Source organism: Zosterops lateralis (assembly GCF_965231275.1).
Source record: "Zosterops lateralis genome assembly, chromosome: 21".
NCBI lineage: Eukaryota > Metazoa > Chordata > Aves > Passeriformes > Zosteropidae > Zosterops > Zosterops lateralis.
Window position 1 is genome coordinate 7,991,539 of NC_139781.1, and position 121,896 is coordinate 8,113,434.

The 121,896-nt window shown below is 45.6% G+C and overlaps 1 protein-coding gene across 2 annotated transcripts; it reads left to right on the top strand.

Annotated features, from left to right (window-relative positions):
* Positions 1-60,542: 60,542 nt before the first annotated feature.
* Positions 60,543-121,042, top strand: NEXMIF (neurite extension and migration factor). Of its 2 annotated transcripts, XM_083876260.1 has the most exons (4): positions 60,543-61,193; positions 64,475-64,609; positions 111,391-111,515; positions 116,354-121,042. In XM_083876260.1, exons 3-4 carry the CDS (start codon positions 111,440-111,442, stop codon positions 120,634-120,636), a joined length of 4,359 nt encoding a protein of 1,452 aa, XP_083732386.1. In that variant the 5' UTR covers positions 60,543-61,193; positions 64,475-64,609; positions 111,391-111,439; the 3' UTR covers positions 120,637-121,042. The 2 variants fall into 2 exon arrangements, with proteins under 2 accessions (XP_083732386.1, XP_083732385.1); XM_083876259.1 differs by lacking the exon at positions 60,543-61,193 and having other exon boundaries at positions 63,626-64,609.
* Positions 121,043-121,896: the final 854 nt, after the last annotated feature.

A 121,896-nucleotide genomic window follows, 5' to 3' on the forward strand; every position in this document is an offset into this window, starting at 1 on the left:
AATGGGATTATTGTTTCAGCAGAAGAAGCAGGAGGAGGAGATTTATTATTCTAATAAATTAATTTTGGAAAGAATAATTAATTTGATTCGAGGTGAAAACTAATGGTCTAACTTAGTGTGGGATTAACATATTGAACATTTCTTGGCTCTGCAGAAACAGTGGTTTACAGGTTAATGTTTTGTTTATAATGACCTTTTTGCTTAGAAGATCTTTTAGAGTTTGTTTTTGGTTTGGGTTTTGGGGTTGTTTTTTTTTTTTTTTTTTTTTTTTTTTTTTTTTTTTTTTTTTTTTTGTTTTGTTTTTTTTTTTTTAATTTTTTATTTTGATTTTGTTTGGTTTGGGATTTTTTGGTTTTGGTTTTTGTTTGTTCTTTGTTCTTGTTTTTGGTTTTTTTGTTTGTTAGTTTTTTTTGGAGTTTGGGGGTTTTTGGTTTTTTTGTTGTTTTTTTTGGTGAGTTTTTTGAATTTTTTATTTACTTTTTTTGGTTTGGTTTGGTTTGGTTTTTTTGTTTTTTGGTCTTTGTTTGTTAGTTGTTTTTTGGGGTTTTTTTTGTTGTTTTTTGGGGGTTTTTTTGGTGGTTTGGGGCTTTTTTTTTGTTTGTTTGTGGTTTTTTTGGTGGTTATTTTTTTTTTTTTTTTTTAAGGCTGACATTATAAAAACCAATCTAAAACCAATAGTCCCTTATCCCCAAGATAAGCTTTTTATAACCATGATTTTTTTTTCCTCCTAAACAAACAAAACCCCCTAATTATAAAGCATTGCAGCTCTCAGATAGCACCGCTATGATTTAATTTACCACTTGCTCTCATTATCTGAGTCATTCCCAGGGAAGAAAACACGGAGAGAACTCCTGGATGTGCTGCAGGAGGGCTGACACTGCTCCACTTCACTCTGGGAATGATCCTTTGATGGGTTTCTTCCTTATAGGTTCAGCACACATAATTAATTAATTAATTAATTAATCAATTAATTAATCTAAACACACATAACGTGTTTAGAACCCTTTCAATCTAAAGTATGTGAACAATTTTACAGTTACTGGTCCTTTTGCTGTTTTTCAATTTTTATTTATTTATTTTTTTTAAAAAAAAATCTGTCGCTATCCGAAGTGTGAAATGTTTTGAACTGGCTCAATTAAATGGTCATTCCAAAGCCTTTTGATGAGCTGAAAAACAACATTATTGCAAAGCTGGTTCCCTCTCTACCTTGAGAAATGGTCAGGATTGGATTTGCTGCAGATATTTGACAACGGGACAGGGATTTCCAGCCCTGAGAGGGATGGAAATACACATTTATTAAAGAGATCCTTATTAAATATCTCAAATATCCTGACGGGTGGTTGGTGTTCCTCACAGAGACACTTTGTCTTGCTCTGGGAGGGCGATTTCTGAGCACCTGTGCTCGGATTCCTCTCTGCACACAGCGGTGTCTGAGCTCTGCCAGAGGCAGCAGATGATGCTGCGCGCCTTGACAAGGCCCTGTCCCGGAGGGTGAGTGAACTGACAGAGGTTCTAGTTCACGAAACGGCCTGGAATTATTAATTCTGGTAGCAGGAGTGTGAAATGCAGAAATCCCTGTTGTCTGTGGAGGGCTTAAACAAGCACTGGTCCCTTCCAAACTGGTTCCAGAAGGAGCAGTGTATTTTCTTTATTTAATTTATTATTTTTTTTTTTAATATCTGCTCAAATTATTTAAATGCTGCATGCGAGGCAAAAAAAAAAAACCAAACAAAACCAAAAACCCAACCTCACGAAGAAAACACAATTAAAACATTAATTATTAGTGCTGGGAGTATTTTGAGTCATTTTTGTATTCAATCGGCTGTAATTAAATACTCAGTGAACACAAAATTAGGTCATATATTATGTAAATAGGATGAGACATCCACTAGCTCCAGCAACAAATGCATTGGAGTCCTTAAGGGTGCAATTCAGGGCTGGACTCTTGGAGCCTGATGGGTTCTGTCTGACCCTGATTTTATTTCTGTGCCCACCTGAGATCCTGTGGAAGATGTGGGATGTGGGATATGGATATGGGATATGGGATGTGGGATGTGGGATGTGGGATATGGGATATGGGATGTGGGATGTGGGATATGGGATATGGATGTGGGATGTGGGATATGGGATGTGGGATGTGGGATATGGGATGTGGGATGTGGGATATGGGATCTGGGATATGGGATATGGATGTGGGATATGGGATGTGGATGTGGGATATGGGATGTGGGATATGGGATATGGGATGTGGGATATGGGATGTGGATGTGGGATATGGGATGTGGGATGTGGGATGTGGGATGTGGGATATGGATATGGGATATGGGATATAGGATGTGGGATGTGGGATGTGGTCCATGGTCCATGCTGAGCCACCTGCTGCCTCCTGCCCCTCCTGTTCTCATCCAGTTTCTCCCAGGGGGAAAGATTTTTCTCTCTGCTGTGACCCAGCCCCATGACTTGAGCACACCCTTTTAGACACAGGATGAATTTAGGTGAATTAAACAGAAATTAATAGAAGCTTTGATGGTTTTCTGAGCGACGCTGGGAGCGCTCGGGATCCTGCCCTCCATTCTCTGACATGACACTTGATAACTCCTGCTTTAGCAGTCTTAATTGCAAATGCCAGACCTGATTTTGCTCCCTTTGGGGATAGTGGAAGCAGTAACAGGTCCGTTATTATTATTAATCAGAATGTTTATGTAGCTCTTAAAGAAAGAAATAACAAATAGCAAACCAAGGGGGTGAATTCTGCTCTCCTCTGCCAGGGGTTTGCTGGGGGGAGCAGCATCTTCTCTCAGTTCATCCTCATTCCCTCCACTCATTGTCCCCATCTCCAGAAATGGCTCTCAGAGCCTTCCCTTCCTTCCCCAGTCCTTTTTTCCCCCAACTCTCCAAATTCTCAAAGTTTTAAATCCAAACATGAAACCATTCCTTGTCCTCCACCCCCCTCTGCATCCCACTGGGACAGGCTGTGGTGGAATCCCTGTGTCTAGAAAGGTTAAAAAAACTTGGCACTTTGGGGACATGGTTTTGTGGTGGCCTTGGCAGTTCTGAACTTGCTGATCTCATAGAAATTTTCCAGCCTTGATGATTCTGTGATTCCATTTTGTTCCCTCGTGGCAGAGGCTGCAGTTCAGAGTAGAGGAGGTGTTGTACATCAGATATTCCATTGGAGTCCTCCAGGTAATAATTTTCTAGAGTGTGGGCAGTTTGGTGCTGTTTGTATTCTTCAGGTGATGGAAGAATCAAATTGTGGTTGTCTATATTTTGATTTTTTTAAGAGAGCTAATGTCTTTTTTAGCCTGTCTCCTTCTTCCAACAACAACAAAAAAAATCTTTATTTTATAGAATTTCTTTTCGTAGCCCACAACTGATTCTTCACAGATCCCTGAGAAAAGCAGGGTGGGTTTAAATCAGTAAGAAGAGCTTTTTTTCCTAACTCTCCATGAGGTAGGAAAGAACTGTTCTGGTCTGTGCATCTGGAATTGGCATGTCTGGAGTCCTCAGGAGAAGAAAGTGTTGGGGCTCTGTGGAAGGAACTTGTACCTGGGGCCCTTCTCTCACCTCTTGGAACTCTAAAAGTGGAGTTACACAGTTGCCTCCCTTGTTTTCCATTTCCATGCCATTTTTACCTCTGGAATTGGGGTATAACACAGTATTTAGGAATGGAAAGGTTATTCCTCCTGCTAAGCTGCCATACATGGACCTTGGTCTTGGTTTGGGAAGTCTGTCAGGGAAAGCTTGGAATGGAGAATGTAAACCCCCCTCCCTCTGAATTATTATAATCATTATAATTTCAAAATTAAGAGGCTTTCAGGCAAAGATATAGGAATAGAAATAGGTATATTAAAAATAAATATATAGTAGTGCAAAAAAAGGAAATGAACAAAAATAAAAAGAAAACACGGACAAATTCAGAATACAACCTGCATTTGAATTGCAGAATTGCAGCCTGTTGGTGCAACCCAAGGCAAACCTTTAGGGTGGATTGCAGATGTGGGCACCTTGTAGGAGCTGGTGGTGCAACCCCAGGCATGAGATGTGTGCTCATAGTGACTGTGGAGGAAAAACGAGGCAAAGTGGCCACTCTGAGCCCCTGATATTTCACTTTCCAACTTCCTTCTGGCTGGGAGGGTCAGGCTTGGCTGCTCTCAGCTCCCTGCACTGTCAGGAGTCATGGATTGGGCTTATCAAGCAGCGCTGGCCTTGCTAAGTGCTTGGCAGGCATTATAGAAAAGCGAGATGCTATTCATGCTGCAGTGGATAAGGAGTTGGAAGGCTTTGCTCTGAGATTGCGACAGAGGCTGAGAGGAAAATTGAAGTCATGGAGATAATGATCATTGGACCTAATGCTGCTCTTGCTGAGAATGCCAAAGGCCAGGTTGTAAGGCGTGCAGAAGTCCAGTTGATCATCTGGAAAATAAGTGCAGATTGAGTATTATCATCTTGGTGGGAGAATCTTGTGAATATATTGATGGAGGAGCTCAGATATTTTCCATGTGCTGGTTGAGTGGCAGAGATGGGAGGTGGAATTTTTTTTTTTTTTTCAAGTGCTTCAGTCTGTCGTAAGGGGAGTCGTGTTAGTGAAATGTCAAGCTGCTAAGCACTGATTTCCCAGGACAATAAAGCAGTGAATATTATTGCTAATATTATTATGACACAGAGGCTTGAAACTGATGCATGGGATGCAACTCCAATAACAACAAAAATCTGTGGGTTTTTTTTTTTTTTTTTTTTTTTCACTGGCTGTTGGGGGGATTGTTCAGTCTAAAATATCAGGGGTTAATTTTAATGCTCTGTGGCTTCTGTGTGTCATTTGGATTTGGCTTTTTCTCATATATCTTAAAAAATAGTTCAATTTGGTGACACTGAAAATCATCCAGAGTATTCTGCCAATAGGTTATAATTTAATGAAACACTTGTTACTTACATAAAAATCAGCAAAGAGAGACATCTGGACTGGAGTTGCTGCCATAGGCCTACAGCTTTTCTTTCCTCCTTTTTCTGAAGAGGAGAATGAGATTTTTAGCTTAAACTGTTTTTTTTTTTTTACCCAGCACACTGTGTGCCAATAGGCAGTGAATAGATACCATCTCCTCAGATGTGCACACAATCAGATTTTATCCTCCAGCACTGGAGGTTCTGTGTGCAGCTGCTGACAGAAGATTTTATTTGCCTGACAGAGGTCCCTGTGGACAGAGAAATTGTTCCCCACCGACAGGAGTGGTCCCTTCAGCATCTTTTTGGATTGTCTTCGTCAGAATTGTTCCTTCTTAAAGGTCGACTGATCTCCTCCAAACTATTAAACACCCTCCATTAAGGAAAAACAAACCAGTTGTGCTGTAGATAATACGAAAATTACCGTTCTGACCTTTTTCTCTGCGTTTCTTCAAGTTTTCTTGACCTGCTTTCCTCTCCATGGGGCAGCAGTGATGTGTCCCACAGCCCTGGGCTGGGATCCTGTTGGGAGGGCACACACACAGTGGTGGTTGTGCCTGTTTGTGGTTTGGGAGGGGTGTAAAAAGGGATAAAAATGCATTAAACATTCATTTTTAGTCTCATTGCTCGTGTGCTGTGCCTGGCACTGGTTGTTCCTTGCAGAAGTGCTGTGGGGTCGTGGTTGCATTGAGTTTATTTCCTTTGCAAGAGGACCAGGAATTGCTGCCCTTGGTTCTTTGGGGGAAAAGTTGTGCACAGTAAAGGCTGAGCACGTTGTGATCCTGGGTCCTGCCTCCTCAGACTGCCTGGGATTTCAAACTTTGTTTTCCTCATCTGAAGATGGATGGATGCTGGGAGTTTTGCTGTGGCCTGGGGCTTTCTGTAGTGAAAGAGAAATTGAAAACCAAGGGTTATATTGTTATATTCTAGGCACAGGATAATTTGACATTATGCAAGGTCAAGCTGAACGTTTCTTGACCCCTAACTGTTATTATGGTATATTTTTCCCTGAAATCTTCATGAAGCGAGTGAAATTTATTGCTTGTGAGGGTCTTGGTGTGTGTGGCACGGCGTTTGGGGTGGATTTTGTGAGGATGTGTGTTGGATTATTGCCTCTTGGCAATCAGAATTGGTCAGCAGTGGTTTTAGGGATATCTGTGTCACGGTTTGCAGTGAGAGGACATATGGACCAGCTCCTCTCCCAGGCAGGGAGATGCTTTGGAGGTGCCCATGGCATTTTCATGGGCTGGTTGGTGACACCCTCACTGTGTCTGTGAAATGTCCTGGCCAAACATCCAGGAGATGGAACAGGAGGAAGAGGAAGCAGCGCAATTAACTCATCATCTCCAAAAGGACAAAACGTTTGTTGTGCTAAAAATACACGGCCACAGAGCTGATCCCACATCTCTCAGCAGTGCCATGGAGCTGTTCCAGGATGCTGCATGGGAGGGGCAGTGGCTGCAGCTCGGGTTTAGGTTTTTTCTGCCCCGAGTTTCCAGGCTGGTGGTTGGAGTGGGTTCGAGGGAGTGTTTTTCCCTCTCTGACCTCTGAAGGTTTTGAATCTGAGTCTGGTGTGAGAAGGATGTGGAGTCTCAAGGTCTTGGTTTTCTTGGTTTCTCACATTGTTTATTAATTCTGATCTTAAAATTCTCTGTGTCCAGCCAAGGTGTTCACAGCAGCCTGGACACGATGGGACTGCCCCGTGATGGGAGGTCACTCTGCCTTTATACAGATAACTATGTACCTATTATTTCATTATTACCATTATTACCATTATTACCAATTATATTACCATTATTATTTCATTATTACTATTATACCACTCCATACCAATGCCTAGTAACTTTACTAGAAGGGTCATCTCTATATTGACACAATCCTGTCAAACTCCCTTGTGCCCACGTCACTGCAGACAATGGATGCCAAGGGGGAAGAAGAAGAACTCAGGGTTCCACCTTAATTCTTCCATCTTGTCCCCTTGCACCTACATTCTAAAAAACCCAAAACTACAAAATTTTCTACCTGATGATAACTACACTCTTCTCTGTTACACATTTGTGACTTGCAATTCTTCTCTGCTTGGATGTTTTTCTCAAGGACCAAAATCAAAGCCTGTGTCCTCCTGGGCTCTGTGCCAGGCAAACCCCCCTGGGCAGACCCCAGACCCTCTTTTTGGGTCCCAGGCCTCTCTGCTGAGGTCTGTGACCATCCAGGGTGCCCAGAGGGATGCCCTGGACTCCAACAGCTCTGCTGGGAGTCACCCCATTTTTGGGGGTCTGGGATGTTGTTTCACACCAGGGAGGTGTGAAGAGGATTCCAGGACCCCATTGGTGTGTGCAGCTGTGTTGGGAAAGATGGGACAGGAAGGGCTTGTGGATGTGATTATCTAGTGAGAAATACTGGAGATGTAAAAGCTGTGAGTGAAATAGAAATTAAATCCAGCTCTGAGATGTGATCATGGCAGGCAGGAAGACGGGGATGAGCTGGAGATGGGTTGAGGGATAGAAAACAAAAGGCCCCAAGGGTGCAGCCCCTCTCCACCCTGCCAAGGCATCAGGGAAAAGGTGGATAAGAAAAGTCTCTTTAGAGTTTAGGATGATATGGTGATAGAGCAGTTCTCATGGGCTGTATGCGAAGTTTGTAGGTTTTGTATCTTGTGCTGGTTGGTCACTGTAAATTAGAATATTCAACACAAAAGGAGAGAGAATGGATTGGAACAAGGTGATCACTCTCTTACCGCTTCCTCTCTCTTCTCTCTCTCTTACCCCTCTCTTACCCCTCTCAGCTTTTTTACCTCCCTCACCTCACACCCTCTCTCTCTCCCTCTCTCTTTGGGGTTCCCTCCAGCCCAGGCTGGTGGCTGAAGGCAAAGCCCTTTTTACCCACGACCCTTGCAATAAACCCACGTGTTTCTAGAACATCTCAGCTCTGCAGAGTTCCCTCTCCCTGCTGTCCATGGATGGTGCCCATCCCCTCTGGGCTGTGGATTGGGCACAGGGCTGTGCTAGGGGTGCTCTCCACCCTTGGAGTAATTTCTCTTTCCAAGCAGCTCCTTGTAGGACCCAAAGGACTGTAGGAGAACAAAACACCCCCTTGCCCATCACTTTGTTCCAGCAAAATTTCCATTTTTTCAATTCCTTATGACTTTTGCTTTAACTCCTGTGCTGGACTAACAAATGTGGGAATACGCTGCTTAAAATGTGATTTTTTTTGATTACCTGGGAGATTGCTTAGGAAATCTCTGAGCTTTGTTGCAATTGCACATGCTCCAATCACATTTACAAGCAAACCACACACTGGGACAGAAGTAGGTCACTGGAAGACTCCTCACTGGACACATGTTTAGTTTTCCTAATTCAACCCCTATATTAAGCAACATAATTGTGATTTTCGGGGTAGCTGAGCCTTGCTGACCATAGCTAATTTTTATTGTGGCTCCATCAGTAGGTTGAATTTTTAGAGGCACGAAATGAGAGGTTTTGGTACATGGGAGAAAGTGGGATATTCTGTCTTTGACTCGCAGTGGGAGGTCACAGCCTTTTGTGCTGGCAGCTCTGAAACCAGCACAAACTGGGGTGATTAGCTCCCTTTTCTAATGAGTACACAAAGCTGATTGTGAATGAGCCAGTGGGTTCATTGTGCACCCTTGGCCTGCGTTTAATCCTTTATGTGAGACCCCCTTTTTTTTTTTTTTTTTTTTTTTTTTTTTTTTTTTTTTTTTTTTTTACACGGGGACAGCAATTGGAATCCAATTTACACCGGGCTGGGCATTAAATCTCCTTTACTCCAGCACTGCTGGGCTAATCAATGGAATTGAAATTCCAGTGCCATCAGGAGCCTCTTCCTCCCTTCCAGCTCTGCCACTCTTTTTTTATTTTATTTTATTTTATTTTATTTTATTTTATTTTATTTTATTTATTTTATTTTATTTTTATTTTATTTATTTTATTTTATTTTATTTTATTTATTTTTAATTTAATTTAATTTTATTTTATTTATTTTTTATTTTATTTTATTTTATTTTATTTATTTATTTTTTCTGCTGCATTTTTTTTTTCTTTTTTTTTATAGTGAGAAATGAAGCCCTTCAAGTGGAGAAACACTTTGTCTCCCTTAATACAAGAATAAACAATGTCTCGCTTCTTGGCAAAACACATCCCAGCGCTGGTGTAACAAGCAGCAGAGATCTTAAAAAGTCCATCAAGAGATGTTATGGTAATTTCACAAGAACGACCACCCTTGCTTTTAGTGAGAATTTATCTAAAAAAATGAAGATAAAAGGGAGAAGAAAGGGAGCTTGACGTGCAGAGAGACACATGAAAGGTTTCGGTGCTGCACAGAAAATATTTTGCAGCTGAGTTTTTTTCCTGGCAAAGCACATGAATGGCAGGAAGAGTTTTCTGCCTGCCTGGTTTTTACTTTTAACAAGCAGGACTTGTTAAATCAGGTGTTTTTTTTGGGGGGGGACCTCAATCAGCCCCTCCCAACAACTTTGGGAACTGTGGGATTAAAGCTGAATGAACTCTCCTCTTGATGCAGTTTAGTCAGGGGGAAAATAAACCAAATTTTTTTAGGAGAGTGAGTTTTTGTGCACCCACATGTGATGGGGAGGAGTGATTTCAGAAATGCCTGGAAATCCAGCAGATGAATTATCTCACCTGGTATAAATGGGAATGCCATGAATTGTGGCTTATTCCTGGAAATTTTGGATGGTCAGAGCTTTTGAAAGCACTTTGTGCCATGGGACAGCTCAGCTCAGGAGCTGCTCATCTCATCCCCATCCATTCCTTCTGGTGCCTGCAGCCCCTTGAAATATTCATTGTGCCTTTTATCCCTGGGTGCTGTTTGATAGCCCAGGCAGAGCAGTGACCTGCAGGGTTTGTATCCAGTTACAGCCCGTTGTCCTGGGACAAGCTGCTCTCTGGAAAGCTGACACTGCTCTGGAAATTAATGAGTGTATATTCCCACTGCAACCTGGCTGCCAGGTGGATTTATTTAAAAAGTCATGAAGCAGCCTCCCCAAAATGAGGAGATAATTTTTACACAACTCCCTGGTTTTTGCTTTTTGTCTCTCACCTCATTTCTGAGCTCTTGGGATGCACATTGGTTGTTTTTGGGGTGGCCGTGCTGATAAATTGTGTTGTTTACCTCCCTCCACTTTGGCTGTATCGATGCCCTTTTTCTCTCTGTGCTGTCTGGATGGAGCTGTTGTGTTGTTTTCTGAACAAGGCAGACTCAAAGGCCTTGAGAAGTACATTTTGTGCTGCCTGCTTTCTGACTTGATCCTCATCTTGATGGCCATCAGCACTGCTGACTTGATCTTCAGTGGTTTGCACTTATTTCTATACATAAATATAAATATAAATATAAATATAAATATCATTATTATATTATTAGATTTCTATACATAAATATAAATATATCAAATTATTATCATTATATTATATTTCTATACATAAATATAAATATAAATATAAATATAATTATTATATTATTATATATCTATATAAATATAAATATAAATATAAAATAATTATTATTATATTATTATAGTTCTATACATAAATATAAATATAAATATATAAAATTATTATCATTATATTATTATATTTCTATACATAAATATAAATATAAAAATCATTATTTTATTATATTTCTATGCATAAATATAAATATAAATATAAAATAATTATTATTATATTATTATAGTTCTATACATAAATATAAATATAAATATAAAATCATTATTATATTATTATAGTTCTATACATAAATATAAATATAAATATAAATATAAAATCATTATTATATTATTATATTTCTATACATAAATATAAATATAAATATAAAATTATTATATTATTATTATATTTCTATACATAAATATAACTATAAAATAAATTGAAAACCACCCCAAACTGAGCCCCCACAAATATTGTTTCAAGCTTCAAAGATGCCACTTATCCATCCAGAATCCTCTGAAGGTTACCTGGAATGATGATGAGATAATCCATTGCATAATAGCCCCAAGTTTTAAAGCACTGGATTTTTTTTTTTTTTTTTTTCAATGGGCAGGATCCTAATTCAGTTGTGGAGAGCCTGGTTGAGTTTTCAGGCAGAGCTGACCTGGCAGCCTTTAAGGTGAGGGTATTTTATATTTTATTTTATGTAAACCCAGCAGTCTGAATTAAGGCCAAACGCCCTGAAGTTGTGCAACTGAACCTGTTTTAATAACTCCAGTATTTGGGGGCATTTGATTTGGTGAGCTCTTTTCCTGTAAAAAAAAAATAGGAGCAAGCTGAGCTCCAGCAATTTTACAGGGAACATTATTTTGTGGAGAGAAAACACTGATCTTATTTGGCAGAAAATAAATGGATGTTTGTGTTATGACGCTTATTCAAGTACTTTCCTTTATGTATGTGCAAGATGCTCTGTCCTGAAATCAGATCTCGTCTGACTGATACATTTGAAGCGTGGTGATCCTGACTCTTTCACAACTTTGGAGTGTAAATGTGTTAATGTTTTGCCCCGGCGCATTATTTCTAACAGGCTGAACTTTTTTTTATTGTGTTTTCTCAGTTTGGGTTTGGGTTTAACCTCCAGGCTTATTTAATTCCTCATAATTTCTGACATCCTGAGTAGCCTCACAGCTCCCCCAAGATTTCAGAGATGATGACAAACACCCAACCTTCCCTGGCTTTATTTTTTAAGGATTTTCCCTTTCTCTCCCCAAATCTGAGCATCCCCAGGGGGGAAAAATGGGAAGTTGCTTCCTCAGACCTGTCAACTCTTGTGCTTTCAGGGTGAGCCTAATGATGTTGAGCCCTCTATGATTCTTTCACACTTGTCTACTTCAATCTCACCCTGCAAGACAAGCAGTGGCTGTGCAGAGGGAAAGGGATGAAAGTGGAAATCTGCAAAACACACTCCTCACTGGCTGGGAAGGAAATGTTGGGATGCAAATCCTGTGTGTAGCAGAGCTGGTTGGGTTGTGGGGGTTTATTTTATTTTCTCTCCCCTTTTCCTGCAGTTTAATATGGTTTTTGTCTTGTTGCATAGGAAAGGAAATCAGGTTTTGAATTATGCTGAGTGTCTCCCATCTGCCTGGTGGTTTGTAGGTGGGAGTAAACAGCAGGGTTTGACTGTGGAGAGAAGAGAAATAGTAGTGGAATTGAGCACAGAGGTGACACCACAAGCCTGGTGTTTTCACAGATTGACCCTCTCTGGCTTTTTAAAATGAATTATGAGACCACTTGTCCTCAGGACATTTTGTGCCTGGAGGCTCCATGTAAAAATCTTGGCATTAATGGACTCATAGAGGGTTTTCTGATCAGTGCATGGAGCCCACCCTGTGATTTTCCTCCCTGAGGATGGATGGGCAATGCCACCAGGGTGAATTTTGGGAGCAGCATCACCAGCCTGCTCAGACTCCACAGTGTGAAATCATCCCTTTTTTTCCTCTGTTTGCTTTTCTCCTTAATCTCTGAGCAGTTTCCTCTAGTTCCATTTTTTCTGGTGACTCACAGCGGAGAGGAGAAACAGGCTAAACACAGATGGGAAAAAATGAAAAATCTGGATCCCTGAGCCTGCTGCCTCAGTTTCTCTCCAGAGTGCACTTTTTGCAGAGAGTGTTTGGAAAATGGTGTGTGGGTGCTACAAACACCCCCAAAATCGTGTGGAGACAGGGTTTGTTTCCCCCTTTGCTGTTAGATTTGTCTTATACACCATATAAATCAGATTTATGTTGTGTATGAGCAGTGTGGTTTTCTCTTTCCTATTTATCCAGTGGTTTTTTTTGCTCCTTGTAGGTATTTATCACCTGTTTTTTTACAGGGCTCTGGTTTTGGTGTGCCAGAAAAAAATACCTGAAGCCATGTAGGGAAATGCTGAGTTTCTCCTTCCCTGTAAAACACAGTGGAGATCCCTCCCTTGTGTGGGACTGAGTGACAGTCCCTGAAATAGGTGGAGAAAAATGGGGTGGAAAGAGAGAAAAAAAAAAAAAAGTGGGGTATGGCAATCTTACTCAATTATTCAATTTTTACTGCTTTATCTATGTTTTTTAAATAGACCTGGGTCTTTTTTTCATATAATTCTTTGTAGTGGAGTCCTCTGTCCAAGCCCAGGCTCTGCTGAATTGTCCCTTTCCACATTCACACTCAAAGCTGCAGCTCCAGTGGTTTTTTGCTCCTTGTAGGTATTTATCACCTGTTTTTTTACAGGGCTCTGGTTTTGGTGTGCCAGAAAAAATACCTGAAGCCACATAGGGAAATGCTGAGTTTCTCCTTCTCTACAAGACTCTGTAAGACACAGTGGAGATCCCTCCCTTGTGTGGGACTGAGTGACAGTCCCTGAAATAGGTGGAGAAAAATGGGGTGGAAAGAGAGAAAAAAAAAAAAGAAGTGGGGTATGGCAATCTTACTAAATTTTTACTGTTTTATCTATGCTTTTTAAATAGACCTGGGTCTTTTTTTCATATAATTCTTTGTAAAGGGGTCCCCTGTCCAAGCCCAGGCTCTGCTGACTTCCCCCTTTCCACATTCACACACAGCTGCAGCTCCAGTGATTTTTTGCTCCTTGTAGGTATTTATCAACTGGTTTTGTACAGGGTTCTGGTTTTGGTGTGCCAGAAAAAATACCTGAAGCCACGTAGGGAAATGCTGAGTTTCTCCTTCCCTGTAAAACACAGTGGAGATCCCTCCCTTGTGTGAGACTGAGTGACAGTCCCTGAAATAGGTGGAGAAAAATGGAGTGGAAAGAGAGAGAAAAAAAAAAAAAAAAAAAAAGTGGGGTATGACAATCTTATTCAATTATTCAATTTTCGCTGCTTTATCTATGTTTTTTAAATAGACCTGGGTCATTTTTTCATATAATTCTTTGTAGTGGAGTCCTCTGTCCAAGCCCAGGCTCTGCTGAATTGCCCCTTTCCATGTACACACACAGCTCAGCATTACTTGGGCTTGTTTTTATTGGTTTTTTGTGTTTAGGTTTTTTGTTGTTGTTGTTGTTGTTGTTGTTGTTGTTGGGGTTTTTTTTTTGTTTGTTTGTTTGTTTGTTTGTTTTTGAGACTGTTTTGCCAGCAAAGGCTGATGTCATACCTCTGGGTAGTTAAAAAATTAAAATTCAAGCAGCAGCGGTGGTGATGGAGAAAACCTGTGGAAGTGCTGCTGGCAGCCAGGTTCTCAGGGAATGCTGGCCCTCGCCCAGTGGGTGATTTACTGAGTGCTTTTCCCATTGCTGAGCCAGAACAGCCTTGTGAAGTTTCTAAATATTTTTTTTTATTATTATTTTTTTTAAAAGACCTCTGTTGGTTGGGTTTTTTTGAGTTTCTTTGTGGTTTTGCCACTCGGGCAGTGTCGAAAATGAGAGTTTTTAGTTGTAGGTTTAAAGGCTGTGGTAGCAAATTGGAATTCCAATGTCGGAAATGGGGCTTTGCAAGAGGCAGATTTATAAATCTGCTGAGGAATTGTGAGCTTTTGTGAGCTGAGGATGTTCAGCTTTTTGGCTGGAGGTTCCTGGGAGATCAGCAGTGGAGGAGAAGGTGTGTCCTTGAGGAGCAGAGTGACTGTGTCCCATGTCTGGGGTGGCTTTGGTCCCCTCCAGCTTCCTCCTGCCCTCTCCCTGCAGCACTAACTCCACTGCAACTGGGCTAAACACAACATTTACCAGCATTTTCAAATCAAAATGTGTATCAGTTTCTCTTATTTTGTCTGTTCCCTCATTTCTTTTAGCAGCCACTCTTTGGGTCTTGAAAGCTGCGAGTGTTTTCTCCATTCCAAACTGCTGAGAGACCTCTGTGGGAGACACATCAGGCTTGTGGCTGGGAAAACAGGGTAGGAGCAGCAGGTTTAGAAGAGTTTGCGTTGATAAATTGTCCTGGAGACTTCCCAAAAGCTGCACTGAGGGCAGATCTCCCTGTGTTGTTACCCCGGGATGGGGTTGGGCACCCCAGAGGTGTTTGGAGCTGTCAGTGCCGCTCTGCCCATGTGTTAAACCCGATATTGTGTTATTAAATACCTGCACCAGTGACTGCTTTTAATCAATACGCACGATGCTAAAACATGAAATCCAGAGAAATCCCCCAGGGACGTTTTCTTTATCCAATTCGAGCGGGTTCAAGTCACTCTTCCAACATCTGCTCGCTTTTCTTTTCTGAACCAGCAGCGATTCAGAGATAAACTTTTAGGGAAAACCTTTGCCAGCTCTTCCCTGACTCCTCAGTGATACACAGGGAGCACAGGGCTGTGCTCAGATGGGTTTAACACACTCCAGGGATGGCAGGATGCAGCTGCCACCTGCACACCATGACCCCTGCCTAAAAGGTTCTCTGTGAACCCTAAAAAATGAGTTCACTGAGTCTTGATTATTATGATTATTCTGATTTTTTTTTTTTTTTTTTTGTCCTTCATGTGCAACAGCTTGATTTTGGGGTTGGTGGCACTGAAGAGAGGGAGAGTTGAAGAGAAAGGAGAATGGGAGTTGTGGTGGAGCTGGGAATGGTTGAGGGGGCAATATTTGCTGCTGGCATCACTCAGGAGCATTTCCCTGAGCTTCAGCACAGCAGGAAAAAGCTGACTGTCATCCTGATCATCATTAACTTGGCTTTCCACACCTTCACTCTTTTGGGTGCATTTGGAGAATCCCAAATTGCTGCATGAAGCAGTTATCCCTGCCTGCCCTGGTTAGTCACTGCAAACCATCTAACCTGGTGCTAATCTGCTCCTCCTTTTAACACTGTTAGTCACAACAAAATAAATGCTCTGCTTGTCTCAATGGCCCTTCCATCCTGTGCTGCTCTCCTGAAGGTTCATTTGTAGCTTTGCATTTCCCTTCCCCAGGATTTTGACAGGCAGGTTGTTGTTGGCATAAATCTGGCAAAGTTTGGTGTGGAGAATGAGGGTGTGGAGCAGGCTGGGAGGAAGGGAACACCTGGAGTGTTATTTTAGGTGGCCCATTGTTTCCAGCCAGTGTCTTTTCAGCTCCAAGCCCCATCTCAGGGGACACTTCCAGGGATATGGGGATTTTCTGGGCACCCTGTGCCAGGGGCTCACCACCCTCACAAGGAGGAATTTCATCCCAATATCCCATTTATCCCTCCCCTCTGGCAGTGGGAAACCATTCCCCCTTATCCTGTCACTCCATCCCCTGTCCAAAGTCCCTCCCCAGCTCTCTTGGAGCACCTTTAAACACTGGAAGGAGCTCTCAGATCTCCCTAGAACCTTCTTTTAGAGGAGAGTGCAATTTGCCCTTTGTTTCAGTGGTTGTTAATATTAAAATTAATTCTTACTTTGCGTCCTTTGTTCTTGGTCACCACAATGTGATTTTTTTTATTTTTTTTTTTCCCTATTGCAAATTAAACACCAGACGTTGTGGTGGGTTGCAGACTCAGGGGATTAATTCTGCAATTTCCAGCCCCGACGTTCTTTTGTCCTGGAATGAAAATGGTCGTCTTAGGTAATGGCTATTTTTACACAGCCATTTGTTCACTGAGAACTGGGTTGAGACCTCCAGTAGTGTATCATTGACTGCTGAACAGCCATCATGCAGTGCAGATCACTTTGGAGCTTGGCTGTGCCCTCACCAGAGATGGAAAAGAAAAAAAAAAAGAAAAAAAAAAAAAACCAACTCGTATTTATGGTCTCACCCCACTCAAAGCTCCCCTTTCAATCCTGTCCCTTTATTTTATTTTATTTTTTTTTTTTTTTTTTGGTGGGACTCACCAAAAAAAAAAAAAAAGGAAATTTGAACGGAATCTTCATTGTTGGTGACAGGTAGAAATAACCATGTGCAAGTTTGTGCTTTTTTGTTGTGTGGAGGGGAAAAAAAGAAAAAAAAAAAAAAAAAAGAAAAGCAGGAAATGTTGCTGCAGCATCTTGTGGTTCACTGGAAGGATCAGAGTGCTTGGGATGTGTGAGCTGTTGGGGTGATGACAGGAACTGGGTGGTTTCTCTCCTCTAGCAGCATATTTAGGCTGGAAAGGCACAGCTCCAGGTGTTCTGCAGCTCTGGAAAGGGATTTTTGGGTTGTTTGTGGTGTAAGTTTGGCCATTCTGAGCCCGTGGCAGCAGCTGAGGTGATGTGTCCCTGCACTGCTCCTCCTGGCTCTGTGATATTCCAGAGTCTCCCAAAGTCATCACTGTGCCCTAAAAAAAAAAACAAAAAACCTTGAAGATGCTTCTGCATCTCATTTTTCTTTGATGAGGACACTGTGAGAAGGTGCTGCAGAGGTTTGTTGTCATCTCCTGGTGGCCCATGAGCTCCTGGTCCTCTGGGTGAGGAGGAGATGCTCTTCTCTTCCTAACAGAGAAATTTCATCTTCCTGAGCGCTGAATGGGCTTCCCAAACCTGTTTGTGGTTAATCCCCAGCCCAGGGGTGTTGCCTTTGCTTTGGAGAAGAGGAAACTGAGGCAGAGACTCTCAGAGGCACATTTAGAGCCCTGGTGGTTTTTGGGTCAAACTTCTTTTAAATTAAACCATTAAAAAGCTAATAATGAAAATACTGGAGCAAGCCAAGCTCAGCATGCAGAATAGAAAGTAAAATACTGTAAACTATGGGATTTTAATCCCCATACAGTGGAGATGCAGGCAGTTATTTCTTAGGAATCATTTTATTTACTTAACACCAAATAAATGCCGTTGTTGCTTTTGCAAAGCTTTATTTTTTTTTTAAAATTTTTTCCCCCTCTTAATAAGCCCAAACAAACAGCTTGGACATTGCCCTGGTGCTGAATTGGCTCCTGCATCACAGTGCTGGGAAGTTTGTATTAATCAGCACTCTGCAGTCAGTGCATTGTTGCTTCATTAACCTACTTGTTTTTAAGGATCTGTAAATCACAAAGAGGGGAAGTCCTGCTGCTTGCTGAGAAAGCAAGCCCTGTTTGCAGCATCTCTCATTTCTGGTTTGGCACTTTAGGTTTTGGGGTTTGTTTTTTTTTTTTTTCCCTGTTTTGTTTTTCTCACCTGTGAAATTTGTGGTGTTTCGGTGGACGTTTCAGATGTGTGTATCCAAAATTGCAAGTGCTGTTGCTTTTAACATCCAAGCTCCCTGGGGATATTTGGTTCTGGAATACATTTATTCTCCCAAGTGTTATTTCACTGCTCACAATGTCACAGCTAAGGTCTTGTTGTTCACTAGGTACATTTTATTTGTCAGGATGCTGTATCTTCCTAAAGAGGCAGGGAGCTGCAATAAAAAAAAAAATGATTTATTTTCTTTTTTTTTTTTTTTTAAAGTGAATCATTACAAGAGTTGTTAAAGGACTCTCATAAATTTTGTTATTAGAGAGCTGGTTCCAGGGTCTAGAGGAGGAGAAAAGGTTGGTGTCAGGTTGTACAATCTAACAGTGATTATGTGTTAATATTTCCCTGGCTAACAGAGATGCTCTTCAGTGTCCTCTGCTTCTCAAGAGGACTTTGAGGGGATGGAAAGAAAAAAGGGAAGGTTGTTTGTGCTGCTGATTCTCAAGTTTGTGCATCGGTGGCTGCAAATCTGTGAAATCCTGAAGTGGTGGAATGGACCCAGAACTCATCACTGCTGTCTCAATCAGACAATCACAGAATGGTTTGGGTTGGAAGGGACCTGAAAGATCATCCAGTGTCACCCCCTGCCATGGAGAGGGCCACCTCCCACTGTCCCAGGCTGCTCCAAACCCCAATGTCCAACCTGGCCTTGGGCACTGCCAGGAATTCCAGCTGCTCTGGGCACCCTGTGCCAGGACTTTTCCACCCTCCCAGGGAACAATTCCTGCCCAACATCCCATCTAATCCTGCCCTCTGGCAGTGGGAGCCATTCCCTGTGCCCTGTCCCTCCATCCTTTGTCCCAAATCCCTCTCCAGCTCTCCTGGAGCTCCTTTAGGCACTTTTTCTTCAGTCTGAACCATCCCAACTGCCTCAGCCTTTCCTCATGGCAGAGGTTCTCCATCTCTTCTCTGGTGGCATCTTTGGACCATTCTCTGGGCAGGGCAGGGGGTCTCAGAGGTGCCCCTGTGTTGGACCCCCAGATTTGGAGTGTGGAACAAACAACTCAGGAGCTGCTGCTGCTTTCCTGTTATTTCTTGGAATTGTGATGTCGAGACGTCACGGGGAGGAGAAGGATGTTTTGTGTCCTCTCTCAAGTATTTCTATCAGAGTCTCTGCTGTTGTTGTTGGTCCCACTGTGACCTTCCCACTGTGCAGGGAGTGCTGGGGCATCACCCCATGGAAAGGGCACAGTGGGGCAAGAGGCTCCTGCCTGGGGCTCTGTGGTGCTGGTGACACCGATGTGACAATGGCAGTGACACACTGGGGGTGACACCGATGTGACAATGGCAATCACACACTGGGGTTTTTCCCACCCAGCTCTGAGGCAGGAGTGGTTTGATTTGGGGTTGATTCCAGGAGTGGTTTGATTTGGGGCTGGCTCCAGGAACGGGTTGATTTTGGAGGAATGGGTTGGTTTTGGTCGCTGGCTCAGTCCAGCACATCTTTTCTTGGAATCGCGATGTCGAGACGTCACAGGGAGGAGGAGAAGGATGTTTTGTGTCCTCTCTCAAGTGTTGTGTCAGTGTCTCTACTGCTGCTGTTGTTGTTGTCAGTGCCAGGGCTGTTGAAATCACTGTTGTTGAACTCAGGAGCTCAGAGTCAGGGCACAGGGCTCCTCCGTTGGTGACTCATGTTGGTAATTTGGAATTGCAGGCACTGAGTGTGCGACTTGCTTTGCTCTGCCACGAGGCCCATTATGCAACAGGAACTGACAAGTGCATCATTTCTGAATGTTTTCACTTACTCCACAGAAGCATGGCTTCTGGAATTTGGAGAGCTTTTCTAATTGAGTGATATTCTCTAGGAGAATCAAATACATATTAACAATTTTTTTTTTTTAAAAATGTAACAAAGAATAATTGAACTTCAATAGTATCTGATTACATTTGGTGCGTTTCAAAGATTTTTATTTTTTTTTTCTCTTTTTACTGATTTCAATTGCAATTGCAGTTCTATATTTGTATTTTCCTGCCTTGTGGAAAGCACCACATGCAGTATTGGCACTCCAGTGCCTGACTTCTGGATGAAGGACTTAATCAAAGTAAATCTGGATGGTTTCTGTGAGCTGCCAGCCAAGGATAATCATCATTTTTGTTGCTGTTTACCAGCCTGTCCTACCTGTTGCAAAATGGAACATAATCTGTAAACACACACTCTGGATTTTAAAGTATTTTTTCCCCAAATTCCTAAAACATGTAATGTTTCCTCTAGATTAATATTTAGACCAAATTTATTAACCGAGCGCAATTTTTCTTCTAAATTAATTTATCAGCCTCTTTCCCTCATGCTGCTAAAAGAGACAAAAGCAAATCTGTCTCTCTTATTTAGATTTATTTCGCAGACATATTTTCCCATTTGTGTGGATAAATGCCGGGCTGACTTCGTCACCATTTTTAGACGTTCTGCAACGCCGAACACAAAATATGAGCTTGTCTTTTTTAGAAACAATCCTCCAAACACTCTGTGCTCAAAACACATTTGTACAGCTGGGCGAGTGGATGTGCCCAGAGCCTTCAGCCTGCCCTAGTTGAGCTCAGCTCTGGCAGTGCCAACAGGTTTTATGGGCTCAGAGAGGAGCAGAAACTCTGGATGAGGTTCCAGGAGATGGATGTGGCTCTCTGGAGGTTGGTACCACTGCTGTGAGTGTGGAATTGGGGCTGTTCTTTCTTCCTTGGGGACACCCAGCCCAGCCTTGTGCCCCCATTTCAGCTCAGGTCTCCTCCTTGCCCCGTTCTCCCAGGTTTTTATCTCCTCATCCCTCCTAGGAAACCTTGCCCTATGTGTCTTCCCCACCCATGAGCTGCAGGGAGGGATTTGAGGACATGAATTGAGGCGGTTTTGCAGAATTTCTGAGTTTCCAGGTGTTTGTTTAGATAAGAATGGTGGGGGGGAGCTTCATCTGTGCTTTTTAAAGGGCAGGATGACTCCAGTGCCAGGTCTCTTCTGCCTCAGTGGCCCCACTTTCCTCATGCTCTGGGTCAAACCATGTGTTGCTGGACCCTGGAGAAGTTCTGGGGTGATTGATTCATAAACCTTGTGGTTTATGCTCTAAATTTAAATAGATCTAACAATATTAATATGCTTAAAAATAAACCATCAGCATCCCCTGCTCCCCAAACCCAGTGGAGCTGGGGACAAAATGCATTTGAGGATTGTCTGCTGGAGGTGCTGCAGCTCCAAAATGCATTTGGAGCTGCAGCCAATGCAAATGCAGCCCCAAAATGCATTTGGGGATTGTCAGCTGGAGGTGCTGCAACTCCTGCCCCAAAATCTCCAGGATGTGCAGGGAGCTGCTTTTGATGGATCTCTTCTGGCTCAGTGACCCCACTTTCCACATGCCCTGAGTCAAACCACTTGTTGCTGAGCCCTGGAGAAGTTTCGGGGTGATTGATTCATAAACCTTGTGGTTTATGCCCTAAATTTAAATAGATCTAACAATATTAATATGCTTAAAAATGAACAATCAGCATCCCCTGCTCTCCAAACCCAGTGGAGCTGGGGACAAAATGCACTTGGGGATTGTCTGCTGGAGGTGCTGCAGCTCCTGCCCAAAAACCTCCAGGATGTGCAGGGAGCTGCTTTGGATGGATCTCTTCTGGCTCAGTGGCCCCACTTTCCACATGCCCTGGGTCAAACCATGTGTTGCTGGACCCTGGAGAAGTTTTGGGGTGATTGATCCATAAAACTTGTGGTTCATGCCATAAGTCTAAATAGATCTAACAATCTAAATGTTGCCTTTTGTTGTTGCTGCTTAAAAATAAACCATCAGCATCCCCTGCTCCCCAAACCCAGTGGAGCTGGGGACAAAATGCATTTGGGGATTGTCAGCTGGAGGTGCTGCAACTCCTGCCCAAAAACCTCCAGGATGTGCAGGGAGCTGCTTTTGGTGGATCTTTTCTGGCTCAGTGTCCCCACTTTCCACATGAGAAGCCCTGGAGAAGTTTTGGGGTGATTGATTCATAAAACTTGTGGTTTATGCCCTAAATTTAAATCTAACAATATTAATATGCTTAAAAATAAACAATGAGCATCCCCTGCTCTCCAAACCCAGCAGAGCTGGGGACAAAATGCATTTGAGGATTGTCTGCTGGAGGTGCTGCAACTCCTGCCCCAAAAACCTCCAGGATGTGCAGGGAGCTGCTTTTGGTGGATCAGCTCTCAGAAGGCACCAGGAAAGGGACAGCTCATCATTATCCAGTTTGGTCACACATTTTACGGTGTTTGATCAAGTGCAGCCCAGGGTAAGGCATGGAAGGACACATAAAATGCATTTTTTTAATGCCACACACTGAGGTTGGTCCCTGCAACCCACTGCAAACATCTCCTCGCTCCTGTTTCATCCTCATCTCCTGAAATGTGCTGGGTTTAAGTGGAAGCAGCTGCCTCCTGCACAGGGAAAAGGAGGCAGACCCTCCTCTCATCTCCCCCCCTCCACCAGCCCCTGCCTTCAATTAGCTGCTGGTTTGCCTGGAGTGCTGCAGTGTGGCCACTCCTACTGTCAGAGCCAGGAGGAAAAAAATGCAGCACAGTAATGAATTTGTAACTAGAGAGTGGGGCTAACGAGTGTCCTCAGCTCAGGAATGCAGTGGGGATATATTAAGCCAGGTGTATAGAGGGAGGAGAGGGGGAAAAAATAATAATAACAATAATAAAAAAAAAGCAGCAGCAGCAGCATCTCCAGGCTGGATTTTATAATTAGGGCACATGGTGTAACTCTTTTGTTTTGCAGAAGCCAGCTTTATTAATTGATGTAGAAGGTTGCTGTGTGCTATTCATTGTTTGATTAAAATGCCTGTATAAATAATTAGGCCTCTTCTGTTTGTTTTATTTTTTGCACCCAATTTACATTTTCCGTACGGAACAAAAAAAATAAAAAAAAAATAAAACGAATGAACGATTTTATCCCCCAAATATTTCAAAACCCCCTTTAGCTGCAGTAATGACGTGACCTTTGTGCCACTCTGTTCTCTTTGGAGGAGCCCTGGTGGTCCTCCCTTCCTTTGTGTGTGTGTGTTCTGCAGGGGGCTGCAGGCTCGGAATCCCTCCGGAAAACACACAAATAAATGTGGATATTCAGGCGCTGCTGGGAGCAGCAGGTCAGCACTGGCCGTGGTGGCATTTTGCTGAAGAAAAGAAGGTTTCAGGCAAGGCTGGGTTTTGTCTCTTGTCTCCTTGCAGAGAAACGCTGCTGTTTGTGCAGCAGCTGGAGGAGCTGCCGCACATCTGGAGCCAGGGTGGTGAGAGGGCTTGTTTGGAGCTGTGTTATTGTTATCAGGGTCTGCCTTTCTGTGGTGAGAGATGAAAAATCTGCCTGGCTGCAGTAGCTCTGAGCAGCCTGTGCATCATCTTTGTGCTGGGGAAGAGTTTGCTGTGAGCTGGTGCTGGGAATTGCTGTGCGTCCTTTGACTTTTTCCTTGGGAAAATTGTTAAGGAGTGATGCCAGACTTGGTCATCGTGGTTTTTTCCTCGTTGTTCCCTGGGCTGTGGTGGTCTCCCTTTGCCCCTCTGGAGCCCAGAAAGCCAAGGGCTTGGTGGAGATGGCTCAGATGGGGCATTTTCACAGATTTGAGGCTGTTCCCCAACCTGGCAGCATTTGCACAGTGGCCTGAGGAGGTCAGTGGTGGTACCTATGGACTGGAACACCTTAAAATGTCCTTTACAACCTCAGGTCTCAAAATCGGTGCCCTAAATCATGATCTCTTATATTTGCCTGTTTGTAAAGGCAAAATTAGGCAGAAAATACTGGTTTATGAACAGTGCCTGGAGTGGTTGTGCATGGCCAGGGCATCACACCCGAAATTATCCCTGCACAAACAGCAGTTCTGGTGGAAAATGAGGAGAATTTGGGATTTTTTTTCACCTGTTTTCCCAGCCCTGTCTGCAGGCTGTGTGGACTGTCCCATGGGCAGGGAGAGGCTGTCAAAGGAGCTTTCCTTGGGCAGGATGTGGCTGGGCTCAGCCAGGGGCTTCCTCAAGTTTTTCCAGGCACGGATCGATCGGTGAGCACAGTTTAACAGCAGCTGCAACAAAAACCAGAGAGAGAGAGAGTGAGAGAGAGAGAGAGTGAGCTCCCTGCAGCTGATCCCCGGGGAGAAGCAGAGAATTGTCACTGTAATAAGAGAGACTCAGTCAGGAGTGAGTCTCTCTCTCTCTCTCTCCCCGGGAAAGGAAGGAGCAGGGACTGTCTGGCTGAGGCAGAGCTGTGAAGTGCTGCTTGTTCCTCATCCTGCAGCTCTGCAGCCAGCCAGACCCTGCTGCATTCCCACTTGGGCACTGCCAGGGATTGCAGCTTCTCTGGGCACCTGTGCCAGGGCCTGCCCACCCTGCCAGGGATGTTCCTGCCCAATCTCCCATCTAATCCTGCCCTCCGGCAGTGGGAACCATTCCCTGTGCCCTGTCCCTCCATCCCTTGTCCCAAATCCCTCTCCATCTCTCCTGAAGCTCCTTTAGGCACCTTTTCTTCAGGCTGAACCATCCCAACTCCCTCAGCCTTTCCTCATGGCAGAGGTTCTCCATCTCTTCCCTGGTGGGATCTGAGCATCTCCTTGGACCATTCTCTGGGCAGGACAGGGGGTCTCCCTCCATCCTTTGTCCCAAATCCCTCTCCAGCTCTCCTGGAGCTCCTTTAGGCACCTTTTCTTCAAGCTGAGCCATCCCAACACCCCCAGCCTTTCCTCATGGCAGAGGTTCTCCATCTCTTCTCTGGTGGCATCTTTGGACCATTCTCTGGGCAGGACAGGGGGGTCTCAGAGGTGCCCCTGTGTTGGAGCCCCAGATTTGGAGTGTGGAACAAACAACTCAGGAGCTGCTCCTGCTTTCCTGCTATTTCTTGGAATTGCGATGTCAGGATGTCACAGGGAGGAGAAGGATGTTTTGTGTCCTCTCTCAAGTGTTGTGTCAGTGTCTCTGCTGTTGTTGTTGGTCCCACTGTGACCTTTCCACTGTGCAGGGAGTGCTGGGGCATCACCCCATGGAAAGGGCACAGTGGGGCAAGAGGCTCCTGCCTGGGGCACTGTGATGCTGGTGACACTGATGACAATGGCAATCACACACCGGGGTTTTTCCCACCCAGCTCTGAGGCAGGAGTGGTTTGATTTGGGGCTGGCTCCAGGAATGGGTTGATTTTGGTCACTGGCTCAATCCAGGACATCCTTTGCTGATGTCTTTTATTCAGCTCTCCTTGTCCTCCTCAACCCACCCTTCACACAAGGTTTGGGTTGGAAGGGACCTTAAAGGTCACCTCAGTGTCAGCCTTGCCATGGCAGGGGCACCTTCCACTGTCCCAGGCTGTTCCCAGCCCTGTCCAACCTGGCCTTGGACACTCCCAGGGATTCAGGGGCAGCCACAGCTCCTCTGGGAACCTGTGCCAGGCCTGCCCACCCTCCCAGGGAACAATTTTTTCCCCAATACCTGATGTCAACCTACTCCTTTCAGTTTGAAGCCATTTATTCCCCCATGTTCTCTCTGTGTCCCTGCTTTGTTTTCTCCTGTGAGTGCCTGGCAGTGCTGGGAGAGCTGAGAACTCCTTCCTGCAGCCAGCCAGGGTGGATTCCCACCCAAAACCAGAGTTTCTTGCCTTTAGCAGGGCTCTGCTACTACTGCTGGTTTTCCTGCCTGTGGTGTAGAGTTGTAGTGTGCACAAACCCCAACAGACTTGGCTGAGCTCTCCACTCTAGGACAGACTCTGAATTTTTTTTTTTTTTCCTTCCTTATTACTAAAAACTTGTGGTGTGTTTTTTTATTATTATTTTTTAATTTTTTTTTTCTGAATTTGCTCCTTGCATATGAAAAGCCCCTTGGAGGGGGCTGTTAGTGGGGTTTATGTCTGAGCTGTGCCTGGTGAGGCTCTGGGATTGCTGCAGCCCCATCCTTCTTACGAGGTGGCTGCAGGTGCTGCAAAAAGCTGGCAAAGTTCAAACTCACAGAACTGCCATTTAATTTTGGATGTTTTTAATTTGCAGTGTTTTTCTAGTAAAGTTATGCTTTGGAACAAAGATAGTATTTTTTTTTTTTTCCCTTAACCTAAATGCTGCATCCTCTATTTATTCCTTTTCCCTTCCCTGCCAAGCACAGAGCAGTCAATGGGTGGAATTTTTTGCAAGAAATTCAGACTTTGCAATTTAAAAAAAAAAAAAAAAAGTTGAGAACATGCCATAATGCCTATGCATGTGCCAGTGAGCAAGTTGTAATGCCCACAGCCAAATCAAAACGATCCCACCCTCACTTTTTTTTTTTTTTTTTCCCCTATCATTTACAAAAAAAAAAACCAGCTGGAAGGACTCAGCCCAGCAGACTGTCTCTAGCAAAGGGGAGCAAAAGTGTTTGGGTGGTGTGTGTAATATCAGGTCCAGTGTCGTGGTTTCAGGGCATTGTGTGCTGGCTGGGAGGACTGGAAATTCAGATTTCTGTGTCTAAATCAGGACTGAGCTGCTCAGTCAGGTTTGATACAGGACTGAATCCGTGCCCGGCCACAAAATGAAGCGAGTTCTGCTCTTCTGATTTGGGGGTTGAAGGTTTAAAGTAATGTGTGATGTGCTTTGACATGGAATTGTGGGAGGATTTAGATTGGAAAAGATCTTTGGGGTCATCAAGTCCAGCTGGTTCCACAGCTCTGCCCCGTGTTGTCCTCAAGTGCCACATCCAGAGGTTTGATAAATCCCTGCAGGGATGGGGATTCCTCACTTCCCTGGGCAGCTGTGCCAGGGCTGGACAACCCTTTCAGTGAAAAATTTTATCTGATTTCCAGTCTGAGCCTTCCCTGGCCCAGCCTGAGGCCGTTCCCTCTCCTCCTGTCCCTGTTTCCTGGGATAAGATCCCAAATCCCCCCTGGCTGTCCCCTCCTGTCAGGGACTTGTGCAGAGCCCCAGGGTCCCCCCTGAGCCAATTCAAGAGTTATTTTGGTTGAACTCCTCTCTTCTGTGTTTAAGCTGAACCAAATTTGCACCATTGTGTGAAGCCATAAAATCAGAGAATCATGGAATCACTGAGGAAGGAAAAGCCCTTCAAGATCTTGGAGTCCAACCATTCCCCCAGCACTGCCAAGGCCACCAGTGCCCCATGTCCCCAAGTGCCACCTCCACAGAGCTTTTACATCCCTGCAGGGACAATGATTCCAGCTCTGCCCTGGACAGCTGTGCCAGGGCTGGACTGTTGGAGTCCAGGACTCCCCTTGGATGAGCTGGGACCCGAGGAGGGGAATTTGAGCCCTGGACAGGGGGTGTGGGGCTGGTCCAGGGGGCTTGGAGACATCCCCTGCAGTGAAGAATTTTTCCTAAATGTCCAATCTAAAGCTCCCCTGGGCCAGCCTGAGCTTTAGGAGGAGAACTTCCCTCTCCTCCTGTCCCTGTTCCTGGGATAAGATCACAAATCCCCCCGGCTGTCCCCTCCTGTCAGGGACTTGTGCAGAGCCACAAGGTCCCCCCTGAGCCTCCTTTTCTCCAGGCTCAGCCCCTTTCCCACCTCCCTCAGCTTTTCCAAACCCTTCCCCAGCTCCATCCCCATCCCTGGATTTGCTCCAGCCCCTCCATGTCCTCCAGAACTGGAGGTTCCTCAGCAGTGCCCAGTGCAGGACACACATCCCTGCTCTAAATTTTCTATAAAAAGAGTCTGTGCTCTGTACCAGGTCCCTGTTTGTTCTCCTAAATATGCATATTTTGCATAAAATTGCACATGAATAGTTTTTGCTGTTTTCAAAAAAAAACTTCCCAAGTGTATAACTTTGATGACACAAATTCTTCTGGCTGAGAGGGAGTGGGAACCACGTGGAAAATCTGAGTCAAATGCTGTTGTTGTTGCAGGTTGAGTAGCACAGAAACTTATCTGTTTGAAAGAAAAACTATATTATTTTTACAGGATTTTTTTAAGAAGTCCAAAATACAAAACTTGAAAATTTTACTAACTGTTTATATGCTTATTATAACTGTTTAAATGTTATTTACTTCATGCCTTTTAGTTTACTTTGGGCTGTAAACAGTCAACAATTTTCTGTTTTCTGGTCATTGCAATACATGGGGTTATTCCCCTGTTTTTAGACCCAATTACACTTTTCCTGTCCTGATGTGTGAAAATATCACAATTTTCCTGTAGCAAAAAAATAAGATGCTGGAGCCTTACCCTGTTGAAGAGTAATTTTAATCTCATTGTAAACACAAAGTAGTTGTCTACAGTTTGATGTTTCTTTTTAATACATATACAACGTCTTTGGGTTTTTAAAGGAAGTTTTAAATTATAAAATGTGTCTGTTATTGTGCTCACAGTCACTTTTTGCCTGTGTTGTCCTTGTAAATGATGAGGGAGGATTTGGGTTGGTGTTTAATGCTTCCCTGCCCTGCCCACAAATATTCCCTGTGGACACCCAGGATGATGCTGTTGAGGAATAAATCCAGTGAACATATTTCACTCCTGTTCTATGTGGCTTTTAGGCCCTTTTGAGGCTAGAAAGGGCTTTTTTTTCTCTCCCCCTCTACTCTCCATCCACACTGGAGAGGACAAATCCCCAAAATTGACCCCCAGAGCATCCCTGCAGAGCCTGGAGCCATCCCAGGGCACAGGGAAAGTGGATAATGGACAGCAGAGCTCCGGGCTGGGTGTCTCAGCAGGAAACTGGAGGGGGAAGGAGTTGGAGTTGGTTGGAAGGATGTTTGGTAATTTTATTCCTTGTCATTTCAGACACGGCTCTGTGATAGTCCTTTATGATCTTTAGCCGTGCATTAATCTCTGGTGCTGCTGAGCTCCACACCACTGCTCTCCCACCATTACACTGCAAGGTTTTCTGTGCATTCCAATTGGAAATAAATTCCTTTATTACACGTTCCCTGACCTTGGCATGTTTGTAACCCCGGCGATTGTTGGAGGGGTAAAAGGAGGACTTCTGGGAATAATTGCCTTGTTTGTTCTCTATCTCTGAAGCATTGATACCTGCAGTTCTGGGCTGAAATAATTAAATCTCAGAATGGCAATTGCACCGAGAGAATCTTTTCTGTTTCTGCAGGCGACGTTTTATTTTTTTTTTATTTTTTTTCTTTTTCTATGAGTATAAAAGTGCAGCTTCCATTTGCAAACTCTCCACTGTGACTTTAGGAAATGGGTCGTGCTGGATGTCCAGCTAGAGATGGTTTTTTTTTTGTGAAATAGATGTCACCTTAAAAATAATCCCAGGAAAACAAGGCAGGAATCAGGTGGTGCTTCTTGGTATCCATAGCAAAAAACAATTTTAGAAACCACTCCTCTCATAAATACTGCATTTTTGGGATAGCTCTTCTTGTATTCTCTATTGCCAAGTGCATTGGCATGAAAGCAGCTTTCCTCAAAAATTAATCCATGCCTGCTGTCTTTTCCCGATGGGGTGACAAGAGCTGTGGTGAGCAGAGCTGTGAAACTCCATGAAAAAAAAAAAAAAATTAGGGCAAAAATTTTATTAAGGACTTGAAAAACAAAATGTTCAGATATTTTGGAGAGAAAAAACAATTAAAAATAAAAATCCGCAAATCAAACAAAATGACCTTTTCCCTGATCTGCTGAATAGAAAAGTGGAGCTGCTCACTGGACTCACCTTCCTCCTCTGTGAACTTCCACAAAGGTGTTTTGTTTCCTCCTTTTAAACACTGCCCCAGTGTGAGAGCAGGTTTATACAGGAGCCAGTAAAATATTTTTTTTTTGTAAATGTGATTTCTCTCCTCTCTCTTTTCCCTAAGGACACAGTAGGATATTCTTCCAGTGTAATCGAAGTCATTTCAACACCTTGTTTTCCAGCACCTACAATTTATACAGAGAAACCTGCTTGTTCCGTGCTGAGGATCTAGAAAAAAAAATAATAAAATAAAATAAAAGCAGAAGAGAGTCTTGTTAGCAGCTGGGGGAAGGCTTGTTGTGCTTGTCAGGATGTTGTGTGTGTTCACATGGAGCCACGAGCCTGCCTTGGGTGAGACAAGGGTTTGGGAGCAGAGTCCTCTCTCACCCAGGGGCTCATGGAGAGGAGGATCCAGGGCTTCCTTCCTGCTCTCTGGGGGCACAGAATCCCCTTCCTCATGCAGGTTCTGTAGGATCCTAAAATTGGGATGGAAAGAAGTGATGCCACAAGTTACAGTTTTCATGTCATTCAGGTTCTGTGGTGCCCAGGGGGGCAGCTCTGAGCTCACAGTCAGTGTCACTCAGCTCTGCACACAGCAGGGACACAAAACAAATCCTTTTCCTGCTGCACACCAAGGACAACTCTCAGGCCCAAAAGCACAAACAAGGCTGGGCTGGAGGGAGGGACAAGAAGGATGGGACCTCACAGCCTGGAGCTGGGATTGGACAATTAAACCCCAAGATGCAAATGGACCAAAACTTATAAAAATGTGAGACCTGGTGACCCTTTGTCCATTTTGTGACCATTTTGGGTCCACCTTGGGTGTAACCCTGGCCAGGCTCTTGTCCTGCCCAAGGTGGATCCTAAAGGCCTTTCAATAAATCTCTATTTTATTCTCCAGCTCTGTCCAGTCTCTGTTGCGCTCAGCCTCCCCAAGGCATCAGAAGCACTTGGGTCTCACATAGTGGAGCCTTTTCCAGCTCAGCCATGTCTTGGTGTGACAGCACATCCTTCTTGGAGGTGAAGCTTGAGGCAGGGGAATGTCCAGAGAGGCTTTGGGACCTCCTGAAGGGGATCAGAGCCTTTGTAGAGAGACTGATTTGACATGCACAAGGTAACAGGGAGTGTGGTGGGGCAGGATCTGTGCAGAAAAAAGAGCAGGATGGGTGTGTTTGGTGTCCTGCTGAATTCCTGTCTGCTGCAGATCTCTAGAGCTCTGAAGGTGTTGGCTGAAGTTTCTTCTGAATTATTAGCTGAGCTGAAAACTCTCTTGGACATGAGGGCTGGGGGAAAAGTCAGGGAAGTTGGTGATGCTTTATTAGAAAACCCATGTTTTCATTTCCATATTAGCCCACAGTATCATCATACAGCTCCCAAAATCCCCTTCCTTTTCAGGACTTTCTTCCCAGTTGTGCTGTTCCCTCTCCTGTGCATCCTGAGCTGGGAGCTGGGGTTGTTTCTCCTGGAGAAAAGGAGACTCAGAGATGATTTTATCACTCTCCACAACCCCCTGAAAGGTGCCTGTGCTCAGCTGGGGTGGGTCTCTTTCTCCAACAGAAGGAGAGGACACAGCCTCAAGCTGCACCAAGGGAAACACAGGGATCTGTGTTAGATTTAATTTTAACAGCTCTGTTAACGATGTGGGAGAGGAAAGAATACAGTTTTATTGAGTTACACCTACTATGTAGTGAAATGCATTGCAGGATTGGACGGGAAAAATAAATACAAACAAAGTCAGTCTTGCTTTGATTGCCTGGGACACCACAAATCACATATATTGTGATATATATGTGAGATATATATCACATACATTGGATATTAGGAAAAAGTTTTTTTACAGAAAGGGTCTGCCTGGGGAGGTGGTGGATTCACCATCCCTGGATGTGTTTAAGAAAAAACTGAATGTGGCACTTGGTGCCAGGGTTTAGTTGAGGTTGGACTTTTGAAGATCCAGGGTGGCTGTAAATCCTCCCTCAGCAAGCAACAAACACTGACATTTTCACACGGTTTAAAAGCCCTGCCAGCCCCTCCTTGTAGTGTTTTTGGGGAGGGAAGGGTTGATCAAGAAGTTCATTATTTTATTGGGAGCAACCACAGGAGTGAGCACAGGACTGTGGCAGTGCTGTGAGACTGGGAGGAATCTTGTAGATACAAAAAAATTCCAATAAAAACTGCAATAAATAATAAAAAGGCCCTAAAATGTATTTTGCTGCTGCTCCCTCTGCCTGAGCAAATAGGAAATCATGATCTGGGGATGCTCAGTGCCAGATTTTCACTGGGAAGCTCGATGGGAACCATCACATTTGCTGAAGGATGTTCAAACCTCCCTTTGTCATGGCAATGAGGCAGTGCCTGGACAACACAGGCTGCCAACCTCTGCACAGGTGCCTCTTGTTCTCCTCCAGAATTTTGGGAGAAAAACAGAGACCCTGGGCATGAAGTGTGCAGCACATCAGTGACACAGCCAGGAGAGAGCCTCTACATATGACCTGGCTTGCAGATTTTCATTCTTTTAACCTTTAGTTAAAGTTCCAAAAAAAAAAAAAAAAAAAAAAAAAAAGAAAAAGAGGAGGGGGAATAGGAATCCTGAGGTGTTTTATGGTTCTGTGTCTGCTCAGCTCAGCCCAGGGCTCTGGTTCTCGGGTTGGATGAGGAGCTGCTGTCTGCCATCCCTTAGGAAAGAGAAATAAATAAATCCCATGTGCTCAGTGCTCTTGAGTGCAGAGGTTTGTGCCAAGGGCAGCCTGGCAGCTCTATGGAAAGGTATTGCCTGGATGAGATTTGCTGCTGGAGCAGAGAGAGGAGGATAACACCAGGTTTTTGGGCTGTTTTGGTTTTGTTTTTTCCCCTACTTCCTGCTCTGAAAGTCTCTTTTTAAAGAAAATCCCATGGTTTAGTCCTCCAGCTAACAACTTGCTGGATTGGGGCACAGCTACCAAGTGTCACTGTGATGACAGGAGTCATTAAAAGGTGCTCCAGGCTTGCAGCTGGCCTAATGTGGTTTTTTAATTATCTCCCTTCAATAGGAGGCTGATCTCAGTCAGTTGGTACACTCTGAGGTGAGCAGAGGAGCAGGAATTGAACATGTCCCCACACAAAGCTTTAATCTGAGCTGGCAGGATCTCCTTGGGCAGAGTCTGATGGACTTGGAGACAAGAGTTTGCTTGGGAAAGGTTTGTAGCCTTGGCAGGGGGGTCTGAGAGCTCTTTGGGTTATTTAAAGCAGGTCTAACACTCTTTTTTTTTCCCCTATTTTGTCTGTCTTTGAAGTTTTTGTTACCATTAGAGACCTGCTGCAGTTTTGGGAGAACAAGGGGTGATTGGGTTGACTCAGTTGTGATCTGGGCTGGGGGAGCTGTGCATAAATGATGTTATTTTGATTTATTAAATTGGCCCAGACCTTTAGATAAGGTACTTACGTGAAAGTCCACAACTGGATCATATCAGTCTCTAAGATAGGGGGAACAATGTCAGAGATCACCATGGAAGTTCTAACCCTCTCCTCCTGCTGGACATTATTAAGGATTTCTCCCCTACAAACCACAATCCCTTGAGACCAACTGTGCATCCTAATAGGGCAACAAGATTTTCATCTTAAGTTGCCTTTTTTTAATTAATTTAATTCCATTTTTCCTGCTAAATGCTCTCCATGCTGTTTTTTTCTGCTTTGTTTACACCTTTCAAGCACATATTGATACACATCTCATCCAAGTAAACTCTGCTCTTGCTTACAGCTGGACATATTCAAATCTTTTTGATCTCCCCAGAGAATTTTTTTTTCCCTTCAAACCTTTAAACATTTTTTTTTGTTGTTGTTTTCTTTGTACTCTGTTCGATTTGTCAATGTCTCCTCTGGTAATGAGGTGTCCAGAAGTGAATACATTATCCCATTTATGGATTAATTATATCTGTGGAGAGAGGAGACTGGAACATCCTGCTATGGGAGACGTGTGTGCTCTGCCTCTGAAACCAAACTGTCCTTTTAGCTGCCACATCCTCCTGCAATTCCATCTCCAAGAGCTGCTTGGCTTCTGATTTCCAGGTCTTTTTTTGGGTGGATGAATCCCCAGGTCCTGTTTGGGTGGATGAATCTCCAGGTCCCTGTTTGGGTGGATGAACCCCCAGGTCCCTGTTTGGGTGGATGAATCCCCAGGTCCTGTTTGGGTGGATGAATCCCCAGGTCCTGTTTGGGTGGATGAATCCCCAGGTCCTGTTTGGGTGGATCAACCCCCAGGTCCCTGTTTGGGTGGATGAATCCCCAGGTCCCTGTTTGGGTGGATGAATCCCCAGGTCCTGTTTGAGTGGATGAATCCCCAGGTCCTGTTTGGGTGGATGAATCCCCAGGTCCCTGTTTGGCTGGATGAATCCCCATGTCCTGTCTGGGTGGATGAATCCCCAGGTCTCTGAGTGGATGAATCCCCAGGTCCTGTTTGGGTGGATGAATCCCCAGGTCCTGTTTGGGTGGATGAATCTCCAGGTCCTGTTTGGGTGGATGAATCCCCAGGTCCTGTTTGAGTGGATGAATCCCCAGGTCCTGTTTGGGTGGATGAATCCCCAGGTCCCTGTTTGGCTGGATGAATCCCCATGTCCTGTCTGGGTGGATGAATCCCCAGGTCTCTGAGTGGATGAATCTCCAGGTCCTGTTTGGGTGGATGAATCCCCAGGTCCTGTTTGGGTGGATGAACCCCCAGGTCCTGTTTGGGTGGATGAACCCCCAGGTCTTTTTTTGGGTGGATGAACCCCCAGGTCCTGTTTGGGTGGATGAATCCCCAGGTCCTGTTTGGGTGGAAGAACCCCCAGGTCCTGTTTGGGTGGATGAATCCCCAGGTCCTGTTTGGGTGGGTGAATCTCCAACAGCTCCTTCTTGGAGTGTGGCTGTGCTTTGGTGACACCACCTCAAATTTCAGTTCTATTTTTTTCCAAAAGGAAAAAATTTTGTATGATTTTGACATCTTCTTTCAAATCTGGAAGTTTTGGGAGGGTCTGGGAAATTTCTTGAGTGCTGTTTACAAGGTGATGCTGAGTGAAGTGAGGGACTTTCCCAAATCTGTGATGTCCCATACAAACAGAGCAAAACTTCCTTTGTTTGTATTTATTTTTCCTGTCCAATCTTGCAATTCATTTCACCACATAGTAGATGTAATTCAATAAATGTATTCTTTCCTCTCCCACATCATTAACAGAGCTGTTAAAATTAAATCTAACACAGATCCCTGTGATTCCTTTGGCTGTTTCCTCCAACTCCTTTGTTTCCAGTTGGCCTTGCAGGTGCTAAATCCTAAATCCCTTCTAAAGTTGAGAGAATTGAGGCTGCTCAGATTTTTTGCTTTCAATTTTAGGATTGACTCTGGAAAATGTAATCCACGTGGCATTTCCATTCTTCTTTTCCTTAAATAAATAGTTTTGTGCTAACTGGCTGTGCCTGACGAGGTGTTCTCTGCAAGACTCTACTTGCAGCTCCTCTGCAACAGATACTTTGGTTTTTTTAATATTCTCCTCCTTCTTTTGCTAGGAATAGAACTTAATAGCATCCATTCATTTCAGTGATTTCCAGAGTTAGGTATTACAGCTTTATGTTTTGAAGGGATTTGTTCGATTTGCATTTAAAAAAATAATTTTTTGCAAATAACAACAGTTGATTTCCTTGGTTAATTGCACAGATTGAGTGATTTGGCACATGTCTGCATTTTCCAGATACTCCCTTTTTCCCCTCCTTCGGTGGAAGCTATTTTTGTAAACTCACCATCACTCTGAGAGCACAGGCATCTTCCCTTAATTTACTTTTGAAGACAAATTTAATAAAGGAATTCCCCTTCTTAGCCATATTGGAATCATTCCTTTTTATCTTTTATTAATTCCCCTACTTCTCCTTAACCAGGTTTTCGTGTGGATGTTTATAAATAAGTCCTCCCTCATTCCTTAATCCTTTTGTCCAGCGTTAACTCAGACTCTATTTTATTGTTCCCATTTAATTGGCTCTGTAGGAATTAAATATCCATGTGGTACTTGCTTGTTCTCATCCTTGTAGAAAATAAGATTTTTTTTTTTCTCAGTACTCAGCTCTTAGTAAAGCTTAAATGCTGTGGGTTTGGGGAGGGGCTCTGCTTGTAGGGTTTAGTTTTATTTTAAAAAATATTATATTAATTGTGGTGTTTTTCTGAATTGCCAACTCTTTTCAGTATTTTATGGTCTCCCTTAAGGATGCTGGTGGTGTCTAATCTGGAAAAGTCTTACAGAAATAGAGCTGAGCTTTCCTTTTCAGTGCAAAGGAAAAAACAGCCTGATTTACCTGAGCTGACACCTGTGGGCCACTGCTCCCAAATTTTCTGATGAAAAGTTAAGGTCCAATTGAACTCCCCAACAGCTTCAATGCAAAAAATTATATCCTGGATAAATTCAGCCTGACTTGGAATTGCTCTCAGTCACTTCAAACCCTCTGCAAAGGGTTGGGCTGGGAATGTTTTTTTAGTTTTGGTTTATTTATTTTTTTTTTTACTTCTCATTATTTTTCAATCTGCGTTTGGATTTGCAGCCAAAGGCTACAGCCCCCCTTGCAGTTGATTTTTTTTTTCAGTGCTGATAACTCAACACAATAATTTAGTCAACCTGATCTTCCCTGTTGAATTTCAGCTTATTGGCATTATAATTAATTTTGACACGTAACACCACCCCTCCAACTTTCGCTCCCAAATCTATTAATGCGTAATGATGAAAAAATATGTGCTGTGCATAATATTGTTTGGGAGTTACGAATCTCGCATCCTTGTTGTTGGGGAGTAAAGGAGCATTAGTGCATTAATTCCTGCTGGCTGCAGCTTGCTGGGGGCTGGAGATGTGCTGTGACAACTTCTCTTAATTTAAAGCAGGAAGGTTAGAGGTGAATTTTCATGGAAATTTGATGGAATCATGGAATAGTTTGGGTTGGGAGGGACATTAAAACTCATCTTGTTCCACCAGGGAGTAAGGGACACCTTCCACTGGCCTTGGACACTTCCCACAGCTTCTCTGGGCACCCTCTGAACCAACTTTTTTCACTTTACAAAACCTGATGATGGTCACTGGTCACAAAAAACCCCAAACTCTCCCCAAAAAAATCCCCATCTCTCTGCTCTGTATTTTTTTTTTCCCCCCAAAGGCCATGAGTGATTCCATCATCAGCATCAGTGTGGTTTAGATTTCATTTTCCTGCTGCACTTAGTGGAGCTGGGGAGCGAATGCCCAGGAGGAATTAAGCAATAAAGAGGCTGAGGAGGAAGTACGTTAAAAGCAATTAGCAAGAAATTTAACAAAGTAGATGAAAATCAAATCTCGGAGTTTCCGACCCGGGCTCTCCACGGTTCCGTGGGTGGGTGGTGTCTCCAGGAGGGGAAAAATGTGGTGCTGGCTCACAGGGTTTTATCCTCATTCCTTGTGGGTTGGGAATGGGCAGGAAAAACTGGAGAAGGGATTTGGGATAAGGGATGGAGGGATGGGACACAGGGAATGCACAGGATAATGGGAATATCCAATCCATAGAATGCACAGGATAATGGGAATATCCAATCCAGGGAATGCACAGGACAATCCAGGGAATGCACAGGATAATGGGAATATGCAATCCAGGGAGTGAAAGACCAGTGGGAATATCCAATCCAGGGAATGCACAGGATAATGGGAATATCCAATCCAGGGAATGACAGGACAGTGGGAATATCCAATCCAGGGAATGACAGGACAATGGGAATATCCAATCCAGGGAATGAAAGAACAATGGGAATATCCAATCCAGAGAATGAGAGGATAATGGGAATATCCAGTCCAGGGAGTGAAAGAAAAATGGGAATATCCAATCCAGGGAATGACAGGAAAATGGGAATATCCAATCCAGGGAGTGAAAGAACAATGGGAATATCCAATCCAGGGAGTGAAAGAACAATGGGAATATCCAATCCAGGGAATGACAGGGTAATGGGAATATCCAATCCAGGGAATGCACGGGATAATGGGAATATCCAGTCCAGGGATGGATGGGATATTGGGCAGGAATTGTTCCCTGGCACAGGGTGCCCAGAGCAGTTGTGGCTGCCCCTGGATCCCTGGAATGTCCAAGGTCGGGTTGGATGGAGCTTGGAGCAGCCTGGGACAGTGGGAGGTGTCCCTGCCCATGGCAAAGGTGGATCAAGATGGTTTTTAACCAACCCAAACCATTCTGTAATTTTATGAAGCCACAGGACACAGTGAAGATTCTGGGAAATTCACATTTTCATGACCAAGAGTCTTTTTATTTCCTTCATTTTTTTTTTTAATGTTACTGTCACGCCAGCATGTTTGGTGGAGGTGCCAGTTGCTGACTGTCCTTGGGTTTGAGTTTTGGGATTTGGTTTTTTTGTTTGTTTTCTTTCTGGTTTGTTTTTTTTTGAGTGTTTTTTTGTTGTTTTGGTTTGGGGTTTTTTTGGAATTTTGGGGGGGGGGGGGGGTTGGTTTTTTTTTGGGGGGGTTGTTTGGAGTTTTGGGGGGGTTTTTTGTTTGTTTGTTTGTTTGTTTGGGGCTTTTTTGGGTTGTTTTGGTTTTTTTTTTTTTTGCTTTCCTCTCCTTTATTAAAGGGAAACAGACAGATTGTGCTGCATGGGGAGCAAAACCAAACAGCCTGGCATGGTTTTGAGTTCAGGAGGGGAGGAAAACAAGAGCCCAGGAGTGCTTGGAGAGACAGGGAGCAAACATTTAGGGGCAAACCAGTTTCCCTTCATTCTGCAAACAAAATGGAAGCATTAGCAGAAAGGGCCATGACTGATCTGCTCAGGGCTGGGGTGATGGGCTCAGTGCTTTTCAAAATAACCATTGTGAGTGTGCCCTGTCCCTGGTGTGCTCTGAAGAGCCACTCCAGCCCTGGCAGGCTTGGGGAGATGCTGAGCTGGAGGAGATTCTCATTATTTCTTCTAACAGCAATATATTATAACCCCATTGTTATCGGCAGTGCTGCGCTGGAACACTCGCCGAAAGGAAATCAAGATTGAAAAAAGGGACCAAGACGAAGCGAAAAAAAAATAAAATAAGATAAAAAATGCTTTGGCTGGGTTCAGTTTGGGGGGTGGGCAGCTGCAGGTGGGTGCTGTGATTCCTCTGCAAACCCAGAGGAGCTTTGAGAAGGGATGGTTGAGGAGCAAAAGCTGCTCCTGAGCTTTGGGGTCCTGTCCCAGCCCTGCTGTGCTGGATGGGGCTGCAGGAGACAGTGGGGTTTAAGTCACTGGAGATGGGACTGAACTGAGATAAGGGGAAGATGAATGGAGGGGTCTCTCTGCTGGTGGGATTGTTCCTGGGGTAGGATTGTATCCCCACCCCAGTGTGGGTGATGGGTTGAATTTTCCAATCTGTGACAGTTGTGATGGAGATTGAGACCCTTGGATGGTTGTAGAGCTCCTGTTTCCCAAATGTCAGCAGGGATCTGGGCACCTGGATGTGTGTAGTGACACCACAATGTAAGAATCAACTGGTAGGAGGAGGAGGAGGGGAGGGAGTTGTGGAGGTGAGGGGATGACTTTGTGTTGGAGTCCAGGACATCCCTTTGGATGAGCTGGGACCCAGGAAAGGGAATTTGAGCCCTGGGCAGGGGGTGTGGAGCTGGTCCAGGGGGTTGGAGACCTTGGCACAGCCCAGGAAAACACTGGGTTTGATCTCAGCCCATGGGAGAAACTTCCAGCACAAGGAGAGGAATTGCAAATCACCAGGAAGTGAAAATAGTAGTTTAGCACAGTAGAACATACAAAATTCAGTAGTTTTGGGATTCTTAGAATAGAGGTAAATGGGGGACAAGATGGTGGGATTTGGGTGGTGCCTCGTGTCCCTCTCCTTCTCCCTCATCCTCCATCCCCTGGGGTGGTGATGGCACAGGGCAGTGACAGTGGGTTGGGTCAGAGCAGAAATGACCCTTTTAGTGTGAGCACTGGGCATTGGTACAAAATAGTAAATAACCTACACGTAACTATCTGTATAAATGTGAGGTGACCCCCATCAATGGTCAGTCCCCTCATGTCCCAGCCCTGTCCAGACCTCGGCTGGGAGTGGAGAAAACTCTGAGATATCAAATAATAAACAACTCGAGAAACCAGAAAACAAGGCCTTGAGGACTCTGCTTCTTTGTACCAACACAACTCGGGGCTTTTAGAGGGCCAAGGACTTTAAACAACCTGAATCTCAGGTGAGAAAACCAACCCGAGAACTTTGCACAGTCTCAGAGCTTGGGCAGTTCTGGTTCATGGTCATTTTGCTCTGTGCCCTGGTGTGGCTGCAGGACCCCTGGGATGAGCACAGCTCCCATCCCCATCCCCCTGTGCTGGTGGGAATGAGGAGCTGGAGAAACCAGCAGTGAGGTCTGGTCTGGGGAGAAGATGCTTTTCAGATGCAGTTCTTATTTCTGATTCAATTGGTAATAAAGGAAATATATTTCCCCAAGTTTTGGCCATGACATTAATTGCTGAGTGATCTCTGCCTGTCCTTAACCTCAACCCACAAATCTTCTATTCTATTTTCTCTCCCTGCACTCTCTGCTGAGTGCAGAGTCCAGCCAAGGTCAAACCCACCACCACATTGTACCAGTTCTCCTTTCCATACAAACTTTTGGGGGATGAGAAATAAAAAAATTCCTTTTGGAATTTTCAATTCAATAATTTTCCAAACCTCCAGGCAGACACCAAAGTTCTGAACCTGCTGCTGCTGAGCAGCTTTTTCTCCAAAACCTCCCGAATTATGGGTATTGTGAGTTTAATGTAAAGGTGTCAGGTATCTCTGAAGAGAAATTAAGAGAACGTCAAAGGTAAAAAAACTAAACAAAAGGGCAGACACAAAAAGGCTGTAAATGAGGTGGAAATTGCAGGCAAATAGACAATAGAAGAAAGTTTAAGTAGCAATTTGTACTCCTTTGCACAAGGAAATGCACTTCATTTTTAATAAAATAAGAAAAAAAAAATAAAAATCTTGGAGGATGCTGCACTTCTAAATACAGAGCTAAATATACCCTGAAAAAACCGAAACTGTTTTTTTTTTTTTGTGCAGCCGCTCGGGAAAGCTCACACAGCACAACAAAAGTGTAAGGAGTGATTGACAGAGTTAATCTGGCCTTAATAAATGTTTTATTTCAATATTCATTTTCCCCTCATTTGCATTAATTCCGGCTCTCTCAGCACAGGACCTTTTCCTGGGTGCTCATCCCTGGGGAGCATCAGGATCTCCCAGGACAGAGTCTTCCCATGGGTATGGAATTCAAGAAAAGAGCTTTTTCTCCTCAAAATGAGATCCCACTGTTTTCCCTCTCACTTTTTATTTGTGAGATAAAAGCAACAAAAGGGATAAAAACCTTGGGAGAGGTGAGAGTTGCTGCTGGGAGCTGAAGGTTCTTGATGATGATGAGTAGAGGAGATGTGGATGCATTTCCAAAATATTCCTCACAGTTCTTCAAAAGGGAAATTTTTTTTTTATTTTTTATTTTTTATTTTATTTTATTTTTAATTTTTTTTTTTTTTTATTTTCTGGCTGTGCTGGCGTGATCTCTCCCAGTTAGGGAATTCTGGAGCTGAGGCAGTTCCTGTGTCCCCTGGGAATGTCTCTCTGCTGCTTGAAGCATCATCAGGAGTTAACTGAGCACCCACAGAAATCCATAATCTCCCAAGTGAGGCTAAAGGTGCTTGTTTTCCATGCAAAGACTTGCTGGATTAGATGAAATGCCCATCAAAACTGCAGCTGTCAGGGGATTTGGAGGGTGTTGCTAATGAAGGGATGTTTGTATTTGGTGCACACATCAGAAAAAGGAACAATTCCTTCCTTCCTTCCTTTTCCCCTTTCCCTAATCCCTCTCTGAGCCACACCAGGACAGCTCTGGGCTCCTGGGGATGGCTCTGCTGTGCTTGGGATGTCTGGGGGGGTTCCTGAGCCAGCAGAGCTGCTCTGCTGTGGGATGTGCTCCCCATCCCAGGGAAAAAGGGGATTTTTCCAAATTTGGGAGGATGCAAAGTCAGCAATGCCTGGTGCCTGTTGTGGTGGGGACTTGGAGTGACACCAGGAGAAAAGGGGGATGAGTGAAGAACTTCACCCACTTTGTCTCAAACAATCTCAGAGTTGTTGTACCTGTTTTTGCATCCCCAGTGTTGTGGTTTGAAAGCAAAACGAATGAGAGGCTCCAAGTCAGAGATATAGTTTAATAAGAAGAATGGTAAACAGGTAAAAATAAAATAAAATCAATGCAATAACACAAAGGAGCACTGCCAGAGTCAGAACACACCCTGAGCAGGGTGGGGGGAGCAGTCCAGGTGAGGGGCTCTTCCTGAAGCAGTGATCCCACAGAAAGGTCTGGGAGCTCTGCTCCTCTGGGAATCCAGTGGCTCAGGGCTGCTTGTCCTGTCCCAAATCCCAGATTCTCTCCAGGTGGGAATGCTTGGCTCCTCCCCCTGGGCATTGGGAGCATCTCCCAATGGGATGAGGAGTCGTGCAGTGGCTCCTTGATGGCCCATTAAACAGAGAGAGCTCCTGGAGGGAGTTCCCTGTGAGTCCTGGGCAAGGCATTGATGGGCCATGAGCAGAAGAGCCCAAAGGAGGGGCCTGGGAAAACACTGCCCCACCTGGTTCCAACAGCTCATGGGGATGGTGAGAGAATAAACACTTTGTGTACATCCTACACCACAACCCAGGACACCCAGACAAGGTGTGGGTCTGATTCCTCCCCACCAACCCCAGGTTGGTGCCGTTCTCTGCCATTTCTTCAATCTCAGTGGGAAATTTGTGACTGTCTCCTCCTCCTCCTCATTGCTCCCATCTCTAAAACCTTCACTGGGATCATGTCTGTGACACCTCCTGCTCCTGTGGCTCCAAATCCTCCTAAATGTGTCCCTGGGACAAGCCCTTATCTTTGTAGGATGGATTTGGTAGAGCTGGGGAACTGATGGATAAACACAAAATATTTCTGTGTAGCAGCACAGAGATCTCGATTTAGGTGAGAAATCAGCAGCATAAACGAGGTTAAGTGTTGAATTGAAAAGAAAGCCAGGGAAAATGTCAATATCTTCTGTCTGGAAGAAAACAAAATTAAAGGAGCCCACCAAACCCCACCTTATCTCTTGTAAATACTTGAGCTGGAACAGCCACAAATTCCTTCTGTGCCTGTGCAGAGCTTCAGGTGCTCCTTAAAGCTCAGATTGCTCGTTTGTACGTGAATTAGTGATAGGATTTCTGTACTGCTTGTACAGAAATGAGGCAGAATTTGTTTCAAAAGATCTAATGAGTGCTGGGCTGTCTGCAGGCAGCAGAACATCTCTGTCCTGCCTGGAATGAGATTCTGTCAACTGTGGCTGTGTTTGCTTTGAGAGATGCCGTCACCATCAAAGATATTCACTATAAATGATTCTGAATGAGTGGATTTTTTTTTTTTTTTTTTTTTTTTTTTGCTTTACAGTTATTTCTGCATATCCAGGATATTAAAGGGAATGTGTTTTCCCTCTTGAAGGAGGTAGTTTGTGTGGTTGGAGTTCTTAGAACATGTGCAGAGAGCGTTTTGTTTTATCTCAGTTTGTCTTATTTTGCCTGTTTGTGTTTGTTTACGGGCTTGTCTTTTTTGTAAATCAGGTTTTAATGCTGAAAGCCATTTATAGAAGTGAATAATGCAAAGCTGGCTCCTGAAGGATGATAAATGCCTGGAAGGAGAAAGGATCTCCTGTTGGTTTAGCCATGAGTACCCCACAATGAGCAGGACAGCTGGATGATGCTGTGGCTGTGGCTCACCCAGGTGTGCCTGCTCTTCTTCTCCAGGTGAAAATCATCAGGAGAAAAGCTGGAAATCATGATGGTGGAACAACCTGGTCTAGTGCAAGGTGTCCCTGCCCATGGCAGGGGAAACTACATTTTCTTTATGGTCCCTTCCAACTCAAACCATTCTGGGGGTCTAAAATCCTTTCTTAGAGATGTGGAGAGCAGATGCACTCCATAAAAAGCAGCTTATTAAACCCCACAATGAGCAGGACAGCTGGATGATGCTGCCTGCTCTTCTTCTCCAGGTGAAAATCATCAGGAGAAAATCTGGAAATCATGATGGGGATGATGATTAGGAACAACTTGGTCTGGTGGAAGGTGTCCCTGCCCGTGGCAGGGGGATCTATGGTCCCTTCTAACCCAAACCATTCTGGGGGTCTAAAATCCTTTCTTAGAGATGTGGAGAGCAGATGCACTTGATAAAAATAAAGCCCACAATGAGCAAGACAGATGGATGATGCTGCCTGCTCTTCTTCTCCAGGTGAAAATCATCAGGAGAAAATCTGGAAGTCATGATGGTGATGATGATTTAGCCTGGAACAACCTGGTCTAGTGCAAGGTGTCCCTGCCCGTGGCAAGAGGATGATGATGATCTTTATGGTCCCTTCCAACCCAAACCATTCTGGGGTTCTAAAATCCTTTCTTAGAGATGGGGAAAGCAGATACACTCAATAAAGAGCAGCTTATTCAGCTGTGAGTTTGTTTGGTTCATCACTTTTTGTCTCTGTGTGTGTGTGTTTACAGAGGCTCAGGGCTGCCACTGTCGTTTGCAGAATTCAGCAGGTTCCTTTCTGCTGCTGTGGAATGAGTCAGTGCAGTTCCTGCTTTGATTTAAAAAAAAAAATTGGATTTAAATCTCTTTGAAACCATTATGCTAAATCAATTTTTAACACAGCAGAGCAAGGAGGTACAAAGCCTCCCTTGTTTCTCCAGTTGTGAACTCTGTGGATGAGCGAGCACCGTATAAACAAGACTTAAACAGCACCAAGGGGGAAGGAAGGGCTTTGCCACCATCAAATCATGGGGTGGTTTGGGTCAGAGGAGACCTCAAAACTCATTTTGATTCATCCCTGCCAAGGGCAGGGACACCTCTCACTATTCCAGGCTGCTCCAAGTCCTGTCCTTGGGCACTTCCAGGGATCCAGGGGCAGCCACAGCTTCCCTGGGCAGCACAAGGAAGAGGTTCTATCTAATAATTAACCTAAATTTCCCCTTCTTTCACTCTGAACCCATTAGTCTTTGTCCTGACACTCCAGTTCCTGATGCAGACTCCCTCCCCAGCTCTCCTGCAGCTCCTTTAGATACTTGGAAGGGTCTGTGAGATTTTCCTGGAGCCTCCTCCAGGCTGACCAGCCCCAGTTTTCTCAGCCTGTGAAACAGTTCTTTGCTCTGTTTGTGGCTCCAGCAGGATCTGAGATCCCTCCATCCTGGTATTTGGGTTTCTGGGTCTCCCCCCCAGCCCAGCCCAGCTCCAGAGCTGTCAAGGCATCAGATGAATCACCCCCAGTGATGTTTGGGATTTCTGGCAACAGCAGCATTGGGCAACCATCCAAATCTGGCACAGGCTCTGGTGGTAATGAATGGGCAGCTCACGTGGCTCCATAGGGAAAACGGCAGGAAAAGTTTCAAGGTGACTCTGTGTGGAGACAGACAGGCCTCCATTTGTCCTTTATCCTCCTCTTCTTTTCCCAGATCTGTGCTGTCCCACTGTTTGGCTTGTGAATCAGTCTTGCTGTAGGCTGGGGAGGGGACAAATGTCTCAGTTTGGGAAGGCAGGTGTCTGCCAGGGAAAATCCAGAACTTCCCTTGGAATGGAGAATGTAAAACCCCCTCCCTCTGAATTATTATAATTTTGAAATTAAGGGGCTTTCAGGCAAAGATATGGGGATAGGAATAACAGTTCTTTACTAGGGATATTAAAAATAAAAATGTAATAGTACAAAAAAAAAAAAAAATGAACACTGAGAGAGTGAGGACATGACCTGACCCACTGTTGGTTCAGGGTGTTGGGAACAGTCCAAATAACTCCTCCTGCAGTGGCAGATGTGGTTCTGCTGGAGCAGAGATGATCCTGTAGAAGGTCCAGTGGTGCTGAGCTGGGTCTGGTCTCCCTCTGGGAATCCAAACAGGCTGTGCTGGGGTTCCCAATGCCAGGTTTGATCCAGGTGGGAATGCTGGGCTCCTCCCCCTGGGTGGAGCATCTCCCCATGGGCTGATGGAATTGTCTCAGCCCTGCAGTGAGCCTGGATGGGCCATGGACAGCAGAGATCCCCTGGGGGGAGGATGGGATGGAAGGGATAAAAAACTCTGCCCCAGATGGTTTAACAGAGCACAAAAAGAAGATTTCCCCCTGGAATTATGAGAGATGGGTCATGGAAGAGATAAAGAAAACACCTCCCCAACCAGATTCAACAGATGATAATAAAATACACACTTTTGGTTAAATCCTGCGTTCCAACCCAAGATACTCCAACAAATTCCTACAGTATTTCAGGTTCAATATTCAATATATTGAACTACATACAAATTCCAGACAGTTATTTCAGGCTGCTCAAATCCTTCACAAAATTCCAGTCTTTTCAGAGCCATTCCTTCTTGCCTGCTGCTCATTTGGAGAGGCCAATGGCACGTCCTGTTTGTCATCCTCACCCACGAGCTTCTGCCCCCAAACTCTCCAGGGAGGAAAATCTGACAAAGGACATTTATAAGCTTTATGACTTTAATTAAAACTTGGAGGATGAGACCTTCCAGAAAACTTCAGTGGCATTTTTAAAGAGCCACATCACTGAGCCTTGACCCCATTATTGTTTTTCTTCTCTTCTAGGGGAAGAAAAAATGGAAAATTTAGTCTGTTTTACTCTGGTGGTGTCCCCATCCCTGGAAGGATTTCAAAGCCCTGTGGGTGTGGCACTTGGGGACATGGGGCAGTGGTGGCCTGGATGGACTGGATTTGGCACTGTCTCCCCCAGCACACTCCAGGATAAGCTGGCAGCCCGGGGCTTGGACAGGAGCACTCTTTGCTGGGTTAGGAACTGGCTGCATGGCCAGGCCCAGAGAGTGGTGGGGAATGGTGCTGCATCCAGCTGGGGACAGTCACCAGGGGTGTTCCTCAGGGGTCTGTGCTGGGGCCAGCTCTGTTCAATATTTGTATTGACAACATGGATGAGGGTATTGAGTCTTTCATTAGTAAATTTGCGGATGACACAAAGCTGGGAGCGTGTGTTGACCACTTGGAAGATGGGAGGGCTCTACAGGGAGATCTGGAATGGTTGGGTCAATGGGCAGAGTCCAACAAAAAGAAGTTTAATGAGTCCAAGTGCCAAGTCCTGCACTTTGGCCACAATAACCCCTGCAGTGCTCTAGGCTGGGGATGGTGTGGCTGGACAGTGCCCAGGCAGAAAGGGACCTGGGGGTTCTGGTCAGCAGCTGAACATGAGCCTGCAGTGTGCCCAGGTGGCCAAGAGGGCCAATGGCACCTGGCCTGGATCAGGAATGGTGTGGCCAGCAGGAGCAGGGAGCTCATTCTTCCCCTGGACTCAGCACTGGTGAGGCCACACCTTGAGTGCTGTGTCCAGTTCTGGGTGTCTCAGTTTAGAATGGACATTGAGTGCTGTGTCCAGTTCAGGATGGACATTGAGTGCTGTGTCCAGTTCAGGATGGACATTGAGTGCTGTGTCCAGTTCTGGCCCCTCAGTTCAGGAAGGACATTGAGATGTTTAACGTGTCCAGAGGAGGCAACAAAGCTGGTGAAGGGACTGGAAAACAAGAACGACTGAGGGAGCTTGGGGTGTTTAGCCTGGAGAAAAGGAGACTCAGAGGTGACCTCATCTCTCTCTACAACTTCCTGAAGAGTGGTTGTGGACACCTGGGGTTGGTCTCTTTCTCCACGCAGCAACTGACAGAATGACAGGACACAATCTTAAGCTTTGTCAGGGGAAATTTAGGTTGGATATCAGGAAGAAGTTTTTCACAGAAAGAGTGATTAAATACTGGAATAGTCTGCCCGGGGAGGTGGTGGAGTCACCACCCCTGGATGTGTTTAAGAAGAGACTGGATGTGGCACTCGATGCCATGATCCAGTTGAGGTGTCAGGGCTGGGTTGGACTCAATGATCTTGAAGGTCTCCTCCAACCTACACATTCTGTGATTCTGTGATTCTGTGACTGGATCATCTCAGAGGGATTTTCCAACCTGAATGATCCTGTGATTCCTTGATTTTAATATTCTGGGGTCAAAACTGTGCTGGTCCTGTCTGTGTTATCTATCCCATGGTGTTGGGTATTTATGGCTATTTTTATTATTTTTTTTGTTTCTCATCCTTGGGCTGTTCCTGCCTCTGTTCTTTTTGGAACATCCCCATACCTGAGCTTCTATTTGAGGCCTTTGTTTGTTGGAAAAACCCTGGTTCTAGTCCCCATTTTCAGCCAAAATTTCAACTTCTTTCAAATCCCCTTCTAATTTGAGAGGGAGCTCCTGAATTTGCTGATAATCTGTGATTATTACATGCTAATCTTGCCATTGTAGAGGATGGCTCTGCTTGACACTCAGCAGATGAGTTAATTATTTTCCTTTATATCATCTGCCCTCCAGGCCAACAGCTTTTGGTCCATCTTTGTTGCCTCCAGTGTTCAACATGATTAGTTCACTCTGCTCCCCTTGCCTGGCTTGGGTAAGATTGTTCAACATCTCCCAAAAAACCATAATTTTCTATTCCTTGGGTAGCAGTTTTAGGAGATAAATAAACCCTGCCTGGTTATTCTGCAGGTTGGGGGATGTTTGGAGGAGGAAACCCAAGCTAAATCCCAGGATAAGGCTTGGCACAAAAAGCTCAGGGTTAAAGACAATCAGGAGAAAATCACTGGAACCTCACAGTGTTGCCAGTGCTGGAATATTAAAAAAATAATAATTTTTTCAAAATGCTGCACTGAACTACTTAGTTCTGAGCCAGGATCCCAAAATAACCACCTTTCAGTTGGTAAAATAAATTATCAAAGTCTTTCAGATCCAAATGTAATGCTTGGGCAAATTAATCCATTGTTGTATTGTTATAGTGCTCTAATCATATTTTTATATATCCCAGGAGCTGGAACTAAGAAGCATTTTGCTGTCAGTGCAAACACAATTATAAGAATAGTCTTAACAAAGTGACGTGCACTTAGTTGACTTTCTGAAATACATTTCAGCTGAAATTACAGCTGCCTTTTTTTTTACTTTTCATTATCATTAAGGTCCAAATAACTTCCTTGCATTGAAACCCAGGTTTACTTTATCTGCTTTTAATAATTATATTGAGGCTCATTATGGACACCTTGTTTGTAATTCTGGCTTTTTTTTTTTTTCTCTTATTGAATTCTGAATGTGTTATTACAAAAGTATGTACTTTAACAGATGGAGTATATTATGGCAACGTTTAGTTCCAGTTGATCTTTTCTAAAGAGCACATTGAATGATCTCAGGCTAAATACAACCAAGACAGCATCTAGCTGGATTTTTTTTTTAATTTTTTTTTTTTTCCCTCTAATAACATTTTCCAAGCTGCTTTTGGGGAGGGGGGAAAAGCAGGAACCAAGAAGTGGATTGAGCAGCTGGAAAAGGTGGGATGATGAAGATGTGGTGATGAGGGAAAGGTGTGGAAGCTGCATCAAAGGCAGGGGAAGAGTTCTCCAAGAAAATATCATAGCTGATGTCAAGGTTGTCTCATTTGCCAGTGGGATATTGCTTTAATGGTGTTCTTTTTTTTTTTTTTTTTTTTCCTCTCCAGTTTACATAATGAGATCAAGCTAATTAAACCATGTCTAGCTCTGGGAAAAGATCAAAATGTGAGCTTTTTTTATTGCACTTTATTAAAACCTTCACCCTGTAATGGAAGATTATAGGAAGCACTTTGCTACCAGTGCATTTTGCTCATGGCTGAAAAATGCAGCTCCTCTTTCTTACCAATATTTCCTTGGGTTTAATTGGGTTTTTTTTCCAAGTTGGTCGTGTTTTGGGAACTCTGAGAAGGTGCACAGCTGATGGGGTTGGGTAGATTAGGTAAAGGGATGATAAGTAGGTGCAATGAGGTGTTTTATGCAAAACCCAGTGACAGTAAAACCTTCTGAGAAGTGGCTTTTTCTGTAGAGTTGTGGAGGAGTTGCTTATTCAACATATTCCTTGTCCCACACAGCTGGCTGGGAGGACACTCAGGGGTCTCCTTGGGCTTGAGAGTGGTTTTCCTTGCAGCCTCCTTACATTTGAATGTACTTTTCCCCATCCCATTTTATGTTCCTCAAAAAAAGAAAAAAAAAAAACAAACAACCAAAAAAAACCACGCACAAAAGAAAAAAAAAAGAAAAAACAAACAAGAAAAAACAAAACCAAAGGAAAAAACCCCAAACAACAAAAAACCAAAAAAACCCAAAACCCCAAAACAAAATCACAAAAACAAACAAACAAAAAAACCACAACAGCCCAACCAACCGACCAAAAAAAAAACCCGCAAAAAATAATTTTAAAAAAATTTTAAAAATTTAAAAAAAAAAAAAAATTAAAAATAAAATAAAAATAAAAGCGGGGGATGGGGGAATGAAAATATGGTAATTTTTGTTGAGGTTAAATGCAGATAAGGACCCCCTGCCCTTGGGGATGGGGGTGCCTGGGTGCCCTCCCTGCTGTGGCAGCAGCTCCAGATGTCTTGTTGGATGACCACAGCTGCGGCTGATGTTTCCAGATGTGCTGTGCTCCAGCACTGACCATCCAGCTGCTGGATTTTCCCTCCCCAGGGTCACAGATGAGTGTCCCAGGTGCGTCAGTACCTGTCAGTGTGTGTTGGTGGCCCTGCTGTCCCCTCCCCAGCTCTGGATTACAGGAGGCTTTCCAGGCTGGTATTAAGGCAGGGAGCTCTTGCCAACATTAATATGTGACTCTATTAGATCACCCTAATTATATTTCGAGCTGGAATGATTTCAGAGGTGTTGGGAGGCACTGAGGGCTCTCCAGTGCCTTCTCCCCCTTGCAGAGGGCACAGGAGGTTCAAGGGTTGCTTTCTCCTCCCCAGGTGAGGCACAGGGAGGAAGGGGAAGGGAAGGGAAGGGAAGGGAAGGGAAGGGAAGGGAAGGGAAGGGAAGGGAAGGGAAGGGAAGGGAAGGGAAGGGAAGGGAAGGGAAGGGAAGGGAAGGGAAGGGAAGGGAAGGGAAGGGAAGGGAAGGGAAGGGAAGGGAAGGGAAGGGAAGGGAAGGGAAGGGAAGGGAAGGGAAGGGAAGGGAAGGGAAGGGAAGGGAAGGGAAGGGAAGGGAAGGAAAGGAAAGGAAAGGAAAGGAAAGGAAAGGAAAGGAAAGGAAAGGAAAGGAAAGGAAAGGAAAGGAAAGGAAAGGAAAGGAAAGGAAAGGAAAGGAAAGGAAAGGAAAGGAAAGGAAAGGAAAGGAAAGGGAAAGGGAAAGGGAAAAGAAGGGAAGTTTCTCCTGACTGGGCTGAATTGCAGAGTCCTTTTGACGTCCTGCTCAAATCCCTGCAATTTCCCAATTTCTCCAAAGAACTCTCCATTTTTGAGCCCTTGATGGTGACTTGGAGGAAAAAAAAAAAAAAAAAAAGGGAAAATTTTATTTGAGGGTTATTGGGTTGTCCCCACCTGATGGGGTGGCAGTGTAACTCTGCCAGCTTCTTGCTCTTCTTCACCTTCCCCACAGAGCCTGGCAGGGCCTGGGATGTGCAGGGAGACCAGGATGTGTGTCCTGTAAGGTTTCCCTGCCTCAGTAACTGCTCTGTCTCCTAAAGAATAAATTTGCTTCATGTGGAAGCAGAGCTGGATCCACAGGGGTCAACACAAACCTCTCCTCGCCTTGATGGGCTTTTACATGAGGCCCTGCAGAGTAACTGATGGTGGGTTGGGATGTGTTGTTGTTTTTTTTTTTTTTTTAATTTGTGCAAGATCTTAAAATATATTAGGGTTAATGAAATCAGCGCAATTGGGAAGCGCTGCCTGGGACGGACAGATGGCCAAAAGCACTTGGAAGTACAAGTGGGTTTGCACCAGAAGGAGAGTCAGGATCTGGCTGGTGGATGCCACGTTTCGTGGACATGGATTTGTGATGCAGGAGGAGGGAGCACTCTGAGTTCCCACCTTGCTGGTTTGCTCCACCTCAAGGTCCCCATCCTGCTCTCCTCCCACTGGAATTCCATCCCATCCTTGCAGCCAGAGCTCCCAAATAAAATCTTTTCTTTTAAAGAAAGCAGTCCTTGTCAAAATTAAAGATATATGTGTGCTTTTCTTTTTCTTGTTCAACTCCAGCAGCCACTGAACACACTTAATAATGTTTTTTTTTTTTTTTGCAGAATTTCGGTGGTATGAATGTACATGGAAATTACAGCAAAGGCATCATTTTTTTAACAGCTGTGTTTAGTTGAATAACAGATTTAGAAAGTGCAGACTTTAATTAATCTGTGTTTTCTGCTGGGATTTCAGCACCATCTGATTTACTTTTCATGGCTGAAAAGTGTAATTGTAGTTTTTTTTTCCCTTTAGCTGCGAGTTTATCCTCCCAAGAAATCAATTTGGTTCTTCTTTTTTTTCTTAAAGCAAACTCAATATCAAACTGATGGTACCTGGGATGCGAGACAGGTAATGCCCTGGCTCAGGCTGCTGTGGATTATCTGTCAAATTGTGGAAATTCTGTTTTTCCTCTTCTCTGCCTTGCTGTATATCACAGCAAACATCCAAACCCCATCCTGGATCTGGGGCTGGAGGGCAGGTGGGTGACTGGAAGGTCAGGACTGGTGTTACTGGAGAAACCTCTGAGCACAAAGGATTTTTTGTTACCTTTGATACAGTTTTGTTAGTTGGAATTATGGTAGGGAGACTCTCTGTGCTTGCTCCTCGATGGAAAACATGTTTGTGTGAGGCTGTTTCTGTAACTCTGCAGATGTTCCTCAAAAAATTCTCTCCTGGAGGTGCTGGGGATGCCTGGGGATCACAGACAGAGGTGGGAGCAGAGTCAGGGATTGGGGGGCTGATGTTAAATTGCATTTCTCAGGAATTGGGGGGCTGATGTTAAATTGCATTTCTCAGGGGTTGGGGGGCTGATGTTAAATTGCATTTCTCAGGAATTGGGGGGCTGATGTTAAATTGCATTTCTCAGGAATTGGGGGGCTGATGTTAAATTGCATTTCTCAGGGGTTGGGGGGCTGATGTTAAATTGCATTTCTCAGGGGTTGGGGGGCTGATGTTAAATTGCATTTCTCAGGAATTGGGGAGCTGATGTTAAATTGCATTTCTCATGCCCTGTTGATCACCCATTGCTCCATCACTGTCAGGATCAGTTGTGAGTGTTGTGAGGTTCCATGGCTCTGGTTTGGGATTTTTCTTTAAAAACCAGCCTGTTGTGGAAATGTGTCCTTGCCCCACCTCTGCTTTTCCTCTGGGACAAAGTTCCCTAAGCTGAGATGAAAATTTGTGGGTGGTTGGAGTTGCTCAGTCAAGTTGCTCCTCTCAGTGTCTGCTGGCTCTGGAGAATCCACGGGGGAATGAGTGTCCTTATCACCCAAATCCTTGTGTGAACCAGCCTTTTGTTCCCTGGGAGGTGCCCAGGATGCCCAGAGCAGCTGTGGCTGCCCCTGGATCCTGGAAATGTCCAAGGCCAGGTTGGACATTGGGGTTTGGAGCAGCCTGGGACAGTAGAAGGTGTCCCTGGATGATCTTCAAGGTCCTTTCCCACCTAAACCATTCCACGATTCTGTGAAGAAGGAAAACTGCTTGGGCCCTCTGTGGATAGGGCTCATCATGAGCTGGGTTGGGCAGAAGGAAGTTTTTTTACAAAATAAGGGCATTACTTGCATTCTTGGAGAAATCTGTGTGATTTTAGTTATTACCAGATGTGCTTTCCCCCCTGTTTCTGTTTTCTGAGGTTGGTGTGGGGTGTGCAAAGCCCACAACAGCAAAAGGGAAGCAACACTTTTAGAGTCCAAGTGGAGTTTTAGGATGGCTGCTAATCTGAATAAGATTTAAAAAAAAATCTTGATGGGCTTTAAAACTTATTTTAATTAAGGTTTTGCCTTTCATCTCACCAAAGCCCTGAATTAGCTCCTTCATTCTCCCACAAATGTACAATCCCTGCTGGAATAGGCACTCAAACACATGGAGAGCTTCAGCTGAAGGGTCAAATCCAGACTGGGGAACACCCTGTGCCCAAAATGAATTAAAGCAGGGTTTGGGCAAAATTAAAAAAGGCCAAACTGCCCAGCTGCCTGCCTGATCTGGAGCATGCTGGGATTCCCCAGTGGAGAATTGAATTTATTGAAGAACATGGGACTGGGAGAGCTGCTGTTACCACCCCATGGAGCTGTGGATTTGACAGGCTGGTTTCTTTGTTTTGTAGAGGCTTGTCCAGACACTTGTGTCCTTTTGTGGTGCTCCACACCCTTTGATGGTTTTGCTCCAGTGATTTTGCTCCCTGGAGGTTTTGGGAGATGATTCTTGGTGGGAACTGGACACAGCAGGGTCCTGGGGTTCCCAAGACATTCCTGGTGTGATTTCTGCTAAAACTGCCACGTTCTGACACAACATTTGGCCTTCATGAACTGGTGGATAAGACCAACAGGGATTTTTCTTATAGCTCCACTCTGCAGCTCTCGTGCTGTGCCAGGTTTTGACTGGGACATCACATTGGTGAGGGACCTTCCCTGGAGAGGCATTTGGGACAAGGTGTCCCATCCTCCATGGGTGACCCCATGTCAGAGTTTTGGCTTCTTTTCAGCCACTGCCAAAACTGAGATTGAAACACGGGAGGCGCAGTTTTTGAGTTGGGACTTGGATGTTTATTAATTCTTTACCTGTATTCCAGCCTCACAAGCTGTGAGTTCTGCAGCACCTCTCGTTAACAAGGTGCAAAATGGAGCACCTCGAATTCTTTCCAAGATTATTTAAGCACTAATCACCCAATTACGAGGTGAGACTTGTATTATTTATATTTTTGACCCACCAATGACCACCCAAGGCCCATAATGGGAGGTGACACCAGCATTATTTATATTTTTGACCCAGCAATGACCACCCAAGGCCCGTAACACAAACCTTTTCCACCCAACTACAGAAAACCACCCAAACCAATGAAGAAGAAGGCGAAGAAGAAGGACTTAGACAACACCCAAAATCCTCCATCTTGCTCCATATACAAAACCCTAAAATCTGAATTTCCAGACCCCCAACAGCTCCGGGGTGCAGTTTAGCCTTTCCTTACAAGCTCCGAGCGCGTCTCTGCTGTGGCTTTTCCATGGGGTGACCCCCTATCTGCAAAGTTTGACCCAGGCACGGTGCCAGCCCGAAGGGAAGGAAGGCTGACAGAGTAATCAGGAATCAAAGGAGCCACCTGCACGCCACAGGGAGCCTCTCCCCGGGTGGGCAGGCTGAGCAGTGCCAGCGCTCATCGCCGAGCCTTGTTCTCCAGCCTGGCTTCCCGGGGAGGCGGCGCGGGAGGGGAGCTGATCCCTCCCCAGCTTCTCTGTGCCCTCGACAGGGATTTTGAGATGGGATGTGAGGTGTGTGGATGTGCCAGGATGCTGCTTGATCATGGGGAGAAACAAGGGGAAAGTGTTGAAAGCGATGGGGAGAAACAAGGGGAAAGCGCTGAGAGCGTTGGGGTTGAGCTGGAGCATCTTTGAGGATGCTGATGCTGCCGGTCAATGTGAGAAATTCCCACTCCTTTGGCTGGGTGAAAATAAGGCCTTTTAAAGAGCATTTTTATCCTGTGCTGGTTGGTAAGAAGGTGGGAGGGAGGGAGGCAGAGGGGTGGCGTGGTGGTGCAGATGCTGCTGTCACTGCACACTGGAGCTGGCAGTGCCCCAGCCCCGCTTCAGGGGGCAGATAGGATTTGTTTTGGAGAGGGAGAGAGCGTGAGATGCTTGTGTGGCCACGTAATCACTTGGGTTTTATGTCGAAGGAAAGGCACATGAAAATCACCACCCTCCCCTCCAGCCCCACGCTGCCCCGTGCCTGTCACCCGCAGAAGGATTTAGCCCAATAAATCCAATTTTTGGTCTCGTATTAGGATAGGTCTTGATAGGATCTCTTTTAAACAGCGAGGGAAATTCACTCCTGCCATTCTTCTAGAGGTGCAGCAGTGGATTCAGAGCAGGCCCTGCCCTCTCCCTGCTGTGCTGACTGCAAGGCAAGGGGAAGCCGGGCTCCGGAGTGCTGCAAAGGGAAACTTTGCTCTTGAATAGCTGGGCCTAAAAATGAAAGGTTTTTATAGCATACAAATGTTACCTACAGCTATTTATGCACCCTCCTCGAAGGCTATTTATACCCTTCCCTTCTTTTTTGTGCTGCTGGCTGGAGAATATCCTTACATTGGGTGTTTTGGGCGGCGTGGGATGTTCCGACTGCAGGGACCGTCTGCTTCCAGCATCATTCCTGGAAGAAGAGGACAATTCATGGGCTGCAGCCACTGCCACGGCCCCGACAGCAGCCTTGGCATCCTGGGTGCCAGCCTGAAAAGGGGCTGAAGTGCCTGATCACAGCAGTGTTGATATGAAAACCAGGGGTTCATACGGCTGGAGGGCTTGGCTGGTTGCGTCAAGGGTCAGGAGTAATTTTTTTTCCCCCCTTTTCCCACATTGTGCAGTCGATGAGGAGCAGTGTGAGGTTATTTTATTGTTTCCAGGAGCGCCAGGCCCGGGCTCCCTGCGGGAGGTCGCATGCTTGGCTTGCTGCATCATTGATCCAGCCTGCCAGAGAAATTCTTTATTCCTCTTAAATGTGGACTTGCACTTAGAAAGCAAACAATCCTTTAGCGTTTGTGAGGCTGAAAGCAGGAAAAAAAAAAAAAAAACGAGTGGCTTTTGTCATCAGGGATGCTGTCTTTTTTTTTGATCGCTCTGGGAATCCAAGGGAATGTGCTGCCCAACAAAGAGCAATTTTGTTTTTTAAAAAAAAGGGGAAAAGGGAAGGGGATTGCAGCTTCCTGTGCTCTGGATAATTGGGGCTGTCTCCTGTGCAGTTACATGGCACTCCGGTGACTGGGTTTGGAAGTTGAATGGTTTTCAGGTTTTCCCTGATTCACTCCATGAAGTTTCCAGTTCAGTCTGTACCAGCCCAGCACTGGTGTGCTGAGTTTGGCAGCCACTCCTCCTTTCACTCCTGGATATTTGGTTATGACAGATACACAAAAATATCTCCATTATCTCTGGGAAAAATGCTGTGTCCTCTTGAAACATCATCGCCGTGTCCGAGATGGGTTTTGTTTTTAGAAATGCTGATGGAATGGGGTTTTTTTCTGGGAGGTTTTTCTCAGAGGAGTCTCCAGGAGCAGAACCTGGTTTGCTTTGGTCTGCTGCATTTGGATTTTGCCTTCCTGCAGCTGAGGTTGCTGTTGTCACTAACAATTATTTACAAAGTATTCTGGTGATCCTGTGTGGATTAGTGCATGTGCAGAGGGAGAGGTGCTCCTGAGCTTTTCCAACACTGATGGGGCCAGGACAGCACTGATGCCACTTTTCAAATAGCCTGAAAAGCAGAAACTTCCTCTCAGTTCATGCTTGGGTTTTCTTATCCCAAGCAGAACTTTTCCAAGGCTGCCTGCAAGTTCCCTGTGCCACAGGCTCTGTCCCCTGGGTGCTGCCCATGGGGAAATGTTTGTGCAGTGTTTGTAAATCCTCCTCTCCTCCATTCCCCTCGCTGCTCCTGCCGTCCCTTTCTCCACAACAATGACAAGAAGGTGACTTTTCTGTCATTATTTTGTGCAGAAAGAACCTTCCAGCTCCTCCTGAACCCGCAAATGGATTTCTCAACCTCCAGCCATCTGAGGTGTAAATGAGATGGGAGTGGGGGCTTTGCACAAATCCCACCTTCTCTCCAGCATCCTGCTCCCTGCCTGCTTCATTTGACATTTTTCTCCCTTAATAAGGATTATTTTTTCCCAGAAACCCCCCCCTCAAATTTATTAATTGTCAGCACTACCAAGCTGGCATTGGGAGGTGCTGGGACCCCCAAATTCTGAACAATTGTGATGTTCTGTGCAGCTTGAGCAAAATGCATTTGTTGCCTTGGAAAGGATGATTTTTTTCCCAGAAATCCCCCCACAAAATTTGTTAATTGTCAGGCTGGCATTGGGAGATGCTGGTGCTGTGCAGCACCAAGGGCAGGGACCCCCAAATTCTGAACAATTGTGATGTGCTGTGCAGCTTGGGCAAAGTGCATTTGTTGCCTTGGAAAGGATTATTTTTTTCCAGAAATCCCCCCCCAAAAAATTTATTAATTGTCAGCACTACCAAGCTGGCATTAGGAGGTGCTGGGACCCCCAAATTCTGAACAATTGTGATGTGCTGTGCAGCTTGGGCAAAGTGCATTTGTTGCCTTGGAAAGGATTATTTTTTTCCAGAAATACCCCCCCTCCTCAAATTTGTTAATTGTCAGCACTGCCAGGCTGGCATTGGGAGGTGCTGGTGCTGTGCAGCACCAAGGGCAGAGACCCGCAAATTCTAAAAATTGTGATGTGCTGTGCAGCTTGGGCAAAGTGCATTTGTTGCCTTGGAAAGGATGATTTTTTTCCCAGAAATCCCCCCCACAAAATTTGTTAATTGTCAGGCTGGCATTGGGAGATGCTGGTGCTGTGCAGCACCAAGGGCAGGGACCCCCAAATTCTGAACAATTGTGATGTGCTGTGCAGCTTGGGCAAAGTGCATTTGTTGCCTTGGAAACAAATAGCAGCAGTGAACAACTCAATGAAATTTATGGAATCAACTTCAATAAATCTTGATGATAAACGTGCAAAAACATCCCCAGTTTGATGAAGACCTCCAGGATGCAGATGTGAAGGGTGGCAGTAAGTTATAGAAGTGCTTTAGTGCTGATTTTGGGCTGCCACGGTCGTGTTCCTATAATATTTGCTTTTTTTTTGTTGTTTCTGAGGAAGCTGTCTGCTGCTTTTCATAGATATGGCATTTAATTTTAATTTCCAGGGTATATTTTAGTTTAATTGGCATGCTGGATGATTACAGTGGGTTGTTTTGTCTTTTGGAAAGCCTGATTCACACCGAACTCGGGATAAAAATAAAATTTGAGAGTGGTGGCGATCCAAGGGTGCACAGAGGGCCACGTCGCCCGCCTCCAGGAAGGGTGCAAAATTTCACAAATTAATTAAAGCACTTAATGTAGGGCATCTCCCTAATTCCTTGTATCAGCCTGTGAGTTTTACAGACAGGAACAGGTCAGGGGTTTTGTAGCTACAGCCAAACTCTGTGGCAGATTCTCTCTCACATGGAAAGGTCTCTCTGTTTACCTGTGCATAGGGACGGGGTAGGTTTATTGTATCTCAGCCAGTGATATTTTCTAAAATTGATATTTTTCGTTGCTGGCTTGACCTGCAGATCGATGAGGGTTCAGGAGTATCAGTGGACTTGTCTGGAGATGACGTTGTGAACCTTTAGCACAGCCCTTAATGCAATGAGATGTTTTCCCATTAGTTCCCTCTCCTCTTCTCCTTACAGGGCTTTATTTTGCACGATTTTCTGCCAGGTCAGGAAGCGCTGGGAATATTTGTTTCTTGCTTTCTGTGGTGTGCTGGGCCCCCAGTTTTGCCTTTCAGCAGCTGAAGGGGCAGCATGAGCCAGACCCTCCCTCCAGCCCCTCGTCCTGCTGGGCTGGGACCCAAACCCAAACCTGCCCCATGGACAGGGGGGGCAGAGAATCCCACAGTGGGTTGGGTTGAAAGGGACCTTAAAGCCCATCCAGTGTCACCCTGCCATGGACAGGGACACCTTCCACTGTCCCAGGCTGCTCCAAATCCCAATGTCCATTCCAGGGATCCAGGGGCAGCCACAGCTGCTCTGGGAATTCTATTCCAGGACTTTTCCACCCTCCCAGGGAACAATTCCTGCCCAGTCTCCCATCCAGCCCTGCCCTCTGGCAGTGGGAAACCATTCCCTGTGTCCTGTCTCTCCAAGCCCATGTCCCAACTCCCTCCCCAGCTCTCCCGGAGCTCCTTTAGCCACTGGAATGTTTTTTTCACCTTTTAGAAGTTGCCTCCCTGTGTTTTAAGGCAATTTCTCTGCAGAGGTTATTTTTCCCACCCTGCCCAGCAGGTGCTTTGGTTTTTGATGGATGTTGGAGGTCTGTTGGGTGGACTGCTCATCTCTTAACCTTGGCCCTCCTTTTTTTTCCTCTCTCACACCGTCTTTTCTTACTCCTGCAATGTTTCAGAACAGAAAAACTTCATGTTAGTGCTGTCCTTGAGTGAAAAAAAAACCCAGCCAGGATCCTGCCCTGGCACCCAAATTGCTGCCCTTGTTTCAGGTGCACTTTAGTTTGTTACTTGGATCTGCCCAGATTCCCAGCCAAGCCCTCGTGTTGATCAATATCTCCCAGTCCACAAAGTCAGTGCTTCTTCCCCCAGCCCTAATATGTTGTCTGGATTAGGAAAAAACCCCTGTGGATGCTGAGGATCACACCTGCAGATCAGCCCAGGTCTTGGGACGTGGCTCTGCACAACCTGGGGCTTGCCCAGAGCTCGGAGCGATGGATTTTAATTTATTTAATGCTGGGTTATATTCCTCCCCTTAGCTGGGATCAAAATCTGAATTTCCTTTAGATTTTCTCAGGTGTGGAGGGGCTGGAAGCCCAGAGGGTTTCTCCAGAAAACCCCAATGTGCATGTGGGATGGTTGGTGAGCTCTGCTCTGATGTTTACAGACCACCAGAGCTCTTCCCATTAACATACAACTGTATAAAGACAGCTTGAACTCCATTAGGAGCTAAATTTAGTGACTCACTAACTCCTTTTTGATATGTTTTTATAATTTCATTGTATTATGACACTTGATTTTTAAATTTGCATGAGTAAATGAGCCTCTTACTAAGTCAGGTAAAAAGATTTTTCAGTTATCTACCATGAAATAAGACATTAAAAAAAAAAAATACTTAGAGGAGAAAGCAACGTATCCTTGACATATTTAGTTTACATTTTTTCCAACTGTGCTGACTGAACATTTCTAACCATTAATGATCCAATAAAGCTGTTTGTACCGCTTTAACAGGCTAAATAATTTCACATTAGGAATACATTTTGTAATTAATTTAGTATTTTGTGGGGGAACCCTATTTTTGGAAAACACAAATTTACATTTAATTGCACTCACAATCTGACTCGGAAGATGCAGCGAGTGAAAACTGGCCCTTTTATGGTTCACCTCCAAACAGGAAAGTCCATGGAGGCAGTTTAACAGTAGTGAACAACTTTAATTGGAATTTCCATGACTTGTTAAATGAATTCCTGCAGGGTTCCTAAAAAATACCCCCTGGGTAGTGAAGCTCCTGCAGCTGGTGAAAGATGAGACCACACACCTTCATCCCTGGGGTTCCACCAGCTTCTGATTCCTTAACATGGATTTATGGCTTGGGTTTTTTTTTTGTTTTTTTTTTTTTTTTTTTTCAAGTATTTCTGAACTTTCATTCAGGATAACCTTGGCAAGACCTGAACAACTTTGGGATTTGCACTTCAAAAGTATTTTCCCCTCTCATTTCCTGTTGGAGAAGAGACCACCCAAGGCTCTGCTGCCAGTGGGATTTGGGTTGGGAGGTGTGTGTGAGGAGCATCCCTTTGTTTTGTTCAGGTGATGGCACTGGTGATCCTTTGGGCTCTGGGGATGATCTCACAGGGAGGTGAAAGTTCCTCAGTTAATTATCCAGCTTTTTGACTTTCTCCATCTCTCTGGACACCACCAGCTTTAGTTTTGTTTTGTTTTTTTCTTTTTTTTTTTTTTTTTTTTTTTTTTTTTTTTGTGTTACTGATATTTTTTCTTCTCTTTCATTAACAGTGACAGATGCTTTTTTAATTAAAAAGAAAAGACAAAACAAAATCCCGAGTAAAACAAAAAAGAGAATATTCTAATTTGGCGTGACATTATGAGGCAGGATGGCTCCTGGCATCCAAGGTATGGAAAAGGTCATCTTCCACAGCTCCAGCCCTTTTGCAGCAGTGGAATTAAGTTCAAACTCAGGCTGGTTTTGAAGTCTTAAGTCTCTCCAGGGATTCCTTTCATAACATCTTCGAACTGGATAACACTACAGTAAATGAAATACACTGCACTGGATTAAAGGGTTATTTCCCCTGTGTGTCGAGCTGACACAGAATCCCAACCCTCAGGTTGCCTCCGAGTTGTCTCTATCTGCTGATCCCCTCCCTGCTTTACATAACAGCTCTTGGAATTTGTTGTTTTTTTTTTTTTTTTGCAGGGAAAGTTTTTGGCCATTATTTATTATATTTATTTTTTATGCAGCGAGGAGCCGAAATAAAACCACCTAAATAGGAAAAGGAATTTAATGGGCATCAAAACATGATGCAAGCGATGCAAGGGAAGAGCAGAGCTGCCTCTCCAGGTCTGTGCTGCTGCTCTGTTATTTGTACTGAGACACAAACTGTGGCTGTTCCTGGATTGTTGCTCACACATTCAGCAGAGCCTGCAGTAACAACAGGGCTGAGAGATGCTGCTGTGCTCTGAGCCGACTCCTCCAGCAGCTACAATTTGTTAGGGGTGGCTGGCAGTGTGTTTTCTTGTAGAACAAATGTTCCTTTTGACTTTGAACTCGGCGCCTGGTGCAGATTTGGTTGAGGGATGGGCACCCAAGTTGCTGCCATCTGCTGAGCTTTGGGGAAAACCAGTGCCTGGAAATCTTGGGGCAGTGGCTCCTCCAGTTTGGTTGTGCCTCTTGATGCTGGGGAAGGTGTTGTCTCCAAGCTTGGAATGGCAAATCACAGTGGAACCTGCTCTGGAACTGCACAAATATTATTGTTCCTTTGTTTCCCCCCCAAAAACATTGATTAAAGACCCATCCAAAATCACTGGGTGCCTGAAAAACACAAAATCTCCAATAACATTTCGACAAGGAAAAAGGAGGGAACTGTTTCTTCTCCATCTCTGGCTCCTCCCATTTTATTTTATTTTATTTTATTTTATTTTATTTTATTTTATTTTATTTTATTTTATTTTATCCAAGCGTGGCTGGGTCAGCTGGCAAACAGGAGTTGTGTAATGAGGTGTTTATTTAAGATAAAGTGGATCCTCCATATGCTGGATCCGTTTGGGTGTGGCAGAAACAGGACTCTGTGTGTCCCCATGTACCTCTGGATCCCATTCCTTGTTTAATCACTTTTCCTGCACCACAATTTTCTCTGGGTGCCTCTGGAATAACCACTTCTCCTCTCAACCAACCCCAAACCCCTCTCTTCTTCACAAGGATGGGGAGATGCTCCTGGTAATTCTGACGTGCTTTGTCTCTCCATGAACTTTTGGGATGAAGTGTCAGCACCTGGGGCTCTGTGAAATCTCAGCTGGATTTGTCCCTGCTGAAGGAACAAACCTGTGACCCCACAAGCATCAGGCTCCTCTTTTTCCAAGTGTCACTCACAAATAAACACCCACAACTCATTAAAAACACGTGGGAAATGATACTTTTGGGGATTCTGCTGTCCATAAATAATCAAAATCAACAATGTTTTTAGGTTTTCCTCTTGCTGAACAACCTGGGAGCAGAAGCAAGGGCAGGGAATTGGATGTGCTGGGTAGCTGGAGGTACCTTGACTCTCTCACAGCCTCCAAGACAGTCACTGTCTTTCCAGGAGGTCTCAAATCTCCCTGGAAAAAACTGAGGACATCTTGAAAATACGCTCGGAGCTTTTAGCACTTCCTCCAGATAATTTCTTCAAGTATTTAAAAATATATTTTATAGCACTAAAATAAATGTCAATGAGTCTACGTGGCTTGGGGCTAACAATAGTATTTCTATTTCCATCCAGCAGCCTGGCAGGGCATTTGGCTATGGAGGAGCTGGATTTGGGGACCTGGCTGTTTTCTTTCTGACTCGGTCCTTGATGTCTTGAACAGTTTTATTCTCTTGTGCTTTACTTTCCCTGTTTTGCTAAATAGCACTGAAAAAGCTTCCTTGCTTTGTTCAGGCACCTGGGATTTATCAAAGGCCTCTGGGCAAGTGTTAAATGCTGAGCTGGGTATAAAAAGCGTTATTTAGTGTTATGTTTATACCTCTTCAATGTTAGCATGTATTTTTATATACTCCTTGCGGTGACCTTTGTGTTTTCCCAACCAAGCAGACAATCTCCTTGACTCAGGGGGTTGGTTTTTTTTTTCCACTGCCTGCCGTGGCATCTTCAGAGTGATTTTTGTAAATAACTCTTTTTTTTTGGGGGGGGGTGTTTTCACTGTTTGGGCTGAGACTCAACAGTGCTGGAGGTGCCAGTTGCGTACAGAGGATGGGAGAATTGCCATGAAGAAAATAACAACATGGAAGTCCATTCCTCTCATTCCTTGTTGCTCTCAGCTACAACCAAAGGATGTTTTTATGGCTCCCAGGCTGCCATGTTTGATGGGCAAGGATTTTGGGGAGGGGTAAGAGGAGCAGGGCATGGAGTTGGTTTTGGTTTGGGGGAGAGGTGTAGGAGTCAAATGGGATGGCAGGAATTCAGCCCTGGCACCGTGTCAAAGGCAGCAAGCCCTGCTCGGAGCAGCTGCGTTTCCCCAGGACTGCAGGAAGCCAAATGGTTTGTTTGTCTGTTTACATGGATCTGTGGGGCTGTGTAGGGGAAAACCACTTAGCAGAAATTCTGCTATTAAAGCAGATGGTGGGAGATTAATCTGGTTTTTTTTTTTTTGGGGAGGGGGTACTTGGTGCTACGATGACCACGTTGTTAATTCCTTGCCATGCTAGGAGGAGTCCTTCCATCATTCCAGGGGATGGGGGGGGGGATTGTGTTTCCTGAAGCTCTCAGCTCTTTTCTGACTTTTGGGAAGTATTTTGGGAAGCGTTTTGTGACGGTTCTTGCTGCAGTTTCTCCACCTGTGTGTGCTCATTCCACATTGTCCTCTGCTCCAGCCCTTCCCATGGCAGTTCCAGCTGCCTCCTGTCCCTCCTGCAGACCAGCATCAGCCCCTTTGCTGCTGCTCAAACACTGCTGTTAGCCTAGATTTCCCTTTTTTTTTTTTTTTATTTCCCCTTCCATTTTAAAAATTGCTCTTTTTTTCCCCCCTGCCGTATCACTGACAGCCGCATTCTCCTTGACAGTTGTGATATTTGTATGTGTGCATAAAAACAGTAGGAAGCATTTATGTAGGTGTCACTAATTTAATTTAATATAACCTGATCTGTACGTATAGGGGAGGAACTGCTCCGTGCTGAAAATGCTTCTCTTTTATTTTTACAGTCTCCATCGTCATCAAATACAACTCCTGTCATTCTCCTCTCCCATTCACCTACCCAAAGACCAAATCTGGAAATAGTAACCAAAAGAGAAGCCCACGTCACGCACAGAGCAGGGAAAGGTTGAAATAATTGAAGGGTAAGTGATTTTTTTTATTATTATTTATTTATTTTTCACTCTTATTCTGCGTGTAAAGCTACAATAAGAAGTGCAAGGCTTGAGCACACACACAGCTGCTCTGCGTGCAAAAAAGCAGGAAAAAAATTATTGAAATTCTGTTTTGCTGTTTAAAGTGCCCAAAAGGGGCAGTTTGGAGTGTTGGTGCAGGTTCTGCTCCTGCCTGGCTGGAGGAAGCAGAGGCTCTGCACAGCCTGGCATGGCTTTGGTTGGTCTGAAGGAAATTCCCAGCTGAGAGGGAACCAGGATATCAGAGCCTCCCACTGCTGAAGAGCTCTTGTGTCATTTCCTTCTCTCTTCCCCACTTCAAACCCCCTCTCAGCTGGGCTGGGTGAGCTCTGTGCGTGGGGCAGGATGGTTTTTTTTTTTTGCCTTGCTCCTGCTCTGTGAGTTTTTTTTCCTGGAGAGCAGCCTGGTGGTGCCTGTGCTGGGATTTTCCTGTGCAGGGAAGAGTTGATGGGGGCTGGAGGAGGCACAGACTGGCTGGCAGAACTCGGAGGCCTCTCCCTGGAAAAAAAAAATGTTTGCCTTGAGGCTTTCCTTTTGCATGCTGTGAGCGTGGCCAATGAGATAGAAGGAGATAGAAAATCAGGTTTTTTGTGAAATTCAGAGCCCTGGCTGAAGCATTAGTGAGCTCCAAATGGTGGGGAGTTCATTTTCCCACCCCATCCCCAGCTCTGTGCTTGTATATATTGTATTTCCACACATATTCTCACTTAGATGAACAGGATACACCTTCACTTGCATTTGAGAACTTCTCTTTAAACATCTGGGTTTTTTCTGGTTTTATTGCTGTTGTGGGTTTGTTGGATTTTGGTTTTTCTTTATACCCCTGCAATGTTTGTTCATGCAAAATTCATATCTGGGAAGGGCATCTTAAATCCCTGCTTCTTGAGTCAAAAAGGGAAAAGTATGGAAGCGAAAAGAGAGATTGTATCGTTTAAGAAATATGATTCATGAATTAATCCTCGTCTGCTCCACCATCTGTGGTGTGTGTTTCAACACAGAAATCCTGGGTTATATCTCTTTAAAAAGCTTTCTTCTTGCTGATTGCCTGAGTTTGCTGCAGCTCTAACAGGGGGAATTTTATTTTTTTTTTTTTTTTTTGGGGGGGAGAGAGTGGTGGGATTTTTCACAGCCTGGGTGGGTTGTCCAGGCTGTAGGTCACTGAGGAGGCTGCAGAGCTCTGTGTTTTGGGAGGTGGCAGCTCTCTGTGAAATGCCACGAGGCTGATGTGCAGCCAAAGCCTGTGCACGGTTATTTTTGCTGTGAAAACTGTGGCTGGATCTCTGGAGCAAGAGATGGGCAGCGATGGCAGGAGGTGCAGGAACCTGTTGAGAAAAAGAAGTGACTCTTTCTGAAATGGACTGGAGCTCCAGAAAATAAAGCACTGAGGTAGTTCCCATCCTGTGTTTCCTGGTGATGTTTTTGTGATTTCTTTGTAGATAAAGAGAGAGGGGAGGTTTCCCATCTTGCTCCCAATGAGAAGCTGCTGTGCTTTTGTGCTTCCAGGAGAAATGAGGGATGAAGGGACACTGGGAGTTTTGGGGGTGACCTTTTTCTGAATTGATTCTTTGAATTGTTTCTCAGATTTTTGCAGGGAAAAACATATTTTTAAATATGGGTTTCTTTAGGTTTCTTTTTAAACACATTTCTCAGGTTCCTCTTCCTGCAGCAGGCCAGACCTGGGACAGGTGAACCCTGAGCAGGACACTTTCAATGCTGCATCCCCCATCAGTGCCTTTCCTGGATTGCTCCATTTCCTGGTTATGGGATTTGCCCCATCACTTTTTCTCCCAGTGAGATGCTGATAAAAGCTGGAGTGTTTTTCCTGTTCTGGAGGGGGATCTGAGGTGCTGGAGGTGGTGGATGTTGGTGCCCCTCAGCCCTTTTGGTGGCCTCAGCCCATGGTTTGGTGGCCACAGCCCCTCCTGTGCCCTGGGCACTGCTGTGAGCCCAGCCCTGCCTGGCTCTGCTCTCTCTGATGGATGGAGGTGATCCAGGAGCCGAGTCCCACAGTGAAATACTGCAGGTTTATTGCCTTCCCATTCATCCTGTTTTCACGCCTTTCTGCCTCCCTGACTCATGGCCATCCCCATCCAGCCTTTCCTGCAGTTCCTGTTTGCTCTGGGAACACCCACTGGACAGTGGCTGGAGCAAAGCTCTGATGGTTCCCACTGCCTTGGGAGCTGCTGTTTTAATTGAACATCTAAAGGCAGGACAGGAGAGGAAAATGCCTTTTTTTTCAGGAGTAACAATAAAGTGTTAAAATGAAGGAGGATGTGGGGGATGCTCTGTCTGGTGCTGAGCCCATCAAGGCTCTTCCATGCCCCCTAAAAAGTGTTTTCCCATTCCCTCCATTATCACAAATCCCTTCCTGCCCACTCACCAGGGATGTGCAGGTGCTTTGTGACACAAAGACTGAACTCCACCAGCACCCAGAATCCCAGTGCTACCACAATGTCTGAAGGGAAAAGGGTGTCAGCAGTGGCTCAGCAAATATTCAACCCAAATTGGAATTAGGCTGAAATACATCCTCTCCCAGGGAATTGGCTGGAACTGTGTCAGGGCAGGGTTAGGTTGGATTTTGGGAAAGGTTCTTCCCCCAGAGGGTGCTGGGCACTGCCCAGGCTCCCCAGGGAATGCTCCAGGAAGGTTGGGATATCTCTCCCAGGGACAAGATGGGATTGTGTCCTGTGCAGGCCAGGAGCTGGATTTAGTGACCTTCTTAGTCCCTTCCAGCTCAGGATATTCCATGTTTTTCTGACACACCCCTGCATGGAAAACGCTGCTGGGAATTCAGGCCAGATGTGCTCCTGCCTCTCTGTCCATCTCACCCCCACAGACACACCTGGACATTCACACATTTCACCAGTGACTTGCCCATTCCTTGTGTGCCTTTACAATATTTTGCAATTTTGTCTATTTCTTAATTGCCTCAATCATTTTTTTTTTGTTTGGTGAGAGTTTCTGAAGGATGATTTGCCATCCTTTATCTGCCCTGTGCTGGTTTGGGAAGCAGAGATGGGTTTCTTGGTCATCACTTTTCCAAAATCTCCATAAAACAAGAGTTATGGATTTTATGCCTGGAGAACCTCCTGTGTTTACCTGCATAGCCAGTGATGGCATTTTGTGAAATACTTTGAGCCCCCACAGAAGCTTTGCTGGTAAAAAAACAAAAAAACCCAAAAAAACCCCCCAAAAACCCCAAAACAACAACAACAAAAAAACCCCAAACCAAAACAAACAAACAAAACAAAACAAAACAAACAAAACCAAAAAAAAAAACACCAAACCAACCAGAGGTAAAACAAATTCCATCAGAAATGGGAAACAAGAAGCATTCCAGGCAGATTCCATTAGCCACAGGTTTTCCTTTTTGTTGTAAGCTTCGATTAAAATCAGCAGCTTTTATTAAAATTTAAAAAAGGGAGGTATTTATGCTCATCTTTATTTCCACCACAGTTTGGGGTTGTAAAAGAGGGGTCTGGTGGCTCCCCCAGCTCCTCCATCCCCTGCAGGGTGACAATGCTGGTGGCAGAGGGACATTTAACTTTTCCTGCAAGGTTTCTTGTGGACAAAGAAAGGAGAAGCTCTGATTGCCCATCAATTCTTTAGGACCCCAGTGAAACAGCTGCTTGTTTCTCCTAAACCATCACGCCAAGATGGAAATTGGCTGGTTTTCTGCACAGACTTTTTTTGGATGGGGAAAATTAAGCAGTAATAGCTGGAAAAAATAATATGGGCTATGAGATAATAGATGCCTGAGGGATAAAATTAAGCAGTATTTTACAACGAAGGAAGAGGGTTTGGCAATAAATAGTTTGCCTTTGACTTCCTTTTGTTTGCCAGAGGACTGATGTTGTTTGGGAGAGCTTGTCCTGGGCTGTGTTTTCCAAGCAGATGTAGGAAAATAGTGAAGGTGTGGAGGGTTTTCAGTTCCCTCCCAGGAAGGCTCTGCCAGCCCACGCTGCCAGCACGTGTTGGATGTGACAGGGATGTGACACTGGAGCTGCTCTGGGAAATCCCACCCTTGCAGGGGGAGGTTTAGAAGAAAATAGTAAGGTTTACCAAATAAAATGGGAACAGGGTTGGGTTTAAAAGCCATAAAGCCCAGAAAGGGGAATTGGTGTGTTCAGCACCCCAGCAGGTCCCAGTGGAGGTGATTCCCACTCTCCCTGTGTGCTGAGCTGTGCAGGAGCCCCTTCCCAATAAAGCCACCACAGTGGGGTTTGTTTTCACTCTGCCACCTCCCCATAATGTGCTTTTCTCTAACAGCTCCATGAGCACCTGGAGGTCGTTTGGAAATGCTGTTTTCCCCATTTCAGGTGCCTCATGCCACCCTCCCCTTCCACTTATGCACAGGGAAGGTGCCAGGGTGGGCTGGGAAAACACTGTGGTTGCCTCCTGGTGCCAGTGAGAACATCCCAGGACAATCTCTGCTCCATCATGGGGCAGAGCTTGTTCCTCTTCACTTTGCATGAAATAAAAACACAGTTCAAACAGAGCTGCCACCCCTAATCCCACCTTCCCAGGGATGGATTGGGGTGCAGCAGGTTGAGATTGGAGCTCTTTAGCCCAGACCAGCTGCTGAGAGCTTTTAATTTCACACACCTCAGGGAGAACCTTCCCTGCCAGGTGGGGGGATTTTCTCAGAGCTGGAGGGGTCTCAGGAGAGCTCAGAGTCGTGGCTGTCCCCAGGAGCTGAGCTGGGGATGCTCAGCACCTCTGCAGAGGAGGCCAGGCTGCCTCCTGCATCCAGAACGGAATCATTAAGTCGCTTGTGCATTAAGACTCTGTTTTTATTCATGGAGTGTAATGTGATTCATTTGCCCTTTTGCTCTCGTGGTGAGAGGGTTGTCATCTCGTATGCATCGCTGGCTGCAGGCACAGCTCTGCTTGGTTTTTATTTTTAGGGGTTCTGGCTGGAAGGGAACAGATTTTTCCCCCATGTGCAGAGTGGCTGCAGAGCTGAGTGGCCACAAACCTGCTGCCCTCCCAGCCCTGGTGGGGAGGATTTAGCTGAGCTCAACTTTCCTTCTCCAAACCTCCCACTGAGGATCCTTTCTCCTGCTCCAGCCCCTCGTGCCAGGGCAGTGCTGGAGGCAGGAGGGAAAACAGCACCCTTGGGTGACACCCAGTCCCCACCAGCTCCTTGCAGAGGGGGGTTAAACTGTTTACTGGGAAACCCAAACCCCAAACTTGTGGATGTTGCACAGGATCCTGCTGATACCTGGTGGGTGTAGGATGGGACCTTGCTCTGCTTGATGAACTGATGGAAAATAGGTGAAGGACACTGTGGGTCTCCTGGTGCAGCCAAAGAGGGAAATGATCCCTCCTTGGAATTAAAAAAGAAAGACACCAAGCAGGGCAAGAGCAAAGGATAAAAAAGAATGGACAAAACGCATTTTTTTTAATGTTGGTATGGGAAGCATCAATTAAGCCACTAATTGTTAAAGAATATTAATGAATAAACCAGTTGGAGTCACTGCCCCTCATAGTGGGGCAGACCCAGAGTGTTTCACCTCTTCACCTGCAAAACAAGTCAGAAACTCCCTCCCAGCCCTGGCTGTGGTGTCCAGCCCTTTTTAATCACAAAAGCACATTCCAAGTGGTCGCCCTGCCTGGCCCAGTGACCATCTCAAAGTCCTGAGGTGCCCCTGAGTTTCTGATGCTGCAGGGTCACAGCAGGTGTGGAAATCAGTGAGATTTTAGAAGCAAAAGGCAGGAGGAGGAGAATTAACTCCATGTGTTTCTTTGCTTTTTTTTTTTTTTTTTTTTTTGCCTTGTTCTCTTCTTCCTTTTTTTTATCTCTCCCCCTGTACCCTTCAGAGCCCAAATCCACGCTGGGAAGGACTCACAGAAAACACCATCTGAGGCACAGGTTTGAATTGATGATTTTCTTCCACTTTGTCGATGGGGAGGCATAAAAGAGGGTCAGGTGTGGATAAAGATAAGGGGTTTTTCAGAAGAGCTTGGAGCCTGGAGCAGCTTGGGAAGGGGAAGGTTTTTTTTTTTGGGAAGACAAAAGAGGTGGAAGGAAGCAGGGAGGTAACAACGCCGACCTTCTCTGCTCTTTGTTTGCAAGAAATGCACAAATCGCTGCTGATATTGCTGAGCGCTTTCCTGCTGCTCTGTGTGCCTTGATTTGGAGCTGCAGCCATTCCGAGCCTGGTTCCTGATTTCCAAAATAAAAACAAAAACCGAAATAACAAAAAAAAACAACCCAACCAAACAAATCCTGGCCAACAGAATCATCATTGTTCCCTCCATGGTGGGAGGACCAGGAACACCAAAACCTTCACCTTGCATCAACCTTAGATCCTGGCTAGGTTTGGTACAGATTAATGCTTTTTGGAGAGTTCTAGAAAGGTCAGAAATAGAAAAAAAAGCTTTAATAGCAGTGTAGCAAGCAGCTGGCTGCCTTGGGTTTCATTTTACTGCCATAGTAACACCAGTGTCAGTGCTGTGCCCACTGAATGCCACTGTCCCCCTATTTTTGTCAAGAGACAAGCCCAGGAGAAGGTGTTTTCTTCCTGAAGAATTTCTCTGAGGCAGTAATGGGCTTTTTGGAGGGTTTTGGTCCTCGTACCCAGAGATGTATCCTGATTTCCAAAATAAAAACCAAAAGTACAAAAAAAACCCCAACCAAACAAATCCTGGCCAACAGAATCATCATTGTTCCCTCCATGGTGGGAGGACCAGGAACACCAACACCTTCACCTTGCATCAACCTTAGATCATGGCTAGGTTTGGTGCAGATTAATGTTTTTTGGAGAGTTCTAGAAAGGTGAGAAATAGAAAAAAAGCTCTAATAGCAGTGTAGCAAGCAGCTGGCTGCCTTGGGTTTCATTTTAGTGCCATAGTAACACCAGTGTCAGTGCTGTGCCCACAGAATGCCACTGTCCCCCAGTTTTTGTCAAGAGACAAGCCCAGGAGAAGGTGTTTTCTTCCCGAAGAATTTCTCTGAGGCACTAATGGGCTTTTTGGAGGGTTTTGGTCCTCGTATCCAGAGATGTATCCTGATTTCCAAAACAAAAACCGAAAGAACCAAAAAAAAACCCAACCAAACAAATCCTGGCCAACAGAATCATCATTGTTCCCTCCATGGTGGGAGGACCAGGAACACCAAAACCTTCACCTTCCATCAGCCTTAGATCATGGCTAGATTTGGTACAGATTAATGCTTTTTGGAGAGTTCTAGAAAGGTCAGAAATAGAAAAGAAGCTTTAATAGCAGTGTAGCAAGCAGCTGCCTGCCTTGGGTTTCATTTTAGTGCCATAGTAACACCAGTGTCAGTGCTGTGCCCACTGAATGCCACTGTCCCCCTATTTTTGTCAAGAGACAAGCCCAGAAAAAGGCATTTTATTCCTGAAGAATTTCTCTGAGGCAGTAATGGGCTTTTTGGAGGGTTTGGTCCTCGTACCCAGAGATGTATCCTGATTTCCAAAATAAAAACCAAAAGTACAAAAAAAACCCCAACCAAACAAATCCTGGCCAACAGAATCATCATTGTTCCCTCCATGGTGGGAGGACCAGGATCACCAAAACCTTCACCTTGCATCAACCTTAGATCCTGGCTAGATTTGGTACAGATTAATGCCTTTTGGAGAGTTCTAGAAATAGAAAATAAGCTTTAATAGCAGTGTAGCAAGCAGCTGCCTGCCTTGGGTTTCATTTTAGTGCCATAGTAACACCAGTGTCAGTGCTGTGCCCACTGAATGCCACTGTCCCCCTGTTTTTGTCAAGAGGCAAGCCCAGGAGAAGGTGTTTTATTCCTGAAGAATTTCTCTGAGGCAGTAATGGGTTTTTTGGAGGGTTTTGGTCCTCGTACCCAGAGATGTAAGGTGGGTGATTTACAAGGCACTGTGCAAATGCCAAATTGTTAGGCAGAACTGCTGCTGATTTAGAAGGCAGTTAAAGCTCTGAGTGTGCCAAGTGCCAGTAGAGTGTTTCTACAGATGGAATAACTGGAAATATTGGAGAGATTCCAAAGGTTTAATCAAATTCAACCAGGTTTTTTTTTTTCCCCCTTTTTTTTCTTTTTTCTTTTTTTTTTTTTTTTTTTTTAACTGCAGAATTCTCTGAGGGATGAGGGTTGAAATAGTAGATTATTCCACTGCCTTCAGTACCGTGGGGGGAGATTTTCACAGATGAACATAAAGCAAACACACGAGACTTTGAAGAAAAAAAAACACATAAATGGGTCCATAAACCAGCAATACCCTGAAATGCTGGACCAGAGCAGGGAACATCTCCAGATATCCTGGCAGGAGGAGCCTTGGAAGCAGAAGGATGGGTTTGCAACACATCACAAAGGGAAGTGGCAGCCACAGTGTCCCTGGTGCAGTTCTGTTGGACCCAGGCAGGTTTTGGTGGGATTCTGGGCATCCTCCCCGTGCTCTCAGTGCAGTGCTGGGACATACATATGTTTGTGCACAGATGCCCACCTTCCTCTAGTCTTGTTGACAGCCTTTCCAAGGCTTCTTGTTTAGCCAGACCATATGTGCTTGGGCATGGAGATAGTGGGATGTGGAAAGAGCAGCGCGTTATCCTGGGGCTGCAAACACCAGCAGGAGCAATTCCCAGCAAATTCTGCCTGTGCAGGGATCCAGAGCTGCTGATCCCACGTCACAGGAGCCATCAGAGGCCGTTCCTGCCCTCATTTGTCAAAACCTGGGTCCAGAGAGCCACTTCCCTTTGTTCTGTCCCCAAACCAACATCCACTCCTTGAGGGTTCCTCCAAAGCCTGGCTGGAGGCCACCAGGGACAGGGGAGATGGTGTCTCCAGGTGGAGCTTTGCTGCTGAGGACCAAACTGGGGAAGGGGTTGGAAATTTTTTCCATTTTTTCCTTGTTGGTACAGAAAATGAAGAGCTCATCCCCATTTGTGGCAGCAGGGTTTTGTTTGGGGGTGAGATGTGAGGAATGACCGTCCCAGGAGCGATGCTGGGACACTGCTGGAGCTTCTACTTTGGTGGGTGGTTTTGTTTTTTTTTGGCAGGATTTTTGGGTTTTGCAGAAGGCCTGACTGGATCCATTAAGTGTCATTTATTTATTCTTGCAAGAGGAGAAGTTTCCTGCTTTTCCTGGTGTGTTTGGTTTTGATCCTCCCTGGAGGAGCAGGATTTTGTTTGGGGGTGAGATGTGGGGAATGACTGTCCCAGGAGTGATGCTGGGACACTGTCGGAGCTTCTACCTTGCTGTGTGAGGGGTTTTTTTCAGCAGAATTTTTGGGTTGTGCAGACAGCCTGATTGGATCCATTAAATGTCATTTATTTATTCTTATAAGAGGATAAGTTTCCTGCTTCTCCTCGTGTATTTGGTGTTGATCCTCCCTGGAGGAGCAGGATTTTGTTTGGGGATGAGGTGTGAGGAATGACTGTCCCAGGAGTGATGCTGGAGCTTTTACCTTGCTGGGTGGAGAGGGGTTTTTCAGCAGTTTGGGTTTTGCAGAAGGCCTGATTGGATCTATTAAGTGTCATTTATTTATTCTTATAAGAGGAGAAGTTTCCTGCTTTTCCTGGAGTGTTTGGTTTTGATCCTCCCCAGAGCTGGGGACTGTCCCTGCACTCCCAGCACAGACCCCTGTGGCTCTGAGCTGTGCCTCCTCCTGGAATAAATCCCTCCAAAGCCATTAGCCTCGATGCCACAGTCTGCTGCTCCTGCTTTTCCTGCCCCCACCTCCACCCTGCCATTGATCCAGGCTGTTTGCTGCAGTCAGGGCTGCCTCTGCTCTGCCGCTGCGCACAAATTGCCTTAAAATTGAATTGGTTAAAACCATTTCATAAACATTTCCCTCCCCTTCCTGATCCTGGCCACTGCACCAGCCAGAGCTGGGAGATTTCGTGTGGTTTTACCTGGCTGAGGGGTGGGGGCAAGATTCCCGAATTTTATGTGTGGGTTTGGTTTTTTTATTTAAGTCAGTGTATAAAAATTAAAGCTGATGTGGTTATAGGAATCAGGTCTCTGAAGAAGCTGTTGTCTGTCTATGGATCTGTGTCTGAAGTGGTGTATCCTCCTCAAAGGATGTTCTGGTGTGTCTCAGCTCCTCTTGGCTTTGCAGGGATTGGGATTCTCTCTGTGCCAGGTGCCACCAGCCCCTCTGAGATGAGATGAGATGAGAGCTCTGGTGCTGCTGTGCTTGGAGGCTCCAGGATTATTGTTTTCCTGCTGATGTGGTTGTGGTCTGACCAGAGGCAGCTGGCAGATGTGGAGCTGTAATATTTTGGGAGGTGTTTAACAGGTGAACACCCCAAAGTACAGCAGGTCCACAGCAGGATGGTGATGATGCCCAGGATTTTGGAGCACAAAAATCCAAAGCACCTGGGGATTGCAGGGAGGAGGTGAGCCCACCTCCCTGGAGCTGAGGAGATGTGCTCACCTGCAGAGCTGTAGGTGCCTCTGCCTGGGGCTGCAGGAGCACTCTGAGCCAGTGACTGGGGAACTCGGCATCAGACACATCCAAAGGCAGCTCTGCTGGTGCCAAAAAGCTTTTTGTGAGGACAGTAAAAAGGAAGCTTGGGAAATAAGGAACAGTTTTGCAGGTAGCTTCAAGTGTCACCCCGGAAAGGTGTGTTTGTACAAAAGGTGGCTCAGTGCTGGCAGCAGCTGGTGGATGTTCCATTGTTCCTCATTCTCCTCCCGTCCCTCCAAGCTCCTCTTCACTCCCAATCCTCTGACAAGAGCCCTTCTGCAGCAGCGTTTATCTCGAGTGCTGCTATATCAGGATCCATCGATCTTGTCATAAGATCATCTGCACCCAGCCCAAGCTCTGAGGGTGGAAAAGTGGCACGAGCTCTCTGTTCCCCTGGGCAGCTCTTTGGTGCTGCCAGAGCCTGGCTCAGGGTGAGACTGTCGTGGTTTGGAAGGAAAACGAGTGAGAGGCTCCAAGTCAGAAATACAATTTAATAAGAAGAAAGGTAAAAAGGTAAAAATAAAATAAAATCAATGCAATAACACAAAGGAGCACTGACAGAGTCAGAACACAGCCTGAGCAGGGTGGGGGGAGCAGTCCAGGTGAGGGGCTCTTCCTGAAGCAGTGATCCCACAGAAAGGTCTGGGAGCTCTGCTCCTCTGGGAATCCAGTGGCTCAGGGCTGCTTGTCCTGTCCCAAATCCCAGATTCTCTCCAGGTGGGAATGCTTGGCTCCTCCCCCTGGGCATTGGGAGCATCTCCCAATGGGATGAGGAGTCGTGCAGTGGCTCCTTGATGGCCCATTAAACAGAGAGAGCTCCTGGAGGGAGTTCCCTGTGAGTCCTGGGCAAGGCATTGATGGGCCATGAGCAGAAGAGCCCAAAGGAGGGGCCTGGGAAAACACTGCCCCACCTGGTTCCAACAGCTCATGGGGATGGGGATGGAATAAATACTTTGTGTTCATCCTACACCACAACCCAGGACAGAGAGTCACTTGGATCTTCCCTGTGGGGTGACCCATCCCAGCGTGTCCCCATCGTGGAGGGCCCAGCCCAAGGTGATCATCTCTCTCCAGGAGGTGCCCAGGACCCAGCTGAGCCTCAGTCCTCTGGCACCCTCTTAGCCACTTGGCAAATCCTTGTGGAAATCTGCCTGAATTCCCTTTTCTCCTGGGATTCCTCCTTCCTGCCCTTGCCCAGGGGCTCTGCAGTCTCTGTCTCTGGAGCACCCCTTGCATGTCCTGGGGAATATCCTGGCTGGGGCTTCCCAACACTTGCAAGTTTTCTCTTGTGTTACGCTGAAGGTGGTTTGAACAATCTGCAGGAATGTTTTCAGTGCCTACAGATTCTCCCTAAACTCTTCTCTGACATCCTGTCTGCAGGAGGTGATGCTGTGCAAGGACAGCAGACACATCTGGCCTTGTGAATCCTCACTGTCCCCTCCTCACCCTGTGTCCTCTCTGCCTGTGGTGACTCCTCCACCCTTCTCTGCTGATGGCAAACGTGGTGCTGCTGCATCCTGGAAATTTTTATGTGTCATGACATCTGTACAGGCTTCTACTTTGGCTATTTCACATATAATAATGATTATATGAAATTAGTGTGGTTAATCAGGTGGCCCAGAGCAGCTGTGGCTGCCCCTGGATCCCTGGAGGTGTCCAAGGCCAGGTTGGACATTGGGGTTTGGAGCAGCCTGGGATAGTGAAAGGGAGATGGAATAAGATGTTCTTTAAGGTCCCTGCAAACCCAAGCAATTCTTATTGACAGCCCTGAAGCTCACCCAGAGAACCCAACACCAGCGGTGCAAATTTATTTGCACATTTTAGCCCAGACGGGGCCACTTGTCCTCAAGTGCAGACGGCAATTTCAGTTTCTGATAAGTGTTGTCATTCCTGTTGTCCTGTTGTTGTCATTCCTGTTGTCCAGTCAGGCAGGCAGGAGGTGTCACCTGTGTCACCTCAAACCAGGCTCAGCAATAAACCTTCTATCAGGAAATCCTTGATTTACTCCTGCTCTGGGGCCAGATTGGAGCTGGAGGTGCTGCTGCCAACACATTGTGGTCCCAGCCCTTCTTCTCATCCTCAAAGTGTTCCTTTACATCTGTTTTGAAATGTTATTACTCCTGGAGCCTGATTCCCTCTCTTCTCCCAAGAAAAAGAGAAGGAAATTTGCCTGGACAATGTTTTGTGTCTGAATTTTAACAGCACTGAGTTTGTGTGCCACAACCTGGTGCCAGCCCAGATCTGCTGAGGTCACCCTGCCCTTGCTGGAGGGGACAGGACAGGACAGAACATGAAACTCCTCACCTGAGGGGTCTCTGACCTCTCTGACTGTGCAAATTGAGTTCTCCTCCTTGAGGTTTTCAAAGGAGAGAGGTGGAATCCCACCCCAAAATGAGATTATAAACCAGAATCTCTCCTTCTAGGACAAGCACCCCAAAGAACATTTTGTGGCTCTCTCAAAAGTTTTCCTCTTTTTTTTTTTTTCAGATGGAGCAGGACATTTCTTTCCAAGGAAATAGAGAAAACATGAGCTGTCTCTTCCACTCAGTAGTGATTTTTTTTTTTTGTCAGTTTTTGGTGGTTGTTCCCCTGCCTTGGGGCTGACAGGGAGGCACAGGGATGTCCCTGGAGCCATCACCCACCTGGAACCTTCTCCTGCTCTTCCCTTTCCCACACCACCAAGTGCTCATCCTGTGCCTCTTGGCCAGACAAGGAATTTTAGTATTCAGGAAGTTGGAGGAAGTTTGACTGTCCTTGGTCTAATTAGTTCCTTAAGCACAGGGGAGCTCAGATCACAGTTCAAATGGCTGTAATTTGAGTGAGCTTGAGACAATAGGAGAGGATTAAGTGGCAAAATTGTGTCTATTACTTTGACCAAAAAAAAAAAAAAAAAAAAAAAAAGAAAAAAAAAAGAAAAAAAGAAAAAAAATATTCAATTTGAGCAGAATATATAATTTTCTAGGTATTAACGTGGGCTTGGCAGAGTTCATCATTTTTAAGGCTGCACTGAGAGTTCTTCACATGCTCAAGGCTGAGAGTCAAGCGCAGCTTTCTGGAAATTCTCCTTGGAACAAAGAACTGGCCTCAACAAGGAGGTGACTGGGGAAGATTTAATTGCTTATTTATTTAGGTCCTCCTAAATGGTCTTCTGGTCTTAAATCCTGTGGTTGTCTATAAAATTTTGGAGGTGGCTTTTCTCAGAGAGGGGCCCTGCAAACATCTGCCCCCTTTTCCAAAAGGGGATCCAGCTCCAGGGGTGCCTCCCCTCAAAATACAAAAAAGGTGTGGTAGAAATAGAAAAAAGCCCAAAATACCCCGGGGATTCAAAATAATGCAACCTGGAATGAAAGGCTTTGCTTTCCCCCTGTCTCTCCCTTGGCAGCAGATGTTGGAATCTCCAGGTGTTTTGCACTCAGAGGGGCTGCAGCAGCCACAGGGAACTGGCCTCAACAAAGAGGTGACTGGGGATGATTTAATTGATTATTTTTGTAGGAGGTCCTCCTAAATGGTCTTCTGGTCTTAAATCCTGTGGTTGTCTATAAAATTTTGGGGGTGGCTTTTCTCAGAGAGGGGCCCTGCAAGTATCTGCCCCCTTTTTTCAGAAGAGGATCCAGCTCCAGGGGTGCCTCCCCTCAAAATACAAAAAAGCCCAAACACCTTGGGGATTTAGAATAATGCAACCTGGAGTGAAAGGCTTTGCTTTCCCCCTCTCTCTCTCCCTTGGCAGCAGATGTTGGAATCTCCAGGTGTTTTGCACTCAGAGGGACTGCAGCAGCCACAGGGAACTGGCCTCAACAAAGAGGTGACTGGGGAAGATTTAATTGCTTATTTATTTAGGTTCTCCTAAATTGTCTTCTGATCTTAAATCCTATGGTTGTCTATAAAATTTTGGAGGTGGCTTTTCTCAGAGAGGGGCCCTGCAAGCATCTGCCCCCCTTTTTCCAGAAGGGGATCCAGATCCAGGAGTGCCTCACCTCAAAATACAAAAAAGGTGTGGTAGAAAGACAAAAAAGCCCAAAACACCCAGGGGATTCAAAATAATGCAAACCTGGAGTGAAAGGCTTTGCTTTCCCCCTCTCTCTCCCTTGGCAGCAGATGTTGGAATCTCCAGGTGTTTTGCACTCAGAGGGGCTGCAGCAGCCACAGGGAACTGGCCTCAACAAAGAGGTGACTGGGGAAGATTTAATTGCTTATTTTTTGTAGGAGATCTTCCTAATAGTCTTTTGGTCTTAAATCTTGTGGCTATCCATAAAATTTTAGAGGTGGCTTTTCTCAGAGAAGGGCCCTGCAAGCATCTGCCCCCTTTTTCCAAAAGGAGATCCAGCTCCAGGGGTACCTCCCCTCTAAAAATCATGGTAGAAATACAAAAAAGCCCAAACACTCTGGGGATTCAAAATAATGCAAACCTGGAGTGAAAGGCTTTGCTTTTCCCCTGTCTCTCCCCCTTGGCAGCAGATGTTGGAATCTCCAGGTGTTTTGCACTCAGAGGGGCTGCAGCAGCCCCAGCATGTGCTGCATCCCTGGGAGTCCTGAGTGGTGTTTTCATGCTTTTAGTGGCATTGTGCAAGGCATGGCTGAGGGACAAAATCATCCTTTGTCTATCTAGGATGGGTAAATGGTGTATTTTATCTTTTTTTTCTTCTTTTTTTTTTTTTTGATACTGTGTGTGTGCCTGCATCTGTTCCGATAGGGGGAAAACAATGTTAATTGGAACATTTGAAGGGGGTTGGAATGAACCAGAACAAACATTACCAGGCTGAGAAATTTAAAGGGGATTTAGTAAAAAAAAAGTCTGTGTTTAAAGGACTTCCAGGAGTGGTTTTGGTTGGCTTAAACTTGAGCATGGTGAAAATAAAAGACCTTTATTTGATGGGCTGATTTCTGCATTAGCTGAACTCGCAGGACGGTGTGAGAGCAGCGTGGGTTGGGTCATGGAATTATTTTGGTTGGAAAAGCCCTTTAAAATCTTTGAGTCCAGCACTGCCAAGGCCACCTCTGAGCCATGTCCCCAAGTGCCACATCCACATGGCTGTTAAATCCCTCCAGGGATGGGGACTCCACCACTGTCCTTCTTTGGGGGAAGAAATTTTCCCCATTATCCAACCTAAACCACTCCTGGCACACCTTGAGGTCAGGAATGTCCTGCTACTGCCTTTTATTTTCCTGTAAAGAGATGAGGTTTGAGCATTGCACAGACAATGCAGGAAAACCAGCCAATTTTGTCCTTTTTTTGCTGTCTCATCAATGTCTGTGACCTGTGAGGGGTTCAGCAGATCCCTGCTGGAACCAGCTCCTTCCCATGCCAGCCATGATTCCAGGGAGCATTAAATGGTTTTTTTTTTTTTTTGCTGCAGGTACTCAGTGGGGAGTGTGCTGAGGTACCAGGCAGCTGTGGTTGCATTTTCTGCATGGATAAAGAGGTTCCTGCACAGGCATATTTAGGATTTATAAAGGTTTTTGGCTGAGAATTTGCTGTGCAGGACAAAGAGACACAGAAACACCATAATGCTGCCTCCAGTCTCCTTTGAAATCTGGGCAAGAGGTCATGTTTACTGGTGTGGTTTTTTTAAAAAAAAATGGCTTATTTCTTCAGGTCTGCCCTTTTTTTCCTTCTCTAACCTGAAGGCTTGTGCTGGCTTGTTTCTCCTGCTGCCTACCTTTAATAAATCAAGCAGAGAACGATGCATTGGCTTCACCAGCATTTCATTTATTCCTCCTTGCCTTGGCTCCTTTGCTCGAAGCCTCTCAGTAGGCAAGGGGTTAAACAGCATCCTTATGGTTCTTCCAGTTACCCCCATCAGGACTGTTTAAAAATTAGCTTCTCCCCACTTACTGCACTATAATTAGGATACAGGAGTTGTGGGGAATGATTTCACAAAGTGACTTGGTGTACTCGCCCGTGCACCCCAGGGAGCCAGGCAATTATGCATACATAATTCCACTCTTTGAATATTTTCTCTTTCTCTGCATAATTTTCTCTCTATTCATCTTTCCAGTGTCCTTCTGAGATAAACTTAGAAGTCTCAGCTTTCAGAATTTATAAAAAAAGCTCCTGTGTGCAGTATTTGCATTTCAGCCAGCAGTCATTCTCGGGGCTGGGCAGGAGGGCATGGAATGGAGCCCAGGGAAGGGAGCAGGAGAAGACCCTCCAGTGCTCCTGGAAGGATCAGAGAGAGCCTGGGAATCACACAATAGGATCATTGAGTTGTTCAGGGTGGAAAAGCCCTCTCTCAGATGGAGTCCAGCTGCTCTCTCAGCACTGCCAAGGCCATCACTGACCCGTGTCCCCAAGTGCCACATCCTGGTAAATCCCTGCAGGGATGGAGACTCCTCCACTCTCCTGTGCCAGGGCTGGACAAACCCCTTTGGGCAAAGAAATTTCCTCCTAAAATCCAATCTAAACCTCAACAAAAGGTTATGGCTTTGAGTGATTTAGTGAAAGACTCCCCTGCTCCCACAGCTTGGGATGATTTTTAGGAGGGATATTTTGGAGCTGCCCCTTTCAGGGGTGTGTTTTTGTTTTCTCAAGTCCTGTGTGTGCTGCTCTCAGGGAATTCTTTGCAGCCTGGCAGGGGAGCACAAGTGACTGCAGCATCTTTCCCTTGCTCCAGTCAGTTTATCTCTATGAACTCGCCGCTGACGTGATGCAATTTCTCCTGGTTGCAGTGTAGCTGTAGAGCAGCAAAGTTGTGATAAAAGACAACTTGTTGAAGGGATTCTTTGTCATCCTCACGGTTCATCTACAATTCCTTTTTTTCCCTGGCCAGGAGTGTGGTGGAGCTTTGCAATTATCCCAGCATTTGATGCCTGTTCCTTCTTTCCTCCCTTCCCTCTTTCTTCCTGATTCAAGTTCCCCATTCATTCTCTCTTCCTTTTAGTTTCTTCTCTCTTATTTTTTTTTTATTTTATTTTATTTTATCCACCACCTTCTCAAGGCACTGAGTGCTTTACTGTGGTCTGAGGAAAAGCTACTGTTCTACTTCCTGAAGAAAGCTCATTGTGTAGTGTCATGAAAAACGGTTTAAACAACACAAGGGAATAAAGGCACCACATTTCTCTGAAAGTTTTTTTTCTTTTTTTTTTTTTCTTTTCCTTTTTTTTTATTTTTTTATTTTTTTTAAGGAATAATACATAAGCTGCTAGGAGAGGGCAGAAATGTCTCCTGCTTCTCTCTGGTCGTGCCTGTCAGGCTGTGAAATTCTAAGGAAACCTGGGTTTTACATGGGAGCTTGAAAGCTGGACACCCCACCTCCAACCCTTTACTGTTCTCAGCATTATCCTCATAAGCCTAACAAAAAAAATAAAAATAAAAATCCTCAGATTGTTCCCAAATAGCACAGAATCAAAGCTTCCAAGGCAGTAGTGTAATTACTTGCTTTCTTTTTTTTTGGTGCCAGTTTATTGCCATCTTATGTAAGACACTCCAGCAAGTTCAAATATATACACTATATTATACATATGTTTATTTATTATATGTACAGCACACACTATATATTAGTATATATGTATAATATATTATTTATATACACTATATTATATGTATGTTTATTTATTATATATACAGCACACACTATATATTACATATTTATATATATTATGTATAATATATTATATATACACATACATTTATATTATGTATTTAGAAGTCGTATAAAATTAATGACACCTTAAGGAAATTAATGGAGTAATTATTACTAGGACTTTGTGTATGGGGCTTTTTAAATTAAAATTATTTAGAATACTATACATATATTTATTTATTATATATTATTATATTATACATATATTTATTTATTATATATACAGCACACACTATATATTACATATCAATATATATTATGTATAATATATTATATATATACACATACATTTATATTATGTATTTAGAAGTTGTATAAAATTAATGACACCTTAAGGAAATTAATGGAGTAATTATTACTAGGACTTTGTGTATGGGGCTTTTTAAATTAAAATTATTTAAAATATTATATTATACATACATTTATTTATTTATTATATATTATTATACATATATTTATTTATTATATATACAGCACACACTATACATTACATATTTATTTATATTATGTATATTATAATATAAATTATACATAATGTATATATACACATTATGTATAATATATATTATAATATGATTATATATAATATAAAAATATATAATATATATTGTATATTATATACTATACATATATATAATATACAATATATATTATGTATATTATATATACATATTTATATTATGTATAATATATAATATATAATATATAATATATAATATATAATATATAATATATTATATATATACACATACATTTATATTATGTATTTAGAAGTCGTATAAAATTAATGACACCTTAAGGCAATTAATGGGGTAATTATTACCATGACTGTTATTACTGCCATTATCATCATCCTTTCCCTCCTCATCACTGTCATTATCATCACCACTCCTGGTGTTTCCCTGTTGGCAGGACCTCACCCAGGTGTGCTGCTGAGCCCTGGGCTGTGAGGAGTGATGTGAGTGATGTGAGGGCAGTGCAGTGCTGCCTCCTGCTTTAACATTTCATTGTTTCAATAAAAGGAACTTTAAATTCAGTTCTTTTTTCACCACTGATGGGTGTGGACAGTGAATACCCACCAGTCCCACTTCCAAGTCTGGTTACTTATCCAGTGGTTTTTTTCCCACTCACACAGCTGAGGGAGCTGGGGAAGGGTCTGGAGCCCCAGGAGGGGCTGAGGGAGGTGGGAAAGGGGCTGAGCCTGGAGAAAAGGAGGCTCAGGGGGGACCTTGTGGCTCTGCACAAGTCCCTGACAGGAGGGGACAGCCAGGGGGGGATTTGGGATCTTATCCCAGGGAACAGGGACAGGAGGAGAGGGAAGTTCTCCTCCTAAAGCTCAGGTTGGCCCAGGGGAGCTTTAGATTGGACATTTAGGAAAAATTCTTCACTGCAGGGGATGTCTCCAAGCCCCCTGGACCAGCCCCACACCCCCTGTCCAGGGCTCAAATTCCCCTCCTCGGGTCCCAGCTCATCCAAGGGGAGTCCTGGACTCCAACAGTCCAGCCCTGGCACAGCTGTCCAGGGCAGAGCTGGAATCATTGTCCCTGCAGGGATGTAAAAGCTCTGTGGAGGTGGCACTTGGGGACATGGGGCACTGGTGGCCTTGGCAGTGCTGTGGGAATGGTTGGACTCCAAGATCTTGGAGGACTTTCCCTTCCTCAGTGATTCCATGATTCTCTGATTTTATGGCTTCACACAATGGTGCAAATTTGGTTCAGCTTAAACACAGGAGAGGGGAGTTCAACCAAAATAGCTCTTGAATGGAAGCTAATAAAGAGGAAATGTTTATTTTGCTCCTATCTGTGTTGTGCTTTCCTTAAGCCTCAAGCTGCACCTAAATCTCTTTGTGTTTCCATGTGAACATTTATTCCTATTTCTGTTGGTGCTCTGCTTCCCCCAAAACACAGGCAGGGCGCAGGGGTAGGGATGTCCCTGCCCAGCAAAGCCACTTTTGTGGAGGGAAATTCAAATGTTGTTTTGTTTCCAGTGGGGATGATTTCAGTGATAACACCCAGAAGGAAAGTCACCCTTGGTCCGTACGGTGTGTGAGTTCAGCTTTAAAGACAGCAGAAAACTGGGGAGTGATGGAGAGTTTGTGGCTTGGCAGGGAGGAAATCCAAGGTGGATTTACTGCAGCCTCAGCCATCTCTGTCACCAGCCCATGGAACAGGGGACAGACAATGCCCAGGAGCCACAGAGTTGCTGTTGTGATCCAAACTGAGATACCATGAGCTGAATTTCCGTGATTTCTCCTGCTTTTCATCACGGGCTCTCCAGCAGGACTCTGGGCACGCCTTGGTGGAGCTGAGACAGGCTCTTCCAGGTGAAAAGTCATTTTAGGAAAACAATCAGTTGAAGTTGGGATTTGTGATCCCAGCCAATGGACTCATCCCCTGAGGGGTTTGGAGACCCCAAGGAGAAGCTCCACCTTTGGCAGAGGAGGTGTTGGGGACATGGGGACCGTGTCCAGGCTGGTGACACACGTGTGGCTCATGTACTCGAGCTGCTCTGGCCAGGCCTGCCCAGAGCTGCCAATCTGGAGTCCACAGAGTACTTTGGAAGCTGCATCTTGGCAGGGAAGGGCTGGTGACAGATGCTCACTCTTTGTTTTTCCCGGGATAAATACAGTCAGGCTTTTGGAGGTTGTTGTTATTATTAGCATTGGTGTTCCAGGATTTTCAGGACAAAATGCCTCTGCCATGGCTCCTCTTCTCAGGACAGGACATGGAGGGGCTGGAGGGATGGGAATAGAGCTGGAGAAGGGGCTGGAGCAGCAGGGAGCTGGGAAAGGGGATGAGCCTGGAGAAAAGGAGGCCCAGGGGGGACCTTGTGGCTCTGCACAAGTCCCTGACAGGAGGGGACAGCCAGGCTGGAGTTGGGCTCTGCTCCCAGGGAACAGGGACAGGAGAAGAGGGAATGGCTTCAGGCTGGGCATAGGGAAGGGTTAGTTGGATATTGGGAAGAATTTCTTGACTGGAAGAGTGGTTAATCATTGGGACAGGCTGCCACGGGCAGTGGTGGAATCATTGTCCCTGAAAGTGTTCAAAAACCAAGTGTTTGTGAACATCATAATATTCTTTATTTGTCATGGTGGTGTCCAGGTGATCTTGCAGATCATTTTCCAAGCCTGCTGATCCTGTGGTTCTCCTCTGGTTTCTCCATTGGTTCAACCCCAGATTCCAGGCTGCCTTCAAAAAAAAAAAAAACAAAAAAAACAAACCTTATTCCTCCTGCTTTTTCCCAGTGGCACAGATTCCCAGGGAGCTCATAAGGTTTTTAAACATTTTCTGCGACAGCGCCGTCACCCACGGGGGAGACACGGCATTCCAGCTCTTCCTCCACAGCCTACCTGGCACAGGGAAAGCCTCTCGCCAAGGTTCCTGCAGACACAGCCTGCCTGTCTCCATCAGCTCCCCGGCCGCGTGGGGCTGTGTGTGTGGCAGGAATAGTATTGCACGTCGCGCTTTTCATTATCTGAACTTGTGCGACCTATTTCTGCAGCTGGCGGTCGGTGGGAGGGAGGCAGGAGCGCCGTGTTTTTGTTTCCTCACCTTGGATGTGACACAGGATTTAAATAGAGCATCTCCCTTTCCCTATCCATGAGTTGGTTTTACTCTCCTCCTCCTGCTGCCTGTGTTGTAGCACCTGTTGTGCCGTGACACAAATCAGAGCGTGACATTTTCCCAGCAGGGGTGAAAAAGGCTCCACTGCAGGGCTGGATCCTGCCCCAGGTACAAGGGGAACCCTGGGTGACAACAGGGCAGGGATCTGGCAAGCTGAGGTGGTCACAGGTGGCTGTTCTTTTTAAACCTGGCTGAGGTTGAGTAATTAACATCAGCAGCATCAAAAGGTCGTTGCTGTGGTTCCTGGGATGCTGCTGAGGTGGGGTCATTCCTGCTGGGATGCTCCTCCTGTCTGTGCTCCTGCTGGAGCTGTCTCAGGTTGGTTTTCTCACCCCAGATTCAGGTTGTTTAAAGTCCTTGGCCCTCTAAAAGCCCCGAGTCGTGTTGGTACAAAGAAGTGGAGTCTTCAAGGCCTTGTTTTCTGGTTTCTCGTGATGTTTATTATTTGATATCACAGAGTTTTCTCCGCTCCCAGCCGAGGTCTGGGCAGGGCTGGGACATGAGGGGACTGACCATTGATGGGGGTCACATCACATTTATACAGATAATTACATGTTATTTACTATTTTGTACCAATGCCCAGGGCTCACACTAAAAGGGTCATTTCTGCTCTGACCCAACCCACTCTCACTGCCCTGTGCCATCACCACCTCAGGGGATGGAGGGTGAGGGAGAAGGAGAGGGACACGAGGCACCACCCAAATCCCACCATCTTGTCCCCCATTTACCTCTATTCTAAAAACCCCAAAACTACTGAATTTTGTATGTTCTACTGTGCTAAACTACTATTTTCACTTCCTGGTGATTTGCAATTCCTCTCCTAATGCTGGAAGTTTCTCCCATGGGCTGAGATCAAACCCAGTGTTTTCCTGGGCTGTGCCAAGGTCTCCAACCCCCTGGACCAGCTCCACACCCCCTGCCCAGGGCTCAAATTCCCTTTCCTGGGTCCCAGCTCATCCAAAGGGATGTTCTGGACTCCCAACAGAGTTGCTGGTGGGGGTGTCCAGCCTGGAGAGGAGAAGCTCCAGGGAATCTTTACAGCCCCTTCCAGGGCCTAAAGGAGCTCCAGGAGAGCTGAGGAGGAACTTGGGACCAGGGATGGAGGGACAGGACACAGGGAATGGCTCCCACTGCCAGAGGGCAGGTGTTGTGCTTTGAAAGCAAAATAAATGAGAGGCTCCAAGTCAGAAATATAATTTAATAAGAAAAAAAGGTAAAAGTAAAATAAAATAAATGCAATAATACAAAAGAGCACTGACAGAGTGAGAACACACCCTGAGCAGGGTGGGGGGAGCAGTCCAGGTGAGGGGCTCTTCCTGAAGCAGTGATCCCACAGAAAGGTCTGGGAGCTCTGCTCCTCTGGGAATCCAGTGGCTCAGGGCTGCTTGTCCTGTCCCAAATCCCAGATTCTCTCCAGGTGGGAATGCTTGGCTCCTCCCCCTGGGCATTGGGAGCATCTCCCAATGGGATGAGGAGTCGTGCAGTGGCTCCTTGATGGCCCATTAAACAGAGAGAGCTCCTGGAGGGAGTTCCCTGTGAGTCCTGGGCAAGGCATTGATGGGCCATGAGCAGAAGAGCCCAAAGGAGGGGCCTGGGAAAACACTGCCCCACCTGGTTCCAACAGCTCATGGGGATGGGGATGGAATAAATACTTTGTGCACATCCTACACTGAAACCCAGGACAGCAGGGCTGGATGGGAGATTGAGGAGAAATCCTTCTTTGTTTGGGTGGTGAGGCCAGAGAAGTTGTGGCTGCCCCTGGATCCCTGGAAATGTCCAAGGCCATATTGGACAGGGCTTGGAGCAACCTGGGATAGTGGGAGGTGTCCCTACTCATGGAACAAAATGATCTTTAAAAGTCCCTTCCATCCCAAACCATTCTAGAGGGAATTTCTCCTTTCCAGCTGCATCACGAGGAATGTGGACATTGATATTTAGGATATGCCAAAGGCAGGCAGACCAGAATTCCTTTTTTTGTCACAATACTCTTTGATTAAGATCATTACAGCGACTGGGAGCAGCACTGCTGGTAGGAGCAAGTTGGTATTTCTGTCTCACAGGCTGCAGCTCAGTGTTCAAGCTGTCAGCCCAGATGCAATTTAAAAAAAAAAAAAAAAAAAAAAAAAAAAAAAAAAACCAGAAAACCAAAAATGGTTTTTATCCATTGAGCCATTTTAGGGCTGTGGTTTTAAAAAGTAGATTCTGACTTGCTGGGGAATATTTTTATGGATGTGCATCTTCATGTTGTAAGATTTTCAAGAAAAATCTTCTGTTTTTCTTTACTTTGTGACGTGAGAAGGTGCTCGTGCCTGTTAAAGGGACCTTTGACGGGGAATTGGTGCCAAACACATGCTCTTTGCATGTTATTTTAAATCCAATTTAATTTGCCATTCAGAACTGAATTTTTGCTTTTTTTTTGAACCTGTGTAAAAAGAGGGGAACAGTGCAGTTCCAAGCAAATCAACACCATTTAATGCACTGGTGACATCATGCAGGTAAATCAGAGCAGGAATTGCAGCAACTGTGAATATGTAAGGGGTGAACTCAGGGAAAAAAAATTAACAGACTGGATAAATGATAATAAAAGATAAGGAACATGGTGAATCCTTAAATGCTCAAAAATTGTGAGACTGGCTTAAACCCTGCGATTTAAAAAGTAAATCCTGATTTCTTTTATGTGTCTGCTGGGTTTTTGAGCTTCCAAGCCACACTTGGTTCATATTTCCAAGCATTCCTTTACAGTTTGATGGGCCAGGCACAGGCTTTGGTTCAGGTGAGACTTGTCAGGTCTCAACTCCAGGAGCTCAAGGCTTGGGAAAGACACCAAACAGTCAGAGCTGATCACACAGGGCGAGCTGGGAGCACTAAATTTAGATCATTTTAAAATCCTTCCCCTCTGCAGTGCTGCTGGATTGTTAACCGAGGTGGAAAAAACCACAGAAGTGCTTTGAGTTCCAAATTGATCACACCCTTTTAAACATAAATTTTAAGCATAAATTCCATGGAGAGAATAAATTCCGTGGTGCTTCACCTCCCTCCCATAATCAGGCTCAAGGAGTGAGAGGAACGCTGTCATTTTCTCATTTTCCTCCCCAAAAAACACATATCAGAGATCTGCTGATGAAATATTGGCAGATCCACACCAGGAGAAGCAACAGTAAGAGAAATCTGTGCTGGTAGACAAGGGAGAGTTGCAGCAGTGACTTGACACAACTGAGCCAATTCCAACCCAAAGATCTGGGGTTTTTTTTGCTATTGAGAGAAAATATTCCTGGCTCTGAAAAAAAAAAAAAGAGGGCAAAAAGCCTTTAGTGGGATGGAGTTGCACCATCTGTGACACCTGCATTCAGTGCTGGGCACGGGGGATAATGGGGAAGGAGCTTGTGCAGCAAAACATGCGTCATTTACCTCGGAATAAAGAGGTTTAATTTCTGAAAGGCTCTCAGCACATCTTGAAGTTAAACGGGAGCCAAGGACGTTTGTCATCTGGCAGACTGAGGCACTGGACTGGGTAAGCCTTGGAGGGTTTGCACATGGAAATTTCCTGCCTGTCCCTGGGCTGATGGAGTGGGGAGGATTCCTGAAGGAGCCTGGCTGCACCTGCAGGAACAGTGTGGATTTTTTGGGGGGTCAAAATCACCACTGGGAGATATTTCTGCTCAGTTTCTCCCCACCCTGGTCGGTTTTTGTGCAGGTGTTTGAGTGGCAGCATCCCCTGCACCCCCAGCCTGGCCCCTTTTCTCTGGCCCAGCTACCAAAGCAGTTTTGGATGGGTTAATTCCTCTCTATTAAAGAAAAAAAAAAGCCAGGAAATGTTTAATATTCTCAGATTTTAAAGATGTCTTCAGCCTTGGAAGTCTCCACCTTGAGCTGGGCTCTTCAGTTGCTCCCTTGCTTCTTTGGGTCTGGGTTTTTTTCACAGAATCACAGAATCTTCAGGGCTGGAAAGATCAGGAAAAGGAGGATCCAGGGCCTTGGATCAGAGCACTGCAGGGATTCCTGGGTGTCTTGTCCCAGGGGATTCCCACCTCTTCCAAAACCCATTACACATAAGTGGGGTCTGTCATTTCTAGCAAGTTGTTTTTTTTTTTTTTGTTTTGTTTTTGTTTTTGTTTTTGTTTTGTTTTGTTTTTTTCCCCAGACAAATAGCAGTGAAAATGTTTTATGGACTGAATCACAGTGAGTGGTTTAATTGCTTCTTTTCTACAGCACTTAATTCTTGCTGGGATAAGTCACTCCTCTGGCAAGACCTTTAGTGTTTTGCAGGTGAGGATGAGCCCAAAGCAGAAGCCCTAAATCCATCCCATAAATTGTTTTAAACCAGGGGTGAGGCAGCTGGAGCTCTCAGGTTGCTCTGGTTTTCCTACCCAGTCATGGAATCAACAGGTTCATTCTGGCTGGAAAATCCCTCTGAGTCTGTCGGGTCCAACCATTCCCACAGCACTGCCAAGGCCACCAGTGCCCCATGTCCCCAAGTGCCACCTCCACAGAGCTTTTACATCCCTGCAGGGACAATGATTCCAGCTCTGCCCTGGGCAGCTGTGCCAGGGCTGGACTGTTGGAGTCCAGGACTCCCCTTGGATGAGCTGGGACCCGAGGAGGGGAATTTGAGCCCTGGACAGGGGGTGTGGGGCTGGTCCAGGGGGCTTGGAGACATCCCCTGCAGTGAAGAATTTTTCCTTAATATCCAATCTAAAGCTCCCCTGGCCCAGCCTGAGGCTGTTCCCTCTCCTCCTGTCCCTGTTCCCTGGGATAAGATCCCAAATCCCCCCCGGCTGTCCCCTCCTGTCAGGGACTTGTGCAGAGCCACAAGGTCCCCCCTGAAACTCCTTTTCTCCAGCCTCAGCCCCTTTTCCCACCTCCCTCAGCCTCTCTGGGCTCACTCCAACCCCCAAAATGTTTTTAAATATCAACATAAACCTTTGAGAGCAGAGCCCCAGCCCTTGGAATCGGCGCCAGGGCCCGGCTGAGCCGACAGCTCCCGTTCCCACTCAGGCACTGACAGCCTCCACCTCGCCGTGCCCAGGCTAAATTGCCTCTTTTTGAAACCACTCACATTTCTCGAGGTGCAGGCATGAGCCGTGCAGCCCTGAGCTCAGCACAGCCCATTTATCAGCTCCTGCTCAGATATTTTTTTTTTAGCAGGGATCTGGTGTGGGTTTAGCGAGACGCCACCCGGCACCTTTCCCCATTAACCTCTCCAGCAATGGTGAGCCAAAAGCCGTGGCTTTGGATTGCTGCAGGCTCTGTCCTGCTGGGAGAGCAGCCTGTCCCCCTGCTCTTTAAATATTCTTGGATATGCCAATCCTCATTTTTAAGAGCCAGGCTGGGAGAACAGAGTCTGCCTGCAGCACCATTGGCGGCGTCACCTCGCCGGGGTAATGTCCAGGAATGCTCAAAGTGACTTTAAGATGCTGTGCTGATGCTTTTTACTTAAACAAGAGCCATGGGCACAGCTAGAGGACTGGTTTAGGACTTAATTTATGCGTTGCTCTGGAGTTTATTCAGTGGGTTGTTGCTCTGGAGTTTATTCAGTGGGTTGTTGCTCTGGAGTTTATTCAGTGGGTTGTTGCTCTGGAGTTTATTCAGTGGGTTGTTGCTCTGGTCTCTCTTGCTGAGACAAAGAGTGGGTGTTTCACAGTGGTGGCTCTGTCTGCAGAGAGCTGCCTCCAGCTCTGGAAGGTCATGGAGCTGCTGGAGTGAGTGCAGAGGAGGCCAAAAAGGTGATGGAAGTAACTCCTATCCTATAAGGAAAGGCTCAGGGAGACCTCAGAGCCCCTTGCAGGGCCTGGGAGAGCTGGAGAGGGACTGGGGACAAGGGTGTGCAGTGGTAGGACATGGGGGATTGGCTTCCCACTGCCAGAGGGCAGGAGTAGATGGGATAGTGGAAGGAATTGTTCCCTGGGAGGCTGGGAAAGCCCTGGCACAGGTTCCCAGAGAAGCTGTGGCTGCCCTTGGATCCCTGGAATGTCCAAAGCCAGGCTGGACATTGGGGCTTGAAGCACCCTGGGATAATGGAAGGTGTCCCTGCTCATGGCAGGGGTGGAATGGGATGATCTTTCATTCCATCCCTTCCAACCCAAACCATTTTATTCTCTGAGTCTGTGTCATTGTCTCCAGACCACTTGCCCCTTCTTCAGCCAGGAAAAGATCTCCCCTGCATCAGCAGAAAGGCTGGAGTGATGGTGATTTCTTGCATGGGACCACATCCCTGCCCACCACTCTTTGTCCCTCCATGCTGCAGTTCACAAACTCCCACGTTCCAGCTGGATTTTCTTCAGCAAAGACATGATTTGATCAATTCTGCTTTGGGATTTTGCAGGTAGAGTTCACTAGAGATCCAGGACCAGAACAAAGATTTTGGTTTCTTTCTGTCCCTCCTGGCAAAGGCTCAGCCCATTTTCCCTGCAGCCTCCATTCCCACCAGCTGCTGCTCCCAGAGGCAGAATCCCTGATTTTCTGCAAATCAAACGCCTGCACATCATTTGCTTTAACTGAGATACCTTTGAACGACTTTCTACAGACTGAATTTGTAATGCACATTTGGGAAGGGTTTTTTTTTCCCACCGTTATCATCTCTAATGAAATCCCAGGTCAGTTTTAGGCAGCCTGTTTTCTCTGTGATCTGGAGCTCTGCACTAATTTCCACGAGTTTGAATCTTCCAAATGAACTTTCCTCATTTTGGGGTGGATGTGGCATTTCCCTGGGGCTCAGGAGGAGCAAACCCAAGGCTCTTCTCCCTGAGCAGCAGTTACCCCATGCACTTTTTACCCTGACTTTTGATTTTTAAAGTCTCTTGTGTGGTTTGAATGTCTTCACTTCCAGCTCTGTACCCACACTGGCTTTTATAATTCGTTATTATTTTCTTTTTTTATGCACAGGTGTCACTCTTGCTGCCGTACCAAATCTTTCCATCAGCAAATCATGGAATCACAGAGTGATTTGGGTTGGGAGGGACTGTAAAATTTATCTGGTTCCAAGCTCCAAACCCATCTGGTTCAGGTTGGACATTAAAAAAAAATAAATATTCACAGTCAGGGTGATCAGAAATTGGAAGGGGGTGCCCAGGGAGGTGGTGGTGGGGTCCCCATCCCTGGAGGTGTTTAAGGAAATCCTGTGATATATTTGGTGCATTTATGTACCATTTATTTTAGGACTCTGCTTTATCCCTGGACAACCATCCCTGTTGGTTAATTTGATTTAAATGAGGTTAAATAAAAACCTGCACGACGTGTTTTTTTTGCTGGACTTCCATCAAATTGCTCAACAATAGCACCACTTACGGTGTGTTCAAATATGACTTTTCCACTCTGGGAGTGAAAGTAATTTATCAACAAGTGGGTCCTTGTCCCTGTACCGTGACAAGTCTTTGTGAAATCTACTTTTTTAGAGCAGGCTGAGGTTTATACAACGTTACAAATACGCTGTATTTTTTAAATGTTAAGATGCAGAAGAATGAAAAGCAGGCGTGCATTTTGGAATAATTTTTGAAGGGGAAAGCTTTCCATTGTGCAGGCACTCCTTGAAATGAATAGATCTGCATTAAACGTGTTCTTGAACTTGGCGACGGACTTTGATTCCACCCATTGTGGAGGATATTTCACCAGTGTAAGGGAGATGGTGGAAGGAGGAGCTGGATGATTTATCCTTCCATCTCCACCTTTGTGTTTGCCAGCCAGCACAGAGGGCATTGTTCCCCTTCTCTCTTTACTCTTTTTTTTTTGGGGACAGTCAGTGGTGGGAAGACCCTTCAGCACAGAGGTTTTTCTGCTGGAAGGTTTTTAATCCACACCTCCTGAAGAGCTGTTTCCCCCGTGTTTGCTGGGGTCTGTCCCACGTGGATCCTGCAGGATCCTGCCCTCAGCAGGAGGATCATCCGTGTAGGATCATCCACTGTAGGAGCAACTGTGGATGGCAGGGACAAGGAACTCTGCAGAGCTGAGATATTCTAGGAACACCTGGGTTTATTGCAAGGGTTGTGGGTAAAAAGGGCTTTGCCTTCAGCCACCAGCCTGGGCTGGAGGGAACCCCAAAGAGAGAAAGGGGAGAGAGAGATGGGGTGGATCTAAGGGGTAGAAATGGGGTAAGAGTAGGGGAAAAGAGGGTGGAGAAAGCCTGGGGAAATAGCAGGAGCAAGAGAGAGAGGGGAAAAGAGGGGAGAAGCAAGAGAGGACAAGAGGGCAGAAGGGAAGAGCGGAGAAGAGAGAGCAATCACCTTGTTACAATCCATTCTATCTCTTTTTGTGTTGAATATTCTAATTTACAGTGACCAACCGGCGCGAGATAAAAAACCTACAAACTTTGCATGCAGCCTATAAGAACTACTATATTACCATATTACTTTATATTCTAAACTCTAAATACTACTTTTTTATGCACTTGTTTTCTGATGCCTTGCCAGAGTGGAAAGGTGACATTCCTGAGTCCTTTTGTTTTCCTGTCCTTCAACCCATCTCCAGCTCATCCCCATCTTCCTGCCTCTCATGCCTCCATCTCAGTGCTGCCCTTCATTCCTATTTCACTCACAGCTTTTACATCTCCAGTATTTTTTTACCATACAATCATATCCATAAGTTGTTCCTGTTCCATCTTTCCCAACTCAGCACCAGACACTGAACCCGAACAGGCACGGCTTGTCTGACCCATGGCAGTGCTCAGGACCAGCCCTGGGTGTGTTTGTGTCTCTGCTTGAAGTTTGAAGGATGATTTTTGGTTTATCCCACTGAAAGTTTTGATTTTCTCTCATCAGAAATGTGAAGCGATGAGGTGGAAAATAAGACAACACAGTGTCACAGTCTCATGGTGTCTCCATGATGGGAGATTCCTTGTCTTGGAGTGGGAGTTGATGCCCCAGGTTCTCCAGACCCTGGTGGGAGGTGCTGGGATCTCACCTGTGGTGCAGAAGGGAGGGATCCATCCATCTTCATCTCAGGAGGGAGGCACAGACTCTCCTTGCAGGCTGTCAGGACACACAGGATGCTTTGTAAGGCTCTGTTGGTTCAGGGCTGGGGGAAGGCAGAGCTGGGCAGGGTTTGGGGTCAGGCAGTGGCACCCATGTGCTCCAGGCAGACCCTTCCCTCCCTTGTCACAAAGCCCTGTCTCTCCTCTAAAAGGATTTAGAGACAACTTGGCAATAAGAGGAATTTAAAATCTTTTTTTGTCGATATTTCTTTGGAGAGATGCCTTATTTTTCAGCTGGATGGATGGCCTTTCCCAGGTGTGGCTGACACTCAGCATGTCAGAGATGCAGCCTGAGCCATGTGGGTGGCACTGGGAAGGCACCTGCAGCCTGGGAAAGGCCACGGCCACCACAAAACCACTTGCTTTTCTGAAAATACCGAAAACCCTGAGTGTTGTTATTGCTGAATTGATGCAAGCAGCCATCTGGAATCTGGAATCACTGCAGACAGAGCAGGGAAAAACTGGGGATGCTGCAGCATTCCAGGATGATGATGGCTCCAGAGCGGGCAACCTCAGCTCAGCATTCCCTGGCTGATCTCAGCTTTGTGTCTCAGCACTGATGTTATTTTAATGCAGTTCCATGGCTGGAGCTGCTGTGATTAGCAGAGCAATTTTTGCAGCGCGTTCTTCAAAAAATTGCCAATCAATTGGAGCCTGAAATAGACGGGAGCTGCTCAAAAAAAAAAAAAAAAAAAAAACAAACCAAATCTGGAATGGTTTGTAAAGTCTGAGCAGGATCCGAGGTGCCTCTGTGACACACAGGATCCCCAAAATCCTGCCTTGCACCTTTTCTAATTGCAGAATGGAGAACAAGAGTGTTGAGGCTGAAAGGGAAGGAGGAGTTGGAGGGATTTTGTTAAATCCTTTGGAGGTGGCTGCGTCTCCTTGTGCTGCCATGAGATGTGAAGGTCACATCCTTCTCACCTCCCCTGATCCCAGCAGCAGGGCCGGATTTAGGAGGTTTAAGGGTGAGGTTTAGAAGAGGAGAGACTTTCTCCTCTTTGGGATGATAATTGTGCACCCTGATCATCCACCAGCGCTGACTTTGAGGGTGGAATTTGCTGGGTTTTGCCCAGCTCAGGCCAACAGCATTTGCAGCAGCTGCTGGAGCTGGAGCACCAGAGGGCACAGATGGCACCGTTCAGCCACATCCACGACACTCTCCCTCCCTGATGGTGTTTCTACTGCCAAGCCAGAGCCCGTGGGCTCCATTTCCCTTTCCATTTCCTTTGTATTTTTGCTGTTTGCAGGGGTCTGGGAGGAATATCTGTTGGGAGGGGTGGAGATTTTGGGCTGGGAGCTCTGGGTGCTCATCCATCGCATCCATCAAATCCATCTTTCCCTTGGAAATTGAGGTGTGCTGCCCCTTGGGGAAATTTGGGCAAACAGAGCCTCCACAAAGGGTGGTCATCCCTTAAATCTTGGCTTGTTTTTGAGGGTCCAGGTGACACAGGTGGGTGACTGAGGGGACATGAGCAAAGCCCACCCAAAGGAAAAACGTCAAGATGGGTCCTGTGCATTCTCTGGTCTTGGTTTTCCACAGAAATTGCTACAAAACCATGAATTCATCCTTCAGCTGGCATTTATTAGTCTGTTTTTGGTTGAGTTTTGCCTTTGTTGAGATTTACTCTTTACAGTGGGAAGCTCAGAAGAATAGCCAGAAATAAGATGAGGTTTGAAGTGATTTAAAATGTGTTTTTTAGCTTTGCTAAAGAGAGGTTGGGTTTTTTTTTGTTTGGTTTTACTTTTTTCTTAGCATCTCCATCCCTGCTCTCAATTTATCTGGGGTACTTTGGAACTGACAATGAAGCGTCCTTGAGAGGCTGGAAACTCATCACTGCTGACTCCTGAGAAAGTTTTTATAAAAAGCCAGATTGTTTATTTTGAGGAAAAAAAAAAAATGACAAAACCCTCGTTTTGTGGAAAGCAAAGCCCCTCAGCAGGGCTTGGCATGAGGAGGAGACAAAGAGAGGCCTGGAGCACCCAGCCAAGCTCAAGTTTTCCCTCCCATCACTTTTTGTTCCTTGCCTCGCTCCCATTTGTGAGAGCAGATTTGGATATGAATTTTTTTTTTTTTTTTTTTTTTTTTTTTTTTTTTTTGCTGAAGAATTGATTTCATGGTTGCCCTAAGTGAGCAGAGCTGTGATGCATTAACTGGTGTCAGGCAGGGGATGTTTACCTATTTATCTTGGCTGCGGCAGTGCCTGTAGTATTTTCTTCCTCTGTTCTCCAAGACTCATTAAACGTTACAAACACCAGTGAAGTCCTAATGAAACAATTGCATCCTCATGGCTTGAATATGCAAAGTAACACCTCCAGCAAAGGCTGATAAATGCCTGTCTTTATGATTTTATTTTTTTTTCTTCCCACTACGTTTGCATGGAGGGGAAACGTAGTGGGAAGAATATTGACTTGCTTTGCTTTGGAGCCCAGCTTGGGAGAGCTGGGAAGAAGGGAGAGGCTCTAGGGACACCTCAGAGCCTAAAGGGGCTCCAGGAGAGCTGGAGAGGGACTGGGGACAAGGGATGGAGGGACAGGACACAGGGAATGGCTTCCACTGCCAGAGGGCAGGGCTGGATGGGAGATTGGGCAGGAATTGTTCCCTGGGAGGGTGGAAAAGTCCTGGCACAGGGAGCCCAGAGCAGCTGTGGCTGCCCCTGGATCCCTGGGATGGACATTGGGGCTGGAGCAGCCTGGGACAGGGGGAGGTGACCCTGGACAGTGGGGAGGTGACCCTGGGACAGGGGGAGGTGTCCCTGGGACAGTGGGGGGTGACCCTGGACAGTGGGGAGGTGACCCTGGGACAGGGGGAGGTGTCCCTGGGACAGGGGGAGGTGACCCTGGGACAGTGGGGGGTGACCCAGGACAGGGGGGGTGACCCTGGGACAGGGGAGGTGACCCTGGGACAGTGGGGGGTGACCCTGCCATGGCAGGGCTGGGATGGGATGAGCTCTAAATCCCCTCCCAACCCAAAGCAGCCCAGGGTCCCTCTCTGTGGAGCCCCCCGAGGCACAGGCACAGCAGGAATGGTTTAAAGGTGTCGCTGGGATGTGCAGAACCCACCTTGGGGCTGTTTGTTCTCATGTCCCAACAGAGAACGGGATCAGAGCCATCCCTGGGGCACTGAGGAGGGAAAGGATCCTGCTCCAGCTGTGGAGCCCTGGGATGGACACTGGGGCTTGGAGCAGCCTGGGACAGTGGAGGTGTCCCTGGGACAGTGGGAGGTGACCCTGGGACAGTGGGGAGTGTCCCTGGGACAGTGGGGGGTGTCCTGGGACAGTGGAGGTGTCCCTGCCCATGGCAGGGGTTGGAATGAGCTGATCTTTCCCATCCCTTCCAACCCAAACCTTGATTTGTGCCGTGCCCGGTGCCGCGGGTGGGATGTTGGGGCAGATCCCCATCACCCCCAGGTTGTTCTGTGTCCTCTCCAAGCTCATCCCTCAAAGCTTCATCCCTCTTGGCTTGGGCAGCCGCCTTTGTCCCTCTGTGTGCCCTGTGAGGCCGTGCCAGGAGCAGTGGGATCCTCGGAGAGCCGCGCTGTTAACGCCGGGGGAGTCCCGGCCTGACTGATTGGTGTAGCAGGGTTTGAATTCTGCACTGAATATGACTAATAATCCATGACCTGGCTGTGATTATAGATGAAAGAAAGCTGATGAAGAGACCCTGCAGTGGCACAGAAAGGAATTAGCCATTGTCTAAAGCCGGGGCAGTACCGGAGCATTTGGATTTCACATCTGAGATTTACGGGTGAATAATTCAGCGCTCGGGAAAAAAAAATGCTTCAGCCTCAGTGTGACATCTCCACATCTTCTTTCAGTGATATCCAAGACTTTAACTAAACATTGCTTCCCAGGGAGCTGGGGGCAGCTGTCCAGATATTTTTCCTCTTCAGTATCAGCATTCCAGATTGTTACCTGGATACGGAGGGAGATTTGGACTGATGTCTTGGGAGATGCAATCGCTCTTTAATGTGGGATTTTGCCTTCAGAAATTGCCTCTGAATCCAAAGTCTTTCCAAGTAAAATTAAGAGACACAGCTTAAATAAATTTAAGTGTTGTTTCCATGTAATTGTGTGATCTGCTAAGGCCTATATGGTGGGGATGGGGTTGTTTGGGAATTTTTGAATAAATCAACCGGTTCTCGAAGGCAAAATGTTGGCGGATTTCTTAAAAGTGAATAGGAAAGAGGAGGAAAAGTGGATTTTGTGTAAAAACAGCCTTGGAAATTGGCTTGATGTTTTCTATAGGGGCCCTGTAACCCTAAAACTAAAACCCTAAAACTAAATCCAGTGCTGTTAAATCTCTGCATTTGAGTGGAAAGGCAGAACCACCCGGGAATGTGTTAAAGTGTTCCCACAACCTCAGCTCCGCTTCCTCCAGCATATACAATATCCAAAATCTTTCCAAGTAAAACTAAGAGACACAGCTTAAATAAATTTAAGTGTTGTTTCCATCTAATTGTGTGATCTGCTAAGGCCTATAGGGTGAAGATGGGGTTGTTTGGGAATTTTTGAATAAATCAACCAGTTCTCGAAGGCAAAATGTTGGTGGGTTTCTTAAACGTGGATAGGAAAAAGGAGGAAAAGTGGGTTTTGTGTAAAAACAACTTTGGAAAATGGCTTGATGTTTTTTATAGGGGTCTTGTAACCCTAAAACTAAAACCCTAAAACTAAATCCAGTGCTGTTAAATCTCTGCATTTGAGTGGAAAGGCAGAACCACCCGGGAACGTGTTAAAGTGTTCCCACAACCTCAGCTCCGCTTCCTCCAGCGTATACATTAGTGTAAGTCTTTAAATAAATGATCACATATTATTCCTCAAATAATTCATCCGTTTTCTGAATTATTAGCTAAAAAAGGATGGAATCTTTATAATTGTCATCAATTCCAGCTCCTTATCGGGCCTAATAAGTTCTTTTCTCGGTGTGATAAGTGTTTTGATCATTTCCTTTTCCTCCCTCCCCTGATTTCCCATCACAGTCAGAAGGATTCACTCCTTTGGATGCACATCAAGGGATGAGACTGGGGAAGCTGTTTTACCTGTAAAACCTGTGGACTTACAGCTGTAGGAAACTACTCAGGAAAATAAACCCAAGTCAGGGTTTATTTATAAATTTTCAGGCTCACCTTGTCAGGCAGAGCCACCGCACCAAGGTGGGCTCAGGGAAAAAATGATGGTGATGGTGATGTATGTAAGAATTGTTACCTGCTTGTGTAATTAAAGGTTTTAAAAGCAAAGAAGTAACCCCAGCTTTGTGCTCCAGAGCTGAGAGCACAGGCATTCCTTCCCAAGCACAAGGAATATGCAGGAATTGCATCAAGTGGGGAGTTTTAAAAGGAAATCGTATGGAAGGGCCCATCTGCTGTCAATGCACATAAGAGAGGAAAAATCCTTCTGAAACTTGGGAGTTGTTCAGGAATATTCAAAGGATCTGGATAGAAACTTGGATATAATGTCTAAGGGGATTTTTTTGATCCACATCCCTTTGGAAAATCTTTTTTTTTGGAAGGGGATTTCTCACCTTTGCCTCTCCTCTGTCAATCTTTAATATCTTGAAGCTGATTGCCCTGGATTTAGCACATGGCAGGGAACAAAATGAGCTTTGAAGTCCCTTCCAACCCAAAAAATTCTGGGATTCCATGTCCCATAATAAGGGAAGAGCAGCTCCCTGAACTAGTTCTTCCTGTAAAACCTGGGAGGAATGAGCCTTTCCTCCCCTTGCTCCAGCTCAATTCCTTCCTGTGCCTCAGCCAAGCACTCCATTGTTTGCTTTCCTCTCTGTGCTTTTATGAAAATCGTGTGTGCTTTAGGAATTAACACTTTTTATCTGGAGTCCACTGCTGGCTAATTGCGCTAATAAGAGACAAACGAGATTTGTTAGAATTTCTTTTCCTCCTATAAAAATTTCTAATTTGAGGATATTAGAAAGGGAGAAATGTTTACCCCACTAGGGTTACTGCAAATATCCTGATGAGCTTTCACATCCTCCTCCGGCACCAGCCTAATTACCCTCCTTAGTCCAAATTTTAATATATTACAAATCCGTACAGAAAAAAAAAAAAAATAAAAAAAATTCCTCTTTTCCTTCTTTTTTTAAACCTGGTGTTCTTTTTTTAACAGGAAAAAAAAAAAGAGAATATTTCTCGTAGGGAAAGAAGCAATGGCAGAATTTAGAGCTGAAAGTTTTCTGCAGTATATCCCTGTTGAAATCCAGCTTTTTGTGCTGTTTTGGTTCTGCATCAATCTGTATCTCTAAACAAAATTTTACACGCTTTTCTCCAGCTGAGTTATTTCATAATATCCAGTGTGTGAGGGGACTCTGAAACATCCCCTCTCTTTATCAGCTTCTCTAATCTTAATGCACTTGACCTTGGGCCTCTCCTGTTTCCTGAGGAGGTTCACAGGAAGAGTTTGTTAAACTTTTCAGACCCTGCTTTGTCAATTTATCCACAAATACAGCAGCAAAAAGAGAATCTGGGGTAGCAAGTTCATTTAAATCAAGCAATTCTGCCCATCAAGAAATCTCCATCCCAAACTATTCTTTATTAGCTTTTGTTTTTTTTATTGGAGCAGACTGATGTATGTAATTAGCTTTGGAGAGGTTAATACCCCCCAGATCCGGCTGAATTTTCAACCTTTGCAGATTTGTGAGAGTTGGAGTTTTTAATCTTTCTCAGAAATCCAGGCTCTTAACAATTCTGATTTAGCTAAACTTTACATCTAGTGAAAACAACATGTTTGGAATATAGTTGATTTAATATTTAATATTTAAGGAGGAGAGGCAAAAAGCAACATCATCACGGGCTGTCTTTGGCCATCTTAGCTACATAAAGGGAGCTTTGAAAAAATGATGGAGAGAGGCTTTGCAGACAGGACAAGGGGAGGTTAAATTGCCAAGGGGAGGGTTCAGATTAGGAATGAAGAGGAAAAAACTCTCCTGGGAAGGTGGGGAGACCCTGGCAAAGGTTCCCAGAGCAGCTGTGGCTGCCCCTGGATCCCTGGAATGTCCAAGGCCAGGCTGGATTTTGGGGCTTGGAGCACCTTGGGATAGTGGAAGGTGTCCCTGCCCCTGGCAGGGAGTGGGATGGACTTTAAGGTTTTTTCCAAACCATTTTATTCTCTGATTCTGTTAATTAGAAATGTTTGGGGTTTTTTTGGTTTTTTTTTACTTCCGGCCATCACAGCGAAACCAAAGTTTCTGTTCTTACTCATTTTCAGGACATGAAAATCTCCCCCTCACTTGCCAGTGCTTTTCAAAACTGTGCAGCTGCTGACACTAATTATTGCTTCATTTCCTTCCACTTCTATTAAATATGAGAGGATGACCAAAAAAAAAAAACAAAAAACAAAAAAAAAACCCAGCCACTTTTCTTAATCATCCTCCCTTGCTCTTGGGTAGGCAGGAATTCTCTTTATGCTTTTTGTCCTCAGAATTGGGTGCACTCATTGAAACCCTCATGTGGCCCACCTGGGTCCCTGCATTTCTTCTCCTTCATTGTTCCCAGGGGAATATTTACCCAGCCCCATGTGCAAATCCACCCCACATTTGGTAAAAAAAAAAAGGGATATTTAATTCTTCCTTACTTGAATCATTGAGGTTTTTTCAGGTTCTTGGTCACTGTGGGGATGTGGAGTGGAGCTGTGCTCATCTGAGGCCAATAATATTTATTTGTGGCCCTGGATCATCCTTTTCCATTTTCTCAATCTCTCTGTTCTCCAATTCCCCACCTTCTCTCCAGCCATTCCTCCCTGTCTCTTCCCTCCCTTGCTCTGCACCCTCCTTGCTGTACCATCCTCTGCTCTTGTCCTGTGCAGAGGATGCTGCAGAGGTGTGTCAGCACAGGAGGAGGGATGTGATGTCCCCCTGAGAGGAGCTCCAGGGATGTGGAGCCTGGAGGGGAGAGAGAGGTGGCTCAGCATTTTGTGGAGAGCATTTTGGGGAGAACATTTTGGGGTTCTGTGCTCATCTGAGGCCAACAAACAACCTTTGTTTGTGGCCCTGGATCATCCTTTTCCCCTTCCATTTTTTCAGTCTCTCTGTTCTCCAATTCCCCACCTTCTCTCCAGCCATTCCTCCCTGAGTCTTCCCTCTCTTGCTTTGCACCATCCTTGCTGTACCATCCTCTGCTCTTGTCCTGTGCAGGGATGGAGCCTGGAGGGGACAGAGAGGTGCCTCAGCATTTTGGGGAGAACATTTTGGGGTTCTGTTCCCAACCTTTGTTTGTGGCCCTGGATCATCCTTTTCCATTTCTCAATCTCTCTGTTCTCCATTTCCCCACGAGCTTCCCCTTCTCTCCATCCATTCCTCCCTGACTCTTCCCTTCCTTGCTCTGTACCATCCTTGCTGTACCATCCTCTGCTCTTGTCCTGTGCAGAGGATGCTGCAGAGGTGTGTCAGCCCAGGAGGAGGGATGTGATTTCCTCCTGAGAGGAATTCCAGGGATGTGGAGCCTGGAGGGGAGAGAGAGGTGGCTCAGCATTTTGGGGAGAGCATTTTGGGGTTCTGTTCCCAACCTTTGTTTGTGGCCCTGGATCATCCTTTTCCATTTTCTCAATCTCTCTGTTCTCCAATTCCCCACCTTCTCTCCAGCCATTCCTCCCTGAGTCTTCCCTCTCTTGCTTTGCACCATCCTTGCTGTACCATCCTCTGCTCTTGTCCTGTGCAGAGGATGCTGCAGAGGTGTGTCAGCACAGGAGGAGGAATGTGTGATGTCCTCCTGAGAGGAATTCCAGGGATGCGGAGCCTGGAGGGGGGAGAGAGGTGGCTCAGCATTTTTGGGAGAACATTTTGGGGAGAACATTTTGGGGTTCTGTTCCCAACCTTTGTTTGTGGCCCTGGATCATCCTTTTCCCTTCCATTTTCTCAGTCTCTCTGTTCTCCAATTCCCCACCTTCTTTCCAGCCATTCCTTCCTGACTCTTCCCTCTCTTTGCTTTGCATTTTGGAGTTTCTCCTCTCTCTGGGCTTTGGCAGCTCTGCCTTCCCTAACCCAGGACAGGATTATGCTGAAACCCTCCACATTTCAGACGTTCCCTCATGCGTTTCAGCTCCTCCAGGATTTTAATTGCCACCTTTTTTTTCCCTTTGTGATACTCTGCTGCTCTTGATGGCTGAGAATACATTTGCAGAGAGAGAAAAGCTCCTTTGGTATTTAACATGTGCTTTTGTCAGCAAGGCTGTAATTTCCTTCACTTCCTTCCTTTTGCCTTAAAGTTGTTTGTGACAGGTCTTGAAAACACTCACACCTTGTGTCCTCCCAGAGTAAGGTCAGAAATTGTCATTTATTTGAGAGCTGGCTTTTAAATAGCCTGTCCTTAATCTCATATCTGGGGGTCTGCTGGAGTTGGGGCTTGGGCTCTGCAGTAATTGTTGCATCTGCTTTCAGCTGAGGGAAAGTGGAGGCTTTGCTATGAATATTAACAGCTCATCCATCCTTTACACCTTCTGGGAACACACCACTTCTGAAATTGTTTCCTCTTTTTTTGTGGGTTTTTGTCTTCTCCATTTTCTCTGCAAGCTCTTTTTTTAAAATTAATCTTATTTCCCCCCCAGATTTATTCCTAATTGGAGGCTTTTTATAAATCTGTATTTATACCTGAACTTATTCTCAGGTAATGTTGGCTCTGTCAGGCCTCACCTTCTTGTAAGATTTTAGATGTCTCACTGCTGGGATTGACCCACAAAACCCTTCTTTGTCTCCAATTTCTCCTTCATTTGAGCTTTTCTCTGGTGTACTCACCATCCTTGATGGGAAGAGCCCAGGGAACTGCTGGGAGATGCAATTTCCTTGTGAGATTTTCCTGGGAAAAAAATAGCTTTGAACCCGAAACCCTCAAGTCCAACATCCTTTTTGTGGACTGGAGCAGCACTTGATGGTGAGGGGATGGTTTCAGGCTGTACCTTTCCTTAGGAACTTCACCTTTCTGACCCTGTCAGATCTGGAAACTTCAGGTATTCTGCATTTTTTTTCCTTATCCTGGGCAAAAATCAGAGACTCTTGGCTTAGGTAGAAATATAAATTCATGGAAACAGGGGTTTTTTTGGTTGGTTTTTTTTTGTTGTTGTTGTTGTTGTTGTTGTTGTTGTTGTTGTTGTTGTTGTTGTTGTTGTTGTTGTGTTGTTTTTTGTTTGTTGTTTTTTGTTTTGTTTTGTTTTTTTGGGGTTTTTTTGTTTGTTTGTTTTTGTTTTTGTTTTTGTTTTTGTTTTTTTTCCAGAGAGGTGCTGTTAGTATTAAAATACAATTTTCTCACCCTCATTTGCTGGCAGGTGAAAATTTTGAGGCACTTCATCCCCCAGTTATAAAGTTAGAGTGAAAAAACAAGGATCAAATGGCATCCCTGGAATAAAAACAATCAGGGAAATTTCAGAATCTGGGAGGAAAACAGGATCTTTCAGGTCAGTGAAAAACCAGCCTGGCATTGCTGTGGCTTCTGGTGCTGCCTCACCACAACCTTCCCATGGGAAATTCTGTCCTGTGTGGGATTAAAGAGAAAAAAAAAAAAAAAAAAAAAAAAAAAGGAGGAAAAGAACCCCCCCAAAAAAATCAAGCAAGCAGAAAACACCTCTGCAGAGGATGATGCAGGGATGTGATGTCCCCCTGAGAGGAGCTCCAAGGATGTGGAGCCTGGAGGGGAGAGAGGTGGCTCAGCATTTTGGGGAGAGCATTTTAGGGTTCTGTTCCCATCTGAAGCCAACAACCTTTGTTTGTGGCCCTGGATCATCTTTTTCCCCTTCTATTTTCTCAGTCTCTGTTCTCCAATTCCCCACCTTCTCTCCAGCCATTCCTCCCTGAGTCTTCCCTCTCTTGGTTTGCATCATCCTTGCTGTTCCATCCTCTGCTCTTGTCCTGTGCAGAGGATGCTGCAGAGGTGTGTCAGCACAGGAGGAGGGATGTGATGTCTCCCTGCGAGGAGCTCCAGGGATGTGGAGCCTGGAGGGGAGAGAGAGAGGTGGCTCAGCATTTTGGGGAGAACATTTTGGGGTTCTGTTCCCAACCTTTGTTTGTGGCCCTGGATCATCCTTTTCCATTTCTCAGTCTCTCTGTTCTCCATTTCCCCACGAGCTTCCCCTTCTCTCCAGCCATTCCTCCCTGAGTCTTCCCTCTCTTGGTTTGCATCATCCTTGCTGTACCATCCTCTGCTCTTGTCCTGTGCAGAGGATGCTGCAGAGGTGTGTCAGCACAGGAGGAGGGATGTGATGTCCCCCTGAGAGGAGCTCCAGGGATGTGGAGCCTGGAGGGGAGAGAGAGAGGTGGCTCAGCATTTTGTGGAGAACATTTTGGGGAGAGCATTTTGAGGAGAGCATTTTTGAGAGAGCATTTTGTGGAAAACATTTTGGGGTTCTATTCCCATCCAATTCCTGGCCCTGAGCTCTGCTCTGAGATTGTGCAGGAGTTGTTGAGGTGTCCAGGTCCTCACCTGAGCCCTGGTGAGAGGAACACAGTGTGTTCAGCATCCCCCACCCACGGGCAGAGCTGAATCCTCTCCTACTATTACTCCTCTGACTGTAAATATCTCGGAGACATTTACATGCTATTCCTTTTTAAGTATATAATGTTTTCATTCAAAAGTATCACAATTCTTAAAAGACCTGTCAGAGGCTCTGACATGTAATTAATTTCTCTAAAGCTCTTTTTTTTTTTTTTTTGAAAGATACAACTGCATATATAGAACACCTGCACTTATTCACAATTCTGCAGGAAAAAAAAGCCACAGCTTCTTCTTTTTCTTCTTTTTCTTCTTTTTCTTCTTCAGAATCTTCTTCAGAATCTTGTCCACCTCATAGAATTCCCATTCTCAGAATGTGCAGCTGGGCTTTCAATCAGGCTCATGGGCTTATTTTTCTTATTTTATGTTTCTTATTTTTAGCTGGTAGATATTTTTTCCCCTCTTCTCTGCCTGGGCAGAGAGTATTGAGCTCCATGGTGGAACCCAGGAAATATGACTGAGGTGATGTTCAACCAGCAGTGGATAAATATTTGTATTTGTAAAATATATGGAAATGTGGATACATAGATTTAAGTGGCCAAGCACTGGATTCTGTGGTGATCATGATATTCAACAACCAGTGGATAAATATTTGTATTTATAGATTATATAGAGATATAGATACATAGATTGAAGTGGCCAAGCACTGGATTCTGTGGCAATCATGATGTTCAACCAGCAGTGGATAAATATTTGTATTTCTGGGTTATATGGAAATGTGGATACATAGATTTAAGTGGCCAAGCACTGGATTCTGTGGCAATCATGACCAACTCATTTGCTTTATCCCCTGTAAGTGCATCCAGGGCATCACTGTGACCATCCCTGACTCTGGTGGGAAATGCCACGAGCCAAATCACTGCTGCTCCCCAGAGCAGAGTCTGCAGGGAATCCTCAGGGGGAGAAAACCTCTCCAGCAGCTCCCTTGGCACAATTCCTCCTTGGGTTGGCATCTGGGGGATCTGTGGAGCTGGAGAGGCTGAAGGGGATGTCATCTCCCCGTGGCACCTCTGACAGAGTCAATAAATCCATTCACAAAAGCTGCACAAAAGTCTTGGGGAAAAATGGCATTTTCTGGCTGATAAAGAAGCAAAACAACTTGTTGCTGTCTTTGTACAGGGCAGGCATTGAGCAGATGTGGTTTTTTGTTGTATAAAAGGATGGCATTTCCTCTTTTGTCTTTGTAAAATTAGTGTTAACAGGAACATGTTTAAATCCTAAAGTTTGGATGGGCTGGAGTGAACAGCAGCTCCATCATTTATGTGACTAGAGGTGAGTGAGGGAAATGTGTTCAGGATTTTTAGCTTTGCAATTTGGGTTTGTTTTTCTTTTCTCTGTTCAAGGGTTCCTTCCAATCCCTGATCATTCTGGGATTCTGCAATTCTAGGAATTTCTAGAACAAGAAATAACCTGGTTTTACTCTCAATGAACTGGTGAAGGGACATTTCATCAGGATCTTGCTCGGCTGGGAGCAGAGGGAGCTGGTGGGGCTCAGCTGGGACATCATTTCCCAACCACATTTGCCTTCACTCCAGCAACACCAACACCCATAAAACCTCTGGAGTGTCTCAGGAGGGTTTTTAAGAGAGAACAAAAGGGTCTTTTTGGGTTTTTTGCCCCCCTGGGCTGGAGAACCTGCTCAAAGGCAGCAGGAGGTTTGTGGCAGAGGGTCCATTGTGGGGCTGTGTGTGTGTTCTCCCATATTGTGTGCACATGGGCTGGTCACTAACAGGTTTTGTGTGACCCTGTTAGCACCAGAAATAGGAAAATTGACAGGAATGGTGAGGAATTTCCTCAGCTCTGATGCTGAGGGTTTTTAGAGGCACTCACAGTCCTTCCCCTGACCTGAGCCACAGGGCTGCAAAGGGTTTCTCCAGGTCACTGAGCCCTGTGTATTGCCACCACAGCTCTGCAGCCTGTCCTTCTGTCCATTAATTTGTCCATCTTGTGCTTAAAGCTGCTTGGATTATTGTTCAGCTCCACTGCTCGCTTCCCATCGCTTCCTCCCCTCCATCTCCTTGCTCTCGGTGGTGCCAGCTGTGATCTGAGCAGGCCAGTGCCCTCCAGTCTGTGGTGCAATCAGCAAAAGTGCTTCTGGATTCTTCCCTGTGGCTGAACGTGCTGTGCCTGTCCTTGAAGCACAGCCAGCCCTGCTGTGCTCCCTCCTCCTCCTCCTCCAGAGGTCTGGAGTTCACCCAACCCCACGTCTTTGCCCATCACCTTCCGTCCCGCCGTCCTCTTCCTTCATCCACTCTGGCTCCAGTCAGGTTCACAAACTTCAGCCTGGTGCCTGATTTTCTTCCTGTCAGCTCTTCATAGGAGCATAACCCCAGCCTTGCCTCTCTTCAGTGGCCTGACACCTGAAATCTGTATTTTCTCCCTTTTGTAGCTCAGTCTGCAGATGATTCTTGTGTTCTGTGCTCTCCTGATACCCAGTGCATTCTCTGGGCACTGCCTTTATCCCCCAGATCTCTCCTGGTTTAGTTTTTCTTGCCTGGGACCCAGCTGTTCTTCTCCTCTTTGTTATCCCCAGCCTTCTGTTCCTTCCTGTTCTGTATCACAGAATATCCATTCCCTTTGTCAGCTTTTCTTTCCCAGTGGCTGCTGTTTCTCCCCGTCCCTTTTGGGGTCTCACCTTTCCTGGTCCCAAAGGTGCAGCACTTGTTCAGCAGGTCTCAGCAAACCTGAATTGTCTGTCCCATTTGTACTTCATCTCTCTCTGACCCTGTGAGAAGATCCTCCATCTGGACCCTTCTCACTTCTTTCCCAGCTGCTTTCTGGAGCTCAGCTCTGCTCTCTGGGTCACTGCAGTGGAGGATAAGAGTTGTCCCCAAGCCACATCCCCTTTGTTGTTGCATTTCATTGTCCTCGATGTCTTTGGATCTCATCCACTGGGAATATCCCTGGTGTGCTTCCCTCCCTCTTGTGCACACACATCCCAAAAAATCATAATGCTACAAGATCATGGTAGGTAATAATAAATAACAAAGGTGTGTGAGCTCTCCCTTTGTGCCTGTTTGTTTGGCTCTCTCTGTGCTCATTGCTTGCCCCCCCATCTCCATGAAGGTTGGCCCTTGAGTATCCATCAGAATCAAGGAAAGATGGACTCTTTCCTCATGGACCAGGCTTGGAATAGTGGAAGGTGTCCCTGCCCATGTCCCTTCCCACCCAAACCACTCTGTGGCACCTCAGCCCCCTCCCCAGCAGCCACAATGGTCCATGTGTGGTTCTCTGGCTCTCCCAAGGCTGACAATATTTTATCAACATTTTCATTAATATATATTTTAAAAAAAACTTCATTTATTAATACTTCTGTTAATTAAGGCAGATTTAACAGGCAAGGAGATACCAAGGAGGCACAAAGCCGTAGCCTGTCAGAGCACCTTCCACACTCAGACATTAATCTCCTTCATGGAAAAAATAACTCTGATCTCTGCTCTGGCTTTTGGAGCTTCTCCTGCTCCAGCATGTCAGCAATGAAAGGCCATAGAGGGAGCTCAGGGTGTGGGGAGGCTGCTGGCAGGAGAGGGGCATTACCACAGCAAAACCGCCTGGCATTGGAGAGCTTTGAGATGGGGATTTGCATCAAAGGAAAACTCTCGGGGTTAGTTAAATATTCCTCTAAATATGCAAAGGAATGGAGTTACTGATGCTTGTTATTCTTATCTTCCTCTCGGTGTCACAACATCTTTAAGTTGGGTGAAGGTTTCACTTACTAAGGCGGTTGTAAAGATTTCACGTTAATTAAGAGGACTCCAGTGCAAATCTGAATATGAATGAAGTTTGGCTGCTGAACCCCAGGGCAGTGAGCGTTGTGGGAACAGCAGACACTGACAAATGTTGATGGGAAAAGTAAAAAGCCAAACAAAAAAAACCCACCCCAAACCCAGAAAAACACCTAAACCAATGCTGCAATCTAGTACCTGTTCTGTGAGAGAGAAAAAAAATTGAGTTTGAATTGCCAGAAGAGCATAAAATAGATTTTTTAATTGAATTTGCAGTCAAAGAAGTGAAATTCTGTCAATCAGGAGCACTGATCAGGGTTCTCCACTCATCACTCCCTGGAGGTGGAGCTTCACCCAGTGGGGCAGTTTTAGGGGTCTGGGGCTTGCAAGGATGGAGCTCTCATGGTGAACAGTGAGTCTGGAGATCATTTTCCACAAAAAAAAAAATGCTTTTTGGAGAAGCTTTTCATGCCTGACACTGCTTGGAAGGGCAGTGGCTGATAGTGAGGGTGAGCAGCTGTCACTCCAGTATCTGTAATTTTTTCCAGAGTTGCTGTTGATGAGTTGGGGTGGATCCTCTCCTTCATCTGGAGATGGATGGGCTTTCCTGGCTGGACGTGACTAAAGTGCCTTTGCACAGCAATTTTTGGGTGATGGGGAGGGTCCAGCAGAGGTGCTGAGCACCCCTCCACCTCCCAAAGCAGGATTTGGGGAAGGAAATACTGATAGACAACATTTTCACCTTGCTGAAAATACATGGGGACTTGGCTTCTGGAGTGGAAAAGTGACAAGCTGAGAGGCTAAATAAATTGGATTTGTCCTCTTAAGGAGGATGCAGGCAGCGTGTGAGGCTGTGTGGGGGTGTTTTATTGTTGTTATTTTTTATTCACGGTTCCTTGAGCTGATCCTGGGGATTGCACTGACTGTGGTTGTGTTTCTGGAAATGTGCAGGTTGGCCAGATGCAGTGGGGCATGGAGTGAACAGAAAGAGGTTAAATTGATGGATGACCAACAAGAGCAGGATTGTGCCTCAGAAGACCAAGAAACTATCCTGATTAATGGGGTGAAAGAAAATGGTAAGGAACTTAATTATGGTACATGAGGGAGCAGCGACAACTTGGAAGCCAACTGATTTTCCTAATCCCTTTTGTGCATTTAATATTAGCACTTTGTGGGGATCTCTGCAGTGTGGAGCAGGGGAGTAAATGGGTGTTTTTCTGCACAGGAAATCATTCCAGCCATAAATCTACACCTTTTTAGGCCTTAACAAGAACTGCTTTTTACCTGTGCATGGGCATGGCTGGAAATGTTTATGTGCACGTGTAGTTTGAATTTAGAGATTTCAGTTTGGTTTCTTGGGGGACAAAAGTCATCCAGGACTTTGTAGCCCCTCTATCTGTTGGGAATCTTCCCTCTATTAGCATTATGATCACATTAGCCAGTGTTAGCAAAATTTTGGCTGAAGGATATTTAGTCCCTACAAACTGGAGGAAAATTAGAGATTGGGTAAGAGAAAGAAACCAGGATTAGTTGGAAGGGAAGGTTGGATTTACGAGCTTGTTCTTGCCTGTGTCCCATCACCCAGCACATGGGGTTCCCTCTCCTGAAATCCCTTTTCTGCACACACAGCTCGTGTTCCTGGGAGCCACCAACATGGGTGGGGAAGGATCAGCCCCTTGCAGCAGCTTCCCAAAATACCCAACTTTATCTGTATCTATTTCATCGATTCTATATTTGCTTTCAGAATAACTAATTAGGGGTAACAGTGCTCAGCTGTCTGAAACCCTGATTGAAATAAATAAGCCTCTGAGCATTTTCTGAGGTCATTTGGACTGCAATCTCTGGCCGCAGTAAATGCAGAGGGGAGGCACAGCCTGATGCTTTCATTCTTCAATGTGTGTTTTGTGTTTAATTTCATGGCTTTTTACATTTTGTATTGGCCCATAAATCTTCAGATAGATGATAGATTTTATTTATATATAAATTTGATCCAGTTAGATATCAAGGACTTGGTCCTCTGACATGTGTTCAGAATCTTTCTGTCAGCTCTAAACGAGGTGATAAAGGCAAATGTTCTTGTTTTTTACCAAAACCTTGGAGCCCCTCCAGCCCTGTGGGTGCCCATGAGGAGCCCACAGCTCGTGCTGGAGGCAAGTGAGGCACATCTCACACTTGCCCCTGGGATTTAATTTGGGAGGGATCTGTCCCTGTCAGCCCATCTCCCTCCTGACTGCACAGGGTAAAGCTGCAGCTCCAGAGCTGCAAAGGGGTTTTGTAGCCACAATCCCTTTGTCTGATCCAGTGGACAATAAAATCAGTGCTGCCCTGGTTAGTAAAGAGGGGATTTTTGGGACCTCATACAACTTCCATGGAATTCAGTTAAACAGGGCTTAAAAAGTGCTTTAATTAGACATAACACTATAGATTGCTTTAGGTTAGAAGAGACCTTAAAGCCCTTAAAGTGCCACCTCCTGCCATGAGCAGGGACAACTTTCCTCTATCCCAAGCTGCTCCAAGCTCCATCCAACCCTGGACACTTCCAGGGGCAGCCACAGCTTCTCTGGGCACCTGTTCCAGGGCCTGCCCACCCTCAGAGCTGAGAATTCCCTCCCCACATCTCATCCCAGCCTCCCCTCTGTCAGTTTAAACTTTCAGTTTGAACACTGGTGTGTGGGAGCTGCTGTTGAATCCAAGGCCAGGAGCCAGCACGGAGCTCTGGAGCTGCCACCTCCCCTTTGCCCATGTGCTCTTGGGTGGATGCTGAGGGAAACTGGGAAAAAAAAGTGGTTTTGCTTCTCCAGCATTTTCTGTGTGAGCTGAATTCCCTTGGAGCATCACTTGAGCACTGGCCTGATTTCAGGCTGATACAGAGCCGCAGAAAATCAGGTTTTGGCATTTGTATTTCACAAGAGTTAAGTTCACTCGCACAAGTATAAACCTAAAGAAACGCCCAGAGACAGTTTATTTTATATAATAGCAGCTTTGCCTATTGAATGTGGCTTTGGAGATTGAATTTCAGTTTTTCTGCCTCCCCCTTCTTTTGAGTCTTACAGCATTCACAGACATTCTTCTTTTATCCTGAAATTTTCCATGCTTCCTGTCAGCTCCAAGCTGATTTTTATTTTATTTTACTTCTGAAGTGGAACTGCACTGGTTAATTTGTTTTGGTGCTTAAGGAAAAAGATACCACCTCTGCATTTCTGATCTGAAGACTGGTGGGAGGGACTCAAAAATCAGCTTTTTTTTATTTATTTCCTTTTTTTAACCATTTTCAAGCAAACCAGTCTGGCCTTTTCCAAGGTGTTCGTGTTGAAGGTGATGACAGGCATTGCATTGCACTTCTGCTTGGAGTTAGGGAGTCTTTGGGAAAAGGTTTAAATAAGTCCTGGGAGCGCTGTGATGCTCCAGCTGCAGTTTGTGCTTTGTTCAGACTTCTCTGATGGTTCCATCCTTAAAGCCCCTGTAGCACAAAATTTATGGGATTGTTTGGGATGAAATTAGGGGGGCTTTGACCTCCTGCTTGGGGGGGTTTTCCATCGTGCTGGTGGTACCCAGCACAAACCTCCCCTCCCCAGGCTGCAGGAGACTCACTTTCCTCTCACTTTGGAACGAGAGCACTTACAGAAGGTTGCAGCAGCTTTAATAAATCTCTTTGCATGCCCCATTTAATGCCACATCCTGGTGCTCCAGTTGTGTTTTTTAGAGCGCTTGTCCCTCCTTGGAAAGCTCAGGGTCTCGCCCCTCTGCCTTCAGTGGAGCCACCAAAAAAGGAAAGACCTGATCCATGACAAAAGCACCGGGCTCCAAGTCGGCAGAGCTCTCTGGCTGGGATGAATGCACTCACTGGAATATATATATTTTTTTTTTTAATACAGAGATATCAGAGCGTGTTCATGGATGAAAAGACATCGTATTTAAATTTCAAGGGTCATACCGTCCGTTGAGCCAGGAGTCAGATAAAAGTACATTCATAACTTTATTCTGCCATAAAAGAAGCGCAACGAGGTAAAACTAAAAAAAAAAAAAAAAAAAGAAATCCTTAGGTTAAAAAAATCCTTACATGACTAAAAAGGCATTTTTAGCGATTAGGAAAGAAAGGCAAACCCCACAATAATTCTAACAATAATTGCTTTAAACTCTGTGTTATCTTCTGCCTTCCCTTGGCATGGACAGTGACAAAAAGACTGCTGGGTTTTTAAAATCAGCCATCACTTCCTGACTCCAGAGCAGTAAAGCAGCTCAGGTGTGTGCAAGCTCAGACCCTACAGGGGGGAGGGTGCTTTATTTCTTTAAGAATCTTATTTTCCTGTTAATTTTTTTCACTGTTAACGAGAACATTTTTATTAGGCTCATTTTGTTGTTTTTTTTTTTTTTTAATAACATTGTGAGGTTTGATAGGCAGTTTCCAGGTAACCATATGGATATGAGGAGGGAAGAGAGGATGGGGCTGAGTGTTTTAAATGTACTCTTGTACCTCTTCCAGCTGGCTGCAGGGAGCAGCGTGTTTACCTCTGCCTTCCACACACATCACCACCTTAACTGGAATCCAGGAGGGAAAGGATTGCTGGGAAGGGCTTCCCAAATGTTATAAATGTATATTGTAAAGTTGGCTTTTCACAAGATGTGTGGTATATGATTAATAATGTTGTGGTAAGGATATAAGGTTTTTATTTCTGCTGTTAGTAAAGAAAATTAGGCATAGTGGTAGTAGTTGATATAAATAGGCTTAAATTGGCTGTTTGGTTGGAATGACATCCAGTGAACATGTAAAGGAGACTCTACTACTGATACACCAACTATCAGCATCTCCCATCTGAAGAAAGTACAGACCAAGGCCCGAGCTGGAGGTGATAATGAAGACACAGCCACAAAACACAAATGCTGTAAAAAGGCAGACCCAAAGAAAGACCATGCAAAACAGTTCCTAAAATACGGAAACTAGTTTATGGAAAAATATGAATATGCAACAAACTAATGCAATAGAAAGGGTATTTAAAGAATGTCTCTGATACAGCAGGTGTGGACTTGGCCAAATACCAAGTCACACAGCCGGCTATACTTTGCTTTTTTTTCTATCTCCTAATTGTCCTATTTTTTTTATTAAATCTATTTTTTAAAATTTACTGAAGAAGTGAACCTCATTTTTCACACAAAGGAAAAGTTCAAGACGTGGGAGAGAAGGGGGGCTGGGCAGCCTGAGACCTCCAAGGGTGATAAAAAAAAAAGTAACCTGTCGTGGTTTGAAAGCAAAATGAGTGAGAGGCTCCAAGTCAGAAATACAATTTAATAAGAAAAAAAGGTAAAAAGGTAAAATAAAATAAAATAAATGCAATAACACAAAGGAGCAGTGACAGAGTCAGAACACAGCCTGAGCAGGGTGGGGGGAGCAGTCCAGGTGAGGGGCTCTTCCTGAAGCAGTGATCCCACAGAAAGGTCTGGGAGCTCTGCTCCTCTGGGAATCCAGTGGCTCAGGGCTGCTTGTCCTGTCCCAAATCCCAGATTCTCTCCAGGTGGGAATGCTTGGCTCCTCCCCCTGGGCATTGGGAGCATCTCCCAATGGGATGAGGAGTCGTGCAGTGGCTCCTTGATGGCCCATTAAACAGAGAGAGCTCCTGGAGGGAGTTCCCTGTGAGTCCTGGGCAAGGCATTGATGGGCCATGAGCAGAAGAGCCCAAAGGAGGGGCCTGGGAAAACACTGCCCCACCTGGTTTAACAGGGGAGCAGGGGGTTGGAGACCTTGGCACAGAGCCCAGGAAGACACTGAGTTTGATCTTAACCCATGGGAGAAACTTCCAGCACTTCTATCACCAATCATGAACATGGTGACAGAATAAATACTTTGTGTACATTCCACACCACAACCCAGGCCATAACCCCTTTCTCTTTTTTCTCCCTGTCCCTCCATCCCCTGCAGAATCCCACGGGCTGGACGGCGATGAGAGGCCCTGCAGCACCACCGAGGCCGCGGCGCCGTTCCCGGCGCTGAGCGCGGCCGCCAAGGAGGGCCCCGCCTGCCACCGCACCCCCAAGAAACCGCCCTGCCTGCTGAGCCCCCCGTCCCCGCTGCGCCTCACGGATGTCCCTGAGCACCCCTCGGACGACTCCTCGGCCCACGCCATCTCCCTGACGTCCTGCGTGACCAAGGGCATGAGCTCCTGGTCGCTGCCGGGCGACTGCGAGAAGGCTCCTTTCAGCATGATGGAGCCCGGGGGGATGTCGGCGCTGACGGGAGACTGCCTGATGCAGCCCAGCCGGACCTGTCTGGGCTGCTTCATTGAATCCAAGGACGGCATCGATGCGGAGCCGGGAATAAGCTTGAAAGTGGGGGATATAAATAGGGATTATGACACCTGTTCGGTCTCTGATATAGGGATTCACTGCATGAGCACAGGAGAAACCATGAGATATGGGGATCAACTGCTTTCAGACCAGCTTTTAAGCTTCCCTATGCATAAATCGAGGGCAGCGGACAAAAGAGATGCAGAAAAATCTGACAGTGATTCAGAGGACCCCACTCAGAAAAATTATTACGAGGGATTACTATTAGACAAATGCAATGGTGAGGAACCTTTACTAACAAATCCCAACCAGGAATGGGGCTATTTTGAATCTTTCATTAGTGAAAGTAAAATTGAGCTGCTTGACCTCTGCTCCAAAAATGAGCTTTCTGTAAATCTGTTTTCTGAGGAAGACGTGGACAATTACATGTTCGACGACGACGATTCCACCTTGGGAAGTGATGTCTGCTCCCTAAAGATCAGATACGAATCTTTCCAGGACAACGTGCGGGAGAAGACCACCACCCTACAAGAGGACGCCCAGTTCAACTTCTTCCCCAGCGTGTTCAGCAACTGCACAAAAAGGGACAGCAGGGGCACCCTGAAAAGGGGGCCCGGCGGTGCCACCGACCCCTCTCAATTCAAATCCGAGGAAGGTATCATCTGGGGGGAGGAGGAGGAGGATGGCGAGGAGGAGGACGGTGAGGAGGAGGAGAAAGCTGCCTTAAATAAATCTTGCAACAGCACAGAGATGGTGCAGTACGTGGGCTCCAAGAGGAGCCACTTCTTGGACTCGGTGAATTCCACTGAGGACTCCGGGGAGTTCAGCGACGACAGCACTTGCACGGAGTCCTCCTACGACGTGCTGCGGGATATCAAGGACTGCAGCCGGTACCTGGCCCGGGACCACTCCGGCTCCTTCATCCAACAGAACTACGGGTTGAGGGCCAAGAGGAAAGTGCGATACAGCGACGACTACCTGTACGATGTGGACTCCATCGAGAACGAGAAGATCCTGGACAAGAAGGAGTGGCTGCCGGACGGGCCCAAGGAGGAGGACGACGACGAGTGGTGCCCCAAGAAACGGCGAAAAGTCTCTCGCAAGGAGCCCCCCGTGATCATCAAGTACATCATCATTAACAGGTTTAAAGGGGAGAAGCATATGCTGGTGAAGCTCAGCAAAGTGGATGCCAACGAGACAACTGTTACTCTGAACGAGGAGCTGCTCAGCAAATACAAGAAGCTGGCCCCACTGAAGGGCTTCTGGCAGGAGAGGCAGCAGAGCCGGCTGGATTTGCTCAGATCGTCTCTCTACCACAAGCAGAATTTCTATCTTAACGGCTCAGATGCTTCGTTCCTCCCTCACCCACGGAAGCGAAAATGCAAGCTAGCAAACAGGCACCGGATTCAAAGAATTAAAGCCATCGAGCAATCAGTGAACAAGCTGGGCTCTTGCTCCTCTGATCACAAGCAGCCTTGCAGCAGTAAGGAGGACGTGGGCCTGAAAGGGCTGCCGGCGTTAGCCATCGCCACCCCCAGCTGTGCCAACGGATTGCACGTCCACGACATCGCGGGCATCGCCGTGAAATGCAAACCGCAGGAGCGAGAGCACAAGGGGACAGAGCGGAAAGTGCTCCGCAGAATCAAATTCAAAAGCGAAGCCAGGTTGAAGTGCAAGAAGATCAAAGCTGCCACCAGTACGGCAGAGGACTCCCCAGCACTGGAAAACCAGGACTCCGCAGCGCGTCTGAAGGACGAAAACAGTCCCTGTGCTTCAGACAGCTCCCATCTCCCAGAGTGCCACGAGGATAAGGTTGCTAAAAATTCTCCTTTCCTACCATCCACCTCCTCTTCAGACAAGCCTCTGCCATCTGCTAATATCACCACCAATGTACCCCTGATCCCCGGAGGGTATCTGCAGACGTTGTTAGATGCTTCGGATCTGCCGAGCAACCCTGGCATCCCGTACTTCGCCCAGCACCCCTCCGAGCAGCAGCAGCAGCAGCAGCAGCACCCTCTCCCCAGCATCGTCCCGCCGGAAAAGCCCTTCCCCTCCCTGCAGCCAGCACAGAGCTGCGTGCTCTCCCCACCCTCCGAGTCGGAGCTGCAGCAGTCGCCCGGCCACTTGGAGATGGAGCAGGGCGGCTTCGGCAGCATGTGGCCGGCCAGCAAGGGCAGCGAGCGCCAGGACTTCCCCAGGGACGTGCCGGAGGCGGCCGGAATGCCGAGCGAGTTCGCCCCGGGCACGGATGGCCTCCCCGCCTCTGGATACACTCAAGTCAATCTGAATAGCGGCAAATTGCTATACCAAAAAAATTACATGCCGGATAGCCAACAAGTGCAGTCTGATGATTCTTATCAGTCATGTCATTTCAATAATGGAGAGGGGCGCTTTCATTTCCAACGAGGTACACTCAATACGGATGATGGCAGGCTCATTAGTTTTGATTCAGTGGGTTCATTGTCAGTTAGTTCTAGCAATTACAGTTCTTTAAGTTTAAAGTCTTGTGAAAAGGACAGCGAGGATGATATTAATGATGATTTCTTGGCCCACTGCAGTCCCAAGCTAGTGATCCAGCAGAGCATAGATGAAATCACCCCTTTGAAGGAGTCCACGGACCTTTTAGACATTTCCAACTTCACGCCTGATAGGTTCCGCCAGTCATCGCTTTCGGAGATGTCCCCTCCAGACACTCCCAACCTGTCCCCTCAGATAGCTGGGTCCGATGCCAAGCCTCTGGGCACCCTGAAGGGCTTTCAGGAGAGCCCCCAGGCCTCCCTCAACAGCTCTGAGAAGGTCAAGTGGAACTGTGGGGTCCTGCAGAGCGAGGATCAGGCAGATAATGGGTTTGCTTTAAATAATCACCAGTTCCAGTTCCATATGTTCAACGATGAAGATTCTGTCAGCCTCCTCGAAAAGAGTCCATGCTTGTCAACATTTAATGAGCCATCTGGTCAAATTAGCACCAATAGCAAAGTGTCAAAATCGAAGAGGAAAAGTTCATCCAGCAAGAATGTGGGTACAAACCAAAGCTCTTCCCAGAAAGCCACCCGGAAAAAATCACCCAAAACCAACAAAGGAACCGATAAGCCGCAAGGGAAAAACTCCAGGCAGGCACCCAAATCCACCAGGAAAGGGAAAAACGCAGCAGGAGTCAACGGCGAGAAGGCTCCGGCCGTTGGTGGCAGGGCGGTCACTCAGCTGGGCACCGTGGCCACGGCCACCAAAGGTGTGGCCGAGGGCACTCAGCACTGCAGCCCGGCGGGGGTGAAGCTGGGCAAGCACAACGGGCTCTCTGGAGAGTGGGCACTGGGAAAAGAGGGGGGCACGGGCTGGTCGGAAACCAGCCTGGGCAACGCCACCAGCCTCCTGGACGACGACCAGAGGGAGTTCGAGGAACCTTCCAACATCCTGTCCAACATCGCGTCGGGAATGGCCGACGTCCAGAGGTTTATGATGGCCTCCATCGAGCCCTTGTGGGGGCCCGTCGGCCACAACAGCGTTCCAGACATATTCCGGTCGCCGGAGTCCAACAGCCTGAAATTGAAAACTCTTAAAATTTTGGCAGGGACGTCCCAAGAGTCGAAGAAGAAGGCGAACGGCGGCTCGCCGGGGGCGGCGAAGAACCACAAGTCAAACAACAAGGGCTCGAGCAAAAACAGCAAAGCCGTGACCTGCGACTCCGGTCGCCCCAACTGCTCCACCGGCTTCACCACGGACATTCACGCTCCCTTTTTTGATAAAAACTATAGTAACCTGAGCACTTTAGGCAATAACGGACCTACCCATAAAAAACTCTACCGTCATAAATCCAGTTCGAAATCACTGAGGGATGAGAACTGTAAAATCAAGCGGACGGACCGCGAACAGCCCCACAAGGACCCACCCGTGACAGCTGCTTTTGAGAAACTGAGGTAATGCTGCACCAAACTGGCTGGAATGCCCCTAACCTCCCTCCCACCTGCTAGGCCCGCTGTTCCTCAGTTTTTTCCTTCCTGAAAGCAAAAGTTTGCATGAAAAAAAAAAAAAAAAAAAAAAAAAAAAAAAAGACATTCCCCTTTTACAGTTTTGGTTGGTTTTGGTTTTGGGGTTGGTTTTTTCTTTTTTTTTTTTTGTTTGTTGGTTTGGGGTTTTTTTAATTATTATTTTTAAATGCATGAAAATACTTCTGACTTGCAAGCTACCTAAAAGAATGACCAATTTTCTGGCTTGGCTGGGGTTAAAAAAACTAACAAGGCTACTCTTTTCTGCTGTTTGGCTTCTTCAGTTTTTAATTACTTATTTATTGGGGGAAAAACAAAAAAAAACTAAAAAAAAATCAAAACCATGATTACACGCTCTTTTTAATGATTTTGACGAGGAAAGACTTTTTTTTTTTTTTTTTTTTTTGGAGAAACATTTTGTAAAAAATAAACCACAAAAAAAAAAAAAAAAAAAAAAAAAAATAGGTTCTGCATCCAAAAGCCAAGATCTCAAAACTTAAAGGCTCTTTACTTTTGCAAATGAGAACTCGTTCCTAATTGAGCTTCACGTGGCAATTTTTTGAGTGCTTTCTGGCCCCCTCTGCTGTTGTGTCTCCTAACCTGCATCATCTAAAGCTGCATCTTCTCTACCCGCCCGCCTTTAGCGTCGTGGTGACTCCAGACGAGCTAACTAAGATGGCATCAAATGTTTGATTTTTTCCTGCAGGGAATCAGACTCCATTCTTCTTAAAGCAGAAACAGCATTTTTGGGTTTTCCTGTATTTGAAGAAGAGACTCCCTTTTCTAGAAAGACGGTTGATGTTTGGTTCTTTTCTTACTTTTTTTTTTTCTTTTGGTTTTTTTTTTTTTTTTTCTTTTTTTTTTCCCCCATCGGTTCCTTTTCAAAATCTGCCTTGTGGTCTGTTGAAATGTAAGTGCTGAATTGAAGAGTTTGAAATTGTGGGAATTTTATTATTTGAAAGCAAACCTAATCTGGTATTCTCTGTGAAAGACTGTTTTAAAAGTCATACTGTTGTACAGTAGTTTATGCACTATTACCCACAACAACAACAAAAAAAAAAATTGTGCCAAACTATGAACAAGTGACTGTATTGTATATATTTTTACTTCTCTATCAACATTGGGTTGTGAGTGTTTTCTGCAGCTATGCCTTTTGGTTTTACTAGAAACATTCCAGTTGTTAAGTACTAACCAC

Coding starts and splice junctions, on each gene's coding strand:
- NEXMIF (XM_083876260.1), top strand. CDS start 111,440: ATGGATGACCAACAAGAGCAGGATTGTGCCTCAGAAGACCAAGAAACT. Junction 111,516..116,353: donor TAATGGGGTGAAAGAAAATG/GTAAGGAACTTA, acceptor CATCCCCTGCAG/AATCCCACGGGCTGGACGGC.